General features: G+C 48.9%; 2 protein-coding genes across 4 annotated transcripts in view; both read left to right on the top strand.

Moving 5' to 3' along the window:
• ILF2 (interleukin enhancer binding factor 2) overlaps positions 1 to 922 on the top strand; it is a 5,825-nt gene extending 4,903 nt beyond the window's left edge. Inside the window, exons 11-15 of the mRNA XM_088460979.1 lie at positions 1 to 12; positions 93 to 207; positions 357 to 447; positions 525 to 688; positions 768 to 922. The exon at positions 1 to 12 is cut by the window's left edge and continues 50 nt beyond it. Coding sequence (XP_088317105.1) covers positions 1 to 12; positions 93 to 207; positions 357 to 447; positions 525 to 679 — 373 coding nt within the window. The 3' untranslated portion in view covers positions 680 to 688; positions 768 to 922. The remainder of the gene's footprint in view (positions 13 to 92; positions 208 to 356; positions 448 to 524; positions 689 to 767) is intronic.
• Positions 923 to 31,514: 30,592 nt separating this feature from the next.
• NPR1 (natriuretic peptide receptor 1) lies at positions 31,515 to 116,440 on the top strand. Of its 3 annotated transcripts, none has more exons than XM_088461000.1 (23): positions 31,515 to 31,658; positions 47,112 to 48,107; positions 79,992 to 80,191; positions 81,172 to 81,282; positions 81,741 to 81,876; positions 91,725 to 91,816; positions 91,883 to 92,018; positions 92,929 to 93,013; positions 94,150 to 94,270; positions 99,470 to 99,544; positions 99,790 to 99,867; positions 102,764 to 102,868; positions 105,843 to 105,914; positions 110,259 to 110,418; positions 111,130 to 111,285; positions 111,387 to 111,555; positions 112,601 to 112,747; positions 112,977 to 113,100; positions 113,319 to 113,387; positions 113,466 to 113,640; positions 113,768 to 113,866; positions 115,314 to 115,405; positions 115,499 to 116,440. In XM_088461000.1, the coding sequence occupies exons 2-23, from the start codon at positions 47,405 to 47,407 to the stop codon at positions 115,559 to 115,561; spliced, it is 3,168 nt and encodes a 1,055-aa protein (XP_088317126.1). In that variant the 5' UTR covers positions 31,515 to 31,658; positions 47,112 to 47,404; the 3' UTR covers positions 115,562 to 116,440. The 3 variants fall into 3 exon arrangements, with proteins under 3 accessions (XP_088317126.1, XP_088317127.1, XP_088317125.1); XM_088461001.1 differs by having other exon boundaries at positions 31,629 to 31,658; positions 47,116 to 48,107; XM_088460999.1 differs by lacking the exon at positions 31,515 to 31,658 and having other exon boundaries at positions 46,575 to 48,107.
• The last annotated feature ends 27,739 nt before the right edge of the window (positions 116,441 to 144,179 follow it).

Raw genomic sequence — 144,179 nt, 5'->3', positions numbered from 1 at the left:
TGTTGGTTACAGGTAAGGTGCTGGGCACATGGTGATGGCGGTGTGCGTTATCGCCGTGTCCGGTGTGATATAATGAAAGCTCTCCCATGCAGGCGATGCCTTCAGATCCTGGCAGCCGGCCTCTTCCTTCCAGGCTCTGTTGGGATTACAGATCCCTGTGAGAGCGGGAACTTCAGAGTTCACACAGTGATGACCCTGGAGCAACAGGTGAGTGGCTGTAACCTGAATGATGTTCTTGCAATGGTGGAATCCCTCCTTCCCTCCCAATATGAGGTTGTCTGCTGCATGAGGTTCAGGTGCCTCTTGGCCAAGATTTCTCTGCTGCCTAATGAGCGCCTCCTCTGGCTCCCCCCTAGGACATGGTGTGTTACACGGCGCAGACTCTAATTCGCATCCTGTCTCATGGAGGTTTCCGGAAGATCCTCGGCCTGGAAGGAGATGCAAGCGGTAAGTGGGCCGATGGGCAGCAGGGATCCTGCTCTCTTGTGTCTGCTTCTGCGTCCTCATCTCTTCTCTTGTTATAGTTCTCGCCACCGATATGTCCACCTGGGATGGTGTGATTGTGACACCCTCAGAGAAGGCCTACGAGAGGCTGCCGGAGAGGAAGGAGGGGGAGGATGAGGAGAGCCAGGATATCCCAGAGGGTGCAGAGGAGGAGAACATGGAGACCCAGGAGTGACCGGACCAGGTGACGACAGTTTCTCTGCAACGCAGGCAGTGCGCCTAATTCCGCCATCTTAGTTACTGAAGGATTTTTCTTTTTCCAGGTTCTGGAGTTAATTGATCCCCCAGCCCAAGGGGCAGAAGTTACCGGGTCTATTTCTGGACCAATCCCCCCTCAGTGTTTGTGTTCCCAGCTTGTGTTGTGACTTATTTTATACTGTAGCAATTTCATGCAGACAATAAATTTTTATTTCCACCATTCGATCAGTCTGGGACTCGTCAGTGGGTGGTGACATAGGTGTTTGGTGTTGTCCCTGTGGGTTTGGCCAGGTACGGTGCTGACAGCAGATAAGATACATAACTTGGGAGGTTCTGCCTAATGCTCAGTTATCCTGTAAGGGGGATCTCCTGGGATTGTGTCATAAGAGTTTGTGGGACGTCACCCAGTTGCCACCTAACTTCTCTATGCAGCCAGTGGAAGATGCACAAAAGGGGTTTGGAGTATATTTACTGCCTGCGTGCAGATTTCTCCCTCCAGTGGGGAAATGGGTGGTGGGTAAAGATGTAGCCCATAGGGGGCAGCACTGGGCTAAAGTACCTTCTGGCTTTATGACTGCCCTTCAATGCGCGTTACCGGCAGCAGTCACTGTATCTTACATTGGAGGAACCACAGATCTCACATAAGGCAGACACAGAAAGGAGCTAACGGAACTATGTATGCAGAGGGGAAAGCATCAGCAGGACATTGGTGCAGACTTAGATGGGATTGCAAATGTGTTTATTTAAATAAAACAGTGCAAAACATTTTATCTGCATTATTTAAAACCAGCAAAATGAATGTGGAAATTAGTGGTGAGCAGGAATTCATTCTGTGCTATATACTCACTGAGCCAGTCAGTCGTGTCCTTTATTCCAGTGACTTCCATAAAGTATGTTTGGTGGTTCTCAATCCTTGCGTATCCCCTATAAGTCATGGTCTGTGCAAGCAGGTGGTCTAAGTACTGACCCAGCAACAGAGTAATGGTGCATACACACGGTCAGATTTGTCAGATCATCGATTTTTGGTGAACGATTTCTGACAGTATTAAAATGAATGAAATCGTCCAAATCTTATTGCAAGCAGTCGATGTCCGATATCGTTATCTGACATGCGGGAACGTGCCTCGTTGGTCGATGCATGTCTAACATGTCAAAGATCTGAACGATAACTATGGTAAAAATTATTTATATCTTTAATAACATCCGACAGTGTGAATGCAGCGTATCTCACCTGTGCATGCTTAAAGGCATCCACAAAACATGGCCTGTTGGTGGTACTTGGACTGGAGTAGAGGACCATTGATGTACATGAGCCTTGTTGGGAGAACTTCTGCATAAGATTGGTAGCTCGAGCGCCAGGTGTTGAAAAGATGGCCTCAATGTACAGTCGTAAGGGTGAACTAATCTAGTATAATTAGGAGTAAGATCTAGCGCCCCTCTTACATTTGTCTTTACAGCTGGTTTCTGTTCTTACTGAAATGTTGCCCTCACAATCTGGTGATGACCAGGTTTAATCACATTACAACGTGTTTGTGTAACAATATGACAATGTTCTGGAAGGGGAATAATCATCTTACGTTAGTATCAGAGCGTTCTACCTGAGGTCGCCTGGCTGCTCCAGTTCTTTATCTACTACCGGATAACATTAGCAGCGTTATTCATGATGGATCTGTGCCGGCCATTTGCATTAAAGTTCAATTTGTATCTTGTGACGAGAGTAGCGCCTACAATCTCGATAATACCCAGATGCCTATTCATAGTCCTGTCTACTGTATCATCCTGCCCAGGAGCCTCGCGCTTCAGTAACTGCGCCTTAAACATCGGGTGCTGTTACATAGGCAGGAGCGAGGGCCAGAACTTACTCCTAATTATACCACGTTATGTCTTATTACTGAGCATTGTGTGTACATTTCTTACAGCTGGTGCCCACGAAGGTTCCAAACTCCCTTTACAAGGTCTTTCATACTGTATCTAATAAAGTCCAGTGAAAATAGGATGATGGCTCATTAAGGACACTGCACTGAATTATTTTTAAACCCCTTATTTTCCTGTACACTAATTTCCTTTTATTTTGCTGACTTTTAATGAACAGACTAATAAAAGTTCTTACATTAAGCTGTTCTGGTTTATAAATATCCCTTCTAAGTGTGCGCCTGTCCTCTGCTACCTTATTCCCTTTCTGTGTAGTAATATAAGAAGCAGGACTTACCTGGTGCAGGAGCTGATGGTTCTGGCTCCATCTCTTACATTCCCTCTGCACCAGGCAGCGGTGGATTAACGTCGCATAAGCCACAATTCTTCCCTTTCATTATGATGTGGGGGCAACTATGGTCCGATATGGTCTGTTTGAGCTTTTATATGGCTCAAAGATTACACGCCGGACCGAAGTCTTTTATGACTATTTGTTATAACTATCAAACAGATATTCGGAAATGACCAGTAAGATTGGGGCTTACATGTAGCCTCACTTGTATAAACCATTCAAGAACAGACTACTGGGATCGTAGTCTCAATAACACTGGTGCTATTCCTATGGGCTATTGCAGCACTTGGTACACAGGAGCGCGCCGGTCACTGAACGTGGCTTGGCCGTGCCATAGCAGTAATCTGGTGCCGAGGGCGCTTACGTGTGGTTCTACAGCAGGCGTTGGCACAGGAGAAGGTTATGGCTTATTAAGGGCTGTTTCCCGTCCAGGAAGTGGCACTGTCCAATTCTAATCCCTGGTTCCTGGGAGTTTGAGTGTTTATCCTGGAGAGCTGTTCCTGTATAGAAAGATTGATCAGTCAAGTACCTCAAGGCTGATTGCATCACCAGAAATACATGCTCTCTGTGGCCCCCACTCCCCCATAGGAAGAGAACTGCACCACTAGTGTTTCTCTGCTGGCTGCATTGTACCAATCCTGCTGTGGGGATGGGAGCTTGCACTGGTGCCCACAGCTGAACAGCCTGGGAGCTGCCTCGCCATACCCGCCAGCTGGGTACAGTGTTTGTGCATGAGTCTCTTTTATTTTAATTTTCTACTTCAGGGTCCATAGGGGGTCCACAGGGTTGACCTTGGGGTATAGGTTGGGAACCAAATCCGGGCACCACGCAGTTAAAGCTTTAAGCTCCCAGGATGCACTTGGGTCCACTCTCCCTATAACCCCACCCCCAAGCCAGAGGCACCTCAGTTTAAGTTGGTGCCAGGCCGGAATGGGGTCACCGTTTAGTGCAGTGGGGAGCTGATTAGCAGCCCCTAAGCTTTATTTTTTCTAAAGGACAGAGTTTTTTTATATTTACTTTGGATTCTTCAGAGCGGCAGCGTCAGACTGTCCATAGGACGTCTAAGCTGCCGCTCCGTCACCCCGCTGGCGCTGAGACGCCAGTACAGATCTGGGGATCTCAGCGGGACCCCAGAGTCTGTACTAGCCGGACTCTGCGGGCGCCCAGGACTGCTGCCGGATCCACGGGGAGCAGGTAAGGCGCGGGTCACCGCTTGCGGTGATCCGCGCATTTGAAATGCAGTCCTGTGCCTCCGGTCTCTGGGGACAGACCGGAGGCGCCGGCAGTGGCGGCGGGCCCCCCATACCCCGTGTGTCCACTAGACCACCAGGGACTTGGTGTTCGGTGCAGGGAGCCGGCGTCCCGGGGGTTAATAGCCGGCCAGGGGAGACAGCCTTCCCTGTTACAGCGGCTCCTCCCCTCAGCTCAGCGCGCCTTTCAGTATCCATAGTCTGGCGTCGCTGAGCTGCTTCCTCCGCGGGCCACGCTTCTTCTGAGGTCTCCAGCGGCCATTTTCTCTGTGGTGCAGCAGAGATCTCCGGAGATGGCAGTGAGCCCAGTCCCCCTGCGTACCTCACCATCAGGTCAGTGTACACAGCGCTGTAGCCATCCCAGACACTGAATCTGGGTAAGTTGCATGCAGTATATTATATGACATGTTTATGTATATAAGTATATATCTGCATTGTATGTGACTTATGCTAGTGCTGACTGTACTTTATTCTCTCACCTGTCAGTGTATATCTATCCCTTTCCTTATCTGCCCTAATACAGCTGTACTTGGGGTGGTTCTGAGACTCACATTTATATACTTGTTAATATTTGTGAGGTTTGTCACATACTGTTGCGTGCTGCACGTTGCCATATTTTGAGTGGAACTGTGTGTTGCATACGCTGAAAATGGGTCCCTGCAGCTAATTTTTAGTATCAGTCAGGACCAGTATAGTGCTGCTTGATCGCAAGGCTTGGTCAGATATGTCTGACTAGGGGAGAGAGCGTTATACTGCACCCATTTTTACTATCCTGCAAGCCATGTGCTGCAGGTGTTAGTGCGGAGGATTTAACTCTTAAAAGGTTCTGTATGTGGCGTCATCGGGTGCCGGCCCCTTTCACGACCCCCTTGGGCGGTTTGTTTTCTCGGGATCCTCTTAATTGCGGATCGCCGGGCGAGCACCATTGTTGTACCTCACTTGGGGTTACTTCACCATAATGCCCTTTTTCATCTCAGGGTATCTCGCAGTTTCTTGCACATCCCCTGTGACACAGACTACCGCTCCCTACAGGGGTTTTTCGAGTATATGAATTCCCCCTGGTGCCACAATAGTCTGTCATGCCCCTTGCAGGGATTACCCCAACAGCCACACTGGGTGGATGTCGTTTTTCTATGAAACGCAAATTGGCGTGGGTGACGCCCTGTGGTTACTTCCCACTTGGCTCTACCGTGAACTGGATACTGTTCGGGGCTCTTTCCCTCTTACACGGGGGAAGCCTATTTCAGGTATTATTATCCCTGCTTTAGGGCTGGTAGCAGGTCCATTCTGGTTAGAGTGAATGTTGACCTGCACCTGTATCATACACCCTCAGTATTACGTGCCTTCTGGGTCCCTGTTGCTGACTAGCGGGTGGATCGCATGGCGGGACTCTGGCTATTGCCAGATATGAGGTATTACAACAGTGTTTGGTCTCCTGTCCCAAATTCCCTGGGGGTCATCACGAGCCCCTCCTGGGGTGGATGAGCGTGTTACTCGTCTGATTACAGACGTTACTACGCCTCCCATTCCTGCGTGGTCGGATTCTTCTGATCCGTAGGGGGTAACTCTGCCTGAAATCAGTATACTCGCTTTCAGGGGTTGTTACCCATCCTACCATGGCTATAGCATGGTTGGTTAATACTATTGCATACTGAGCTGATGCATTTGTAATGTTTTTTCCCCTCCAACACGTCTGGGGTTCAAATGTATTTGGTCGCTCACGTAATATATGCAGTTGTCATAGGTGGACATGCCTATATTGGATACCAGCTCCTAACTTTCAGAGTTCCGGCTGCGACGGTATCCTCCGTAATACCCTATGGCTGCGCTCTGGGAATGCAGAGGTGCAGATACCATCTATAGGGTATATCTTGTTGGGTCCTGACCTTGACAGTGGCAGTACAAATTTCCCGCCGTCAGCTATGCTCACTATAGGGCCTCAGACTATTAAGTCTTTTTGTCCTCTGGGTCAGCCTAAAGGTCTGTTTCTTCATAGACTGTCGGTCTTTACAAGGGCAGACATATCCAGTTCCGAGCAGGCCTGGACTGCCAGCCGATCCTGCTTCTGAACCTACGGATATATCGTCAGCCTGACGAGACAGGCCTACCACTGGGAGATGGCGATTTCTCAGTTTGCCCGGTACTAGTGTCTAGTTGTCGCAGCTACATGGGTAGGAGGGTACGCACTCTCTTTGCTCAGGCGGCCTATTTCCATGTGATGGTACTCAGGCCCTTATTCGGAACAGGGCCTTACAAATCCAGAAAGCTATACAGTTGTTGCGGTAAGCGGCGCTAATTGGGCCATCCCCACTTTCTCAGCGAGGGACTGTTTGGAACCTGGGGACTTTATGGTATCACTGGATATACAGGACGCGTGCCTACGGGTACTTACAGAGACCTTACCTCAGCATGGACTGAGGTTTGCTGTATCACAGCACTTACGATTTTTCGGGCTCTGCCTGTTGGGACTGCTCTCAGCCCCACAGGGGTTTACCAGCGTTTTGGATTTTCTGACAGTTCTTCTGTTCAGTATATCCCAATGCTCCTGTATCTGGATGGCCTCCTGCTCTTAACCTGACCCGGCTGTAAAGTACCCCGGTGATCCTGCTGACTGGGGCTTCTTCAGGGTGCAGACGTTTAATCAATGGGGAAAAAGTCCTCCCTGCATCCCTTTCTGGGTATTCTTCACCTAGGAGCCCTGCTGGATTCTCAGAATCTGAGAATTCTTCTGGCGTAAGACGGCATCTCCACTCTTCCATTAGGAGTACATGGATGTCTGCGCAGTCGACATATGTCTTTACTCTCTGGGATGCATGGTCCACTATTCAGTGTCTGCCTTTGGAAGGGTGGAATGGGCTTAGTTCCATTCCAGGCCTTTCCATAATTGGCTTATAACCAGATGGAACAAGTTTTTTCTGTCTGATCACTGTTCAAACGATGATGCTCTCCCCGGAGGCAAGTCGGTCCCTTTTCGGGTGACTATGGCCATCTCGTCCAGGGTATTCTTTGCTAAGGACAGTGTCTGGTTCGCATCCATTTCAGTGCAGTTGGATGTCTGTCGATTCCACCCTGTCAATTAACTTGTTGGAACTTTAGCCTGTCTTGGGCCTTCACTCTGGCATAGCCCTTGTTTCCCGGTGAACCTGAAAAAGTTCAGTCCGACAGGGTCAGAACAGTGGCTTCCTTTTTAGCAATACTGTTCGTTGGGTGGCAATGTCAGGTATGTCATACATTCGGACATTGTCTGAGGGTCTCCTCCCGACCATCTCGACAGTGTTCATTTCAGGTGCTCTCCATTGGGAAGCGGGAGTCCTCAGCCATCACGACGTGCATCCAGGGGACTAGTCTCTTCCCCAAGAGAGGTTTCATCTCCTGGTGAGCAGGGGGGGCCCCCCTGAGGTGACCCTCATGGCCTTCTGACTCTATCACACTATGGTGTTACAGTCCAACTCTGGGGATTCTGAAGCAACCTTCAGTGACTCTTTGTCGGTGAAGTGGTTCTTCCAATTTGCGTACCTGTGTTCTCCGGTCTCCATTCTTCCTCGAGGGAAGTGTTTCAATCGAGACGGAGATGCTTTCCTGCTGGTGGCTCCTGATTGCCCCAGATGTCAGGGGTACTTGGTTTTTCGGAGTCTCTCCATCGATACTCCATTCCTGATGCTTCACTGCCCAGACCTGTTTTCTCAGGGTCCTGGGGTTTGCCTTAGACCTGGGTAGTTTGTCTTTGACTGCGTCCCTACAGTGGTCTTACGGCTTCCCTGGCTTTGTCATCATTGGAATAATTAGAGCACATGGATCAGCTTTTGCTGGGACCTACCACAAACTGTGGCAGCCATAAATCTTATGGTATTATACCTGTCGATATGATCTTCTGGGGTCCAGGATTTCCAGATATTCTGGCATTCCTTCCGGCTGCCTTGGGTTTCACCCTCGGCCTGGCCTTCCTGACAGTGCGGATCTCTACACTGTCAGTATGATTAAGATATGGAATTGCTCCGCTCTGATATCCAGTTCATCCTTTGGAGTGTTTTCTGGATTATGCCTCCATTTGTCCTCCCTAGGGACTCCTTGGGAGTTAGTAGTGGTTCTTCGTTAACTCCGGGGAAAGTTAATGGAACCGCTGGTTGTGATAGCCATTACATGGTCTATTGCTTTGGCTTTCTCTCTTTCTCTCAGGGAGTTTATATCACCCAGGTGAGTGTCGGAATTGGGAGCGTTCTCATGTGGCTCCCTCTTCTGGAGGGCATCTTGTCAGGGTGTGAGTTGCTCTCACCCTGTGTTTCTTCTTAGTGATTTTCAGGTTCCATATTATTCTGGAACTTATGGTGAGGCCATTCAGTCCCCAGTCCTCTCGGCTGGTGTGGCCTCATTGACTGTGGTCCGGCCTCTTTGGATTTATGTGATCCGTTCAGGTTCCTTACGGAAATCGGACTCCTTATTGGTGGTCTGAGATTTCTGGTTTTAACAGGAAAGGATGGCCGGCCTATGGCCAAATGTTGCCTGGACGGCCTCGTATGTCTTCTTCAGGGGCCTACCCATGGGTAGGCCTTTCTGTTGTTGATGCTTGTTTTTTCTCTGGCCATGTAACCCTCGTGGGTGGCTCGCTGTGGCGCCTTGGCTGTTTTGCCTTGCTAGATGGCCACGTGGTCTTCTGTCCACACCTTTTTAAGGTTCTAGGCATTGGTTTCCTTTGCCTCTCCGGATGCTTCCTTTTTGGCGGCGGATTCTTCTCTCAGCACAGGAGCGTCCCCTCCCTTGGTTGAACTGCTTTGGGACATCCCCAAGGTCAACCCTGTGGACCCCATATGGACCCTGAAGTAGAAAACAAGAGATATGGTAAGAACTTACCTTTGTTATCTCTGTTTCTACGAAGGCCATAGGGTCCACAGGGCGCCCGCCCTGACGCACCTGGCTTCGAATGGGCTGTGTGGCTGGTCACCGGTTTTCCGTCACCCATTTCTGTGAGTATGGTTATCGAGTGTTCCAGTTTTCTCTCTCTTTTTCTCTCCTCCTCCGGCCTTTGGCTACTTACAAACTGAGGTGCCTCTGGCTGGGGGGTGGGGTTATAGGGAGAGTGGACCCAAGTGCATCCTGGGAGCTAAAAGCTTTAACTGCGTGGTGCCCGGATTTGGTTCCCAACCTATACCCCAAGGTCAACCCTGTGGACCCTATGGACTTCGTAGAAACAGAGATAACAAAGGTAAGTTCTTACCATATCTCTTGTTTTTTTTGTGAACTTTCTGGGGGGAATGGATTGGTGGTAAGAATTAGGTGAGCTTTGATCTGGGGCTAGACCCATGTGGTGCCACAGCTTGAGATTTTTGGAGACTAATATCTGTGCCTTTGCCGTCTGAATGGGGCTATTCCAGTCTCTCCAGCTTCCTAAGTGGTTAACGTGAGACGCTTCCTCCCCCCACCGCCACCAACAAGCTTCCTGACCGCAATATATATTAGTTGCTGTGAGAAATAGAAAACATTAATCCGTCTCCTCTCTTGTGCCCAGGGATGACCCCGGCTGGCAGCGAGCGCTAGGCCAGACATTTTTCACCAGAGCCGTGGGTGGACTGCAGCTGAAATATTACTTAATTTGTTTTTGCCCGCGACCATGTGCAGATTGTTGCTAGTCGCCATGGTAACATGTCCGTGGTGCTGGTTCTTTCCTGCCCTGAGGATTATACACCCTGTCCCTGAGTGGCTGTCCTTACATATTGGAAACAAAGCTCTGCGCTGCATATAATGGTACCAGCAATGAGTGTCATGGATAATTTGCGCAAGCTCATGGTCAGTAAAGGGGTTGTGCAGCAGCTTTACACACATTCCAGGAGGAAGTGGGTCTATGGGGTGGTTCCCTCCTGCTATAGTGGAGACCATGCTGCTGGTGAGTGGTGCCAGTACGAGTGGTCGTTATTGGCAAATTACTGATGTCCAAAACCCCTGAAAAAGTTGGCAACCAGATGGGGCAGCCCAAACGGGATCGCACAGATTTACAGCTGACTTATTGGCAATTTACAAATATAAACAGCATGTGGTAGACTTTCACAAAGATATGGCAGCATGCAGTGTCAACTGCAAATAGAATACAATAATTGCTTTTCATTCCACTACGGTGCTTTGGAGCTGGGGACCAGATACTCCAACACGGCTGTGACGTGTGTATGAATAATCTTGGGAGTGTGATCTGTGGTTTCTTCACACTGTCCCATCCTTGGTCCTCACTCACAACTGGCTGCTAATGGGACTTGCATGATCTTATTCAGAGGGATTACTGCACAAATTTGGCCACAAGATGGCGACATTTTCGTTCCCTGACTGGGGATCATGCTAGTTTGAAAGTGGAATAGTTGGTGAGAACTTTTAATAAGTTTGTATATGAGTTTATTGAGCAGAAGAGGAAAGGTTCCCTTTCCATCGAACAGTGTCATCCTGCAGCTGAATCTATAGGAGACATTATGGAAGAGGGATATTGTGACTGAGATGTAGCTTTGAGAAGAAAGGGTCCTAATAGATCATCTAAGAAAGACGAGAGCCCTGCAACGATGGCCGATTTAAGGTTGCCTTGGTCACTGTGCTCTACATTGAGCCCTATAATATAAGCTTAATAATACCCTGTGACTGGATGACATCGCTACGCCCGCTATATCAGATTGTTGTTCACCAACATGGAATTAGAGGGTGGTTACCCGGTCCTGAGTTACATGAGTGGCCTTAATTCACCACTCCTAGGTATTCCCTGCCTGTTACTGACTCCTACGACTGCATAGTGGGTGGGTATGTCACTGCCACCATCAGGGTCCTACACCAGCACCTGGAAGCACTTCTCCCAGGCGTCTACACTAGCACCTGAAACTCCTTACTTCTGGGTATGTGTGGTCACGCTGCTGCAACACCTCCTGGGTAGTGTCGTCTATTTCCCACTGTGTCCCTCACCATGGACCGGGCCCTGTTCGGTAGCTGGCAGAGGGCTTTAGCTTGGAGACACTGGACTCAATCCAGAACAGTCTGAGAACAGAACAGCGTTTTGCGCTATACTGTTGGGCACAGAATGGCGACTCAGCGTAAGGGTTAACTCCGCTGTGTCCACCATATTGGCCACGAGCAGGAGTTGGCTCAGGCCTGGGACCCAAACACTTACCCCATTTGGAATTAGACACGACATCAAAAACAGAAACTGTACATGAATCCTTAATTAAATGGCAAATATTATTAATATAAAGCTATAAATATGAATCATGGCCTCTGAAGGGAAATGAGAGACAAAGACGCCAGATTATGTCCCCTATGCTCAGGATATATTCCCCAATATCCATATTCTACTGACTTCTACCATGGAATTAGTGATGCGATCACGAGGAGCCGTCCTGGCAGCGCTGTAGAAATGGTCTTATGCCGGCAGAATAGATTGTTTAGAAGCAATTGGTAATGCCCGCATACTGTACCCGCTGCTAGAATAAGGCAGAATTCCTGTACCACCCACTGCGGCCTGAGGAAGCGACTGAGCCGTGAAACGCTGCAAGATTCCAAGTAAGTGTTATTATTTTCTTATCTTTTAATTAATGTTTGTATTTATTATCTGACTTTTTAGTGCCAACAGCCTCGTTGGATGTATTTTATTTTGTTTTATTAAATTAGTCATTGTCTGTTATAGAAACTGAGTTCTAAGACGTATTTAAATCTCATATACTGTGTCATTTAAAATATACATTTCCTTCACCTCTAAACTATGGTAGTGGGCGATTTCCCCTCTTGTGTGCACAGCTATCGTACAGATTCAGTACCCTGAAGTTGCTCTGATATTATTTGGTCACCTTTAGCACCTCCAGCATCGCTAGGCCGGCCTCCGCAGAATTTGCCCCGCTGATTTTATTGCAGCGTTGCGTCTTTTGGGGCTAATCCACAGCTGGATCCATGCTTCCTTATTTTCTCATGGTATCCATAGTTCTCATGCATCATATTAACAAAGAGAGAAGGCTAACCCAATTCTAATAGTGTTAATAATCTCCCTTATGTAGTCCCTGGGTCTGTGTCATAGCACATGGTGCAATAATCTGTGTATAGAGAGGAAGAGAGGAGATAATGACTGCGGTCTGTCCCCCATTATCCAGTGCCTGGGTCTGTCATAGCACATGGTGCAATAATCTGTGTATGGAGAGGAGATAATGACTGGGGGCTCTCCCCATTATCCAGTCCCTGGGTCTGTGTGATAGCACATGGTGCAATAATCTGTGTATGGAGAGGTGATAATGACTGGGGGCTGTCCCCCATTATCCAGTCCCTGGGTCTGTGTCATAGCACATGGCGTAATAATCTGTGTATGGAGAGGTCATAATGACTGGGGGCTGTCCCCCATTATCCAGTCCCTGGGTCTGTGTCATACCACATGGCGTAATAATATGTGTATGGAGAGGAGATGACTGGGGTCTGTCCCCCATTATCCAGTCCCTGGGTCTGTGTCATAGCACATGGTGGAATAATCTGTGTATGGAGAGGTGATCATGGCTGGGGGCTGTCCCCCCATTATCCAGTCCCCGGGTCTGTGTCATAGCACATGGTGCAATAATCTGTGTATGGAGAGGAGATAATGACTGGGGACTGTCCCCCATTATCCAGTCCCTGGGTCTGTGTTATAGCACATGGTGCAATAATCTGTGTATGGAGAGGAGATAATAACTGGGGGCTGTCCCCCCATTATCCAGTCCCTGTGTCATAGCACATGGTGCAATAATCTGTGTATGGAGAGGAGATAATGACTGGGGGCTGTCCCCCATTATCCAGTCCCTGTGTCATAGCACATGGTGCAATAATCTGTGTATGGAGAGGAGATAATGACTGGGGACTGTCCCCCATTATCCCATCCCTGGGTCTGTGTTATAGCACATGGTGTAATAATCTGTGTATGGAGAGGAGATAATGACTGGGGGCTGTCCCCCCATTATCCAGTCCCTGGGTCTGTGTCATAGCACATGGTGCAATAATCTGTATGGAGAGGAGATGACTGCGGTCTGTCCCCCATTATCCAGTTCCTGTGTCATAGCACATGGTGCAATAATCTGTGTATGGAGAGGAGATAATGACTGGGGTCTGTCCCCCCATTATCCAGTCCCTGGGTCTGTGTCATAGCACATGGTGCAATAATCTGTGTATAGAAAGGAGATAATGACTGCGGGCTGTCCCCCATTATCCAGTCCCCGGGTCTGTGTCATAGCACATGGTGCAATAATCTCTGTATGGAGAGGAGATAATGACTGGGGACTGTCCCCCATTATCCAGTCCCTGGGTCTGTGTCATAGCACATGGTGCAATAATCTGTGTATGGAGAGGAGATAATGACTGGGGGCTGTCCCCCCATTATCCAGTCCCTGGGTCTGTGTCATAGCACATGGTGCAATAATCTGTATGGAGAGGTGATAATGACTGGGGGCTGTCCCCCATTATCCAGTCCCTGTGTCATAGCACATGGTGCAATAATCTGTGTATTGAGAGGAGATAATGACTGGGGGCTGTCCCCCCATTATCCAGTCCCTGTGTCATAGCACATGGTGCAATAATCTGTGTATGGAGAGGAGATAATGACTGGGGGCTGTCCCCCCATTATCCAGTCCCTGTGTCATAGCACATGGTGCAATAATCTGTGTATGGAGAGGAGATAATGACTGGGGGCTGTCCCCCATTATCCAGTCCCTGTGTCATAGCACATGGTGCAATAATCTGTGTATGGAGAGGAGATAATGACTGGGGGCTGTCCCCCCATTATCCAGTCCCTGGGTCTGTGTCATAGCACATGGTGCAATAATCTGTGTATGGAGAGGTGATAATGACTGGGGGCTGTCCCCCATTATCCAGTCCCTGTGTCATAGCACATGGTGCAATAATCTGTGTATTGAGAGGAGATAATGACTGGGGGCTGTCCCCCCATTATCCAGTCCCTGTGTCATAGCACATGGTGCAATAATCTGTGTATGGAGAGGAGATAATGACTGGGGGCTGTCCCCCCATTATCCAGTCCCTGTGTCATAGCACATGGTGCAATAATCTGTGTATGGAGAGGAGATAATGACTGGGGGCTGTCCCCCATTATCCAGTCCCTGTGTCATAGCACATGGTGCAATAATCTGTGTATGGAGAGGAGATAATGACTGGGGACTGTCCCCCATTATCCAGTCCCTGGGTCTGTGTTATAGCACATGGTGTAATAATCTGTGTATGGAGAGGAGATAATGACTGGGGGCTGTCCCCCCATTATCCAGTCCCTGGGTCTGTGTCATAGCACATGGTGCAATAATCTGTATGGAGAGGAGATGACTGCGGTCTATCCCCCATTATCCAGTCCCTGTGTCATAGCACATGGTGCAATAATCTGTGTATGGAGAGGAGATAATGACTGGGGACTGTCCCCCATTATCCAGTCCCTGGGTCTGTGTTATAGCACATGGTGTAATAATCTGTGTATGGAGAGGAGATAATGACTGGGGGCTGTCCCCCCATTATCCAGTCCCTGGGTCTGTGTCATAGCACATGGTGCAATAATCTGTATGGAGAGGAGATGACTGCGGTCTATCCCCCATTATCCAGTCCCTGTGTCATAGCACATGGTGCAATAATCTGTGTATGGAGAGGAGATAATGACTGGGGTCTGTCCCCCCCATTATCCAGTCCCTGGGTCTGTGTCATAGCACATGGTGCAATAATCTGTGTATAGAAAGGAGATAATGACTGCGGGCTGTCCCCCATTATCCAGTCCCCGGGTCTGTGTCATAGCACATGGTGCAATAATCTGTGTATGGAGAGGAGATGACTGGGGGCTGTCCCCCATTATCCAGTCCCCGGGTCTGTGTCATAGCACATGGTGCAATAATCTGTGTATGGAGAGGAGATAATGACTGGGGGCTGTCACCCATTATCCAGTCCCTGGGTCTGTGTCATAGCACATGGTGCAATAATCTGTGTATGGAGAGGAGATAATGACTGGGGGCTGTCCCCTTATTATCCAGTCCCCGGGTCTGTGTCATAGCACATGGTGCAATAATCTATGTATGGAGAGGTGATAATGACTGGGGGCTGTCCCCCCATTATCCAGTCCCTGGGTCTGTGTCATAGCACATGGTGCAATAATCTGTGTATGGAGAGGTGATAATGACTGGGGTCTGTCCCCCATTATCCAGTCCCTGGGTCTGTGTCATAGCACATGGTGTAATAATCTGTGTATGGAGAGGTGATAATGACTGGGGTCTGTCCCCCATTATCCAGTCCCTGGGTCTGTGTTATAGCACATGGTGCAATAATCTGTGTATGGAGAGGTGATAATGACTGGGGTCTGTCCCCCATTATCCAGTCCCTGGGTCTGTGTCATAGCACATGGTGTAATAATCTGTGTATGGAGAGGTGATAATGACTCGGGTCTGTCCCCCATTATCCAGTCCCTGGGTCTGTGTTATAGCACATGGTGCAATAATCTGTGTATGGAGAGGTGATAATGACTGGGGTCTGTCCCCCATTATCCAGTCCCTGGGTCTGTGTCATAGCACATGGTGCAATAATCTATATATGGAGAAAAGATAATGACTGGGGGCTGTCCCCCATTATCCAGCCCCTGGGTCTGTATCATAGCACATGGTGCAATAATCTGTGTATGGAGAGGTGATAATGACTGGGGTCTGTCCCTCATTATCCAGTCCCTGGGTCTGTGTCATAGCACACGGTGTAATAATCTGTGTATGGAGAGGTGATAATGACTGGGGTCTGTCCCCCATTATCCAGTCCCTGGGTCTGTGTTATAGCACATGGTGCAATAATCTGTGTATGGAGAGGTGATAATGACTGGGGTCTGTCCCCCATTATCCAGTCCCTGGGTCTGTGTCATAGCACATGGTGTAATAATCTGTGTATGGAGAGGTGATAATGACTGGGGTCTGTCCCCCATTATCCAGTCCCTGGGTCTGTGTTATAGCACATGGTGCAATAATCTGTGTATGGAGAGGTGATAATGACTGGGGTCTGTCCCCCATTATCCAGTCCCTGGGTCTGTGTCATAGCACATGGTGTAATAATCTGTGTATGGAGAGGAGATAATGACTGGGGTCTGTCCCCCATTATCCAGTCCCTGGGTCTGTGTTATAGCACATGGTACAATAATCTGTGTATGGAGAGGAGATAATGACTGGGGGCTGTCCCCCATTATCCAGTCCCCGGGTCTGTGTCATAGCACATGGTGCAATAATCTGTGTATGGAGAGGAGATAATGACTGGGGACTGTCCCCCATTATCCAGTCCCTGGGTCTGTGTCATAGCACATGGTGCAATAATCTGTGTATAGAGAGGAGGTAATAACTGGGGGCTGTCCCCCATTATCCAGTCCCCGGGTCTGTGTCATAGCACATGGTGCAATAATCTATGTATGGAGAGGAGATAATGACTGGGGGCTGTCCCCCATTATCCAGTCCCTGGGTCTGTATCCTGCATAGAAATGTCCGTACCACGCTCTGCGATCAGAGACACAGGTTATTAATGACCAGGCTGCACATTCGCTTTCATGCTCTGTCAGCAGCAGAATCACGCAGAGCAACTGAATGTTATGTATCAAACAGCCCCATTAATGGCTCCTGAGTCCGCAGCGATGGTGGGACCTGTAATTCTCACTCGTCACACGTCCATCATTTGTTGGATTTACCTCCTCGCCTGCCAGGCACAGTCCTCGCACTTGCCAATATTTTCATCCGATGAGCAAGGTGCTGTGATTTGCGCAGTGTGTGCCTGATTCTGGTTTCTGTCACCTAGCGTAGGGTAGGCGTGTGTTCCTATGCAAATGATGATGGCTGCATCTCCAAACGGAAATAGCGAAGTACGTAGAGTTGCGTTTCGTTACCATAATATGCTAATTCCGAAGGCGGACGCATACGGAGTTGCTTGTGACTCGGTAATACAGCATCGCCGTAATTCAGCGCCGTGATCTGCCAAGGGACAGGTACCTTACAGCCTATAAAGATCAGAATCATTTCCTGTATTGTTGCTTAGTAAAGGTATACATTTTATATTAGCGTTTTCTATTATATTTTATTAACACCCTCATTATATACTGTTCCCTGCCGCCATATGCTGCCCTGAGGTTTCCTGTGGCATCACTCCGCCATCTCATATACTCTCCTCGTGTACAGGTGGCACGCTGGGGATGGCAAGAGTTGTAGCCTGTGACCTGGGGTCCCTGCCCCTTCCCCTGCTTTATATCATATGCCTGGCGGACTTTCATCCGGGACTGAGCCCACATCCAGCAATACAAAGCGTTCTGCTCTCTGCAGCGGCCTAACCATCCCCAAACTTCCCTCCATGGCTGCGGCCCCCCTGCATGTGAGGCTGACGCCGGGATCTCACATCTGTCTCACCGGGACACACCTAATCAACGTGCGCATTCATTACACGCTTGTGACCTACACGTTAACCCCTTCCCTTCTTTAATGCTACATCCTCCCCAGAAACTCACGTTCTAAGGAAGAATAAGATGTCTCCTATGATATGAAGGTCTCAGGTCAAGTTCAAATGGAAATGGCGATGTTAGTCCATAAGGATTTGGACTGTAAGATAAAACCAGGATCTTATTACTAATATTTATTGTGGGTTTGTTGTCTTTGGTAGTTTAGTGTTATGGTGGTTGTTGCAGCTTTTTCCTTGAATATTAGATGGTCTGATGTTTGGTTTATTTCATAGCTTACATTGATGGTGGGAATGCTCAGTCAGGTTATTGGTGTCAAACCTCTTGCAGGTACCATCCATGACTAGAGGTTCCTCAGAGGCCTCGTCTGATACCATCAGTTCCCTATGTCCTGAGAGCCTCACAGTAGGCACGTCGTCATCTACATTCCCCAAAATTCTCTAAAATGGTACGCTTGTTTCTCCACCATGTCAGCAGCAAGCATTCGCCACCTGCTCCTGCGCGATGCCTGCAAGTGCCTGCTTTCCCGATTGCTCCCTCCTTGTACTGGTTGGTTATACGTTTAACTCATGGATTCAGATGACTATCACTCAGGCCCTTGGCTTTGGGCAATTAGTACTCTTCTGACTCTTGGTATCAGATTATGCCAACTTTAGCTCATTGGATGTTGGCTTCAAACAAATACCCCTCTGGCTTTTATACCCTTGTCGTTAACCAACCAGCCCTGTGGTTCTTTGACTCTTGGCTTCGGATAACCACCCCTGTGGTTCTTTGACTCTTGGCTTCAGATAACCACCCCTGTGGTTCTTTGACTCTTGGCTTCGGATAATCATCACTGTGGCACTTTGACCCTTTGCTTTGGGGAAGAACCGCACTGTCTCTCTGACTCTCGGGCCTGAATTAATTTAACTGCGTGTTACCATGGGTTAAAACAAAAACATGACTGCAACTTTTTGCTATTCAGTTTGTGTAAAGTTAATGTGATTCTGGCTGGGAGTTGATGAGGATTTTAGTTGGCAGCCCGCTGAGTGGGTGAAGAGTGGGGAAAAATCTTTGTCCCGATCTAGTTACCCTAACACAGTGCAGAACCTCATATCCGATGCCTGCGTCCGAACATGCAGGATCGGATCAACATTGCGACCGTGGTTGTTCCATACTTGCCTACTCTCTGTGTTCCCGGGAGGCTCCCGAAAGTCGGGTGGCGGTCTCAGCTGCCCACAAGAGAGGGCAAGTCTCCCGGCCTCCACCCTTGGGATCCATCCGGTTTGCGCACAAGTTTGAAACGGGCCCAATGTACGCGTCAGTCTCTGGGTTTTTTAAAGAATGACATAGAATTGCAATGCAATGCCGTCATCTGAACTGCAGGTGGCAGTGTATCATTTTGTTATTGAGAGTATGTAACGGCAGCACTAATAAGTCATATCTCTCCAAATAATCGCCGGTGGGAAATACACTTTTGCGCAGACTTAAGTACCCGTCATTAATTGGAGCTTAGGCTAAACGTGTTCACCTGCTGTTAGGCCGTGCTTTCCGCAGCCTTGGTGTAGCAATCTGAAGACAGCAGTGACAACCTCCTATACAAGATACAGCCAGGGCACAGGAGGCAGCGTGTGTGTCAGATGCCCCTCAGGTGTACCGGCGTGTATATTTCTGCACTACGTTATAGAGTACACGTCCAATATAAGCAGCACATAGGGAATCGCATTGCGGTAGGCGAAAAGGTTTGTATTGCTGCCTGGCAGTGCTGAGGTCTTTGGTTCAAGTCCCACCAAGGTCTTATCTGTGTGGGGTTTGTATGTTTTCTCCACATTTGGTTGGGTTTCCTCCAGGTACTCCGCTTTCCTCCCACAATCCAAAAAAACATACTGTTAGGTTATTTGGACTCTGACAAAAATAGTAACCTGTGTATGTGGTCGGGATTATAGATTGTAAGCTCTGCGACAGGGACTGATATGAATGGCTGTAGTACTCTGTGTAATGCGCTGCAGTATATGTGTGCGCTATAACAGTAACTGGTAATAAATGAATGACCCCGTTATCATACACAAATGAATAATAGCATACCTCCCAGCTCCCCGGATTGGGCAGGATATTCCCAAGTCTGTCCCAGCAGCCAGGAGATTAGTCCCAACTTTCTGGGAATGATGGGAGCTCTAGGCCTGATTTATCAGCAGATGCTATTGCCATCGCAGCTACGATTTTGCACGGAACGCAGCTGGGAAAATACGCTAATGCCCGCCAAAGCTCTGCTTTCCTATATCCGTCCAATGTCGCTCTCCTGCGTAAACATTGGTACTATCGTCGCACATCGGGCAGTCACGCAGCACTTATAACGGGTCTGACCAGCCGCATACAGCGCTCATGCTGCTCATGCTGTGTATACAATAACATTGGCTATTTTATGCACGCCTATGGAACGGCGTTCAAACGGACAGACGCGCCTGCGTTTTTCTGACCACCCCGTCATCCCTCCCCTCCCCCAAACGCTGACAGCCTGTCACTCACTCTGCGTGGATTCCTTGGTGCGCCTGTAATCACAAAGTGATCTCTGCGCACGCTCAGTGCGGCTTATACGCATTCGCAATGTCAAACTATCGCTTGATCTGCCTCCGTAATTGCGATTGTGTCAAGAGCGCAAGAGATATGCCCGCTAAAAGGTAATTATACAACCTACTGTACGCCGCTGGCCTGTCCCCGCTCTGTCCCTTCAGGCGTAAGGAGGCGCGAGTCGGCTATAAACAAAAATACACATTCGTGCATAGGCATACGCGTCTGTGATGCTGTAAGGTAAAAATACATCGCTTATAATAAAAATAACGAAAGCCCAACTCTAAGTCACTCTTTTCATGTGTTACCATTGGGTGCTGGGCGAATCCGCTCTCGGCTTCGGGAAGTGGTGTTGTCACAACCAGCGGCTAATAGTCTCGGCCATCTGAAATGTGAAAAGTGCTGTAAGTACGCACAAAGTGCGGCCACGTCATTGCCGGGAATGAAAAGAAACGGATGTGGACACAAAATAACATATCGGAGGTGATAAATGAAAAACTGGATGGGACGGAAAAGTCATTATGAAAAGGAGCGCAGCTAAATATACAACAAGGAAACCAAGTTAGCAAATATTGACGCTGAGGAACGCATCGCTAAAAGATAGCAATCTGATCCCCAAACCATCTCTATGTACATAAACCGCCAGAACAATTCGCTTTTAATCATCGGACGCTAAATGATAAATGAGGGGAAATAATTGTGGAAATTAAAGGGAACGAGGTGAAGCAGCAGAGAGAACATAACCGAACGGCCGGAGAGATCCGTATTGGGTCCTGTCCGTCATCATTAGTGACCTTGTACTTGGCCTAGGATTCCAGCTCTCTGAATGTGGGCGATTAGCGCAGAGCAGGACAGTGACTTCCTACAGAGACGCTCGGATGAAATGGTAATCTGGACCTCGTCGGGGCGGATGCAATGTAATAACGGTAAATAGGTGTTTGCACCTTATTGCTTGGAATACAGATTGGGAAAACGACTGACTTCTAAACCTTTATATAGCGCACGCATATTGTGCAGCGCTGCACAGAGAGTATTAGTCACATCAGTCCCTGCCCCAGTAGAACTTGCAATCTATATTCCCTGTCACAAATGAACATATACATTAGGGGTTTTTTGTTTTTGTCTGCATCCAAGTCACCTACCAGTACGGCATGTTTTTTGGATTGTGGGATTAAACCGGAGCACCCGGGAGAAACCCACGCCAACACAAGGAGAATATACAAACTCCACACTGATATAGCCTTGGCAGGGAACGGACCCAAGACCTCAGTGCTGTGGGACAGTAATGCTGACCACTGCACCAACCGTACTGCCTAGGCCTAATAAATTAGTAGATGACAAGAAGCTGAGGCTGCAAAGCCCAATACAAAATAGGGGATGAATGGCCATGAAGCAAACACAGCACTGTCACTGCGTAAGTCACTAGTTAGTCCTCATGTCCTGTATAGGGGCAGCTGTGTGTATAGGCCTTGCAGTGAGGAGGACACCGCTGTATCCCAGTGGGTTCAGCTGCATCAGTAAGGGAATGAGAGGGTTAAATTACATATACATGACAAAAAGCTGCTTACAGACCAGCGCTGACCCCATTAAAATGCTGAAGCAAAGTAAGGAGTCTTTACAGTAAAGGCAGTTAGTCTGTGGGATTTGTTACCTTGTGGCTGCAAATCCTCTAACGTGATTTATATCTTATCAAGTTCCAGTTTGTTCCCAGAGCTACAGTTTTTGTTTTTGGTTTGTTTTTGCCGGTTAGGATTTATACCCGAGCTGGGAGCTCCCTTACACAACCAGAACCTGGGGCTGTACGTAGTGCAGGAGGCTGTGCATTGGCACGTCACGGGGAAAGGCCTGCTCTCTGTGCTAGGGATGACTTCAGGGTATATTGGCACCTGTCACACTGGCCGTCCTCTGGGCCATCATGATCAGAATGAGTAGCAAACGTGGTGAGGCGGGCATGGCGACCTGCACTTTGCTGAGATAATGCCACATTGGTGGCGACTCTCCCGCAGCTCGTATCATCTGTATACATCATTCGGGAGCTGTTGGGAATATCTTAACGCAGCGGTTCTGCCCGTAGTCGGCTGGACAGCGCCGGTGTGTCTCTGCGTTCAGCGGGGCCTGTCGGTAAATCTATGCGCTGGCGGAAAACTTGGCAACGCGTCTGCCACAAGTCCCCCTGTATGGTCAGCCCTGTGTTTTTGGCATGGCAGGTTGCGCGCTGAGACTCTCCCCCACCATAATCCGTGTGGAGCCCGTGGCCCCAGGCCGTGTGGATGTTATTAGAGGGCGCACTGGCAGGAGGGACGCAGTGATATAAGGGATGTGCTGTATGAATGCCCTGTTCATGCCGTCTGGCTTTGTACCTGGCAGAACAGGTTGGACTGGATGGGCACAGACCTGGCTACAATGCATCCTTTATCTCCTGGACCCCTGTGAGCGTGGGGGAGGGGGAGCTGGAGGCAGGGAGTTGCGCCATGGCTGTGTTCTCTGTATACATTGCACTGTACAGTGTCTGCTCTTATTAATCCACTTTGTGAAATGTATACTCTGAGGGGCTCATTCACAGCCACCCGCAGGCCCGGATTTCACTATTTGTCGCACTGTTCCGCGGCCGAGCTCTTTCAACTGTGAGCAACCCTGAGCTATTGCGCCGTAAGCATCTCAGCTGCGGCTGCCTGGGTGTGATTGGGCGTTTGTGTGTGGGGTACGTGCTCTGAGAGCCTGTTAGGGGACGGAAGTGGAATTTGGGGTTATTCAGAAGGATTTATTACACCCAGGAAAGGGCCGGTGGCAATGCGTGCTTATCACGATGGCGCTGCTCTCACAAGTAGATATGTTGAGGTGGCGCAGCCTTCCATGCAAACTACAATCTATCCCTCTCCGGTCTCTATCTGTCTATTATTCCTCCCTCTATTTCATATTACACACTTGGAAAGCGCCCAAATGAATCCAAATGCACCAGCAGGGACAAGGGCTCCGAAGGCAGCGATGTACTGCGATGTGCTGGGAGCCATGTAACTGCGTCAGTGCTCTGTTCACTCCTGTGCCGAGGATCCCGTATATGCGCGGTCTACAGACCACACATGCGTGGCAGCCATTGCCGGGGGAGGTTCCTATTGGAAGTTTCTCCCGGTGATTTTTGCTATGTGTAGCCCTAAGGCTACAGCGGCTTACCAGCAGGGGGTGGTGTTGTCCCCTATAGGCAGAGCCCTGGCAGTCAGATTCTGGTCTGTGCTACCAGCAGGGGGTGGTGTTGTCCCCGATAGACAGAGCCCTGGCAGTCAGGTTCTGGCCTGTGCTCCCAGCAGGGGGTGCTGTTGCCCCCTATAGGCAGAGCCCTGGCAGCTAGATACTGGCTTGTGCTACCAGCAGGGGGTGGTATTGCCCCATATATGCAGAGCCCTGGCAGTCAGATACTGGCCTGTGCTACCAGCAGGGGGTGCTGTTGCTCCCTATAGGCAGAGCCCTGGCAGTCAGATTCTGGCCTGTGCTCCCAGCAGGAGGTGCTGTTGCCCCCTATATGCAGAGCCCTGTCAGTCAGATACTGGCCTGTGCTACCAGCAGGGGGTGGTATTGCCCCCTATACGCAGAGCCCTGGCAGTCAGATTCTGGCCTGTGCTACCAGCAGGGGGTGTTGTTGCCCCCTATAGGCAGAGCCCTGGCAGCCAGATCCTGGCCTGTGCTACCAGCAGGGGGTGCTGTTGCCCCCTATAGGCAGAGCCCTGGCAGTCAGATCCTGGCCTGTGCTCCCAGCAGGGGGTGCTGTTGCTCCCTATAGGCAGAGCCCTGGCAGTCAGATTTTGGCCTGTGCTACCAGCAGGGGGTGGTGTTGCCCCCTATAGGCAGAGCCCTGGCAGTCAGATCCTGGGCTGTGCTCCCAGCAGGGGATGCTGTTGCCCCCTATAGGCAGAGCCCTGGCAGTCAGATCCTGGCCTGTGCTCCCAGCAGGGGGTGCTGTTGCTCCCTATAGGCAGAGCCCTGGCAGTCAGATTCTGGGCTGTGCTCCCAGCAGGAGGTGCTGTTGCCCCCTATAGGCAGAGCCCTGGCAGTCAGATTTTGGCCTGTGCTACCAGCAGGGGGTGGTGTTGCCCCCTATAGGCAGAGCCCTGGCAGTCAGATCCTGGGCTGTGCTCCCAGCAGGGGGTGGTGTTGCCCCCTATAGGCAGAGCCCTGGCAGTCAGATCCTGGCTTGTGCTCTCAGCAGGGGGTGCTGTTGCTCCCTATGGGCAGAGCCCTGGCAGTCAGATTCTGGGCTGTGCTCCCAGCAGGGGGTGCTGTTGCTCCCTATAGGCAGAACCCTGGCAGTCAGATTCTGGCCTGTGCTCCCAGCAGGGGGTGCTGTTGCTCCCTATAGGCAGAGCCCTGGCAGTCAGATTCTGGCCTGTGCTCCCAGCAGGGGGTGCTGTTGCTCCCTGTAGGCAGAGCCCTGGCAGTCAGATTCTGGCCTGTGCTCCCAGCAGGGGGTGCTGTTGCCCCCTATAGGCAGAGCCCTGGCAGCTAGATACTGGCTTGTGCTACCAGCAGGGGGTGGTATTGCCCCATATACGCAGAGCCCTGGCAGTCAGATTTTGGCCTGTGCTACCAGCAGGGGGTGCTGTTGCTCCCTATAGGCAGAGCCCTGGCAGTCAGATTCTGGCCTGTGCTCCCAGCAGTGGGTGATGTTGCCCCCTATAGGCAGAGCCCTGGCAGTCAGATTCTGGCCTGTGCTACCAGCAGGGGGTGCTGTTGCCCCCTATAGGCAGAGCCCTGGCATTCTAATTGTGGCCTGTGCTCCCAGCAGGGGGTGCTGTTGCCCCCTATAGGCAGAGCCCTGGCAGTCAGATTCTGGCCTGTGCTCCCAGCAGGGGGTGCTGTTGCCCCCTATAGGCAGAGCCCTGGCAGTCAGATTCTGGCCTGTGCTCCCAGCAGGGGGTGCTGTTGCCCCCTATAGGCAGAGCCCTGGCAGTCAGATCCTGGCCTGTGCTCCCAGCAGGGGGTGCTGTTGCCCCCTATAGGCAGAGCCCTGGCAGTCAGATCCTGGCCTGTGCTCCCAGCAGGGGGTGCTGTTGCCCCCTATAGGCAGAGCCCTGGCAGTCAGGGATGTGAGTGGTTATTTATTGCGTTTAGTTTCCGTCTTCCCACATCCTGACCGTCACACAGGGGAACCCGGGCTCTGAAACAATGGTCACATTTATGGGGACAGTTCCCATTGTCTTCCTTGTGTGAGAGGTGACAGGGGAGTGTGACACAGAGTACCCCCAGCTGGGGGCTGCTCCTTACACCAGGAAACACAGTGTAACCCATGCTGGGACCAGCAGAGACTGGTCTCGGGGTCAGGGCTGTGCATGGTAGAGCCATGGAATGTACACAGCAACACTATAGCAGAGCTGTCACCCTCTATATACATTGTCTGTACCAGGCCATTTGCTGTCTCTTTTAGATTGTAAGCTCTTGGGTCAATTTTGTTTAGCTTTACCTTTTAGCCCTGTCCCATTCTCTGTCTGACGCTCATTTGCGGAGCTTTGCTGGCGCGTCTTCATGCCGCTCATGCTCCGGAGCTAGGCGCACGGGCCAGGCGGCATAGTGTTGCGCGCGCGCAGATGAGACTGAAGGTGGACGTATGTGGGCTACAGTGGTGTGTTCTCACGTAGGCAGGGCTCAGTGAGGGTGTGCCGGCGGAACCGCAGCCCAGTTCGGAGCTTTGCGGCTGTTTCCAGGCGTATCATTTATACGTTGCTGCAAGTTCCGCCCTGATGATGGTGGCTGGTCGCACAACCAGGCGTACAGATAGGGATGGGCACACGCTGCAAACTTGCATTCATGGGCAAATATACGCATGTATTTTCATACACGCAATATGGGAGCATCTACAGGTGATTTCCGTTCAGCTCCCCATCCGCGCCACCATGTCTATCCTCTGTCGCACCACGAGCATGAAGTCTCTTTGCGCCATGCGGCTTCGACAATCCTCTTCGGATGCGTTTCACGCTCGGTTAACACTGAATTAAAACAAAAGCCAAGCTGGGTGTGTAAGTGTGCGGCTATCACACTGTGCCCGCGACCTTACTAACACAGCGCACTTCCTATAAGTTCACATTAGGGCTTGTTCCTACTAAGTGTTCAGGATACAGATATCATCCCCTCCGCTCTTATCACTTCAATGCAGATTGGAGAGACTTTAATTAGAACAGCGCCGCGTGGAACAGAAGGGAACGGATGACGATCGGCTTCTGCCGCAGGGGCCAGCGGGCTCCGTAATGTGTCTGTACTTCTGGAAGGAGCCTGCGCCCCAGGAGAGGTCACCAGACTCCCCAAATAAACTCCCACGGGAGGTGGCAGAAACCAACACAGCTTGAGGGGCTTTACACGCCGTACAGCGGGCACAAAAATGGCAGCGTGGGTGGGATAATATCACGTAGGGACCTGACTGCGCCTTCTGCAGGTAGTGATTACTTTCAGTGCAGCATGGAGGCAGGATTGGAGTTCGGAAATAAAAATAAACAAAAAAAATCACCATGACACATATATATATATATATATATATATATATATATATATATATATATATATATTTCTTGATTCACTGCAAATAAAATGCAATCTTCTTTTTCAAAAATACTAATGTGAATTGATAGTGGCCAGACAGCGTTAACATCTATATTCAGCCGTGCAATTCCCATGGAGCTGAGGACACCACTGAGGCATGAGGTGCTGTCACTTGGTGCCTCACGTCTCACTAATGGACAGATGTATGAAGCCTGGAAGAGAGAGAAAGTGGAGAATTTACACAAAGCAACCAATCCGCTTCTAGCTGTCATTTCACAGACTGTGCTGAATAAATGACAGAAGCTGATTGGTTGCTATGGGCGACTTCACTTTATCTCTCTCCAAGGCTTGATACATTTCCCCTGCAGTGACCTGTCAGACATCCCTGTCACCTGGCTGCTCGGATCCATATAACTCCGCTGTAATCTCTGCTTTGTGCTTTTCCCAGTGACCGTTCTGGAGGAACCTCCATCTCCATAATGTTTATCTGTAATCGCTGAAACACCTCACGTGAGGTCAGAGGCCAAGCAAAATGTCTGCCGGCACTACCTCTGTACCTCTGGGTGTGAGATAGGCAAACAGGATTACAATTGTAATGACGATTTATTCACAGGACTTTAATATATATAACAACTATATACAGACAAACAGCATGTATAATGGTAACGATCCAGCTTCCTACACTTTGGGCCATATTCAATTTGAGGTGAAAGCCGTTTTTAGCGTGTTTTTGGCGGAAACTTTTCGCCGATGACGTCATTTTCGCCTGTTTTGATTTTACTCCGTATTCAATTTGGAAGACTTTCCGCCTAGGCTGCAAGTCAATGCAATGTAATAGGCGGAAAAGTTTCACCTATGAATAGCAGGCGGAAAAAAGTGCAGGTTTTGGGGTGCAACGTTGCGGGAACCCGTGTGCAGCCTTCAGACAGCTCCCCAAAGGTAATCTGTGTAAAAAAAAAACACTTAAGAACACCCCAAAAAATCACTTTGAATTTGGAGGCGAAAAAAATAAATGTTGGGGGACAAAATTAAAAACTAGCGAACTTGACTCTGGAGCGGTCCCCAGGTACGTCCCAGGTGTTTTTTTCATTGCAGGGCTTGTGGCAGGTGGATTTTTCACAATTTTTTTAAACTTCACTTTAGCAACTTTAAAATATGCTGACCCCCATTTTCAAGTACCCCAAATTTGCTGGGATAAGTTATTTTCTGCAACAAAACCTCCTGAATACTATTTTGCACCACGTACAGAAAAACGCTATTTAGCAGCTATTGAGCCTGGTTAAAAAAAACAAATAAGTTTAGCAAGCCAAATCGGGGGGTACCATAGTGAACCCCCATGTCAGAGCATCTTTTGGGGGGTGTCAGGCTGATTTCCCCAAACCTGACAGTACTGTCCGCTTGTTTAAGTTTCGCCGGGTCACGTTTTCGCCTACTTTCAAATTGAATACGGGGATACACGGGCACGCGCACAATACTTTTCCGCCTGCAAAACACGCGATGTAGGCAGAGAGTCCAGGGAGGCGAAAAAGTATCGCGGGTCCGCTCAAATTGAAAACGGCTCTAAATGATAGGTGAGAGGAGTCTTGTCCCTGGAGCTTACCATCAAATATGTTAGCTACGAGATGTATATTGAGCACCTCCATGAACCGTGTGTACATTTTGGTGTTGAGGAAATGCAATCCGTGCATCTTTAACGCTAAATCAGGACCCTGAGGGTATATAGATAGATAGATGTTTGATAGATGATAGGTAGAGATGAGATAGATAGATATGAGATATGATATGAGATAGACAGATATGATAAAGGTAGATATGAGATAGATAGATATGATAAAGGTAGATAGGAGATAGATATGATAAAGGTAGATATGAGATAGATAGATATGATAAAGGTAGATAGGAGATAGATATGATAAAGGTAGATATGAGATAGATATATATGAGATAGAGAGATATGATATGATAAAGGTACATATGACATAGATAGAGAGATATGATATAGGTAGATATTAGATAGATATGAGATATGTAGGTATATATGAGAGAGATCACCGGTTCTCAAACTCGGTCCTCAGAACCCCAAACAGAGCATGTTTTCCGGGTCTCCTCCCAGAATCACAAGTGAAATTATTAGCTCCACCTGTGGATCTTTTAAAATGTGTCAGTGAGTAATGACTACACCTGTGCACCTGCTGGGTGACCTGGGAAATGTGTCAGTGAGTAATGATTACACCTGTGCACCTGCTGGGTGACCTGGGGAATGTGTCAGTGAGTAATGATTACACCTGTGCACCTGCTGGGTGACCTGGGGAATGTGTCAGTGAGTAATGACTACACCTGTGCTCCTGCTGGGTGACCTGGGAAATGTGTCAGTGAGTAATGACTACACCTGTGCTCCTGCTGGGTGACCTGGGAAATGTGTCAGTGAGTAATGACTACACCTGTGCACCTGCTGGGTGACCTGGGAAATGTGTCAGTGAGTAATGAATACACCTGTGCACCTGCTGGGTGACCTGGGGAATGTGTCAGTGAGTAATGACTACACCTGTGCTCCTGCTGGGTGACCTGGGAAATGTGTCAGTGAGTAATGACTACACCTGTGCTCCTGCTGGGTGACCTGGGATATGTGTCAGTGAGTAATGATTACACCTGTGCTCCTGCTGGGTGACCTGGGAAATGTGTCAGTGAGTAATGACTACACCTGTGCACCTGCTGGGTGACCTGGGAAATGTGTCAGTGAGTAATGAATACACCTGTGCACCTGCTGGGTGACCTGGGAAATGTGTCAGTGAGTAATGACTACACCTGTGCTCCTGCTGGGTGACCTGGGAAATGTGTCAGTGAGTAATGACTACACCTGTGCACCTGCTGGGTGACCTGGGGAATGTGTCAGTGAGTAATGATTACACCTGTGCACCTGCTGGGTGACCTGGGGAATGTGTCAGTGAGTAATGATTACACCTGTGCACCTGCTGGGTGACCTGGGATATGTGTCAGTGAGTAATGACTACACCTGTGCTCCTGCTGGGTGACCTGTGTGGGGTCCTGAGGACAGAGTTTGAGATACACTGAGATAGATTAGATAGGTAGGTGGATAGATATGAGATAGGTAGGTAGATAGATATTAGACAGATAGAGATTAGATATGAGAGTGGTAGATAGATATTAGGTAAGTAGATATGAGGTAAGGAGATATATATTAGGTAGATATGAGATAGGTATAGATATTAGGTAAGTAGATATGAGATAGGTAGATAGATATGAGAGGTAGATATTAGGTAGATATGAGGTAGGTAGATATACTGTATATGATATAGGTAGATATACTGTATATGATGTAGGTAGATATGAGGTAGGTATAGATATTAGGTAGGTAGATATGAGAGGTAGATAGATATTAGGTAGGTAGGTAGATATGAGGTAGGTAGATATACTGTATATGATATAGGAAGATATGAGGTAGGTAGATATACTGTATATGATATAGGTAGATATGAGGTAGGTATAGATATTAGGTAAGTAGATATGAGATGGGTAGATAGATATGAGAGGTAGATATACTGTATATGATATAGGTAGATATGAGGTAGGTAGATATACTGTATATGATGTAGGTAGATATGAGGTAGGTATAGATATTAGGTAGGTAGATATGAGAGGTAGATAGATATTAGGTAGGTAGATATACTGTATATGATATAGGTAGATATGAGGTAGGTAGATATACTGTATATGATATAGGTAGATATGAGGTAGGTATAGATATTAGGTAAGTAGATATGAGATGGGTAGATAGATATGAGAGGTAGATATACTGTATATGATATAGGTAGATATGAGGTAGGTATAGATATTAGGTAGATATGAGAGGTAGATAGATATTAGGTAGGTAGGTAGATATACTGTATATGATATAGGTAGATATGAGGTAGGTAGATATACTGTATATGATATAGGTAGATATGAGGTAGGTATAGATATTAGGTAAGTAGATATGAGATGGGTAGATAGATATGAGAGGTAGATATACTGTATATGATATAGGTAGATATGAGGTAGGTAGATATACTGTATATGATGTAGGTAGATATGAGGTAGGTATAGATATTAGGTAGGCAGATATGAGAGGTAGATATTAGGTAGGTAGGTAGATATGAGGTAGGTAGATATACTGTATATGATATAGGTAGATATGAGGTAGGTATAGATATTAGGTAAGTAGATATGAGATGGGTAGATAGATATGAGAGGTAGATATACTGTATATGATATAGGTAGATATGAGGTAGGTATAGATATTAGAGGTAGATAGATATTAGGTAGGTAGGTAGATATACTGTATATGATATAGGTAGATATGAGGTAGGTAGATATACTGTATATGATATAGGTAGATATGAGGTAGGTATAGATATTAGGTAAGTAGATATGAGATAGGTAGATAGATATGAGAGGTAGATAGATATGAGTTAGGTAGATATACTGTATATGATATAGGTAGGTAGATAGAAGAGATGGGTTGAGAATAATGTCATATTGTAGGTGAACCATGACTCCCCCGTGCCATTTCCCTTACAGGAGGGGCCAGCCAGAGATATCGGGGGATATAAATCATTCTGACACCTTTATAGCCACAAAGCAGGCAGGTAATTGCAGCTTGCATGTGACTCACGTGGGAACTGCTTACATACCACAGGTGTGTGAGATGATGCATGTTAAAGGTGTGTGTAGTGATAATGTATTGCTGTTATAAAATGTCATGGTAGTGACGGGAATGGAAGGCGATCTGCCTTTATCAGAGTTAGGCAACCTGTGGCGCTTCACTTGTTGGGGAACTACAGTTCCCAGCGTGACTGGCTGTTGTCTGACCTTGGACTTTCCCTGGCCCCTGTATTCCCAGCACTGGATGAGCGATTCCTGCCGGCAGTCGTTACCTTGGATGCTATTTTTACATGTTGGTTTTTATCTCTATTAACAGTCTCACATCCGTTAATGACCCCAACTAATTTCTTGTGGCATCACATTCATGGGAGCTCTGTGTCATGTGTCTGCCACAGGTGCGCTTTTACAGCTTCAGCAGCTTTTAATAAAATAGGGATTGTTAATCCCTATAGTAAATGCATATCCAGGACAACTGAAATTTGACTGAGCAGTTAAAGTGTCTGCGCTATTGATGTAAGGTTCAGCGGTTCATGTTTACAGCTGGTGAAAGTGATATGAGTGCAGTTTTACTTACATCCATGTATGAGAGGAGATGCAGAGGGTCTCAGTTACATGTATGGGAGGAGATGCAGAGGGTCTCAGTTACATGTATGGGAGGAGATGCAGGGGGCTGAGGGTCTCAGTTACATGTATGGGAGGAGATGCAGGGGGCTGAGGGTCTCAGTTACATGTATGGGAGGAGATGCAGGGGGTTGAGGGTCTCGGTTACATGTATGAGGAGATGCAGGGGGCTGAGGGTCTCAGTTACATGTATGGGAGGAGATGCAGGGGGTTGAGGGTCTCGGTTACATGTATGAGGAGATGCAGGGGGCTGAGGGTCTCAGTTACATGTATGAGGAAATGCAGAGGGCTGAGGGTCTCAGTTACATGTATGAGGAGATGCAGGGGGCTGAGGGTCTCAGTTACATGTATGAGGAAATGCAGAGGGCTGAGGGTCTCAGTTACATGTATGAGTAGATGCAGGGGGCTGAGGGTCTCGGTTACATGTATGAGAGGAGATGCAGAGGGTCTCGGTTACATGTATGAGAGGAGTTGCAGATGGTCTCAGTTACATGTATGAGAGGAGATGCAGAGGGTCTCAGTTACGTGTATGAGAGGAGAGGCTGAGGGTCTCAGTTGCATATATGAGAGGAGATGCAGTGGGTCTTGGTTACATGTATGAGAGGAGAGGCTGAGGGTCTCTGTTACATGTATGAGGAGAAGAGAGGGCTGAGGGTCTCAGTTACATGTATGAGAGGAGATGCACGGGGCTGAGGCTCTCAGTTACATGTATGAGGATATCAGGGGGCTGAGGGTCTCAGTTACATGTATGAGGAGATATTACATGTATGAGGAGATGCAGAGGGTCTCAGTTACATGTATGAGAGGAGATGTTACATGTATGAGGAGATGCTGTGGGTCTCAGTTACATGTATGAGGAGATGCAGGAGGCTGAGGGTCTCAGTTACATGTATGAGGAGATGTTACATGTATGAGGAGATGCAGAGGGCTGAGGATCTCAGTTACATGTATGAGGCAATGTTACATGTATGAAGAGATGCTGTGGGTCTCAGTTACATGTATGAGGAGATGCCGGGGGCTGAGGGTCTCAGTTACATGTATGAGGAGATGTTACATGTATGAGGAGATGCAGAGGGCTGAGGATCTCAGTTACATGTATGAGGCAATGTTACATGTATGTGGAGATGCAGGGGGCTGAGGGTCTCAGTTACACATATGAGGAGATGCAGGGGGCTGAGAGTCTCGGTTACATGTATGAGGCGATGCAGGGGGCTGAGGATCTCGGTTACATGTATGAGAGGAGATGTTACATGTATGAGGAGATGCTGTGGGTCTCAGTTACATGTATGAGGAGATGCAGGAGGCTGAGGGTCTCAGTTACATGTATGAGGAGATGCAGAGGCTGATGATCTCAGTTACATGTATGAGGCAATGTTACATGTATGAAGAGATGCTGTGGGTCTCAGTTACATGTATGGGAGGAGATGCAGGGGGCTGAGGGTCTCAGTTACATGTATGGGAGGAGATGCAGGGGGTTGAGGGTCTCGGTTACATGTATGAGGAGATGCAGGGGGCTGAGGGTCTCAGTTACATGTATGAGGAAATGCAGAGGGCTGAGGGTCTCAGTTACATGTATGAGGAGATGCAGGGGGCTGAGGGTCTCAGTTACATGTATGAGGAAATGCAGAGGGCTGAGGGTCTCAGTTACATGTATGAGTAGATGCAGGGGGCTGAGGGTCTCAGTTACATGTATGAGAGGAGATGCAGAGGGTCTCAGTTACATGTATGAGAGGAGTTGCAGAGGGTCTCAGTTACATGTATGAGAGGAGATGCAGAGGGTCTCAGTTACGTGTATGAGATGAGAGGCTGAGGGTCTCAGTTGCATATATGAGAGGAGATGCAGTGGGTCTTGGTTACATGTATGAGAGGAGAGGCTGAGGGTCTCTGTTACATGTATGAGGAGAAGAGAGGGCTGAGGGTCTCAGTTACATGTATGAGAGGAGATGCAGGGGGCTGAGGCTCTCAGTTACATGTATGAGGATATGCAGGGGGCTGAGGGTCTCAGTTATATGTATGAGGAGATATTACATGTATGAGGAGATGCTGAGGGCCTCAGTTACATGTATGAGAAGAGATGTTACATGTATGAGGAGATGCTGTGGGTCTCAGTTACATGTATGAGGAGATGCAGGAGGCTGAGGGTCTCAGTTACATGTATGAGTAGATGCAGAGGGCTGAGGATCTCAGTTACATGTATGGGGCAATGTTACATGTATGAGGAGATGCAGGGGGCTGAGGGTCTCAGTTACACATATGAGGAGATGCAGGGGGCTGAGAGTCTCGGTTACATGTATGAGGCGATGCAGGGGGCTGAGGATCTCGGTTACATGTATGAGAGGAGATGTTACATGTATGAGGAGATGCTGTGGGTCTCAGTTACATGTATGAGGAGATGCAGGAGGCTGAGGGTCTCAGTTACATGTATGAGGAGATGTTACATGTATGAGGAGATGCTGAGCATCTCAGTTACATGTATGAGGTGATGCAGGGGGCTGAGGTTCTCAGTTACATGTATGAGGAGATGCAGGGGGTTGAGGGTCTCAGTTACATGTATGAGGAGATGCAGGGGGCCGAGGGTCTCAGTTACATGTATGAGGAAATGCAGAGGGCTGAGGGTCTCAGTTACATGTATGAGGAGATGCAGGGGGCTGAGGGTCTCTGTTACATGTATGAGAGGAGTTGCAGAGGGTCTCAGTTACATGTATGAGAGGAGATGCAGAGGGTCTCAGTTACATGTATGAGAGGAGATGCAGAGGGTCTCAGTTACATGTATGAGAGGAGAGGCTGAGGGTCTCAGTTACATGTATGAGAGGAGATGCAGTGGTCTTGGTTACATGTATGAGAGGAGAGGCTGAGGGTCTCTGTTACATGTATGAGGAGAAGAGAGGGCTGAGGGTCTCAGTTACATGTATGAGAGGAGATGCAGGGGGCTGAGGCTCTCTGTTACATGTATGAGAATATGCATGGGCTGAGGGTCTCAGTTACATGTATGAGGAGATATTACATGTATGAGGAGATGCAGAGGGCTGAGGGTCTCAGTTACATGTATGAGAGGAGATGTTACATGTATGACGAGATGCTGTGGGTCTCAGTTACATGTATGAGGAGATGCAGGAGGATGAGGGTCTCAGTTACAAGTATGAGGAGATGTTACATGTATGAGGAGATGCAGAGGGCTGAGGATCTCAGTTACATGTATGAGGCAATGTTACATGTATGAGGAGATGCTGTGGGTCTCAGTTACATGTATGAGGAGATGCAGGGGCTGGGGGTCTCAGTTACATGTATGAGGAGATGTTACATGTATGAGGAGATGCAGGGCGCTGAGGGTCTCAGTTACATGTATGAGGAGATGCAGGGGGCTGAGGGTCTCAGTTACACATATGAGGAGATGCAGGGGGCTGAGGGTCTCAGTTACACGTATGAGGAGATGCAGGGGGCTGAGGGGCACAGTTACATGTATGTGGAGATGTTACATGTATGAGGAGATGCAGGGGGCTGAGGGTCTCGGTTACATATATGAGAGGAGATGTTACATGTATGAGGAGATGCAAAGGACTGAGGGTCTTAGTTACACGTATGAGGAGATGCAGGGGGCTGAGGGTCTCAGTTACATGTATGAGGAGATGTTACATGTATGAGGAGATGTAGGGGGCTGAGGGTCTCAGTTACATGTATGAGGACATGCAGAGGGCCGAGGGTCTCAGTTACATGTATGAGGACATGCAGAGGGCTGAGAGTCTCAGTTACATGTATGAGGCAATGTTACATGTAAGAGGAGATGCAGGGGGCTGAGGGTCTCAGTTACATGTATGAGGAGATGCAGAGGGCTGAGGGTCTCAGTTACATCTATGAGGAGATGCAGGGGGCTGAGGGTCTCAGTTACACGTATGAGGAGATGCAGGGGGCTGAGGGTCTCAGTTACATGTATGAGGAGATGCAGGGGGCTGAGGGTCTCAGTTACATGTATGAGGAGATGCAGGGGGCTGAGGGTCTCGGTTACATGCATGAGAGGAGATGCAGGGAGCTGAGGCTCTCAGTTACATGTATGAGGAGATGCAGGGGGCTGAGGGTCTCAGTTACATGTATGAGGAAATGCAGAGGGCTGAGGGTCTCAGTTACATGTATGAGGAGATGCAGGGGGCTGAGGGTCTCGGTTACATGCATGAGAGGAGATGTTACATGTATGATGAGATGCAGAGAGCTGAGGGTCTCAGTTACATGTATGAGGAAATGCAGAGGGCTGAGGGTCTGAGTTGCACATATGAGGAGATGCAGGGGGCTGAGAGTCTCGGTTACATGTATGAGGCGATGCAGGGGTCTGAGGGTCTCGGTTACATGTATGAGGAGATGCAGGGGGCTGAGGGTCTCGGTTACATGTATGAGGAGATGCAGGGGTCTGAGGGTCTCAGTTACATGTATGAGGAGATGCAGGGGTCTGAGGGTCTCAGTTACATGTATGAGGAGATGCAGGGGGCTGAGGGTCTCGGTTACATGTATGAGGAGATGCAGGGGTCTGAGGGTCTCGGTTACATGTATGAGGAGATGCAGGGTTCTGAGGGTCTCAGTTACATGTATGAGGAGATGCAGGGGGCTGAGGGTCTCGGTTACATGTATGAGGAGATGCAGGGGGCTGACGGTCTCGGTTACATGTATGAGGAGATGCAGGGGTCTGAGGGTCTCAGTTACATGTATGAGGAGATGCAGGGGTCTGAGGGTGTCAGTTACATGTATGAGGAGATGCAGGGGGCTGAGGGTCTCGGTTACATGTATGAGGAGATGCAGGGGTCTGAGGGTCTCAGTTACATGTATGAGGAGATGCAGGGGTCTGAGGGTCTCAGTTACATGTATGAGGAGATGCAGGGGGCTGAGGGTCTCGGTTACATGTATGAGGAGATGCAGGGGGCTGAGGGTCTCAGTTACATGTATGAGGAGATATAGGGGAGATGAGGGTCTCGGGTAAGCATTAGAAAGCAGACCATTAAGGATGAGTGATCTCTGTACACTGGGCTGTGTTTCATGTGGGCTTTTAGTGCAAATATAAACACTGTATTTCAAGGTTACACATAACACAGACATACAGATACCAAGTGCCCCCACCACAGGTACCTCCCACCCACTAGTCCCCTTCTAAGTAACAGCGTGATGATCAATAATTACTGTATTACTAATACTCCCATCTCTTATTAATGTTATGTCTAATACTCTCTCTCTCTCTCTCTCTCTCTCTCTCATTCTTCCCATCTCTCTTTCTCTCTAATACTTCTCCCTCTGAAACTCCTAATATCTCTCTCTAGTACTCCCATCTCTCTCTCTATTACCACACAAATTCTCCATCGCTCTCTCTCTCTCCCCTCATATCTCTTTTGCTAATGCTCTACATGTCTCAATCTCTAATACTCATCTGTCTCTCATGTTCTCTAATATTACCTTACTCTCTCTAATACTTCCCAGCACTCTTTTTCTCTTTATCTCTCTAATACTTTACATATCTTACTCTCTCTTTCTCATACTCCCCATCACTCTCACTGTCTCTCTAATGCTCAACTATCTCCTCTAGCCCCAAAGTGCGCTGTCTTGGAGTTATCCTCGACTCTTCCCTCTCTCTTCAAACCACCCATTTAACACCTCTCGCAGTCCTGCTGTTTCCATTGTAAGTATATTTACAGGATCAGACCCTTTCTCACCCAGGATGCTACTAAAACCCTCATACACTCCCTGGTCATCTCCAGATTGGACTACTGTAACCTCCTCCTATCTTGCCTCCCCTAATCCCATCTCTCCCCTCTCCAGTCTGTCCTCAGTGCTGCTGCTCGGCTCATCTTCCTCTCCAAACGCTCTACATCTGCCTCCCCTCTCCTACAAGCCCTACACTGGCTCCCCTTCCCCTTCACAACCCAACACAAGGTTCTTACATTCGCTTACAAAGCCCTCACCCAATCCTCTCCCATTTATATCTCTGACCTCATGTCACTTCACATTCCCACCCACCCACTTAGCTCCGCTAATGCCGCCTCTCCTGCCAACTGATTACTTCCTCCCAGTCCCGCATCCAAGATTTTTCCTGTGTTGTCCCTACCTCTGGAATTCTCTCCCTCTTCCTATCAGACTCTCCACCTCTCTACACGTCTTCAAACATGCTCTCAAGACTCACTACTTCATCATAACCTTCCCATCCTAACCCGCTGCTACTTGCTTCTTCCTCTCTGTCTACCCCATCTGTGTCACACCTGTCTGTTTGCCCCTCCCCTTTACAATGTAAGCTCTCACGAGCAGGGCCCTCTATCCTCTTGTGCTTCTCCTTACATATACTGTCATCTACTACTTATTCGGTTGCCTAACCCTTGGTTGCTGACTCCCTGCTGCTTAGTGTGAGTGTTGTGATCACTAATGTAGCAATGTGTATACGCCATGTCCTTGTCCTGCATTGTATTGTACTGTAAGTCACTTGTTGCTTGTTCACTTATTTGTCTATATACTTTGTAAGGCGCTGCGGAACCCTTGTGGTGCCTAATAAAGGCTAATAATAATATAACTCCCCATCTCCCTCACTTTCTGTAATACTCCCCATCTCCCTCACTTTCTGTAATACTCCCCATCTCTCTCACTTACTCTATTACTGATCATCTCTGTCACTCTCTCAAACTCTAATACTCCCTATATCTCTCTAATACCCCCATCTATCACTTTCTGTAACACTCCCCATCTCTCTCACTTACTCTATTACTGATCATCTCTGTCACTCTCTCTAACTCTAATACTCCCCATATCTCTGTAATACTCCCATCTCTCTCACTTACTCTATTACTGATCATCTCTGTCACTCTCACTTTCTGTAATACTCCCTATATCTCTCTAATACCCCCATCTATCACTTTCTGTAATACTCCCCATCTCTCTTACTTACTCTACTACTGGTCATCTCTCACTCTCTCTAACGCTAATACTCCCCATATCTCTGTAATACTCACCATCTCTCTCACTCACTCTATTACTGATCATCTCTCTCACACTATATTACTGATCATCTCTCTCACTCTATTACTGATCATCTCTGTCACTCTCTCTAACTCTAATACTCCCCATATCTCTGTAATACTCACCATCTCTCTCACTCACTCTATTACTGATCATCTCTGTCACTCTTGCTAACTCTAATACTCCCCATATCTCTGTAATACTCACCATCTCTCTCACTCACTCTATTACTGATCATCTCTGTCACTCTTGCTAACTCTAATACTCACCATATCTCTGTAATACTCACCATCTCTCTCACTCTCTCTAACTCTAATACTCACCATATCTCTGTAATACTCACCATCTCTCTCACTCTCTCTAACTCTAATACTCACCATATCTCTGTAATACTCACCATCTATCACTTTCTGTAATACTCACCATCTCTCTCACTTACTCTATTACTGATCATCTCTGTCACTCTCGCTAACTCTAATACTCACCATATCTCTGTAATGCTCCCCATCCCTCTCACTCACTATATTACTGATCATCTCTCTCACTCTATTACTGATCATCTCTGTCACTCTCACTTTCTGTAATACTCCCTATATCTCTCTAATACCCCCATCTATGACTTTCTGTAATACTCCCCATATCTCTCTAATACCCCCATCTATCACTTTCTGTAATACTCCCTATATCTCTGTAATACCCCCATCTATCACTTTCTGTAACACTCCCCATCTCTCTCACTTACTCTATTACTGATCATCTCTGTCACTCTCGCTAACTCTAATACTCACCATATCTCTGTAATACTCCCATCTATCACTTTCTGTAATACTCACCATCTCTCTCACTTACTCTATTACTGATCATCTCTGTCACTCTCTCTAACTCTAATACTCACCATATCTCTGTAATACTCCCATCTCTCTCACTTACTCTTTTACTGATCATCTCTGTCACTCTCACTTTCTGTAATACTCCCTATATCTCTCTAATACCCCCATCTATCACTTTCTGTAATACTCCCCATATCTCTCTAATACCCCCATCTATCACTTTCTGTAATACTCCCTATATCTCTGTAATACCCCCATCTATCACTTTCTGTAACACTCCCCATCTCTCTCACTTACTCTATTACTGATCATCTCTGTCACTCTCGCTAACTCTAATACTCACCATATCTCTGTAATACTCCCATCTATCACTTTCTGTAATACTCACCATCTCTCTCACTTACTCTATTACTGATCATCTCTGTCACTCTCTCTAACTCTAATACTCACCATATCTCTGTAATACTCCCATCTCTCTCACTTACTCTTTTACTGATCATCTCTGTCACTCTCACTTTCTGTAATACTCCCTATATCTCTCTAATACCCCCATCTATCACTTTCTGTAATACTCCCCATCTCTCTCACTTACTCTATTACTGATCATCTCTCTCACTCTATTACTGATCATCTCTCTCACTCTATTACTGATCATCTCTGTCACTCTCACTAACTCTAATACTCACCATATCTCTGTAATACTCACCATCTCTCTCACACTATATTACTGATCATCTCTCTCACTCTCGCTAACTCTAATACTCACCATATCTCTGTAATACTCACCATCTCTCTCTCTCTCTCTAACACTCACCATATCTCTGTAATACTCACCATCTCTCTCACTCTCTCTAACTCTAATACTCACCATATCTCTGTAATACTCACCATCTCTCTCACACTATATTACTGATCATCTCTCTCACTCTATTACTGATCATCTCTGTCACTCTCTCTAACTCTAATACTCACCATATCTCTGTAATATCCCCATCTATCACTTTCTGTAATACTCCCCATCTCTCTCACTTACTCTATTACTGATCATCTCTGTCACTCTCGCTAACTCTAATACTCACCATATCTCTGTAATACTCACCATCTCTCTCACTCTCTCTAACTCTAATACTCCCCATATCTCTGTAATGCTCCCCATCTCTCTCACTCACTATATTACTGATCATCTCTCTCACTCTATTACTGATCATCTCTGTCACTCTCTCTAACTCTAATACTCACCATGTCTCTGTAATACCCCATCACTTTCTGTAATACTCCCCATCTCTCTCACTTACTCTATTACTGATCATCTCTGTCACTTTCTCTAACTCTAATACTCACCATATCTCTGTAATACTCCCATCTCTCTCACTTACTCTATTACTGATCATCTCTGTCACTCTCACTTTCTGTAATACTCCCTATATCTCTCTAATACCCCCATCTATCACTTTCTGTAAGACTCCCCATCTCTCTTACTTACTCTATTACTGATATTCTGTCACTCTCTCTAACTCTAATACTCACCATATCTCAGTAATACTCACCATCTCTCTCACGTTCTGTAATACTCACCATCTCTCTCACTCTATTACTGATCATCTCTCTCACTCTATTACTGATCATCTCTCTCACTCTCTCAAACTCTAATACTCACCATATCTCTTTAATACTCCCATCTATCACTGTCTGTAACACTCCCCATCTCTCTCACTTTCTGTAATACTCCCCATCTCCCTCACTTTCTGTAATACTCCCCATCTCTCTCACTCTATTACTGATCATCTCTGTCACTCTCACTTTCTGTAATACTCCCTATATCTCTCTAATACCCCCATCTATCACTTTCTGTAATACTCACCATCTCTCTCACTTACTCTATTACTGATCATCTCTGTCACTCTCGCTAACTCTAATACTCACCATATCTCTGTAATACTCCCATCTATCACTTTCTGTAATACTCCCCATCTCTCTCACTTACTCTATTACTGATCATCTCTGTCACTCTCACTTTCTGTAATACTCCCTATATCTCTCTAGTACCCCCATCTATCGCTTTCTGTAATACTCCCCATCTCTCTTACTTACTCTATTACTGATCATCTGTCACTCTCTCTAACTCTAATACTCCCTATATCTCTCTTATACCCCCATCTATCACTTTCTGTAATACTCCCCATCTCTCTTACTTACTCTATTACTGATCATCTGTCACTTTCTCTAACTCTAATACTCACCATATCTCAGTAATACCCCCATCTCCCTCACTTTCTGTAATACTCACCATCTCTCTCACTCTATTACTGATCATCTCTCTCACTCTCTCAAACTCTAATACTCACCGTATCTCTGTAATACTCCCATCTATTACTTTCTGTAATACTCACCATCTCTCTCACTTACTCTATTACTGATCATCTCTGTCACTCTCTCTAACACTAATACTCACCATATCTCTTTAATACTCCCATCTATCACTTTCTGTAACACTCTCCATCTCTCTCACTTTCTGTAATACTCCCCATCTCCCTCACTCTGTTACTGATCATCTCTCTCACTCTCTCTAACTCTAATACTCACCATATCTCTGTAATACCCCCATCTATTACTTTCTGTAATACTCACCATCTCTCACTCACTATATTACTGATCATCTCTCTCACTCTCTCTAACTGTAATACTCCCCATATCTCTGTAATACTCACCATCTCTGTCACTCACAATATTACTGATCATCTCTCTAACTCTAATACTCACCATATCTCTGTAATACCCCCATCTATTACTTTCTGTAATACTCCCCATCTCTCTCACTCACTATATTACTGATCATCTCTCTCACTCTCTCTAACTCTAATACTCCCCATATCTCTGTAATACTCCCATCTATCACTTTCTGTAATACTCACCATCTCTCTCACTCACTATATTACTGATCATCTCTCTCACTCTAATGCCATATCTCTGTAATGCTCCCCATCTCTCTCACTGTCTGTAATACTCACCATCTCTCTCACTCACTATATTACTGATCATCTCTCTCACTCTCTCTAACTCTAATACTCACCATCTCTCTCACTGACTATATTACTGATCATCTCTCTCACTCTCTCTAACTCTAATGCCATATCTCTGTAATGCTCCCCATCTCTCTCACTGTCTGTAATACTCCCCATCTCTCACTCTATTACTGCTCATCTTTGTCACTCTCTCTAACTCTAAGGGGTAAATTTACTAAGATTCGAGATGGTCCCGATTTTCAAAGTGATTTATCGCGCTGGTACTTGCCAAAATTCGGGTGATTTAATCCCTTTTCTTTTTTGCAAATTTACCAACAGGCGATTTGAGGATAAACGAGTTTGCCGATGGTGAAGCAGAACGAGATATCTCTCCTGAGTAACTCCTTTTGCAGGACATTACTCACCCGAGATTGCAGTGTTTTCTCTCTGCCAATCTCTCCCGAGCTAGCAGCCAGCACATATCAGTGAGTTATGTTTTGGCTGCTTGTGTGTTAAGACTTGTTAAAAATAGATAAATGTTTTTAAAAAAAAATTGTGAGGTCCCCCCCAAAACACTAACCAGCCCCGGGCTTGCCAGCCTGTCCTGGTTCTTAATTTACAGGGAAAATAATGTGTAGGGTTCCACTGTAAATTTACGAACCAGCACCTGGCAGCAGGGACAGAGCTGGTTTTAAATATACGGAGAAAAAAAAAGACAAATGATGTGAGGTGCCCCATATATTTTAAACCTGCTCTGGACCCTTTCTAACGGGGGACTGATGCCACAGCCAGGGGTGCCCCTTTACCGGGCCCCCCAGCCGCAGCATCAGCCCTGACCATTAGTCAACCCAGGCCAGGGATCCCTGGGGAGTTAAGGACCCTCCCAATAAAGGGGTCACCCTCTCCAGGGCACCCCTGACCTAGGCTGATAACCGGGGGTATACCCGCCACCCCTGGGCAGTGGGTGGTGGGTTGATAGTGTTAGGTGTAGTGTAAAAATTAGATTTTTCATCATTGTCTTTACAGTGGGACTACAGGTCCCAGCAAGCCTCCCCCACATGCTGGTACTTGGAGAACCAGCATGCGGAGCATTAAGGGCCCACTGGTACCTGTAGTTCACCTGTAAAGAAATAGTTAATAAAACACACAACACACCGTGAAAATAAAGCTTTATTGTATCCATAATCACACTTACACATACTCACCTGTTTCCAGATGCTCCTGTCCCCCTGTCAGCGTAAAGTATCTCATCGAATTACCTGTAAAAAAAGATCCAGGGTCCAGGGCTGATTGTAAATATACGGGGAACCTCACGTCATTTTTTTTTCTCCGTATATTTAAAACCAGCTCCGTCCCTGCTGCCAGGTGCTGGTTTGTAAATTTACAGTGGAACCCTACACATTTTTTTCCCTGTAAATTAAGAAACATGACCCGCCGGCAAGCCCGGGGCTGGTTAGTCTTTTGGGGGAGGGGGGGGAACCTTATGTAATTTTTTTTACATATTATCACTATTTTCACCATTTACAGAAAGAAACATACAGAAATCACAATGATTTGTGTTTGGTTCTGACCATCTCGCAGCTCAGGGGGTTGAGAGTTTGCTCCTATCTCACCTGAGCTTGTCATCCCGATTCCTGGTAAATGTGAGAGATATATGTTTTAGGTGAAAAGTACCTCCGATTTGGCCCGATGGTGATTTGATTGGAGATTGCTATCTCACCCGAGTTTTAGGAGGGAGATGAGAGAGATCTCTCTCTAACTCATCTGACTTTACCTTTAGTAAATTTGCAAGCAGGACAAAAAGAATACATCACCTGAGATGGTCATCTCCACATATCTCGTTTCCTAGCAAATTTACCCCTAATACTCACCATATCTTTCTAATGCCCCCATCCCTCTCACTGTCTGTATTACTCCCCATCTCTCTCACTCTATTACTGCTCATCTCTGTCACTCTATCTCTCTAATACCCCCATCCCTCTCACTGTCTGTATTACTCCCCATCTCTCTCACTCTATTACTGCTCATCTCTGTCACTCTATCTCTCTAATACCCCCATCCCTCTCACTGTCTGTATTACTCCCCATCTCTCTCACTCTATTACTGCTCATCTCTGTCACTCTCTCTCTAATGCCCCCATCCCTCTCACTGTCTGTATTACTCCCCATCTCTCTCACTCTATTACTGCTCATCTCTGTCACTCTCTCTCTAATGCCCCCATCTCTCTCACTGTCTGTATTACTCCCCATCTCTCACTCTATTACTGCTCATCTCTGTCACTCTATCTCTCTAATACCCCCATCTCTCTCACTGTCTGTATTACTCCCCATCTCTCTCACTCTATTACTGCTCATCTCTGTCACTCTATCTCTCTAATACCCCCATCCCTCTCACTTTCTGTAATACTCCCCATCTCTCTCACTCTATTACTGCTCATCTCTGTCACTCTATCTCTCTAATACCCCCATCTCTCTCACTGTCTGTATTACTCCCCATCTCTCTCACTCTATTACTGCTCATCTCTGTCACTCTCTCTCTAATGCCCCCATCTCTCTCACTGTCTGTATTACTCCCCATCTCTCACTCTATTACTGCTCATCTCTGTCACTCTATCTCTCTAATACCCCTATCTCTCTCACTGTCTGTATTACTCCCCATCTCTCTCACTCTATTACTGCTCATCTCTGTCACTCTCTCTCTAATACCCCCATCTCTCTCACTCTATTACTGCTCATCTCTGTCACTCTATCTCTCTAATACCCCCATCTCTCTCACTGTCTGTAATACTCCCCATCTCTCTCACTCTATTACTGCTCATCTCTGTCACTCTATCTCTCTAATACTCACCATATCTCTCTAATACCCCCATCTCTCTCACTCTATTACTGCTCATCTCTGTCACTCTATCTCTCTAATGCCCCCATCCCTCTCACTTTCTGTAATACTCACCATATCTCTCTAATACCCCCATCTCACTCACTTTCTGTAATACTCATCATCTCTCTCACTCACTATATTACTGCTCATCTCTGTCACTCTCTCTAACTCTAATACTCACCATATCTCTCTAATACCCCCATCTCTCTCACTCTCTTTCTAATACCCCCCGTCTCTCTCTCATACTCCCATCTCACTTTCTTTCTCAAACATACTCTCTCTAATACTTTCCATCTATCTCACTTTTTTTAATACTCCCCATCTCTTTCTCTCTAATACTCTCTCTCTAATACTCCCTTTCTCCCTCAGTCTCTTTCTAGTACTCCCCATCTCTCTCTCTCACACATTAACTCTAATACTCCCAATCCCACGCTCTATCACTAATACTCCTAATCTCTCTCACACTCTCTCATCTCTGACTAATTAAACCTCTCCTCATTAATACTTCCTTTCTCATTAATGCTGTCTTTCTGGTCCCCTCTCCAGCTCTCAGCAATACTTCCTCTCCTTGCTGTCTCTTCATTACTTCCCTTCTGTCTCATTAGCAGTCTACTTCCCTGTGCGAGTGCTGCCCTCACTGTCTTTCTCATTAACACGTCCCCATACTCTCCTGAGTACTCCTCTCTGTCACTAATACTCGTCTTCCTTATTAATACTCACCTCTCATTAGTACTCTGTAATGTCACTTATTAATGCAATGTTCTGTGTATCTCCATCGCTGTTCCCTCGCTGAGTTTCTGTGTCTCGGTATAACCCACCCTCCCTTACATCGATACATGCCCCCAACCCATCTCCCACCCCGCTCTCTCCCTGCTCTGATCTCCGTCTGTCTCTCTCATTCATTCCCTACCAGGATACCTGTCTAGCTCTCGCCCTCTCCCCTCTCTTCCTGTCTCTCTCCCACTTACTGTCGCTCGCTCGCTCCCCTAATTTTATTTCACTCACTCACCCCCACTGTCTCCCCTCAGCCAACTCCCTTATATCCTTTCTCCAGTCCCTTCTCCTGCACTCCTCTATTACCTGACACTGTGCTAAATAACTTCCCTCACTTGCCTCCTCCGAGTCCCTATTTCATGGGGTGAATAAACATTTGATCTGGTTTTCCTACAATCCCCATATTTCTTGCACAAGAAGCCCAAATCCCTGTGTTCTGCTCTCCCATAGATCCTGGGAGCCATCCAAGTTCCAGGGTTGGAACGAACACCACCCCCGTGCTTCTACTAGCAACCCCCTGTGGATTTTGGGGGCTGTGAGATGCACTTGGATGGGGCTCAGGAACCTGGATGTGGTGGCTGTCACACTTTTTTTTTTTTCTACACTTAGCCAGCGAAGGGTTAATAAGCCGGGCTTATGATAACAACCCTTTTTGTCATTGAGGCAGGGGAAGGAAAATAAGGAACCCAGCCTCCAGATAGTACTGAATCCTGCTCTCCAGTCCCTTCCAGCAGCTGGAATCTAATGGCTGTGTGCGAAGCTCCTTCTCTCTCTCTCGCACATGATGAACAGGAGCCTGGCTGTAGCTCGGTATCAGCAATAAGACTCTGACTCAAGTGCTGAGCACCAGAAGGAAGAGGGTGGAAGAAGCACTGAGTGGGCACAGAGTGGTGAAGACCTCTTCTCAGTTACCTTTCTTCTCAGCAGGCATGAGGTCCATCTGAGCAACGACTGACATGGTTGGGATGTGGGTGCTGGTGTGTCTTGCCGGTATGGCCATCTGCCCCAGCTCCCAAGTGGACAGCAAAGTTGAAAATCTGACCATAGCAGTGGTGCTTCCCCAAACCAACGTTGTGTATCCCTGGGCTTTGCCGAGGGTGGGACCGGCCATCAAACTGGCCGTCGACCGGATCAATAATGACTCCAGTCTGCTTCCCGACCTCCACCTCTGGGCGATCTTTGGGAACAGCGAAAACAGGTACGGGAAGTGTTCGGAGGCAGCTGCACCTCTTGTGGCCGTGGACTTTCAGTTCAACTACCACCCAGAGGTGTTTGTGGGTCCTGGGTGCATGTATTCGGCAGCCCCAGTGGGCCGGTTCACCGGGCATTGGAAGGTCCCTCTTATCACTGCCGGGGCCCCTGCTTATGGATTTGGGGAGAAAGTCGAGAGCTACAAGTTTACCACCAGGACGGGACCGGTCCACACCAAGCTGGGTCAATTCACTTATCACCTCCACCAACAATACAACTGGAGCAGACGTGCTATGGTGCTTTACGCCGATGACAAGCAAGACGACCGGCCCTGCTATTTCACTATGGAGGGTCCCTTCATGGAGCTGCCCAGATTTAACAACATGAGCGTGGTGGATATGAACCTGAAAGAAAATGAAGTGACTAACTACACCGCCATCATCCACGACATTAAGCAGAAAGGACGGAGTAAGTAATCCCTAAAAACCTTCCATCTCTGTGGGCGGCAGGGCGAGGGTGGGATGGGTGCCAGCGATGATTAGGGGGGGCAGTAAGAGCAATGGAATTGACACTTTTGCCTTTGTGCCATCTGTAAGCTCGCTGAGCTTGGAGATGCCAGACTTGGCTCAGATTCCGCTTAACCAAATTAATATTGAAGGAAACTTTAGAAAAAAAAATTAACTTTTCGCAGTAAAAATTGCATTAATGTTTAATGACATGGAGTCCCTGCTACATTCGTCTATGGTTATTGGGACAGGGCATCTGAGTCTTGAGTGACGGGTTCCTCCAGTTGAGGTGGCAGCATTTGCTATAGCGTTGGGGATCTCCACACTACGGGGTTAATTCTGTGGTGACACAAGGAAAGCGATGGCAGGGGACAGATCTTGCATTAATGAGTTTTAGATCTCCTGGAGGAGTTTGGGATCAGCAAAATTCCTCACTGACAGGCTGTAGGGCACAGTGCTGCCGAGTATACACGTCTGTGATGAGCTACCTCTACATGTACAGTGCAGCCTGGTATTTGCAGGGGTGTGGGAGCTGTAGATAGCCTGATATGAGTTAGAACAACCCGCAGTTCAGCAAGCGTTAATGAACTACAAGTGGCAGCATGCCAGCCCAAAATTTGCAATATTTCTGCATGCAAATGGGAAAAATATCTCTGAAGGCTGCAGGATCAGGCAACTTGTATGCTCGCCAGCCATTGTACAACTACAAACCCCAGCATGACGTGACAGCTCTTCTTCGGTCATGCTGTTGCTTGTAATTTTGCAATCGCACTTATCTCTTCTATAAGGTATTAGGGGTAAGAAGGTTACACAACTCATAATTTGGGAATATTGCGTCTGTTTAGGAAGACTGAGAGGCTGTCTGACCCCCCCGCCCATCCTCCTGTCGCCCAGCCTCCTCTCACCCTTTCTAATTCTCTGTTACCTTGCACTTTCCAGCTGTGAAAGAGTTAAGTAATAGTTTAGGTGGGAGTCAGGTGCTTACTGACTTAGTAAATGAATAACCCATTACCATTACCAGAAGCTGTGAACCAGTCATTCAGCAATTTTCTATCTTACACTGCTGAGATGGGAGGGGGGGTATCGAGGAAGGGGGGGATGGGGGGTACTGGCACAGAAGCTTCCTGTGGCTGTGGGCAGCATGCCAGATTTAGAGTTAGACTTATTGTTACCAACCAAACACAGCCCCAACTTCATCTCCTCCACCCCAGCCATGAAAATAGAGCTTTGTATGTGTCATTTAGGAAGGTTATATAAATGTGAAACTGGTATCTTCCTTCTATGCCCAGCGTTATATAACCCTCACAGGTCTCTTCCTTCTATGCCCAGCGCTATATAACCCTCACAGGTCTCTTCTTCATGTGCCCAGCGCTATATAACCCTCACAGGTCTCTTCTTCATGTGCCCAGCGCTATATAACCCTCACAGGTCTCTTCTTCATGTGCCCAGCACTATATAACCCTCACAGGTCTCTTCTTCATGTACCCAGCGCTATATAACCCTCACAGGTCGCTTCTTCATGTGCCCAGCCCTATGTAACCCTCACAGGTCTCTTCTTCATGTGTCCAGCACTATATAACCCTCACAGGTCACTTCTTCATGTGCCCAGCACTATATAACCCTCACAGGTCTCTTCTTCATGTGTCCAGCACTATATAACCCTCACAGGTCTCTTCTTCATGTGTCCAGCGCTATATAACCCTCACAGGTCTCTTCTTCATGTGCCCAGCACTATATAACCCTCACAGGTCTCTTCTTCATGTGTCCAGCGCTATATAACCCTCACACGTGTTTTAATCTTATGTACAGATGAAAATAGTTTGTTAAACCTTATAACATGCACAATTTGAAGCATTTTTGTCTTTTCTCATATGCTGGAACAATATGTTGTTTATACAGAGCAGCAGATGAAGAGAGATAGACAAAATTAGGTTAATTTTACCCCAGCTAAAAGTCACCAAACCTCAAATTTACCAGAGTAGTGCCCATAGAGATGACATGGGTGCAGTCTGTGCCAGAGTAGCGCCCATAGAGATGACATGGGTGCAGTCTCTGCCAGATTAGCGCCCAAAGAGATGACATAGGTGCAGTCTGTGCCAGATTAGAGCCAATAGAGATTACATAGATGCAGTCTGTGCCAGATTATCCCCCATAGAGATGACATGGGTGCAGTCTGTGCCAGATTATCCCCCATAGAGATGACATGGGTGCAGTCTGTGCCAGATTATCCCCCATAGAGATGACATGGGTGCAGTCTATGCCAGATTAGCGCCCATAGAGATGACATGGGTGCAGTCTGTGGCAGATTAGCGCCCATAGAGATGACATGGGTGCAGTCTGTGCCAGATTAGAGCCAATAGAGATGATATAGATGCAGTCTGTGCCAGATTAGCCCGCATAGAGATGACATGGGTGCAGTCTGTGCCAGATTATCCCCCATAGAGATGACATGGGTGCAGTCTGTGCCAGATTAGCCCGCATAGAGATGACATGGGTGCAGTCTATGCCAGATTAGAGCCCATAGAGATGACATGGGTGCAGTCTGTGGCAGATTAGAGCCCATAGAGATGACATGGGTGCAGTCTGTGCCAGATTATCCCCCATAGAGATGACATGGGTGCAGTCTGTGCCAGATTAGCACCCATAGAGATGACATGGGTGCAGTCTGTGCCAGATTAGAGCCCATAGAGATGAAATGGGTGCAGTCTGTGCCAGATTAGTGCCCATAGAGATGACATGGGTGCAGTCTGTGCCAGATTAGCCCCCATAGAGATGACATGGGTGCAGTCTGTGCCAGATTAGCCCCCATAGAGATGACATGGGTGCAGTCTGTGCCAGATTAGCGCCCATAGAGATGACATGGGTGCAGTCTGTGCCAGATTAGCCCCCATAGAGATGACATGGGTGCAGTCTGTGCCAGATTAGCACCCATAGAGATGACATGGGTGCAGTCTGTGCCAGATTAGAACCCATAGAGATGACATGGGTGCAGTCTGTGCCAGATTAGTGCCCATAGAGATGACATGGGTGCAGTCTGTGCCAGATTAGCCCCCATAGAGATGACATGGGTGCAGTCTGTGCCAGATTAGCCCCCATAGAGATGACATGGGTGCAGTCTGTGCCAGATTAGCGCCCAAAGAGATGACATGGGTGCAGTCTCTGCCAGATTAGAGCCCATAGAGATGACATGGGTGCAGTCTGTGCCAGATTAGAGCCAATAGAGATGACATAGATGCAGTCTGTGCCAGATTATCCGCCATAGAGATGACATGGGTGCAGTCTGTGCCAGATTAGCCCCCATAGAGATGTCATGGGTGCAGTCTGTGCCAGATTAGAGCCCATAGAGATGACATGGGTGCAGTCTGTGCCAGATTAGCCCCCATAGAGATGACATAGATGCAGTCTGTGCCAGATTAGAGCCCATAGAGATGACATGGGTGCAGTCTGTGCCAGATTAGAGCCCATAGAGATGACATGGGTGCAGTCTGTGGCAGATTAGAGCCCATAGAGATGACATGGGTGCAGTCTCTGCCAGATTAGAGCCCATAGAGATGACATGGGTGCAGTCTGTGTCAGATTAGCGCCCATAAAGATGACATGGGTGCAGTCTGTGCCAGATTATCCCCCATAGAGATGACATGGGTGCAGTCTGTGGCAGATTAGAGCCCATAGAGATGACATGGGTGCAGTCTCTGCCAGATTAGAGCCCATAGAGATGACATAGGTGCAGTCTGTGTCAGATTAGCGCCCATAAAGATGACATGGGTGCAGTCTGTGCCAGATTATCCCCCATAGAGATGACATGGGTGCAGTCTGTGCCAGATTAGCCCCCATAGAGATGACATGGGTGCAGTCTGTGCCAGATTATCCCCCATAGAGATGACATGGGTGCAGTCTGTGCCAGATTATCCCCATAGAGATGACATGGGTGCAGTCTGTGCCAGATTATCCCCCATAGAGATGACATGGGTGCAGTCTGTGCCAGATTAGCCCCCATAGAGATGACATGGGTGCAGTCTGTGCCAGATTAGAGCCCATAGAGATGACATGGGTGCAGTCTGTGCCAGATTAGAGCCCATAGAGATGACATAGGTGCAGTCTGTGCCAGATTAGCCCCCATAGAGATGACATAGATGCAGTCTGTGCCAGATTAGAGCCCATAGAGATGACATGGGTGCAGTCTGTGCCAGATTAGAGCCCACAGAGATGACATGGGTGCAGTCTGTGGCAGATTAGAGCCCATAGAGATGACATGGGTGCAGTCTCTGCCAGATTAGAGCCCATAGAGATGACATAGGTGCAGTCTGTGTCAGATTAGCGCCCATAAAGATGACATGGGTGCAGTCTGTGCCAGATTATCCCCCATAGAGATGACATGGGTGCAGTCTGTGCCAGATTAGCCCCCATAGAGATGACATGGGTGCAGTCTGTGGCAGATTAGAGCCCATAGAGATGACATGGGTGCAGTCTGTGCCAGATTATCCCCCATAGAGATGACATGGGTGCAGTCTGTGCCAGATTATCCCCCATAGAGATGACATGGGTGCAGTCTGTGCCAGATTAGCGCCCATAGAGATGACATGGGTGCAGTCTCTGCCAGATTAGAGCCCATATAGATGACATAGATGCAGTCTGTGCCAGATTAGTGCCCATAGAGATGACATGGGTGCAGTCTCTGCCAGATTAGAGCCCATAGAGATGACATGGGTGCAGTCTGTGCCAGATTAGAGCCCATAGAGATGACATGGGTGCAGTCTGTGCCAGATTAGCGCCCATAGAGATGACATGGGTGCAGTCTGTGCCAGATTAGAGCCCATAGAGATGACATGGGTGCAGTCTGTGTCAGATTAGAGCCCATAGAGATGACATGGGTGCAGTATGTGCCAGATTAAAGCCCATAGAGATGACATGGGTGCAGTATGTGCCAGATTAGTGCCCATAGAGATGGCATGGGTGCAGTCTGTGCCAGATTAGCCCTCATAGAGATGACATGGGTGCAGTCTGTGCCAGATTAGAGCCCATAGAGATGACATGGGTGCAGTCTGTGGCAGATTAGAGCCCATAGAGATGACATGGGTGCAGTCTGTGCCAGATTAGAGCCCATAGAGATGACATGGGTGCAGTCTGTGTCAGATTAGCGCCCATAAAGATGACATGGGTGCAGTCTCTGCCAGATTAGCGCCCATAGAGATGACATGGGTGCAGTCTGTGCCAGATTAGCGCCCAAAGAGATGATTTGGGTGCAGTCTGTGGCAGATTAGAGCCCATAGAGATGACATGGGTGCAGTCTGTGCCAGATTAGAGCCCATAGAGATGACATGGGTGCAGTCTGTGCCAGATTACTGCCTTTAGAAATGACATGGGTGCAGTCTGTGCCAGATTAGCGCCCATAGAGATGACATGGGTGCAGTATGTGGCAGATTAGAGCCCATAGAGATGACATGGGTGCAGTCTGTGCCAGATTATTCCCCATAGAGATGACATGGGTGCAGTCTGTGCCAGATTAGCCCCCATAGAGATGACATGGGTGCAGTCTGTGCCAGATTAGCCCCCATAGAGATGACATAGATGCAGTCTGTGCCAGATTAGAGCCCATAGAGATGACATGGGTGCAGTCTGTGCCAGATTAGAGCCCATAGAGATGACATAGGTGCAGTCTGTGCCAGATTAGAGCCCACAGAGATGACATGGGTGCAGTCTCTGCCAGATTAGAGCCCATAGAGATGACATAGGTGCAGTCTGTGTCAGATTAGCGCCCATAAAGATGACATGGGTGCAGTCTGTGCCAGATTATCCCCCATAGAGATGACATGGGTGCAGTCTGTGCCAGATTAGCCCCCATAGAGATGACATGGGTGCAGTCTGTGGCAGATTAGAGCCCATAGAGATGACATGGGTGCAGTCTGTGCCAGATTATCCCCCATAGAGATGACATGGGTGCAGTCTGTGCCAGATTATCCCCCATAGAGATGACATGGGTGCAGTCTGTGCCAGATTAGCGCCCATAGAGATGACATGGGTGCAGTCTCTGCCAGATTAGAGCCCATATAGATGACATAGATGCAGTCTGTGCCAGATTAGTGCCCATAGAGATGACATGGGTGCAGTCTCTGCCAGATTAGAGCCCATAGAGATGACATGGGTGCAGTCTGTGCCAGATTAGAGCCCATAGAGATGACATGGGTGCAGTCTGTGCCAGATTAGCGCCCATAGAGATGACATGGGTGCAGTCTGTGCCAGATTAGAGCCCATAGAGATGACATGGGTGCAGTCTGTGTCAGATTAGAGCCCATAGAGATGACATGGGTGCAGTATGTGCCAGATTAAAGCCCATAGAGATGACATGGGTGCAGTATGTGCCAGATTAGTGCCCATAGAGATGGCATGGGTGCAGTCTGTGCCAGATTAGCCCTCATAGAGATGACATGGGTGCAGTCTGTGGCAGATTAGCGCCCATAAAGATGACATGGGTGCAGTCTCTGCCAGATTAGCGCCTATAGAGATGACATGGGTGCAGTCTGTGCCAGATTAGCGCCCAAAGAGATGACTTGGGTGCAGTCTGTGGCAGATTAGAGCCCATAGAGATGACATGGGTGCAGTCTGTGCCAGATTAGAGCCCATAGAGATGACATGGGTGCAGTCTGTGGCAGATTAGAGCCCATAGAGATGACATGGGTGCAGTCTGTGCCAGATTACTGCCTTTAGAAATGACATGGGTGCAGTCTGTGGCAGATTAGAGCCCATAGAGATGACATGGGTGCAGTCTGTGGCAGATTAGCCCTCATAGAGATGACATGGGTGCAGTCTGTGCCAGATTAGAGCCCATAGAGATGACATGGGTGCAGTCTGTGCCAGATTAGCGCCCATAGAGATGACATGGGTGCAGTCTGTGGCAGATTAGAGCCCATAGAGATGACATGGGTGCAGTCTGTGCCAGATTAGCGCCCATAGAGATGACATGGGTGCAGTCTGTGGCAGATTAGAGCCCATAGAGATGACATGGGTGCAGTCTGTGCCAGATTAGCGCCCATAGAGATGACATGGGTGCAGTCTGTGCCAGATTAGAGCCCATAGAGATGACATGGGTGCAGTCTGTGCCAGATTAGAGCCCATAGAGATGACATGGGTGCAGTCTGTGCCAGATTAGCGCCCATAGAGATGACATAGGTGCTGTCTGTGCCAGATTAGAGCCCATAGAGATGACATGGGTGCAGTCTGTGCCAGATTAGCGCCCATAGAGATGACATGGGTGCAGTCTGTGCCAGATTATCCCCCATAGAGATGACATAGGTGCAGTCTGTGCCAGATTATCCCCCATAGAGATGACATGGGTGCAGTCTGTGCCAGATTATCCCCCATAGAGATGACATGGGTGCAGTCTGTGCCAGATTATCCCCCATAGAGATGACATGGGTGCAGTCTGTGCCAGATTATCCCCCATAGAGATGACATGGGTGCAGTCTGTGCCAGATTATCCCCCATAGAGATGACATGGGTGCAGTCTATGCCAGATTATCCCCCATAGAGATGACATAGGTGCAGTCTGTGCCAGATTATCCCCCATAGAGATGACATAGGTGCAGTCTATGCCAGATTAGCCCCCATAGAGATGACATGGGTGCAGTCTATGCCAGATTAGTGCCCATAGAGATGACATGGGTGCAGTCTGTGCCAGATTAGCGCCCATAGAGATGACATAGGTGCTGTCTGTGCCAGATTAGAGCCCATAGAGATGACATGGGTGCAGTCTGTGCCAGATTAGCGCCCATAGAGATGACATGGGTGCAGTCTGTGCCAGATTAGTGCCCATAGAGATGACATGGGTGCAGTCTGTGCCAGATTAGCGCCCATAGAGATGACATGGGTGCAGTCTGTGCCAGATTATCCCCCATAGAGATGACATAGGTGCTGTCTGTGCCAGATTAGAGCCCATAGAGATGACATGGGTGCAGTCTGTGCCAGATTAGCGCCCATAGAGATGACATGGGTGCAGTCTGTGCCAGATTATCCCCCATAGAGATGACATAGGTGCAGTCTGTGCCAGATTATCCCCCATAGAGATGACATGGGTGCAGTCTGTGCCAGATTATCCCCCATAGAGATGACATGGGTGCAGTCTGTGCCAGATTATCCCCCATAGAGATGACATGGGTGCAGTCTGTGCCAGATTAGCGCCCATAGAGATGACATAGGTGCTGTCTGTGCCAGATTAGAGCCCATAGAGATGACATGGGTGCAGTCTGTGCCAGATTAGCGCCCATAGAGATGACATGGGTGCAGTCTGTGCCAGATTATCCCCCATAGAGATGACATAGGTGCAGTCTGTGCCAGATTATCCCCCATAGAGATGACATGGGTGCAGTCTGTGCCAGATTATCCCCCATAGAGATGACATGGGTGCAGTCTGTGCCAGATTATCCCCCATAGAGATGACATGGGTGCAGTCTGTGCCAGATTATCCCCCATAGAGATGACATGGGTGCAGTCTATGCCAGATTATCCCCCATAGAGATGACATAGGTGCAGTCTGTGCCAGATTATCCCCCATAGAGATGACATAGGTGCAGTCTGTGCCAGATTAGCCCCCATAGAGATGACATGGGTGCAGTCTATGCCAGATTAGTGCCCATAGAGATGACATGGGTGCAGTCTGTGCCAGATTAGCGCCCATAGAGATGACATAGGTGCTGTCTGTGCCAGATTAGAGCCCATAGAGATGACATGGGTGCAGTCTGTGCCAGATTAGCGCCCATAGAGATGACATGGGTGCAGTCTGTGCCAGATTAGTGCCCATAGAGATGACATGGGTGCAGTCTGTGGCAGTAGTGGGTACAGCCATTATTGTTACTATAACATATGCAAATAGTGATCCTTTCAGCCTCTTGCGCAGCTAAGTGGCACAACATACGTTAGATTGCCCTTGTAGGACGAGGCTTGGTCTCCGCCGGTTCAGAGCTGCACAGATACTTTTGGGCAGTGGTAATGGCTGCGTGCAAAGGGTCCCCCCCACCTGAAAGTGCGCCACCTCAACCCCCTTTCTGCAAACACCGCCATCACGCTCCAAAATCCATACACGGTAGGAGAAATCTATGTGTGCGACACCTCCATCCACAGTATGTGCGCTGTAACGCAGACCTCGGGAAGATTTAAAATCTGATGTTACGCATGGTTGTGCTATTCATAACCTGCGCTGGTTATAAGCTGTCCATCACCAGCTTCCCTGTATGCATGTGTGACAATGTCTTACACACGCATGTACAAGCACACTGAGAAATGCATGCACACGTCAATACATATGTCCTCTCACACATCTTATCATCCGCTGAAGCACAAATGCTGACATAAACAGACACGTCCACACGTCACACATAGTAACACACACAGGAAGGAAGCCACGCTCGGGATAATTGCCTCCCTGACAGTAACTTCCCCCCATCTTCCTGGGGAAGGATTCGGGGCAGCAGGAGGAAGCTGTATGTGATATCCTCAGCTGCCACCTCTCCCTGCACATTCCTCAGGATTTAACCCCTGCCCCGCCATCATTTGTACACTAACTGCCCCACTGCTAACTGTATACTACCTGCCGCTAACCTGCTAATAACTGTATACTACCTGCCCCACTGCTAACTGTACACCACCTGCCCCACTGCTAACTGTATACTACCTGCCGCTAACCTGCTAATAACTGTACACTACCTGCCCCACTGCTAACTGTATACTACCTGCCCCTAACCTGCTAATAACTGTACACTACCTGCCCCACTGCTAACTGTATACTACCTGCCCCACTGCTAACTGTACACCACCTGCCCCACTGCTAACTGTATACTACCTGCCCCTAACCTGCTAATAACTGTACACTACCTGCCCCACTGCTAACTGTATACTACCTGCCCCACTGCTAACTGTATACTACCTGCCGCTAACCTGCTAATAACTGTACACTACCTGCCCCACTGCTAACTGTATACTACCTGCCCCTAACCTGCTAATAACTGTACACTACCTGCCCCTAACCTGCTAATAACCGTACACTACCTGCCCCACTGCTAACTGTATACTACCTGCCCCACTGCTAACTGTATACTACCTGCCCCTAACCTGCTAATAACTGTACACTACCTGCCCCTAACCTGCTAATAACCGTACACTACCTGCCCCACTGCTAACTGTATACTACCTGCCCCACTGCTAACTGTATACTACCTGCCCCTAACCTGCTAATAACTGTACACTACCTGCCCCTAACCTGCTAATAACAGTACGCTACCTGCCCCACTGCTAACTGTATACTACCTGCCCCACTGCTAACTGTATGCTACCTGCCCCTAACCTGCTAATAACAGTACACTACCTGCCCCACTGCTAACTGTAAACTACCGGCCCCTAACCTGCTAATAACACTACCTACTACACTGATAACTGTACACTACCTGCCCTGTCTCTCTGCTATTTGTACACTACCTACTACACTGATAACTGTACACTACCTGCCCCTGTCCCTCTGCTAACTGTACACTACCTACTACACTGATAACTGTACACTACTTGCCCCACTGATAACTGTACACTACCTGCCCTGTCTCTCTGCTATTTGTACACTACCTACTACACTGATAACTGTACACTACCTGCCCCTGTCCCTCTGCTAACTGTACACTACCTACTACACTGATAACTGTACACTACTTGCCCCACTGATAACTGTACACTACCTACCCCTGTCCCTCTGCTAACTGTACACTACCTACTACACTGATAACTGTACACTACCTACCACAATGATAACTGTGCACTACCTACTACACTGATAACTGTACACTACCTGCCCCTGTCCATCTGCTAACTGTACACTACCTACTACACTGATAACTGTACACTATCTGCCCTGTCTCTCTGCTATTTGTACACTACCTACTACACTGATAACTGTACACTACCTGCCCCTGTCCCTCTGCTAACTGTACACTACCTACTACACTGATAACTGTACACTACCTGCCCCTGTCCCTCTGCTAACTGTACACTACCTACTACACTGATAACTGTACACTACCTGCCCCTGTCCCTGTGCTAACTGTACACTACCTACTACACTGATAACTGTACACTACCTGCCCCTGTCCCTCTGCTAACTGTACACTACCTACTACACTGATAACTGTACACTACTTGCCCCACTGATAACTGTACACTACCTGCCCCTGTCCCTCTGCTAACTGTACACTACCTACTACACTGATAACTGTACACTACCTACTACACTGATAACTGTACACTACCTACTACACTGATAACTGTACACTACCTACTACACTGATAACTGTACACTATCTGCCCCTGTCCCTCTGCTATCTGTACACTACCTACTACACTGATAACTGTACACTACCTGCCCCTGTCCCTCTGCTATCTGTACACTACCTGCCCCTGTCCCTCTGCTATCTGTACACTACCTACTACACTGATAACTGTACACTACCTGCCCCTGTCCCTCTGCTATCTGTACACTACCTACTGCACTGATAACTGTACACTACTTGCCCCACTGCTAACTGTACACTACCTGCCCCTGTCTCTCTGCTATCTGTACACTACCTGCCCCTGTCTCTCTGCTATCTGTACACTACCTGCCCCTGTCTCACTGCTATCTGTACACTACCTGCCCTGTCTCTCTGCTATCTGTACACTACCTGCCCCTGTCCCTCTGCTATCTGTACACTACCTGCCCTGTCTCTCTGCTATCTGTACACTACCTGCCCCTGTCTCTCTGCTATCTGTACACTACCTGCCCCTGTCTCTCTGCTATCTGTACACTACCTGCCCCTGTCCCACTGCTATCTGTACACTACCTGCCCCTGTCTCACTGCTATCTGTACACTACCTGCCCCTGTCTCTCTGCTATCTGTACACTACCTGCCCCTGTCTCTCTGCTATCTGTACACTACCTGCCCCTGTCTCTCTGCTATCTGTACACTACCTGCCCCTGTCTCTCTGCTATCTGTACACTACCTGCCCCTGTCTCTCTGCTATCTGTACACTACCTGCCCCTGTCTCTCTGCTATCTGTACACTACCTGCCCCTGTCTCTCTGCTATCTGTACACTACCTGCCCCTGTCTCTCTGCTATCTGTACACTACCTGCCCCTGTCTCTCTGCTATCTGTACACTACCTGCCCCTGTCTCTCTGCTATCTGTACACTACCTGCCCCTGTCTCTCTGCTATCTGTACACTACCTGCCCCGTCTCTCTGCTATCTGTACACTACCTGCCCCTGTCTCACTGCTATCTGTACACTACCTGCCCCTGTCTCTCTGCTATCTGTACACTACCTGCCCCTGTCTCTCTGCTATCTGTACACTACCTGCCCCTGTCCCTCTGCTATCTGTACACTACCTGCCCCTGTCTCTCTGCTATCTGTACACTACCTGCCCCTGTCTCTCTGCTATCTGTACACTACCTGCCCCTGTCTCTCTGCTATCTGTACACTACCTGCCCCTGTCTCTCTGCTATCTGTACACTACCTGCCCCGTCTCTCTGCTATCTGTACACTACCTGCCCCTGTCTCTCTGCTATCTGTACACTACCTGCCCCTGTCCCTCTGCTATCTGTACACTACCTGCCCCTGTCTCTCTGCTATCTGTACACTACCTGCCCCGTCTCTCTGCTATCTGTACACTACCTGCCCCTGTCTCTCTGCTATCTGTACACTACCTGCCCCGTCTCTCTGCTATCTGTACACTACCTGCCCCTGTCCCTCTGCTATCTGTACACTACCTGCCCCTGTCTCTCTGCTATCTGTACACTACCTGCCCCTGTCTCTCTGCTATCTGTACACTACCTGCCCCGTCTCTCTGCTATCTGTACACTACCTGTCCCTGTCCCTCTGCTATCTGTACACTACCTGCCCCTGTCCCTCTGCTATCTGTACACTACCTGCCCCGTCTCTCTGCTATCTGTACACTACCTGCCCCTGTCTCTCTGCTATCTGTACACTACCTGCCCCTGTCTCTCTGCTATCTGTACACTACCTGCCCCGTCTCTCTGCTATCTGTACACTACCTGCCCCTGTCTCTCTGCTATCTGTACACTACCTGCCCCTGTCTCTCTGCTATCTGTACACTACCTGCCCCGTCTCTCTGCTATCTGTACACTACCTGCCCCTGTCCCTCTGCTATCTGTACACTACCTGCCCCTGTCCCTCTGCTATCTGTACACTACCTGCCCCTGTCCCTCTGCTATCAGCCGCTCATAAGTATATTGCATCTTCCCCTGAGTTGCCCTTGTACTTAGTATATTTTTACACTTTATCTCATTTTGGCTGGTTCCGTGGTCTTGGCCTTGAATTTATATCAAAGCGAAACATGGGAAATAGGACAATAGAGATGGTCGGTCCTAATGTCTCTGTTACTGAAGCTCTTTCCTGCAGATCCTCCTGTCAGATACGGTGGGGAGGTGTTACCTGACACCTACTAATGTAGCGCCAGCATTCTCCGCAATGCGAGAGACGGTGACATCACGTATATAACGTCCCTGGCCTCAACCAAAAGAGAAGTCCGGCTACGGAATGGTGCAAGACATCTACAGTTATGGAGCCAATCGCCTAAAATGATGAGTGAGAAGACGGACAGAACGTGCGCGTCTCACGAGTCGCCCGATAAGCAGCCTGTCCTGCTGGCGCTGCTACTACTTCTCTGTCAGAGATTCTGTCCCGCTGAGTCTCTGCTCTGTGTATTCATGAGAAGTGTCACTCAGGGCAGTCCCATGGGGTCCCCCCGCTGGCACAGAGCAGTTGCGGGCAGGCTGGGGGGGGGTTCAGCCTCGTCTCCCTACTCCCAACAGTCAGTGTAGAGTGACATAGGGAGCGATTGTTCCCCGTGTCCCTGGGTGGAGGTGGTCACCTTGTATTGTGTCTCTCTATGCTGTGTGCTAATGCATATTATATAGTAATAGTTCCATGTATTATACAAAGTGGATGTACAGTGTCTGCGTGATGTGAAGCCTGGAATCGGGATACGCCATGCCAGACCTGTCCCTGCATATCATGTGACCTTGCAACCAACACAATGCAAAGAAATGAAATTAATTTTAAGGGAAAATAAAATAAAAACTAAAATGAATTCACATGACAATGCCAATTACACAGATGCTTAAGGCTTTATATCCTTACGGCCGCTGCAGCCTACTTACTATCCTATGTGGGGATCCGCCCGTGTATGCCGAGCACGCCTGCGTCTACATGCGGAATGCTGTATCACCCCCTGCAGCTACAACCATCATCATTAGTATCTAAGCATATGCCCACTCCATACTGGGCGCCCCAGCTCCTCCTGCACGGTACAAATGAGCATGGAAGCTGGCATACACTCCCACGCCACTCCCAGGACACTTCAGTTACATGGTCGCTACCCAGTTAACGCCCAGGATCACTGGCACTTGCAATCTCTGTGAGGGTGCATATGCCTGATTCGGCGCATGGGCATTCACCAGTTTGTCGTTACGGTGCATGCGCTGTATGTGGAAATCCACGAGTATCGTCCACAAACCTCCTCGGAGACATGCCCATTTTTGGTCTTTCCGCATAGGACCATTTGACATATAACCCATCTGGCAATCACATTGTCCATGGTGCCGACTCTCTCTTGTTTGGACCTTGGAAGTTCTACATGGCTTCAAATTCTCCACGTGCCCACGATACGCTCCAGTAATGTGTGTACGTTCCATACTGCATCAGTCCCAGTTTCTCCCACTGTCACCTACAGCTCTATCCTCAATGGAAGCTTTATCCACGGACTTTCTCAAGCCTGCGTTATGCAACTGCTGTTCTCTCTTGGCATTTTGATGATTCTCTTTTATTTCTTTACCCCTTGGTACAATGACTTCATTCTTTAGAGTAACTGCAGCATTTATACAACACCCTTATCCAGAGATAAACAGATTATAGTCTCTTTCATAAACTGTTTGTCACCAATCTTGTCCATTTTTGTTATTGACCATCTCCTTACACCGAGACACTCATACACTGAGGTGTCCTCTTCTACATGTTATACTACACACCATCACACACTCATACACCGAGGTGTCCTCTTCCACATGTCATCATACATCACACTCATACACCGAATTGTCCTCTTCCACATGTCATTATATACACCATCACACTCATACACCGAGGTGTCCTCTTCTACATGTTATTATACACACCATCACACTCATACACTGAGGTGTCCTCTTCCACATGTCATCATACACACCGTCACACTCATACACCGAGGTGTCCTCTTCCACATGTCATCATATCACTGTCACACTCATATACCGAGGTGTCCTCTTCCACATGTCATCATACACACCATCACTCTCATACACTGAGGTGTCCTCTTCCACATGTCATCATACACACCATCACTCTCATACACCGAGGTGTCCTCTTCCACATGTCATCATATCACCGTCACACTCATACACCGAGGTGTCCTCTTCCACATGTCATTATACACACCATCACTCTCATACACCGAGGTGTCCTCTTCCACATGTCATCATATCACCGTCACACTCATACACCGAGGTGTCCTCTTCCACATGTCATCATACATGTGTGTCCTCTTCCACACCGTCACACTCATGCACCGAGGTGTCATCTTCCACATGTCATCATACACACCATCACACTCATACACCGAGGTGTCATCTTCTACATGTCATCATACATACATCACACTAATTCACCGAGGTGTCATCTTCCACATGTCATCATACACACCATCACACTCATACATCGAGGTGTCCTCTTCCACATGTCATCATACACACCATCACACTCATACACCGAGGTGTCCTCTTCCACATGTCATCATACTTACCGTCACACTCATACACCGAGGTGTCATCTTCCTCATGTCATCATATCACCATCACACTCATACACTGAGGTGTCCTCTTCCACATGTCATCATACACACCATCACTCTCATACACCGAGGTGTCCTCTTCCACATGTCATCATATCACCGTCACACTCATACACCGAGGTGTCCTCTTCCACATGTCATCATACACACCAACACTCATACACCGAGGTGTCCTCTTCCACATGTCATCATATCACCGTCACACTCATACACCGAGGTGTCCTCTTCCACATGTCATCAGACACACCATCACACTCATACACCGAGGTGTCATCTTCTACATGTCATCATACACACCATCACACTAATTCACCGAGGTGTCCTCTTCTACATGTCATCATACACACCATCACTCTCATACACCGAGGTGTCCTCTTCCACATGTCATCATATCACTGTCACACTCATACACCGAGGTGTCCTCTTCCACATGTCATCATACACACCATCACACTCATACACCGAGGTGTCATCTTCCACATGTCATCATATCACCGTCACACTCATACACCGAGGTGTCCTCTTCCACATGTCATCATATCACCGTCACACTCATACACCGAGGTGTCCTCTTCCACATGTCATCATACACACCATCACACTCATACACCGAGGTGTCCTCTTCCACATGTCATCATACACACCGTCACACTCATACACCGAGGTGTCCTCTTCCACATGTCATCATATCACCGTCACACTCATACACCGAGGTGTCCTCTTCCACATGTCATCATACACACCAACACTCTCATACACCGAGGTGTCCTCTTCCACATGTCATCATATCACCGTCACACTCATACACCGAGGTGTCATCTTCTACATGTCATCATACATACATCACACTAATTCACCGAGGTGTCATCTTCCACATGTCATCATACACACCATCACACTCATACATCGAGGTGTCCTCTTCCACATGTCATCATACACACCATCACACTCATACACCGAGGTGTCCTCTTCCACATGTCATCATACTTACCGTCACACTCATACACCGAGGTGTCATCTTCCTCATGTCATCATATCACCATCACACTCATACACTGAGGTGTCCTCTTCCACATGTCATCATACACACCATCACTCTCATACACCGAGGTGTCCTCTTCCACATGTCATCATATCACCGTCACACTCATACACCGAGGTGTCCTCTTCCACATGTCATCATACACACCAACACTCTCATACACCGAGGTGTCCTCTTCCACATGTCATCATATCACCGTCACACTCATACACCGAGGTGTCCTCTTCCACATGTCATCAGACACACCATCACACTCATACACCGAGGTGTCATCTTCTACATGTCATCATACACACCATCACACTAATTCACCGAGGTGTCCTCTTCTACATGTCATCATACACACCATCACTCTCATACACCGAGGTGTCCTCTTCCACATGTCATCATATCACTGTCACACTCATACACCGAGGTGTCCTCTTCCACATGTCATCATACACACCATCACACTCATACACCGAGGTGTCATCTTCCACATGTCATCATATCACCGTCACACTCATACACCGAGGTGTCCTCTTCCACATGTCATCATATCACCGTCACACTCATACACCGAGGTGTCCTCTTCCACATGTCATCATACACACCATCACACTCATACACCGAGGTGTCCTCTTCCACATGTCATCATACACACCGTCACACTCATACACCGAGGTGTCCTCTTCCACATGTCATCATATCACCGTCACACTCATACACCGAGGTGTCCTCTTCCACATGTCATCATATCACCGTCACACTCATACACCGAGGTGTCCTCTTCCACATGTCATCATATCACCATCACACTCATACACCGAGGTGTCCTTTAGCTTGGTTCTATTCATTATAAGCCTCTTCAGCAATTCCCTCTGGATATTCTTCTCATCTGGCAACTCGTCATCAGAATGGTTGGGTTTGCACTGTTACCTTGGAGCTGCCATCTTGCCCTCTCTAAGTGTCTTCACCTTATTAGCCAGCTCTCTCCAGGGCCTGGCTGACCTTTTTCAGCTTCTCTTTCTCCCGCTGCTCAGGCGGTTGAGTTTCCTGTTTGTGTATTAGTGCCTCCTCGTCCACCGTCCTCCATCTCACCATGCAGTTGCTTGTCTTTATGCTCACTCAGCCCTCAGCTCTAATGCCTGTTTTAGAGAGTGGGCCAAGACCAGAGCTTTGATCTCTTTACTGCGACAATTGGCTTTGCACATGTTCTGAGTAACTGATGCTCCTGTGTTTCCTCTTGTACAGTTTCCCGTTTTGCATTGCTTGCATGTGCTATTGCATTCACTGTATTTTAAAGTGTGTTTGTCTTTTCTCAATTGTCGCTAGGTGATTCTCTAGGTACCGCTAGACTCTGTTAAAGTTTCTGCATCAGGCTCCAGTGACCTGCATTCTAGTGCATACTGGCTTCATCCAGTCTTCTCTCATCCCAAGCATCTACCATCTGGCCTGTAATGCAATATGTACCCATTCCAGCAGGTGTTCCTCTGCACTGGTGCATCCATCTATCAGCCCTGTGCAGCAGCATCTCCCACAGGCTGACACCAGTACTGCAGGCACTTTGCTGTGATCACATCTTCTGCCTGTCTCTGCTTACTGTAGTACTGAGAACAGTATCATCAAGAGACTGTACTTGTCGTGCTTCCAGCACTCTATCCAGTATTCTCTTAGACTATGGACCTCATTCAGAGTCTCTCGCAAGATACGACGTTCTGACTGTCAGACACGCCTGCGTTCGCACATCCACAAACCCGTTCACTAGAACCTTCCCTTGTTACCACCCACAAACGGCACTATCTGTCACTCAAAGCAGCGACCTGAAAGTGGCTTGCGAGCTAGCAAAATCAGATCGCAACGAATGACTTGCGCACGCGCACTGCGAATTATACGCATGCGCAGATGTGCGATTATTGCTCTGAGAGCGAGCGTGCCCTAGCGAGAGACTCTGAATGAGGTCCTATATTATTTCACAAGCACCACCCATGCCTCTGCTTCTAGCGATGTCTGATCCGCATCTACAAAACCCCAGTGACGTGGCAAGTGACTTATGTGAGTTATCCTTTAATGCTAAACAAATGGGTGCCCTCTGTTCTTCTCCAGACATCACATCTCCCCGGGCTGCCAGAGGACTGGGACACCCTCTGTTAACCAGGTACCCAATAGAATGGAGGCCACACCAACGTGACTACTGTATAGGGCCTAAAAGAGGCAGTACAGCCATCTGCTGGGGGCTGTGTTAAATTTCGGGCAGGTTGACTAGAGGTTTCGGCTCCTGTTAGACGTTGGGTCTTGCATCATGCCGGTACTTGGTTATGATTGTAACCTCAGCAGATCTTGCCATTCTGTATACCTGGCAGAACTATGAGGTTACGTGCTTGGTTCCTGTAAGGGGAATGAAATCTTGTGGCCCGGTGGCCATGGACCTTGCCTTCGAGGAACAATGATTAATGCCCCTTTAGGGTAGGGTTGTGCGGTACTCTTTGCTCGGTGATCCCCTTGATTTCGGTTTAACTGTTTGCATTCCTGTGTGATTTGCAAGTTATATCTATTTTTTCTATAAAATAAAGGTAGAGTTGTATCTTTCCAGTGTCCTGCCTGTGCGATGTGTGTCCAGTGTCCTGCCTGTGCGATGTGTGTCCAGTGTCCTGCCTGTGCGATGTGTGTCCAGTGTCCTGCCTGTGCGATGTGTGTCCAGTGTCCTGCCTGTGCGATGTGTGTCCAGTGTCCTGCCTGTGCGATGTGTGTCCAGTGTCCTGCCTGTGCGATGTGTGTCCAGTGTCCTGCCTGTGCGATGTGTGTCCAGTGTCCTGCCTGTGCGATGTGTGTCCAGTGTCCTGCCTGTGCGATGTGTGTCCAGTGTCCTGCCTGTGCGATGTGTGTCCAGTGTCCTGCCTGTGCGATGTGTGTCCAGTGTCCTGCCTGTGCGATGTGTGTCCAGTGTCCTGCCTGTGCGATGTGTGTCCAGTGTCCTGCCTGTGCGATGTGTGTCCAGTGTCCTGCCTGTGCGATGTGTGTCCAGTGTCCTGCCTGTGCGATGTGTGTCCAGTGTCCTGCCTGTGCGATGTGTGTCCAGTGTCCTGCCTGTGCGATGTGTGTCCAGTGTCCTGCCTGTGCGATGTGTGTCCAGTGTTCTGCCTGTGCGATGTGTGTCCAGTGTCCTGCCTGTGCGATGTGTGTCCAGTGTCCTGCCTGTGCGATGTGTGTCCAGTGTCCAGGCCGGGTGCGATGTGTGTCCAGTGTCCAGGCCGGGTACGATGTGTGTCCAGTGTCCTGCCTGTGTGATGTGTGTCCAGTGTCCAGGCCGGGTACGATGTGTGTCCAGTGTCCTGCCTGTGTGATGTGTGTCCAGTGTCCAGGCCGGGTACGATGTGTGTCCAGTGTCCAGGCCGGGTACGATGTGTGTCCAGTGTCCAGGCCGGGTACGATGTGTGTCCAGTGTCCTGCCTGTGTGATGTGTGTCCAGTGTCCAGGCCGGGTACGATGTGTGTCCAGTGTCCAGGCCGGGTACGATGTGTGTCCAGTGTCCTGCCTGTGTGATGTGTGTCCAGTGTCCAGGCCGGGTACGATGTGTGTCCAGTGTCCAGGCCGGGTACGATGTGTGTCCAGTGTCCTGCCTGTGCGATGTGTGTCCAGTGTCCTGCCTGTGCGATGTGTGTCCAGTGTCCAGGCCGGGTGCGATGTGTGTCCAGTGTCCTGCCTGTGTGATGTGTGTCCAGTGTCCAGGCCGGGTACGATGTGTGTCCAGTGTCCAGGCCGGGTACGATGTGTGTCCAGTGTCCTGCCTGTGTGATGTGTGTCCAGTGTCCAGGCCGGGTACGATGTGTGTCCAGTGTCCAGGCCGGGTACGATGTGTGTCCAGTGTCCTGCCTGTGCGATGTGTGTCCAGTGTCCTGCCTGTGCGATGTGTGTCCAGTGTCCAGGCCGGGTGCGATGTGTGTCCAGGCCGGGTGCGATGTGTGTCCAGTGTCCAGGCCGGGTGCGATGTGTGTCCAGTGTCCAGGCCGGGTGCGATGTGTGTCCAGTGTCCAGGCCGGGTGCGATGTGTGTCCAGTGTCCAGGCCGGGTGCGATGTGTGTCCAGTGTCCAGGCCGGGTACGATGTGTGTCCAGTATCCTGCCTGTGTGATGTGTGTCCAGTGTCCAGGCCGGGTACGATGTGTGTCCAGTGTCCAGGCCAGGTACGATGTGTGTCCAGTGTCCTGCCTGTGCGATGTGTGTCCAGTGTCCTGCCTGTGCGATGTGTGTCCAGTGTCCAGGCCGGGTGCGATGTGTGTCCAGTGTCCAGGCCGGGTGCGATGTGTGTCCTGTGTCCAGGCCGGGTGCGATGTGTGTCCAGTGTCCAGGCCGGGTGCGATGTGTGTCCAGTGTCCAGGCCGGGTGCGCTCAGCCAGCATGTAAGGCTGCGTCCAGCTACCCAGCAGACTGAGTCTCACTGTATTTTGTGTTTACATTCTCTATTACTTATCTCCGAGTGATCTTTCTATAACCCATACTCAACAAATCTCACTTGTAAGGAGTCAATTACAGGGTCTCTTTCACCTAACATCCTATTTACTGAGCGCTCTCTGTTTCACACCCGTCTTCCTTTATGCTCCTTTCAGTGTCGCTATTTCTTTAACCTTTCCTTTCAGATAATAAACAGCTTTGTCCATTTCTATCAGATATCCAGCTGGAGGCTGCGGAGATTTTGCCATCACTGGTTCCATCTTCTGCGAGCTGTTGTTTTACCTTCTGTTTATTTGTTTCTGCATCTCCTCCTTCGGTTCTGCAAGAGGAAGGTGCCTGGTCTACTGATACATAGCTGCAGTTTAGTCTGTTGCTTATCTTGTTCCTCTTTCACAGTCTCTGTAACCAGCGCCTGAGCTTCCTTATCAGCCGTCATGGAGGCAACCTTGTCCCGTGTCTTCCACAGTCAGCTCTTCCTCATGTAGGTCTGTGATCTGATTTGGGAATTTAGGTCAGTGCTCTGCTCGTTTCTCTTCCACCAGGGTTTTACACTTCCTCATGTATAGTTGTCACCCTGTTCTGCAATACTGTTGCTTTGTTTCTAGCACGTTCACTACTTTCTCTTAATGTTACCAACGCATTTCGCATTTCTTTTTTAGTAGTAGTTTGTCTCCTGAACGTACTGCTGCACATTTCTTTTATGGCCAATAGTTTTTCTGCCAAATACCACAAAGGCCCCTGAGCCATGGACGTCACCTCCTTGATGGAGTTTATAGAGAGTGATCCAAGATCCGTTCTGCATATATTGTCCACTCCAGGCAGACCCAGCAAACTATTTTTAGACTTAAGACTACATGCTGTACTTTGTTGAGCGATGTGTCCTTCTCATGACAGCCAAAAGGCTCTGCACCCACCTGCCACCATGTGAAGGTGATTGTAGGGTAGAGGGGTTGTAGGCGGCCAATATTTTAGAAGTGAGAGGTGTGCCACGGAATGCGATGCCCCAGATTATAAAAGTTTAAATGCCGGAAAAGTGCATAGACACGATGCACTTTTTAAAATTGGAACAGAGGGCTAAATTTGAGTCGGACACAATGCCGATTTCGGGCGCCATGGAGCAATTTATTCTACGTAGGCGTCTAAGTCGCACTGCGCATGTGTCCACAGTCTGCGCGCACAGAGTGTGATTGAGGCGCATGGGAGAGTCTCAGAAGTGTTCAGAGAAATTAGTGGTTTTCATGGGCAGGCACGGAGATGGTCCGTCTTAGGGGCGTGTTATGGAAGTGTCGCTGATAGTTCACTCACATAGGCCGTACTCTGGCGGAGAATCTGCATTTAGCATAAGGATGGCGCAACTTTCCATGGTGCGTCCGATGGTGGCGCCAGAAGATGCACCAATCAGTATTTCAGCATCTAAAGACACAGAAAGTGGGCATCTCAGTCCTTGCACCTGCAGGCGCACGGCTTGTAGCGGTATGAGCAAAAAGTCACAGACGTGTGACAGATGCTGCTGCGTCCAACACAGAATAAGGCCCAAAATGCTGCATGATTAATCAGGGCATGCAGCTGAGGGAACATGAATAGACATGAAAGATGAAAGGACGTAGATTGGTCTTCACCAAGCAGTAACTTTTACACCAGCAATACGCCAAGCAATTTTATCAATCGGCTGGAAGAGGTCAGGCAAACTCCCTGCTGATCACAGCCAGACAGGCTGTGGTATGTTCTCCCCCTGGGACTGTCAGTCCAGACTGCAAATAGCAGAGAGTGCACTTAAATTTGGAAGCCCCTCCCCTGCTATAACGGCGGCCCTATCAGGCATCTAGGGGCTGCAGCTGAAGCAGTCCCTAGAAACCGGGGCTGCTTGTCAGTTTGTGCACATGTGCAGGATTGTGATTCCCCGCGCTTGCGAACAAGCCGACTGCACAGACCAGCAGAGAGTCCAGACCCCCCCCAGAGGTAACATGTAGGAGCCGCTGCCGCTCAGAAGGCAGATTATAGACGATCTGCGACCGTTTCTTCGTCTTTATGCGCAGTCGCTTGGATTTGCGAAGCCACCGTTGGATATCTCAATACAAACCTTGTGGCTGCGATATTTGAATAGTTTTGCAAGGTTGCCGTCACAACGGCATTGGCGTCCATCTCTACATCAGGCCCTAGTCCCAGTACGTTGCATACAGATGCCGTTTCTCCAGTCTGGTAGGACCTGCGAATCCAGGTCAAGAGATGGCAGCTGCCATTAGCGGCCATAGAGGACTGCTCCCATCAGACACGTCCAGCGCTGACACCGTGAATCTGAAAGGCCGAGGTTCTCAGTCTACGCCATTCTGCCTCAGGCGCGGTCCCTGAGGGCCCAATCAAGCGTAAATGCATCGCACATGTGTATCACGTCACATGACTTATTTACCAAGCCGCAGTAATGGAGGAACATTGTGCAATCTGGCATTACTCCGCCGAAATGTCAAATGAAATTAGCAGCACGCAGTGATTTGTTCAATATCTGAACACAGGAGAATAGGCGGCAGCCAGTGTGAGATATCATCCTGGCATTTATGTGACATACATTGTTCCGTTAGCAATCCAGAGATTGGAAAGTAATATAGCCCCACTAGTGGGGTTTCTTGTGCCTTATAATGAGCAATGTTTTCCTAGTTTGTGGTTTAGGCAAAATTATTTGTATAGTGAAAAAAAAATGAATGCGGCGGAGGAATCCTAAAAGTCTCATTTTGTGCAGAATTACATTTTATTACATAGTTGCTCATATGTTCTGCTTGTCCCTCTTCACTGTCTGGTTCCCCTCAGCCTTAAAATATATGTTCTCATCTCTGCCTTTCCAAGTGTCTCGTGACCAAGCCCCTCTCAGTAGCTACCACCGGGGTCGGACTGGCCCACAGGGGTACAGGGGAAATTCCCGGTGGGCCTCACAGCCTGAGGGCCCCACCCCCTCCTCTAGGGGTCATGTTACAGGCTGTGCACTGAATTGTACAATGGAGGGTCAGTTACCTTGTGGATCAGGACCACTGAAAAACATCTGTTCTTGGTTTTCTTCTATAGAAGCTGCACCAATATTTGCCTAATGGTTAGCCAAGCATCTGTGGTGGCTGGCCACACCCACTCTGGTGGATGGAAACACCCCTCTGGTGGATGGACACACCTCCTCTGGTGGATGGACACAGCCCCTCTGGTGGATGGACATACCCCCTCTGGTGGATGACCTGACCACACCCCTTAACCATGGGTCCCCACTACTGAATTCCCCCCGGTAGGCCCTTTATGCCCCAGTCAGACACTGGTTACGACCCAGTCTCTCTCCTTCACCTCCCAGTTCATTGAGTAACTGGCATACAACGGCCGATACCTTTTCGTCTCACGCACTACTTTACCTTCTGCGCCCAAAATTCTATTGACAGTATACTCACTGAAGTGACCAACTAGTTGCTGGTCTCTACACTCATCCTTTTCATGCTCAAAATCAGCTCCAGTGGGTGTTTTGTAGAATAATTTATTTCGGCTGTATTCGCGCACACGGGAAGGAAGTTGGTAATAACCGCTGTACTATAGAGTTTTTCTTTTTACACTTAAATCAAACCTAATGGAGAATGCCATGTTGTGTTATCCAATCAAATGTTAGTAACTTTTCCTACGCTTGTGACCTAGTCGGGTGTAAGTGCGCCTGATGTATACCTGCCGCATACGCTGCTGCCGCGGAGCTGGACGTATCCTCAGATACTCGCATGTCACTATTGTTACGTGCTACTTGTGCGCATATAAATCTAAGGCCGGACAGCAAGAATTGTCCCACTGATGACTGTCGCCTCAACAGCACCCGAACATCCTTCTGCAGGGATCAAGAGGGGAATGTCCACTCTCCAGCCCTTGTTTAAATATCTCATCTTTTTCCACTATCCAGCCACCTCTTCCAACTGCGTTCTGCACGTTCCCTCAGATGCCACCAAATCAATTCACTTCCCATAAATATGTCAGAATATGCGCAGAGATAGGTGCCCAACGTCACGGGACAGCGGGATGGCTTTTTATATGCGTACGTTGATGACCTTTGCTGTCTGTGATTATTCAGTCTCTGGTACTGCAGGTGAGAGACCCCATGTCATGGCGTCACTTGATACACTGACATTACACCCTCCTGCCCCCCGCGTGCCGCAGCAGGAGCAGTTAGAGAAGTGTAAATAATGAGATGTGGGATGTTCACACATCCATTATTCATCAGGTAAACATTGTGCTCGCCATTAGCATTTTAATCACAGATAAGCACTGGAGGCTCGGAAGGAGAGACGCTGCTGTGCCACCCTGGGGGTGCAGCTGGTGACAGTGGCGTTTATCCTCCCTGCAGTCCCTTCTATTTTCTTCCTTCTCGTGTATCTCTCCGACCATCCTCGGCCTCACAAGCTTACCAGCCATCATCTTTATACGCATCTGCCAGTTCTTCTACAGGGGCCTGTTTAGTTGTGAGTCTCTGCTTTGGAGACATACTGTCGTTGGGCCTCTGCCCTCGTGTGGATTTAGCTGGCAGGCTTGTGTCTTATCTGTGGATGGCAGCATTGCACTGAAACATTGAGTGGCAGGGTCGTGTTCATTGTTGGTCTGTGGATGGCAGGGATGTGTTGGGTTACTGTCTGGCAGGGTTGTGTTAATCAGTGTCTGGCAGAGATGTGTTGATCAATGGCTGGCAGAGATGTGTTGATCAGTGGCTGGCAGAGAATAGTGTTAATCATTGGCTGGCAGAGATGTATTGATCAGTGACTGGCAGAGTTGTGTTGATCAGTGGCTGGCAGAGATGTGTTGATCAGTGGATGACAGAGATGTGTTAATCAGTGACTGGCAGAGTTGTGTTGATCAGTGGCTGGCAGAGATGTATTGATCAGTGACTGGCAGAGTTGTGTTGATCAGTGGCTGGCAGAGATGTGTTGATCAGTGGATGACAGAGATGTGTTGATCAGTGGCTGGCAGAGATGTGTTGATCAGTGGATGGCAGAGTTGTGTTGATCAGTGGCTGGCAGAGTTGTGTTGATCAGTGACTGGCAGAGTTGTGTTGATCAGTGGCTGGCAGAGATGTGTTGATCAGTGGATGGCAGAGATGTGTTGATCAGTGGATGGCAGAGATGTGTTAATCAGTGACTGGCAGAGTTGTGTTGATCAGTGGCTGGCAGAGATGTGTTGATCAGTGAATGGCATAAATGTGTTGGGTTACTGTATGGCAAGGTTGTGTTGATCAGTGACTGGCAGAGATGTGTTGATCAGTGGATGGCAGAGATGTGTTGATCTGTGGATGGCAGAGATGTGTTGATCAGTGGCTGGCAGAGATGTGTTGGGTTACTGTAATGCAGTGTTGTGTTGATCTGTGACTGGCAGGGTTGTGTTGATCAGTGAATGGCATAAATGTGTTGGGTTACTGTATGGCAAGGTTGTGTTGATCAGTGGATGGCAGAGATGTGTTTATTTGTGGCTGGCAGAGATGTGTTGTTCAGTGGCTGGCAGGGCTGTGTTGGGTGACTGGCTGGCAGCGTTGTGTTGATCGGTGGCTGGCAGGGTTGTTTTGGGTGACTGGCAGCATTGTGTTGATCTGTGGCTGGCAGAGATGTGTTGATCAGTTGCTGGCAGGGTTGTGTTGATCTGTGGCTGGCAGAGATGTGTTGATCAGTGGCTGGCAGAGTTGTGTTAATCAGTGGCTGGCAGGGTTGTGTTGATCAGTGGCTGGCAGGGTTGTGTTGGGTGACTGACTGGCAGCGTTGTGTTGATCTGTGGCTGGCAGAGATGTGTTGGATATGCAGGTGGTAGGGATGTATTAGATATATGATTACCAAGGCAGCTCTGTGGATTCAGGCCCTGATTCAGAGCCGGACGCTCTGACAGAGTGCTCGCTCTGAATCAGGGCCGTCCCTGCTCCTTTTTGGAGTGGCCTCCTGGCTGCTCGCATAGTTGTGGGTGACCACCCACAGCTATAGCGAGCGGCCAAAATGATCGTCGCAATGGTCAATACCATCGCGACCATCGGGCTTGCGATGAGACCCTGCGGTAGGGTCTCGCTGCCGCAAGCCCAGGAGTGCTATTGGCTCTATCAGAGCCGAGAGCACTCCCACTGACATCACTAGTGATGTCAGTGGGGCCGGACCCAGACGGTAGGCGTTCCCATGGGAATGCCTCCGTCTGGGCAGCCACGCCCCCGGCACGCCCACCAAAGGGGGCATGCTGTCATTCACCGTCGACAGCACGCCCCCTCTGGTGCGAGACCCTCCGTCGTTATTCGGGTCTCGCGCATGTGCACTTGGGCACCATCGCTCGTGAGCGGGTCTGAATCAGGCCCTCTGTGCTCACCATAGGGAAGAGGATGGTGTAATTCAGAGGTTCCGAAATGCTGTCCTCAAGGCTCCCCAACAGTTCAGGTGTAATGTCGCACGTCCACTATCTGACCCAGGGAAGACAGTATGATTACAACATGGTAATCGTACTGTCATTCCCCATCCCCTGCAGTGCCCTCACTGAGTGATCAGTCGTTCAGTATAGGCACCCTCCGTCATCCCCGAACATGGTCATTCTGTTGTTATTGGCAGATTGACCAGCATGTTCGGGCGATGATTGATGTTGGAAACGACTAACGGGAGCAGCGCATCGCTGGTCGTTTCCGACATTTGCATGCCCGATTTGTAACGAGCGATTGAACGATAACGATGTCGTTATCGTTCAGTCGCTTTGTGTAATTGGGTAGTGGATACCCGCCTTTAGAGAGGCATGGTGGCAATTTCTTTTGGAATCGCAGCTGCATTGATTTGCAAATGTTATCCTCAGCACGCCCCTTGTGCACTTGTGAGCGCCGGGCATTGCCAGCCATGATACGCCCACTTTCAATGTTCGTGAACAAAATTGCCAGTGGACTCAAACACGCCACCATCGGCGCACCATCGCCATCACTATGGGCACTTACAACACCCTTCCGCGGTCCCTGGCACGCCCGTCACACTCCTATGAAATGCCCTTTTTTTGCAATCACTTCCAACCGTCTCCCTGGAACACCCATGGCTATTCGCCACCTGCTGAAATGCGTTCACAACAGCGGTCTCTGCGCACACTCATGCATGCGCTGTGCAATAATCACTCACCTGCGCAAACATCGCCACTGCGTGCAGCTCTGAATCCGTCCGCCGTTCCCTTGCATGTCTCTGTGCATGTCTCACATTTCAGCGCCTGGTGATATTATGCCTATGTGCATGTTTCTTGGCATGTCCATCCACATACATGTTGGCAAAGTGACAGCCGCTAATATTTTGCCTAAACAACTATTTAAACACACATGTTATTCCCATTCCTACCCAAATATATAGCGGCTGCTCCTGCATGTGCCACGCTGCCGTCCTGTGCCCCAGTACTGTACCTCCTGTATAACGCTGCCTTCCTGTGCCCCAGTACTGTACCTCCTGTATAACGCTGCCTTCCTGTGCCCCAGTACTGTACCTCCTGTATAACGCTGCCTTCCTGTGCCCCAGTACTGTACCTCCTGTATAACGCTGCCGTCCTGTGCCCCAGTACTTGTCCTCCTGTATAACGCTGCCTTCCTGTGCCCCAGTACTGTTCCTCCTGTATAACGCTGCCTTCCTGTGCCCCAGTACTGTTCCTCTTGTATAACGCTGCCTTCCTGTGCCCCAGTACTGTACCTCTTGTATAACGCTGCCGTCCTGTGCCCCAGTACTTGTCCTCCTGTATAACGCTGCCTTCCTGTGCCCCAGTACTGTTCCTCCTGTATAACGCTGCTGTCCTGTGCCCCAGTACTTGTCCTCCTGTATAACGCTGCCTTCCTGTGCCCCAGTACTGTTCCTCCTGTATAACGCTGCCTTCCTGTGCCCCAGTACTGTTCCTCCTGTATAACGCTGCCTTCCTGTGCCCCAGTACTGTTCCTCCTGTATAACGCTGCCTTCCTATGCCCCAGTACTGTTCCTCCTGTATAACGCTGCCTTCCTGTGCCCCAGTACTTGTCCTCCTGTATAACGCTGCCTTCCTGTGCCCCAGTACTGTACCTCCTGTATAACGCTGCCTTCCTATGCCCCAGTACTGTTCCTCCTGTATAACGCTGCCTTCCTGTGCCCCAGTACTTGTCCTCCTGTATAACGCTGCCTTCCTGTGCCCCAGTACTGTTCCTCCTGTATAATGCTGCCTTCCTGTGCCCCAGTACTGTTCCTCCTGTATAATGCTGCCTTCCTGTGCCCCAGTACTGTTCCTCCTCTATAACGCTGCCTTCCTGTGCCCCAGTACTGTACCTCTTGTATAACGCTGCCGTCCTGTGCCCCAGTACAGTTCCTCCTGTATAACGCTGCCGTCTTGTGCCCCAGTACTGTTCCTTCTGTATAACGCTGCCTTCCTGTGCCCCAGTACTGTACCTCCTGTATAACGCTGCCTTCCTGTGCCCCAGTACTGTTCCTCCTGTATAACGCTGCCTTCCTGTGCCCCAGTACTGTACCTCCTGTATAACGCTGCCTTCCTGTGCCCCAGTACTGTACCTCTTGTATAACGCTGCCGTCCTGTGCCCCAGTACAGTTCCTCCTGTATAACGCTGCCTTCCTGTGCCCCATTACTGTTCCTCCTGTATAATGCTGCCGTCCTGTGCCCCAGTACTGTACCTCCTGTATAACGCTGCCATCCTGTGCCCCAGTACTGTTCCTCCTGTATAACGCTGCCTTCCTGTGCCCCAGTACTGTACCTCCTGTATAACGCTGCCTTCCTGTGCCCCAGTACTGTTCCTCCTGTATAACGCTGCCGTCCTGTGCCCCAGTACGTACCTCCTGTATAACGCTGCCGTCCTGTGCCCCATTACTGTTCCTCCTGTATAATGCTGCCGTCCTGTGCCCCAGTACTGTTCCTCCTGTATAATGCTGCCTTCCTGTGCCCCAGTACTGTTCCTCCTGTATAGCGCTGCCTTCGGGTGCCCCAGTACTGTACCTCCTGTATAATGTTATATCTGTCTTATTACTTTGTTTCCGTAACCTCCTTATTCTGCTGGTGGGGGTCGCATTTCCTCCGCTCATAGAGAGAGAGTTGTTATCCTGAAACTTATCTTTAAGGGGAAAATAAGTACTTGTAGGTGGAAGATTGTAGAGTATCTCCATATCGCTGCCAGCCCTTACATGTGCTTTCTGGAATTACTAAGAAGTAAGGACCCATTAATGCAAGAACTGTCTGACCGGATGGATGGATATGAGATAGATAGATAGATATGAGATAGATAGATAGATAGATAGATAGATAGATAGATAGATAGATAGATAGATAGATAGATAGACAGGTATGAGATAGATAGATAGATAGATAGATAGATAGATAGATAGATATGATAGAGAGAGATATGAGATAGATAGATAAATATTAGATAGATATGATAGATAGATAGATAGATAGATAGATAGATAGATAGATAGATAGATAGATAGATAGATAGGAGATATTATAGATAGATATGAGATAGATAGATAAATATTAGATATGAGATAGATAGATAAATATTAGATATGAGATAGATAGATATGAGATAGATAGATAAATATTAGATATGAGATAGATAGATATTAGATATGAGATAGATATGAGATAGATAGATAAATATTAGATATGAGATAGATAGATAGATATGAGATAGATAGATAAATATGAGATAAGAGATAGATAGATAGATAGATAGATATGAGATAGATAGATAAATATTAGATATGAGATAGATAGATATTAGATATGAGATAGATAGATATGAGATAGATAGATAGATAAATATTAGATATGAGATAGATAGATAGATAGATATGAGATAGATAGATAGATAGATAGATAGATAGATAGATAGATAGATAGATATTAGATATGAGATAGATAGATAGATATATATTAGATATGAGATAGATGTAGATAGATATTAGATATGAGATAGATATTAGATATGAGATAGATAGATAGATAGATAGATATTAGATATGAGATAGATAGATAAATATTAGATATGAGATAGATATGAGATAGATAGATATGAGATAAATAGACTTTCTCCTGTGTCCCTATCATCTCTCCAGGCATGCTACTGGAGGGTTGCGGCCAATACCCTGACAGTTTGGATGCCGGCACCTAGAATGCCAGTGCCGGAATCCCGATGGTAAGTAGTGGGGTTAGGGGGAGGGTTAGGATACTCACCGACAGGTGTCGGCATCCCGGCATCACTGACCGACAGGTGTCGGCATCGGGATTCTGACCGCTGAGATCCAGAGCGTCTGCATCCTGTACCCAACTCCTCCTTGGCGGCTCGCTTTGGTCGTACAGCGCTGCGGAAGACGAAGGGATGATAAAATATATGAATAAACCGTTTCCTTATGCGCTGGGCACCGCCAGTGACTGCCGCGTCTTACTGTAATTACAGAATTCTGTTCCCCTATTCCATCATTTTTTAACCCTCTTTTCGTCTCTCTCCCCCAGTCGTCTATACGTGCTGCTCTCCGGACATCTTCCGCCATCTCATGCTGCACGCGCTAAAGCATGACCTCTGCGCCGGGGATTACGTATTCTTCTACATCGATATCTACGGTGCCAGCCTCCAGGGCTCCAGCTTCCCAGACTACCAGCGGCCCTGGTATAGAGGAGATGAGGATGATGTCAGGGCGAAGGAGGCGTTTAAGGTAAACACAATCCTCCATCTTTCCCCAGTAACCTTGGGACCTATGTAGCTTATTTCTGAGACCCCTCTCAGAAATGTTGTTAGGGTAATTTGTATGCGTTCCTCTGGAAGCCATCTTTGTTCTGTGTCTCGCCATGTCTATCTGCACCAGGCCCCGAGCCCCCACACTTTCACCCTCTCAGCCAGGAAGATGCTGGGTATTCCTGCGTGCCAGGCGAGCAGAGAGGACATAACTGAGTGGATCCTTTGGGGCAGGAGATGTAGCGATGGGGAACTGGGAGTGAGTGGGAGAGGAATGGACCAGAGGAGACAGGAACTGAGGGATGGTGGTAATAATAGAGAGAGAAGCTTTAGTGCTATGGGAGACATGAGAGAGAAGTGGTGACCTGGATATAAGAACATGAGAAACAACACAATGGCTGAGGTAAAAATGCCAGTTTATTAGAAGAAGAACAGGTTGGGGGCTTAGAAAACTGAGGGGGGGGAGAATGATTGGACTGAGGCCCCACTAGGCCTAGAGTTGTGCTGTATATTTTGGACAAAGAGTCAGGTATATTGATGCCCGTCCCAGGGCATCCTGCCCCAACTTGGGAGCTGTCACCCAGGAACGTTACACACCCCAAACTCTGCTTACCTGCCCGAAAGGGGTTAACCTAGGGGGCTTATTGAGCTGCTGGGTGTGTGCGGTGAGCCTTCCCGTGTCAGGAGGGGGTTAAGCAATATGTTGTATTTACCAGGGGTATTCAACACGCAGCACTCCAGCTACTGTGGAACTGCACATCCCAGCATGCCCTGACACAGTTTTAGCATGTTCTAATAAAAAAGATGTGTCAGGGATTGCTGGTATGTGTAGTTCCACAGCAGCTGGAGGGCAGCATACTGACTGTATTTGCTTACTATGTGATGAATGCACCATCTGGGCGCTGAGTGTCTGTAACGAGCCTGTGGAATACTGAGTGAGGTGTTGTCTCTCCCGGTCAGGCAGTGATGATTATCACTTACAAAGAGCCGGAAACCCCCGAATACAAGGAGTTCCTACACGACCTGAGAAGCTACGATAACACCTACAACTACACGAGGGAGGACACCCTGGTGAGTGGGGACCTTGGGGGCCATTATTCTCTTGCTGGTGAGATCCTGGCACCTGTATAACCCTGATTGCTGGGATTAATATCATGTGCTGCGAGAACCTGTGGCTTATTATCTGTGGTGCCCGGGAGGCCAAGGCCCCCTCTCCTGCCTTGAGATGTTTGGAGAGCTCAGTAATTGCACCACTTGGGCCTGATGGGCAATTAATTGTGCACGTCAGCAGGAAATGTTTCATTATCGGGACGTGGGCAAAAGACAAAAGAGATGAAATCTAGGCCAGGAGCCAACGTCAGCAGTGAGAGCTCGGGGGATAGGGAGCGTGCCGAGATGAGAGAGCGCACGTGTGTTGCTCTGGGGCTGGTGGGGTCAGGGAGATCTCCACACTTGGAATTGTGAGTGTGCGAGGAAGTGAGAGTGCGTGCTCATGTGGCATTTTCACGAAGCGCCTGTATTGTTTGCAGATGAACACGGTGGCGGCTGCGTTCTATGACTCGATCATGCTCTACGCTCATGCAGTCAACGAGACTAGGTCCAATGGCTACAGTATGAAGAACGCCTCGGCAGTCACCAACAACATGTGGAACAGAACCTTTAATGGTGAGTCGCGCAGCTTTCTGGAACATCCCAGAGGTCCGGTTGCCTGTGCTCCCTCCCTCCGTGACGCATCTAGAACCCCACTTCTCTGTCCATGTAATAGACCTCCCTGCATCATGCAGGCTCAGTCAGACTCAGACAGACTTTGAGAGCGCCACTGAATGGGCGTGCGAATGGGTACACTTCCACGCCGCAGAGGGAATTTGAACGCAGCCCAGAGGCGGTGGGGGACTTGTCCTAATCCCAGCTATAGAATAACACACAAAAGTGCCGCAGGTAACAAGGGCAGTGCCAATGGCCCCTTACTGTCATGATTAATCAAGGCCAATTTTTAGGAGGACAATTAAAAAGTTAAATGCGATGAATGGGCTGCAGGTTAGATTTGCGGCATTTACACAATTGTACAGATTTTCCTCCACCCCAGACACCTTGCCGCACTCCCAATGCGTGGAGGTGTCCCCCGGGAATGGAGAATACGGCACCTTAAGTCCTTGGTGTGAGCCTGGGAGGGCTGTTCAAGCACAAACCAGGTTCAACATTTCACAAATGTTATTAACATAGACAATGAAAGAAACAAGACAAATGTAAATATTTTTAGAACGTCAGAGGGTGCTAGAACCACAGGTACCCAATAATGGTACGGGCCCATATCCCACTTCTGACACCACCGTAGACTTCCCCATTTAATGAACTTCACACGGCATACCCTCTCCTGCCGCTATATGGTTCCTACACAGGCAGAAGTACGGTAAACAGTGCGCCATCGTGTGGCAGTATAAAGTACTAGAGAGAGACGATGCTGTGTATTACTCCGCAATGACATGCCCTATGCTATCTGCCTATGCTTTGGGCTCCTGATCATATAGGGAGCAGCCCTCTGCCAGCCTCCTGCTGCCTCTCGCTGTCCTTATTAGTAGATCAGGTAACATGAAATGAGATGGACACTAATTACAGCCACTAATGACTATATCTAATGCAGTTACATGGTGCTAGCGGCCAGTTCCTCCCAGACCTAGGCAGCAATTTTATTTCCTCCCTCTGGTGCGATTACATCTCTTATCTACATCATCTCACATTATTTATAGCTCCCTCTCTCCTCGCTTTTTCCATTTCTCCCGTCCACAAAACTTCTCCCAATTTGGAATATTTATTCTGTCTTTGTAACAGTCCCAACCGCCCCGACTGCCGATTACTCTCCAACCTTGGTGTTTATGATATTACATTATGTCAGGAATATTTCACCCTGCAATGGGGCAGGAACTGGCATCGCTGTACAGGGCTGCGTGATATTATAATCCTATAGAAATAAACTCTAATAAACAATCTTAATAATATTAATATTCATTGTAAATTATATTTTAATGTTAAATGTCCATTGGTCTTTCTTTAGAATTCATGAAAGTGAAAGGACATCGGGACTATTATTAGTCCTTATGTCACATTTTACACATTTTAATCCTTAATTTCCATTGGTGTTTATGTGCATTGCATTTTTTATACAGTAGGCCTCTCATTGATAGCGGTGACTAATACCCGTAAAAATAAAGTATTTTCCCATGAGCATAAAAGGGTATACAGCCACCCACCAGCTGGTCATGGTAGGATATTGTGTCCATGCAGTCGCCACGCACTTGTGCCCCTGTGAAAATGGGCGTAATTGCAAGTAAAGGCACAAGAGCAACAAACTGCGCACTGCGGACCTCATTAAGAGCCACTCGCAAAATGCGAGCGCTCGTTCTGAATGAGGGCGGCCGCATCTAAAAAATGATCCGGCCTGCTGGCCGCTCGCTAGGCTGTGGGTGACCACCCACAGCTTTAACGAGCGGCCAGGATGATGGTCGCGATGGTCAAGACCATCGCGACCATCGGGCTTGCAACGAGACCCTTGTGAGAGCTTCTGGCTGTAATAGAGCCGGAAACTCTCCCACTGACATCACTGGTGATGTCAATAGGGCCGCCCACAAACGGCAGGCGTTCGCTTGGGAACGCCTCCGTTTATGAAGCCACCCCCCCGCCACGCCTACAAAACGGGTCTAGTGAACCACGAAGCAAGAGTATTTCTCTCTCGCTCCGGGGCTTGCGCGCGCGCAGTGTGGCCGCTGCGCGTGCGCACAGCCAAACATCGACCCGCGTCCCCAAAAATTTGCACATTTACATTTAGTCCCGTTTCCCCCACACATGCGTCTGTGTACGAGCGTTGCGTCACTGTTTGAAGACAGCATCTGGTGGATATGAATGTTGGCGTGGGTTTTTCCTCCAGATCACCAATCGGATCCATGTGTGTTGCTGATGGATCTCCGTTTGGGGTATGGACACTCTTGTGGGGTCTGCCGCCTCCTATATTAGCATTAATAGTGATAGGAATAAATTGTGCTTTTATAATCAGATGCACCTGGGACTTTGGATTTGCAAATCTCATTTTTGCTGCTTTGATTCCTGAGATAATTGTCCTACTCAGGGTAATTATCCACTCATTAACCAGCCTTTATAGCCCATCCTATGGTTGTGTGGGATATGTGCAGTATTTGCATGTTTAACCCATTCTTTAGCTTGGTGAGATGGGTATAAAGTGTGGGGGAGTGAGTGGAGTTATGCCCACTGGATTGGGCAGTGCCAGGGCACACACAACATTCATTAGAGAAAATTATTTATTTGATGTTTTCCTGTTGTGTATGACATCAGCCTTAATCCTGTCTTCATCTTGTTTAATCAGTTATAGCATTATTTAGTCTTAATCCAGTTTAATCGGTTGTGTCAGTCTTCATCCTTCATCCTGTGTAACCTGCTGCAAGGACTAATATATAGAGAGATATCTGCCTCCAGTACAAATATACAGAGTAATATCTGGCACTAAGACTAATATACAGAACCATATCTGGTGCCAGGACTGATATATAGAGAGATATCTGGTGGCAGAACTGATATACAGAGCCATATCTGTAGCCAGAAATCATATACAGAGCCATATCTGTAGCCAGAAATCATATACAGAGCCAAATCTGGCACCAGGACTGCTATAGAGAACCATATCTGTAGCCAGAAATCATATACAGAGCCATATCTGGTGCCAGGACTGATATACAGAGCCATATCTGTAGCCAGAAATCATATACAGAGCCATATCTGTAGCCAGTACACGTATAAAGAGCCATATCTGGTGCCAGGACTGATATACAGAGCCATATCTGTAGCCAGAAATCATATACAGAGCCATATCTGGTGCCAGGACTGATATACAGAGCCATATCTGTAGCCAGAAATCATATACAGAGCCATATCTGTAGCCAGTACACGTATAAAGAGCCATATCAGGTGCCAGGACTGATATACAGAGCCATATCTGTAGCCAGAAATAATATACAGAGCCATATCTGGTGCCAGGACTGCTATACAGAGCCATGTCTGTAGCCAGAAATCATATACAGAGCCATATCTGTAGCCAGAAATCATATACAGAGCCATATCTGGTGCCAGGACTGATATACAGAGCCATATCTGTAGCCAGTACTCATATACAGAGCCATATCTGGTGCTAGGACTGATATACAGAGCCATATCTGTAGCCAGAACTCATATACAGAGCCATATCTGGTGCCAGAACTGATATACAGAGCCATATTGGTAGCCAGAAATCATATACAGAGCCATATCTGTAGCCAGGACTGCTATACAGAGCCATATCTGGCACCAGGACTAATATATAAAGCCATATCTTGCATCCGGACTAATATACAGAGCCATATCTGGTGCCAGGACTAATATACAAAGCCATATCTTGCATCAGGACTAATAAACAGAGCCATATCTGGCACCAGGACTAATATATAAAGCCATATCTTGCATCCGGACTATTATACAGAGCCATATCTGGTGCCAGGACTGATATACAGAGCCATATCTGGTGCCAGGACTGATGTACAGAGCCATATCTGGTGCCAGGACTGATATACAGAGCCATATCTGGAGCCAGGACTAATATACAGAGCCATATCTGGTGCCAGGACTGATATACAGAGCCATATCTGGTGCCAGGACTAATATACAAAGCCATATCTTGCATCAGGACTAATATACAGAGCCATATCTGGCACCAGGACTAATATATAAAGCCATATCTTGCATCCGGACTAATATACAGAACCATATCTGGTGCCAGGACTGATATACAGAGCCATATCTGGTGCCAGGACTGATATACAGAGCCATATCTGGTGCCAGGACTGATATACAGAACCATATCTGTAGCCAGTACTCGTATACAGAGCCAAATCTGGTGCCAGGACTGATATACAGAGCCATATTTGTAGCCAGAAATCATATACAGAGCCATATCTGGTGCCAGGACTGATATACAGAGCCATATCTGTAGCCAGAAATCATATACAGAGCCATATCTGTAGCCAGTACACGTATAAAGAGCCATATCTGGTGCCAGGACTGATATACAGAGCCATATCTGTAGCCAGAAATCATATACAGAGCCATATCTGGTGCCAGGACTGATATACAGAGCCATATCTGTAGCCAGAAATCATATACAGAGCCATATCTGTAGCCAGTACACGTATAAAGAGCCATATCTGGTGCCAGGACTGATATACAGAGCCATATCTGTAGCCAGAAATAATATACAGAGCCATATCTGGTGCCAGGACTGCTATACAGAGCCATGTCTGTAGCCAGAAATCATATACAGAGCCATATCTGTAGCCAGAAATCATATACAGAGCCATATCTGGTGCCAGGACTGATATACAGAGCCATATCTGTAGCCAGTACTCATATACAGAGCCATATCTGGTGCTAGGACTGATATACAGAGCCATATCTGGTGCCAGAACTGATATACAGAGCCATATCTGGTGCCAGAACTGATATACAGAGCCATATCGGTAGCCAGAAATCATATACAGAGCCATATCTGTAGCCAGGACTGCTATACAGAGCCATATCTGGCACCAGGACTAATATATAAAGCCATATCTTGCATCCGGACTAATATACAGAGCCATATCTGGTGCCAGGACTAATATACAGAGCCATATCTTGCATCAGGACTAATATACAGAGCCATATATGGCACCAGGACTAATATATAAAGCCATATCTTGCATCCGGACTATTATACAGAGCCATATTTGGTGCCAGGACTGATATACAGAGCCATATCTGGTGCCAGGACTGATGTACAGAGCCATATCTGGTGCCAGGACTGATATACAGAGCCATATCTGGAGCCAGGACTAATATACAGAGCCATATCTGGTGCCAGGACTGATATATAGAGCCATATCTGGTGCCAGGACTAATATATAAAGCCATATCTTGCATCCGGACTAATATACAGAACCATATCTGGTGCCAGGACTGATATACAGAGCCATATCTGGTGCCAGGACTGATATACAGAGCCATATCTGGTGCCAGGACTGATATACAGAACCATATCTGGTGCCAGTACTCGTATACAGAGCCATATCTGGTGCCAGGACTAATATACAGAGCCATATTTGTAGCCAGAAATCAAATACAGAGCCATATCTGGTGCCAGGACTGATATACAGAGCCATATCTGTAGCCAGAAATCATATACAGAGCCATATCTGTAGCCAGTACACGTATAAAGAGCCATATCTGGTGCCAGGACTGATATACAGAGCCATATCTGTAGCCAGAAATCATATACAGAGCCATATCTGGTGCCAGGACTGATATACAGAGCCATATCTGTAGCCAGAAATCATATACAGAGCCATATCTGTAGCCAGTACACGTATAAAGAGCCATATCTGGTGCCAGGACTGATATACAGAGCCATATCTGTAGCCAGAAATAATATACAGAGCCATATCTGGTGCCAGGACTGCTATACAGAGCCATGTCTGTAGCCAGAAATCATATACAGAGCCATATCTGTAGCCAGAAATCATATACAGAGCCATATCTGGTGCCAGGACTGATATACAGAGCCATATCTGTAGCCAGTACTCATTTACAGAGCCATATCTGGTGCTAGGACTGATATACAGAGCCATATCTGTAGCCAGAACTCATATACAGAGCCATATCTGGTGCCAGAACTGATATACAGAGCCATATCGGTAGCCAGAAATCATATACAGAGCCATATCTGTAGCCAGGACTGCTATACAGAGCCATATCTGGCACCAGGACTAATATATAAAGCCATATCTTGCATCAGGACTAATATACAGAGCCATATCTGGCACCAGGACTAATATATAAAGCCATATCTTGCATCCGGACTATTATACAGAGCCATATCTGGTGCCAGGACTGATATACAGAGCCATATCTGGTGCCAGGACTGATGTACAGAGCCATATCTGGTGCCAGGACTGATATACAGAGCCATATCTGGAGCCAGGACTAATATACAGAGCCATATCTGGTGCCAGGACTGATGTACAGAGCCATATCTGGTGCCAGGACTAATATACAAAGCCATATCTTGCATCAGGACTAATATACAGAGCCATATCTGGCACCAGGACTAATATATAAAGCCATATCTTGCATCCGGACTAATATACAGAACCATATCTGGTGCCAGGACTGATATACAGAGCCATATCTGGTGCCAGGACTGATATACAGAGCCATATCTGGTGCCAGGACTGATATACAGAACCATATCTGTAGCCAGTACTCGTATACAGAGCCATATCTGGTGCCAGGACTGATATACAGAGCCATATTTGTAGCCAGAAATCATATACAGAGCCATATCTGGTGCCAGGACTGATATACAGAGCCATATCTGTAGCCAGAAATCATATACAGAGCCATATCTGTAGCCAGAAATCATATACAGAGCCATATCTGGTGCCAGGACTGATATACAGAGCCATATTTGTAGCCAGAAATCATATACAGAGCCATATCTGGTGCCAGGACTGATATACAGACCCATATCTGTTGCCAGGACTGATATACAGACCCATATCTGTTGCCAGGACTGATATACAGAGCCATATCTGTTGCCAGGACTGATATACAGAACCATATCTGTAGCCAGTACTCATATACAGAACCGTATCTGGTGCCAGGACTGATATACGGAACCATATCTGTAGCTAGTACACGTATACAGAGCCATATCTGGTGCCAGGACTGATATACAGAGCCATATCTGGTGCCAGGACTAATATACAGAGCCATATCTGTAGCCAGAACTCATATACAGAGCCATATCTGTAGCCAGAACTCCTATACAGAGCCATATTTGGTGCCAGGAGTAATATACAGAATACAGAGCCATATCTGGTGCCAGGACTGCTATACAGAGCCATATCTGGCACCATGACTAATATATAAAGCCATATCTTGCATCCGGACTAATATACAGAGCCATATCTGGTGCCAGGACTGATATACAGAGACATATCTGGTGCCAGGACTGATATACAGAGCCATATCTTGCATCAGGACTATTATACAGAGCCATATCTGGCACCAGGACTAATATACAAAGCCATATCTTGCATCAGGACTAATATACAGAGCCATATCTGGCACCAGGACTAATATACAGAGCCATATCTGGCGCCAGGACTAATATACAGAACCATATCTGGTGCCAGGACTGATATACAGAGCCATATCTGGTGCCAAGACTGATATACAGAGCCATATCTGGTGCCAGGACTGATATACAGAGCTATATCTGGTGCCAGGACTGATATACAGAGCCATATCTGGTTCCAGGACTGATATACAAAGCCATATCTTGCATCAGGACTAATATACAGAGCCATATCTGGTGCCAGGACTAATATATAAAGCCATATCTTGCATCCGGACTAATATACAGATCCATATCTGGAGCCAGGACTAATATACTGAGAGCCATATCTGGTGCCAGGACTGAAAGCCATATCTTGCATCAGGTCTAATATACAGAGCCATATCTGGTGCCAGGACTAATATACAAAGCCATATCTTGCATCAGGACTAATATACAGAGCCATATCTGGCACCAGGACTAATATACAGAGCCATATCTGGCGCCAGGACTAATATACAGAACCATATCTGGTGCCAGGACTGATATACAGAGCCATATCTGGTGCCAGGACTGATATACAGAGCCATATCTGGTGCCAGGACTGATATACAGAGCCATATCTGGAGCCAGGACTAATATACAGAGCCATATCTAGTTCCAGGACTGATATACAAAGCCATATCTTGCATCAGGACTAATATACAGAGCCATATCTGGTGCCAGGACTAATATACAAAGCCATATCTTGCATCAGGACTAATATACAGAGCCATATCTGGTGCCAGGACTAATATATAAAGCCATATCTTGCATCCGGACTAATATACAGATCCATATCTGGAGCCAGGACTAATATACAGAGCCATATCTGGTGCCAGGACTGATACACAAAGCCATATCTTGCATCAGGACTAATATACAGAGCCATATCTGGTGCCAGGACTAATATACAAAGCCATATCTTGCATCAGGACTTATATACAGAGCCATATCTGGTGCCAGTACTAATCTACAAAGCCATATCTTGCATCAGGACTAATATACAGAGCCATATCTGGCACCAAGACTAATATATAAAGCCATATCTTGCATCCGGACTAATATACAGATCCATATCTGGTGCCAGGACTGATATACAGAGCCATATCTGGAGCCAGGACTGATATACAGAGCCATATCTGGTGCCAGGACTGATATACAGAGCCATATTTGGAGCCAGGACTCATATACAGAGCCATATCTGGTGCCAGGACTGATATACAGAGCTATATCTGGTGCCAGGACTGATATACAGAGCCATATCTGGAGCCAGGACTGATATACAGAGCCATATCTTGCATCAGGGCTGATATACAGAGCTATATATGGTACCAGGACTAATATACAGAGCTATATATGGTGCCAGGACTGATATACAGAGCTGTATATGGTGCCAGGACTGATATACAGAGCTATATATGGTGCCAGGACTGATATACAGAGCGATATATGGTGCCAGGACTGATATACAGAGCGATATATGGTGCCAGGACTGATATACAGAGCGATATATGGTGCCAGGACTAATATACAGAGCTATATATGGTGCCATGACTAATATACAGAGCTATATATGGTACCAGGACTAATATACAGAGCTATATATGGTGCCAGGACTGATATACAGAGCGATATATGGTGCCAGGACTAATATACAGAGCTATATATGGTGCCAGGACTAATATACAGAGCTATATATGGTACCAGGACTAATATACAGAGCTATATATGGTACCAGGACTAATATACAGAACTATATATGGTGCCAGGACTGATATACAGAACTATATATGGTGCCAGGACTGATATACAGAACTATATATGGTGCCAGGACTGATATACAGAACTATATATGGTGCCAGGACTGATATACAGAGCTATGTATGGTGCCAGGACTAATATACAGAGCTATGTATGGTACCAGGACTAATATAGAGAACTATATATGGTGCCAGGACTGATATACAGAGCTATATATGGTGCCAGGACTGATATACAGAGCTATATATGGTGCCAGGACTGATATACAGAGCTATATATGGTGCCAGGAGTAGTGATAGGGAGCGGGTTGTAGTCGCTAGACATGTGCCAGAATACATTTTACTGAGCACTGATGTAGCCGCTAATGTTACGTTTGTATAATTATATTTCATCTATGCCCAGACAGTGCTTACAATTGGGCTCGGTAGCTGAGAGTGAGCAACGGGGAACAGTTTCGTCTGGATCCCCGGCAGCTACGATACACAGGCCCTATAGCATCACTAACACTCTGCTTGTGTCACAGGGGTGTCCGGCTTCATGACCATCGATGACAATGGGGACCGGGAAAATGACTATTCCCTGTGGGACTTGTCCAAGACTAGTGGAGACTTCCAGGTAGGACACAGGCCGGGAAGTGGTCCCCAGTATGGCAGCCGGTGACTCTTTGTCTTGTGCCCGCAGATTGTGGCCAACTACAATGGAACCTTAAAGAAAATCATCCAAGTGCCTGGCCGAGAGATCCACTGGCCGGGCAAAGGGGTCCCAAAGGACGTACCCGACTGTGGTTTTGATGGCAACAACCCAGAGTGCATGAAGAGTAAGTATGTGTCCTTTGTGTGTCACGTGCTGGATTCCTACTTGTGGTGTTGGTGCCATATACTGTATGTAGCTGGTGGACGCGAGTAGTATAAAGTGTCGGTCCGTGTACAGCCCCCGCATGTGCAGAAAAGCGTCTTGTTTAGCGAGTCAAAGCGGTGCGTCCACTCGCAGGCGGAACCGGGCCCAACAATGGCTCTCAGACTGCGCCTCATTGCCAGCAGCAAAAAAAACCCCGAAAAATAAAACAGCAATATTTTTGTTTTATTGCTTTGCCGTGGCGCCGTTGCCATCCGTAAAATCTGCCAGTTTTCGCTGGTGATAGCGTTCCCATTCTGTATAACAAGGGCGCAGAGGGTGATGATGGTGGTTACAGAAAAGGAACCCTTACACCTCCGGGACAGTATTGCCAGGGCAGCTGGAAACGGTATGAATTACCGCCTGACGCATCCGAGTCGTACTGCGCATTCGCCAAGGTACTTTGCCGTAGTCGCTCGCAGCGAGTACTGATTCGCAGTGTGACTGACAGACAGGGAGCGTTTGCGGGAGGTAAAGTGGAGTGTCAGCAAAAAAAAACAGGCGTGTCGGCACCACTGCAGGGGTGTGTCGCATCCTTCGTCTGCCATACCGTAGGCAAGGAATATGGCTCCGGCGCCTCAGTTCCTTCGCCCATTCTGCACGACCAGAGAGTTAATCGGGACTGCTAACATCGAATGATCTGCGAGCGATACCGACTCTTTGTACCTAGGTGCTTGGATTTGCGAATCTCGATACAAATCCTGGCAACTGCGACCTTTGCATGTTTTCGCCCAGCAAATGTCACGGTGTGCGCGCCGTCTGGCGCTGTGCTGTCATCATCATCATCCGTAGGGCAACATATAACGTCTACCCCCTGTGTTCCTTTCTTACAGCAAGCTTCTCCATCCTGGAGGTCACGTCTATAGTGATTTGCATTATCCTGCTGGTGATCGCCATCTCGTCCATCTTCATATACAGGTATTCTAGGCAGACGCTCTCAACTTGTTCTACTTGGCTCGTCTTGTATTCCCGCTGCCTCGGCCTCGCAGCTGCTAATTGAAAACGGGTATTCTCAGGACGGAGGCGGAGAGGAGAGGGAGGGAGAGGTGTCATTAGGTGCCTGCAGATCTGGTTCTTGTTTCCATGAGAGCTGTAATTGGATGGGAGCGCTGTGTGACTCTAGCTTTCAGAACTGAGGAGGTAATGTACGGGGATTAGGGACGGTGGTGCCGGCCCTTACAGGAGATGCTGCAGGGGATAATTAAGACCCGTAGGGAGCCACCGATAGAGGCCGGCTGTTGTACGGGGCAGGCAGGAACTGAAAATGGCTCACGTGAGCTTGCAATCTAAGAGGTGTAGAGAACATGTCACACATAAGGAAGCAAGGATTACACCTGTATAATGGGAGAGCCTGCGGCCACTGTAAGGGGGGGGGGAGTGTTATCCGCCACTAATGATAAAGCAGTCACCGGTGACTTCCATTTCTGTGCAGCTGCTGTGGACGGGGTACGGCTGGGAATAGGGGGAGGCAGTGGGAGGTGGAGACATGATATACTGGGGGTAATGCAATAGGGTGCGACAGTTACAGATTAACAACAGGGCAGCCAGGGCTGTCATCCAGGGGCCCCCACACACACAGGGTCCCCCCCTACATACACACGTAGCTACATCACCAGTGTGGGGGGCACTATTGCATATGTGAGCTGGGGTTTCTTTGTGGCATAATGTGAACTGGGGGCACTGCATTGCTGGGAGGATTTACACGTTATACTTTGTAATACCAACCCCAACATGTTATAGTGAACGTTTTGGGTTTTTAGATATATTTTTTATTAAAGCAATGAGTGTATATTGAAAGTTTTATTTGTAGGGGCCCCCACAAGTAGTTGCCCCGGGGCCCCCCCAGGTAGTTGTCCCGGGGCCCCCACAAACCTTAATCTAGCCCTGAGGTGTGAGTTAAAAGTACCAATTGGAAGCGATTCAGCTGCCGGATTTAAATTGGCACAATCATCTTGGCCCGTGACGGTCACTCCAGCATGCGGTGGGGAGTCCATAGACGGGCTATGTTAGGAGATTGCTGCACCTGTCATGTCTCAGTGCCTCTGTCCCCGCAGGAAGCTGCGTCTGGAGAAGGAGTTAGCGGCGGAGCTATGGAAGGTGCGATGGGAGGACATCCAGACCAGCAACATGGAGAAGAATCTGCGCAGGGCGGGCAGCAAACTCACGTTATCATTGGTAACTGAATCAGAACCGTGCTACTCTCACATGCCCGCCTGCCAGCCTGGTCCAAATATGGGGTAACCTGGCCTCAGAGGCTGATTCCCTCGGGGGCCGTACTGTAACAAGAGCATCTTGTCTCGTTCGCTATCTATTTTGCATGTGTAGTACGGCAAATTCGTCACGCCTTGTGCATAGCGATCACTAGACGTCTAGCGCACAGGTATTTGGTGACTGTAGCTGGCTAGCCGCTATAGTTTACAGGGAGGAAGGTGGATAACCCGCCCCCCCCCGATGTGTGGATAATAGGTGCAGATATAACATACCTCCCAACATTGGAATAAAATAAGCCCCAGCCCCGATCCACCCAAACGCACCCCTGATCCGCACAATATCCTCACCTGCCCCCTCACTTTTTGTCCACTTCCATATAAGCTCCTCCCTACCGATTTGGGGTCCGTGAATCAGAACTGAACTGTCAAAATCAGGACAGTTGAGAAGCCTGAATATAGGGACATATTAACTGTCCATAAACGGGGCTGTCATCTCAGCGTGTCACAGGAAAAGGCTACATGGTTAGGAATAATGGGAGAGGTTAATGTTGGACCACACAATAGGTGGAGGAAGCCTTAAGGGCAGGTGTCGGATCTGTGTAGACTTGAAAGCACCAAAATGCGTGGGGTCAACAAGCCTAACAGCATCTCCCAGGTAAGAGAAGACCAGATGGGTGTGATGTAGGCAGCCGGGAATGAACAGTAGTACAGGGAATAAATATTAGAAGTGTAGCAGCCACGGAGGAGGCGGAGGCTCGGCCACAGCGCTGTGGCGAAGTGCGTCATTAAATGGTGCAGCTTACATTGGTGCAGCTCTGTGTATTACCTGTTTCCATTCTGTGTTATGTTACACTCTGAGCCCTTTAATAAATGATACATGTTACACCCATAACGACTTGATTTGTATTTTCTACTGCCGATTGGCCAGACATTTGTCAACAAAGGGCCGTTTTTATTGGCTGTGGATAGTATCTCACCAAGTGCGTAGGTATCTAAGCTCAGTGGCTTGTTTCCTTATTTACAATCACGTACCATGTTATGCTGTTACTCTATCTCAAGACCTGTGAGTACAACGTATACTGGTAATAGGAACTGGGACTTCAACCTTAACCAAACGGCATGTATGGATTATTACCTGGAACCCAATGACTACAAATGAAGTTGCCATCTTGGCGCCTGTTTGCGAGGAAAGACCATGTTTTGAACAGAAGAGGCACCTAGGGAATCTCCCTGGAAGCTTCTCCTAGAATTCTAAGTTACTCTACTGTTTGCATCCATTATTAATGTGTAGGGGCTGGTGCATTGTGAGGGGATGTAGTTATGATACCGGCAGACGCGATACCGCTGGTCTAAATCCTGACAGGGGAAGCCCGACATGGGATTTAAGATAGGCGTCGAAATACTGATGCATATCTTAATCCCAACGCTGGAATCTAGAAGGACGCCGGCCAGAATGAGGTAAGTCCGAGGCACCTTTAGACGTCTGGGGGGAGGGTTAGGTTTAGGTAGTAAAGCAGGGTTAGCATTAGTTTTTTGGGGGGGAAGCTAGAGTTAGGGGAGGGTTAGGCTACAACAGGGATGGGCAACCTCAGGCCCAGGGGCCGTATAAGGCCCCCAGAATCATTTCATCTGGCCCTTGGAGCTTTTTTATGCTAGCCTCATCTGGATAGCAGGGTGCCTAGAATGTCACCCTGCAGCCAGAATCTATGCAGCAATGCCATCTGGAGCGTCCTTAGGACACTTCTGACGGTCACATCGCTGCCCTTACAGCTCCCCGAAGCATCCTCAGGATGCTCCGGGCATTGCTGTAGTCACTGGCAATTGTGGCCCCGTCCCCGTGTGACATCACATGGAGGGGGCGTGGCCTGCATCGGGCCCGCAAATAATGTTATATATATATCAAAATGGCCCTCGGCAGAAAAAAGGTTCCCCACCCCTGGGTTACAAGGAGGGTTAGGAGGAGAAGGAGGGAGGGTAAGTATACTTACCCGACCCCTGTCTGTATACCAACCATCAGAATTTCGCTGTCGATATTTTTGACAGGAGGCATCCCGACAGCCTCCATTACATTCTGATTCCATTGTGAGTACTACACTCTGAGCTGTGTAGCGCATTGTGTGCGTAATTCCTCACGCGCACATCTGCACCAATGCTTGTGTGTGTGATTCTGGCACTTCCGCTCGCCTGCACCCGAAGAGGCGAGACAGGGGAGGACAAGGGTGCTCTATTATAGGCCGAATATGGTAGGGGCGTGTTTGCGCAATAGTCAGCACCTGCAGACCGGGGCACAGATAAAATATATACCTGTGAAAGCTCTTTTACTGCTGGCTGCGAATACCGGATGGCGGTGGTTATCAGCAATAGCGAACCTCTTATGATTGGCTGATTTCAATGCACTGTTGACCCTGATTGGTGGTTCGTTTATTACTTGTGTTTTAGAACGTATTTATGTTTGGACATGAGATGGGGAGTTTTGCTGTACTAGAGAGGTTTATTATGTGTATGTGACCTATGCCAGGCGTAACCTGGGCACATACGCTATTGGTGCCTACCTGCACGCATCTTGGTGTAGTCACAGTTTTGCATATGGACGCAATTGCTCCCCCTGGCACCAGCCCCCTACAGCTTAAACATAGAACGAGAGACATAGGGCCTGATTCATAGGACGGTAACGCAGGGAAGCGGCTGGGCGTTACCATCCAACGCCAATGCAGCAGGAGCGGTCTGTAGGGAATAGACACCTCCTTGCTGCAGCTGCGATCCCAGCGCTGCGTCCGTATACGCTGCCTCTGATCACCATGGCGACCATCGGTTGGTCCTGTGGCCTGGCCGGTTCCTGGCAGCTTAATGCGCGGACAGGAAATCTGTGTGCCACCCGTAAATAGGGGCAACGCACCTCGCTTTCCAAGAACGGTGACCAGCCACACCCCCAAACGCCGCAGCCTACAGTCACGCTGCAGCTTGTGTGATCTGCCAGTGAGATTGCAGAACGTGTCCTGCGCATGTGCAGACCCCAAAATATCGGAGATGTGCGCTAACCAGTGGGGTGTGCGTACCCCCCTGAATCAAGCCTGTAATTGGGCGCTGGGGTTGGGATGGAGACGCATTAGGCCTATACGCCGTTTCCTAAATCTTCCTATTCCTGCAATATACACCATCAGGGGCGGAGTGGCATTGCCCCCTCTGCTCTGTGCCAACGTATCGGCATCACTGCCACCAGCTGGGTCACTATACAATATACTCTGTATTATATACCCTCATTAGATCATGTTATTATGTGTTGTGGCTACTGAACTGGTTCTGCTCGCTGTGTACTTCCCTCAGCCATCACCCACAGCTCCTGTACGTCCGTTCTGTCCTTTATGCTGTCATGTCCTCATCATGAATTACTCATAGCTCCTCACACCCCCCTGTCCTGCCAGGGGACATCTCCAGCTTCTGTCTTCTTTATCCTGTCCCCTATCTGTCCAGTCCCCTCAGTCGCTCCGCAGTTCTCCTCTCCAAACCTGCAGACTATCGCTCCCATTCTTACTGCAGCCATTCCATGGCCCCATACTGTCCACTGTGCTACCTCAGCAATTCCGCTGTATACGGTATCTTCCAATATCTATCTCCTCCCATCATTTCCACCTCATTCATCCACTTCTTCACTCACAATATCTCCGGCTCTGCAACAAATATATCCTATTATTACTCGTCCCCCTTCTCCGCTTCAGCCGGAGGCCTTAGTCTACAGCGTGCGTTTTTATGTCAACTGCTCTGAGATGAGCTCCAAGGGGGGCCTAACTGTACTCATTGGGTTAATCCCCCCCCCCACCTATAGACTATTATACCCATAATTCTGACGATTACCTGGCTTCATTTCCATATGACAAAGGTCAGGACAGTAATGTAACATGGGGACATGCTTTCTTACTTACTGACGTTTATGCTCAGTGAGCCCATAGGCATTGCAGGACCAGGCCGACAAGTCCCATTTCTTGCGTCTTGGAAAACACCCCAAGGACGCTGCAGAGCTGAGGGCGAGCCCATGTGCGGAGCGTTTTTTCGTGTAGCACATGTGTGCGCAGCTATAAGCGTTAGAGCCATGTACGGCCTTGTTTCCACAGCGGATCTGGGCTATAACGGGGCATGCTCAGCGAGGGTGGGGGCGGTCGGAATTGGGGGCTATGCAGGGCTGAGCGAACGTGCCAATAAATATGCCTGATTTTAGGTCCATCTTTACACCAAGGATAGGGCTGGCAAAAATGCGCAATGGTGGACGTATAGGGCCCCTCCGGCCACAGAGCTACATACAACGGGTAAATATATGCATTTCGTGTATATGCACGCAAAATACGATAGCAATTCAACACTACGTGCACGCGATACGGTAGAGATTTAACACTATGACTCCTTCGCGATACGGTAGCAATTCAACACTATATGCACGCCATACAGTAGCAATTCAACACTCGTTGAGTTGCTACCGTAGTGCAAATGAGTCAAGGAGTGTTGAATTGCTACCGTATGGCGTGCATATAGTGTTGAATTGCTACCGTATTGCGAAGGAGTCATACGGTAGCAATTCAACACTATATGCGCGTGATACCGTAGCAATTTAACACTATATGCACGCCATACGGTAGCAATTCAACACTCCGCGACTCCTTCGCATTACCGTAGCAATTCAACACTATATGCACGCCATACGGTAGCAATTCAACACTCCGAGACTACTGCTCAATACAGTAGCAATTCAATACCATATGCACACGATACGGAAGCAATTCAGCTCTTTGTTACTCCTGGAGGGTAGACCTCAATGTCTTCCCAAGTCACCTCCTGCCATTTTGGTTTATGAAGACGTCATCTTCAAATACAGAGACAATGGCATCGCCAAGGTCATCGCCCCCTCTGGCCTATGCCAGCTCTTTCCTACACCACCCCAGTGTGTCCTTCCATCACACACTTTGTGATTGGACCTTACCCCTGGCTCCGTTACACCTGTCATGTACCCCCTTGTCCTCACTGCACCAACTCTTCATCCATTTCATGTGACCATCCGGCTACCAGCACACACGCCCTTCCCAGCATGCCTTGTACATAGGTGTTCCTGTACATGCTGTGTAACATACATATGTTATATATATATATATCACCATTATTATTCTTTTATCCCTAGAGGGGCTCCAACTACGGCTCCCTGCTCACCACGGAGGGCCAGTTTCAGATCTATGCCAGGACGGCCTATTACAAGGTAATTTCATGCTTCCAGCAATGGCGGTAATTCCTCATTGCTCCTCTGATTAACCTGTTACCTCTGCATTAATCTCGCTCCCTTGGGACATGTTATCTGCCGCCTGTTATGTCCCCGGGGGGCCGTTGGGAAAGGCTTTGTAACCCTGTTATCTCTTTAATGAGCTTTTATGCCGTGTCCCGACAGTGCCAGGTTGTCCGCCGGCTTTAATCTCTCACACAATAATCTCTTCTTCTCTGTTGCAGGGTAACGTCGTCGCTGTGAAGTACATAAACCGCAAGCGGATTGAACTGACGCGCAAGGTCCTGTTTGAGCTGAAACATGTAAGCGCTGTGTGGTCTGTTTAGCTGAGCGTTGAACCCTCTGCCTCCATGCCAAGTGTCCAGCGATGTGACCCCGCCCCGGGCCCAGGCCTCTGCCCCTCGTCCAGCTGTTATGCTCAGCCGATCACGGGCATCTGGGAGACCTCTTCTCTACGACGACACTTCCTTGGCTCCCAGACCCGGGATTAGCTGCTGACATTACAGAAAATGTTCTTGTTAAACAAAAACATCTTGTTTTGTTGTCATTGTTTTTGGATGTGCTGGCTGGGACTCCTCCGCTCTCCCCCCGCTCTCCCCCATTGCTGGATCACAGCTTCCCTCTCGCAGATAGACGCATCTCGGAGAAGGGCCTCTAGCTAATAGCCCTGAGAGCTTGTCCTCTTGTTAGACACTAGAGCGGTGACAATAGCGGCTCGCGTCTGGAGAAGATAGATAATATAATGCTCTCCACTTAACCTTCTCTTGTCTGTCTGGGGCTGACCTTGCTAATCCTCCTTTTCTCGTAGGCAGCGCATTGCCGGCCAGGACCGCGGTCCCAGCAGGTTATTCGTTCTGCCTAAAGACCGGTCCCTTTCATGTATCTTATTCTTTTGTTTCAGGATATAATTCTCCACTAACCAAAATGGATTATTTAACTTTGTGCTGAAACCACGGAGCTGGAACGCAGCTAAATCCTCCCACAGATTGGCCACGTCCAGGAATTACCAGCGAGACAGCAGGATTGAAACAAGGGAGAGAGAGATAACTTAGAAAGCTAATGGGCGCTATATAGAGGCTGTATAGAAGTCGCATGTCAGAGCACTGCGCCGAAGGAAGAAATCGTCTCCTGCGCATGCGCTGAATCAGGTATCCGCACACGGACGGAGATCGCCGGTGCGTCCGGATTGTTGCGTCTGTTGGTAGACCGCACTCTCCGTGATATGGACGTTTCCAGGCGGTAACTGGGAGGTGACCATTGCGATTGCACAGAACTCTTATATCACGTGTGTATGCCGACTCCCTCGCTCTATAGTAGCGTGCGGACAGAGCCAGTGTCTGCCGGATCTCTGGCACCCAGCAGGGGCCGCATGGGCGTCGCGATACTGATGATGGTGCCTGGGTGGGGCAGGCATTCCAGGGCCGTAACTAGGAGCGGGCGAACGGCACCGCGGCACAGAGTGCAGAGCCCTGTGCGAGCACCGTCGCTACCTCGCGGCCCTTAGTTCTGGCTAGCAGGGTGCCTGGTACAGACCCTACAGCCAGGATCGCTGCTGCAGCGCCACCTAGAGCATCCTTCTAATGCTCCAGACAGGCACCTTTTAGCATCCTTGCCTACGCTCCCAGATCGGCTGGGAGACTCCCAAATATAGGGTGGAGGTCAAGTCTCCCGCTGGCTGAAGCCACCAGCCTGCCGGCTGACTATGGCGTAATTCGCATTGAATTTCGTCACCGTGGCTTCACAATGCTGGTAATCGCGGCGTTGTATATTGGGTCTGCGGCTATGATGACGCAATCACGTCATCACATCCCCCCCAGACTCGTTCACCTTGACCCTGGTTATTTACTTCACTGATGACTTTAGTGAGCATAGAAGCATGCACTAAATGTGTTTTTCACCTATGTACTTGTGAGCTGGAGATTTCAGGAAACCTTTATCAATGTAGTGTCATGGAGGGTGTGAGCGGTCACAGGCAGACGCTGCTGTTAGTATATAATTACTTTGCTATGACAGCGCTGCATAGCTACAGATACTCCGTAACACTGAGCGAGAATAAGTGTATATTTGTACTATCATTAATGATGACAGGTGTAATCATCCCAAAATATAGCTCCACGGCTCTGTACGTTATACCTCCCCTTCTCTATCTGCTTTCATTAATGGCGACACAGCCAACCAACCAAACAGCTGCTGCTCGGCTCTGCATGTTCTACCTACTCTACCATATCCACTGTAATTACTGGCAACAGGGCTGACTGCCCACAAGTGTGTTCCCTGGCTGTGCACGCCACCTCTCCTCGCCCACCTCTCCCCTGTACCAGCATCTTATGTTGCCCTTTTCCCCCTGTCCACTACCAGCCTTGTTTATCTGTCTCGCCGACGCCTGTCTCTTTATTCTGTGCTCCGTGCCTTGCCCTTGTCTTTAACACTCTGTGTCCTTCAATCTCTCCCTCGGCTCCGTCAGAACTCCAGATAATTCCGTTTTCTCTGCCCTAATATTAATCCGAGTCGGCGCTGACATTTCAGTCGTGTTTGCAATGTTCAGTCTGCGCGCTCCCCCTCTCGCCTGTCTCTCCGGACAGTTCCGTCTGGAAACATCTCAGCATTTAAATGTATCTGCCTGATCAGTATCCAGCCTTCATTCCCTGGCACTAGCGGGCAAGGCAGATGGCATCAGGGGTCTCGCGGAGATCTCTGAGGGGGAAACGGTCATTTGCGTAGAAGAGGCAGCACCTGAGAGTTATGTGCTGCAAGTATACGTTGTTATCCCAGTAACATGGGAGCTAAGGCACGGTCAGTAGCTGCCATTAGTGTATATGAGGCCGGCTTTGTACATTTTATTCCCAGCAGTGGGCCCCCAATCAGATAAGTGTAAATGATAAGAGATAATAATAACCATTAAGGGTGGAGAAGAATGAAAAATAATCCCGTTGCATGAAGAATCCCTGTCACTCCCTGGGGGAGATGTTCCAAGCCTTGGAGAGACAGAAAGTGGAGAAATTGGCCAAAGTAACCAATCAGCTAATAACTGTCATTTCATAGACTGTGCTAGATAAATGATAGTGAGAAGCTGATTGGTTGCTTTGCGCAACATTGTCACTCTCTCCAAGGCTTGAACCATCTCCCCCCCTAACGTCTTCCCATGATGCAGCAGCTTACCTATCCAGTCTCTCCTCTTACCCTCTGTGTGTATTCCAGATGAGGGATGTACAGAATGAACACCTGACGCGTTTCGTGGGGGCCTGCATCGAACCTCCCAACATCTGCATCCTGACCGAGTACTGTCCCAGAGGGAGTCTTCAGGTGGGCTTTCATACCACTCAGGACCACGCATCCCCCCTTTTACCGAAGTCACCCCTGCTCTTTATAATGATATTTGAGTGATTATTATATTACAGACCTCTCTAGACATCAGCGGTGCTCTCAGGAGCTCATTCAGACCCGCTCGCTAGGATGCGTTGGCTCGTAGCTGGCCAATTATTGCTTTCTGCACATGCGTAAGCATCACAGTGCGCGAAGCAGTGCGAGAGATCGGGAAGCGTTCGCTCATTGCGCACAGACAGCCCAGCAGAGTGAGTGACATGAGAGGCCGTTTGTGCGTGCTGACTGGGGCTGGCCACTATAAACGGGGGAGTGGAGGTGCGAGCGCAGGCGTGCCTGAGCGTCACAACACTGTTTCAGAGGCGTGCATAATTACCAGACAGCGTCATAGTACAGGTGTCCTGGCTGGATTTCACACTGAAGTGCTCGCAGTACTTGCGGTAGAGTATAGGCAACCTCAAGCGCTGCGTTTGCTTCCGATGGTTCCCGATGTACCGATGGTTGCATACACTTCCTGGAGATGACGTGCGCAAGTGGGCGTCTTAAGACAGGCTGTTGGGAGTCTACATACACAAAGCGATTGCACGCCAAGACATAATGGGCGTGCTTATGCCTTGCCGTGCGAGCGCTGGATTTGCATACTCTGGGTGCGAGCGTACGCATGTAGCAAGCGAGTCTGAATCGGGTCCTCAGTTCCTGCATTTAATTTGTTCCATAAACACTGCCCCCCCATCTCACTGTGTTACCGCTGCACTAGCAGCCACTTGTGTACCTGCCGGCCGCCCTGCACTCACACTCCCCATATCAGCTACTCTCACTGCGTTACCGCTGTACTAGCAGCCACTTGTGTACCTGCCGGCCGCCCTGCACTCACACTCCCCATATCAGCTACTCTTACTGCGTTACCGCTGTACTAGCAGCCACTTGTTTACCTGCCGGCCGCCCAGCACTCACACTCCCCATATCAGCTACTCTCACTGCGTTACTGCTGTACTAGCAGCCACTTGTTTACCTGCCGGCCGCCCTGCACTCACACTCCCCATATCAGCTACTCTCACTGTGTTACCGCTGTACTAGCAGCCACTTGTGTACCTGCCGGCCGCCCTGCACTCACACTTCCTATATCAGCTACTCTCACTGCGTTACCGCTGTACTAGCAGCCACTAGTGTACCTGCCGGCCGCCCTGCACTCACACTCCCCATATCAGCTACTCTCACTGCGTTACTGCTGTACTAGCAGCCACTTGTTTACCTGCCGGCCGCCCTGCACTCACACTCCCCATATCAGCTACTCTCACTGCGTTACCTCTGTACTAGCAGCCACTTGTGTACCTGCCGGCCGCCCTGCACTCACTCTCCCCATATCAGCTACTCTCACTGCGTTACCTCTGTACTAGCAGCCACTTGTGTACCTGCCGGCCGCCCTGCACTCACACTCCCCATATCAGCTACTCTCACTGCGTTACCTCTGTACTAGCAGCCACTTGTGTACCTGCCGGCCGCCCTGCACTCACACTCCCCATATCAGCTACTCTCACTGCGTTACCTCTGTACTAGCAGCCACTTGTGTACCTGCCGGCCGCCCTGCACTCACACTCCCCATATCAGCTACTCTGACTGCATTACCGCTGTACTAGCAGCCACTTGTGTACCTGCCGGCCGCCCTGCACTCACACTCCCCATATCAGCTACTCTCACTGAGTTACCGCTGTACTAGCAGCCACTTGTGTACCTGCCGGCCGCCCTGCACTCACACTCCCCATATCAGCTACTCTCACTGCATTACCGCTGTACTAGCAGCCACTTGTTTACCTGCCGGCCGCCCTGCACTCACTCCCCATATCAGCTACTCTCACTGCGTTACCTCTGTACTAGCAGCCACTTGTTTACCTGCCGGCCGCCCTGCACTCACACTCCCCATATCAGCTACTCTCACTGCGTTACCTCTGTACTAGCAGCCACTTGTTTACCTGCCGGCCGCCCTGCACTCACACTCCCCATATCAGCTACTCTCACTGAGTTACCGCTGTACTAGCAGCCACTTGTGTACCTGCCGGCCGCCCTGCACTCACACTCCCCATATCAGCTACTCTCACTGCGTTACCGCTGCACTAGCAGCCACTTGTGTACCTGCCGGCCGCCCTGCTCTCACACTCCCCATATCAGCTACTCTCACTGCATTACCGCTGTACTAGCAGCCACTTGTGTACCTGCCGGCCGCCCTGCACTCACACTCCCCATATCAGCTACTCTCACTGCATTACCGCTGTACTAGCAGCCACTTGTGTACCTGCCGGCCGCCCTGCACTCACACTCCCCATATCAGCTACTCTCACTGCGTACCTCTGTACTAGCAGCCACTTGTGTACCTGCCGGCCGCCCTGCACTCACACTCCCCATATCAGCTACTCTCACTGCATTACCGCTGTACTAGCAGCCACTTGTTTACCTGCCGGCCGCCCTGCACTCACTCCCCATATCAGCTACTCTCACTGAGTTACCTCTGTACTAGCAGCCACTTGTTTACCTGCCGGCCGCCCAGCACTCACACTCCCCATATCAGCTACTCTCACTGCGTTACCTCTGTACTAGCAGCCACTTGTTTACCTGCCGGCCGCCCTGCACTCACACTCCCCATATCAGCTACTCTCACTGCGTTACCTCTGTACTAGCAGCCACTTGTTTACCTGCCGGCCGCCCTGCACTCACACTCCCCATATCAGCTACTCTCACTGAGTTACCGCTGTACTAGCAGCCACTTGTGTACCTGCCGGCCGCCCAGCACTCACACTCCCCATATCAGCTACTCTCACTGCGTTACCTCTGTACTAGCAGCCACTTGTGTACCTGCCGGCCGCCCTGCACTCACTCTCCCCATATCAGTACCGGAGCTGACTGCGCAGGGGGCGGCCATACTGTATAATAAATATAACGTCTTTGTTGCTGTTCTACACAGGACATCCTGGAAAACGAGAGCATTACCCTGGATTGGATGTTCAGATACTCACTAATTAATGACATAGTAAAGGTAAGTGATAGATAGGAGCATCCTAATAAAAAGATAAATACATGGAGACGGGGACAGTTTTGATTTTATTTGTTAGAAGTGTTGGTTACAGTGTTGGTGTGTCTATAATGGGTGCAGGGTGGGTACAGGGGCAGAGGTGTGTTTATAATGGCTGCAGGGTGTGCAGTGCCCACGGGTGCCTTGGTACAGGGGCAGAGGTGTGTCTATAATGGGTGCAGGGTGTGCAGTGCCCTTGGGTGCCTGGGCACAGGGGCAGAGGTGTGTCTATAATGGGTGCAGGGTGTGCAGTGCCCTTGGGTGCCTGGGTACAGGGGCAGAGGTGTGTCTATAATGGGTGCAGGGTGTGCAGTGCCCACGGGTGCCTGGGTACAGGGGCAGAGGTGTGTCTATAATGGGTGCAGCGTGTGCAGTGCCTGGGTACAGGGGCAGAGGTGTGTCTATAATGGGTGCAGGGTGTGCAGTGCCCTTGGGTGCCTGGGTACAGGGGCAGAGGTGTGTCTATAATGGGTGCAGGGTGTGCAGTGCCCTTGGGTGCCTGGGTACAGGGGCAGAGGTGTGTCTATAATGGGTGCAGGGTGTGCAGTGCCCACGGGTGCCTGGGTACAGGGGCAGAGGTGTGTCTATAATGGGTGCAGCGTGTGCAGTGCCTGGGTACAGGGGCAGAGGTGTGTCTATAATGGGTGCAGGGTGTGCAGTGCCCTTGGGTGCCTGGGTACAGGGGCAGAGGTGTGTCTATAATGGGTGCAGGGTGTGCAGTGCCCTTGGGTGCCTGGGTACAGGGGCAGAGGTGTGTCTATAATGGGTGCAGGGTGTGCAGTGCCCACGGGTGCCTGGGTACAGGGGCAGAGGTGTGTCTATAATGGGTGCAGGGTGTGCAGTGCTTGGGTACAGGGGCAGAGGTGTGTCTATAATGGGTGCAGGGTGTGCAGTGCCTGGGTACAGGGGCAGAGCTGTGACTATAATGGGTGCAGTGCACACGAGTGCTTGGGTACAGGGGGTCCACGACCTGCATCCATATCACATCATTACCTCATGACGGTACTGCTGCTGCCCGTGACATCATGCGGAATATTGCACATGCGCAGAAGTCCTTGGCGGTGTTTGTGTAGCGTTCTGCGCATGCTCCGGTGCCATTTGTTTTTCCAGGCGGGAGAGGGGACATCTGCACACGGGCTCCCTCCACTCTTAAAAAGCCGCTGGTTCATAAAATACATGTTTCCCTGTATAATTACATATTACTATTCATGGACCCAGGATATAATATACACCGTGCATCCTCAGTACTTTATAAAGGCTATAAAAGACTATGTAGATATCCAGGAAGAAACCATCTCACAGATATATACTTCTCCTAAGCTCCAAGAGCAGATGTTTTCCAAACCAATAACGTTTCAGGATATCGACCCAATGAAAACTCTGCTGTGCTAATTCGGAGATGTCCTTCATTACAGAGATGGGGGGGGAGGAACTTACCTAGCCTACAATACATAACCTCATTATAGGGCGTGGTGGGGAGGCCCCATGAACATACCGAAACAGAATCACTTCTGCTTACAGTAGATGGAAGAAGTTGGTGGTGGAAATGTAGCTGGTGGAGACCCATTTGTTTGAGGCATACAGCAGGTCACTGGTTCTAGAACCCATCATCAGGCCTAGTCCGGGTTCTGTGGCTCTCCTTCCAAGAGCACCATTGGATGTTTTTCAATATGGTCAAGCGAGGGATTAGTCCACTGGTGTGTTTGGAAGGGGAGCCAGAAATTATGTCTGGGCAACGTGGCCCGAGGGGAAGACTATGTAATGGCATCCAGGTATAGCTTGTCTGGCTTTACTCCTTCATTCTCCATGATCTGTCTGACTTCCTTCCCCTTCGTCTGTCCTATCTGCTTGCCCTATCTCGTACTTCATCTTCTCTCTGTACTCTAATGTCTGTCCTACTGCCAGATGAGCTCACCATTATCACCCACTATTTGCTGTGCTTCAGTGTCTTACTGTCCTCTCTTCTTCATTATCTACCACCTGAAAGCCTGTCTATCCTATTTGCTCTACTCTATCTGTTCTCCTCTCTTCTTACTTTCTATGTTCCCGTCATTCATCCGTCCTCTCTCCGTCATTCTCCACCACTTGCTGTCCTCTCATCTTACTTTCTATGTTCCCGTCATTCATCCATCCTCTCTCCTTCATTCTCCACCACTTGCCGTCCTCTCTTCTTACTTTCTAGGTTCCCGTCATTCATCCATCCTCTCTCCTTCATTCTCCACCACTTGCTGTCCTCTCATCATACTTTCTATGTTCCCGTCACTCATCCGTCCTCTCTCCTTCATTCTCCACCACTTGCTGTCCTCTCTTCTTACTTTCTATGTTCCCGTCATTCATCCATCCTCTCTCCTTCATTCTCCACCACTTGCTGCCCTCTCTTCTTACTTTCTATGTTCCTGTCATTCATCCGTCCTCTCTCCTTCATTCTCCACCACTTGCTGTCCTCTCTTCTTACTTTCTATGTTCCCGTCATTCATCCATCCTCTCTCCTTCATTCTCCACCACTTGCTGTCCTCTCATCATACTTTCTATGTTCCCGTCACTCATCCGTCCTCTCTCCTTCATTCTCCACCACTTGCTGTCCTCTCTTCTTACTTTCTATGTTCCCGTCATTCATCCATCCTCTCTCCTTCATTCTCCACCACTTGCTGTCCTTTCATCATACTTTCTATGTTCCCGTCACTCATCCGTCCTCTCTCCTTCATTCTCCACCACTTGCTGTCCTCTCATCTTACTTTCTATGTTCCCGTCATTCATCTGTCCTCTCTCCTTCATTCTCCACCACTTCCTGTCCTCTCATCTTATTTTCTATGTTCCCGTCATTCATCCGTCCTCTCTCCTTCATTCTCCACCACTTGCTGTCCTCTCATCTTACTTTCTATGTTCCCGTCATTCATCCGTCCTCTCTCCTTCATTCTCCACCACTTGCCGTCCTCTCTTCTTACTTTCTAGGTTCCTGTCATTCATCCATCCTCTCTCCTTCATTCTCCACCACTTGCTGTCCTCTCATCTTACTTTCTATGTTCCCATCATTCATCCGTCCTCTCTCCATCATTCTCCACAACTTGCTGTCCTCTCTTCTTACTTTCTATGTTCCCGTCATTCATCCATCCTCTCTCCTTCATTCTCCACCACTTGCTGTCCTCTCATCATACTTTCTATGTTCCCATCACTCATCCGTCCTCTCTCCTTCATTCTCCACCACTTGCTGTCCTCTCATCATACTTTCTATGTTCCCGCCACTCATCCGTCCTCTCTCCTTCATTCTCCACCACTTGCTGTCCTCTCATCTTACTTTCTATGTTCCCGTCATTCATCCGTCCTCTCTCCTTCATTCTCCACCACTTGCTGTCCTCTCATCTTACTTTCTATGTTCCCGTCATTCATCCGTCCTCTCTCCTCCATTCCCCACCACTTGCTGTCCTCTCTTCTTACTTTCTATGTTCCCGTCATTCATCCATCCTCTCTCCTTCATTCTCCACCACTTGCTGTCCTCTCTTCTTACTTTCTAGGTTCCCGTCACTCATCCGTCCTCTCTCCTTCATTCTCCACCACTTGCTGTCCTCTCTTCTTACTTTCTATGTTCCCGTCATTCATCCATCCTCTCTCCTTCATTCTCCACCACTTGCTGTCCTCTCATCATACTTTCTATGTTCCCGTCACTCATCCGTCCTCTCTCCTTCATTCTCCACCACTTGCTGTCCTCTCTTCTTACTTTCTATGTTCCCGTCATTCATCCGTCCTCTCTCCTTCATTCTCCACTACTTGCTGTCCTCTCATCTTACTTTCTAGGTTCCCGTCATTCATCCGTCCTCTCTTTCATTCTCCACCACTTGCTGTCCTCTCATCTTACTTTCTATGTTCCCGTCATTCATCCGTCCTCTCTCCTTCATTCTCCACCACTTGCTGTCCTCTCATCTTACTTTCTATGTTCCCGTCATTCATCCGTCCTCTCTCCTTCATTCTCCACCACTTGCTGTCCTCTCATCATACTTTCTATGTTCCCGTCATTCATCCGTCCTCTCTCCATCATTCTCCACCACTTGCTGTCCTCTTATCTTACTTTCTATGTTCCCGTCATTCATCCGTCCTCTCTCCTCCATTCTCCACAACTTGCTGTCCTCTCTTCTTACTTTCTATGTTCCCGTCATTCATCCGTCCTCTCTCCTTCATTCTCCACCACTTGCTGTCCTCTCATCCTACTTTCTATGTTCCTGTCATTCATCCATCCTCTCTCCTTCATTCTCTATCATCTTCCATCGATTGTCAGCCCAGTCTCTTCCCATATTCACATTCTCTTTCCTTCAGGGAATGCTCTTCCTGCACAACAGCGTCATCGTGTCGCATGGGAGCCTGAAGTCATCAAACTGTGTGGTGGACAGTCGCTTTGTGCTGAAGATCACGGATTACGGGCTGGCCAGTTTCCGCTGCATCGTAGACACTGAGGACTCTCACGCTTACTTTGCTAGTAAGAGCAATGTAACCCATAAACCGTGTCACTGAAGATAGGGCCTGATCTAGAGTTGGACGCAAAGGCGATAACGGATGCAGATCGAGCGATTGTTTGCCATTGCGCATGCGTATAAGCCGCTCTGCGCTTGCACAATGAAGAAATTGTGACGCACAGAGGAATCTATCGCAGAGTGAGTGACATGTAGTCGGCATTTGGGGGTGGTCTGAAACACGCAGGCGTGTCTCTCCGTCTGAGCGCCGTTTCATGGGCCAGTGCGATGCCATAGACAGCTCTGCGTGTCAGGAAAGCTCCCAAGGGTCAGACCTGCTGCAAGGGCAAGATGGCTGCTCGATGTGCGTCGATGTTACTGATATTTACGCAGGTGAGCAACGTCGTACGTATATGTGATGGCAGCGGTGGGCGTCCTTATGCTCGGGCGAGCTTTGCGATCGCATTAGTGTGAGCCTCTGAATCAGGGTCCATAGATCACAGGTGACTGTGAGGAGGGCGCTGTTATGACAATGACAGCGAGCTGCAGCTTAAATGTTTTCATCAAAATATGAGCTGTACCCCCCCATGCTTTATTATGGTGAGTGCAAGGCCTCTGTAATACTAATATAAACTATGTGGTCACACGCCACATGCACCCCAGATCCAGGAGTGCTGAGCGCAGGAGATACATATATATAATTTCTGATACTTATCCCTGATTTACTTGTGCTATAGAGAAACTATGGACCTCACCTGAGCTGCTCCGGGTGGAGTGCCCTGATCCCCAGGGTACCCAGAAAGGGGATGTCTACAGCTTTGGCATCATCCTGCAGGAGATTGCGCTGAGAAATGGGGTGTTCTACATGGACAGCGGAGACTACAGCCCCAAAGGTGAGTCTGGCCCTGGCTACAGGTCTTACTGGGGAGGACTGGTCTGGTAAATCGAATCTCCTTCTCTTCCTGCCCTCATTATTACCTTCCTTCTTCTCCAGAGATTACAGAGAGGGTCAGAAGCCAGGAGAAGCCCTCTTTCCGGCCCTCCACCAACCTCTACTGCCACATCCAGGAGCTGGGCATTCTCATGCAGCGGTGCTGGGCCGAGGACCCCCTGGACAGGCCAGATTTCAACCAGATTAAAGTCCTGCTGCGCAAATTCAACAGGTGACCCCCATGACATAGCTCCTCCCCTCGCTCATACTCAGTGCTCCATCTCACACTGGCACGTACAGTATGTCCTCTCTACTAGACCTAATGCTGTCCTCATTGAGTCTTACGCACTGGGCCTGATTCGGAGATGTTTGTGGGAGGCACAGGATTGGTGGCGTCTTGAACGCAGGCTAGTCGTGATCGTTTATTGGGCATGTCTCAGTCCCGTATGCATTAAAAATGTTTCCGGTGTCACAGCTCCTGCGGCTATTCTGTGTGGGGTTACTCAGAAGTCCGATGATCGACTGATTGGTGACCAAGCCGTGTTTATTGTATGCAATCGCTTGGATTGTATGTACAGTATATCTAATTTTAAAGGGGCACAGGCAATGCACTCTCTAATGGTTAGCCGCCCCCTGCTCTGGTGACTGGCCACGCCCCCTGCTCTGGTGACTGGCCACGCCCCCTGCTCTGGTGACTGGCCACGCCCCCGCTCTGGTGACTGGCCACGCCCCTGCTCTAGTGACTGGTCACACCCCTGCTCTGGTGACTGGCCACGCCCCTGCTCTGGTGACTGGCCACGCCCCCGCTCTGGTAACTGGCCACGGCCCCGCTCTGGTGACTGGCCACGCCCCCGCTCTGGTGACTGGCCACGCCCCCGCTCTGGTGACTGGTCACGCCCCTGCTCTAGTGACTGACCACGCCCCCTCTAGCTACACGCCTGCGACGCACCCATGAAACAGTTCTCTTGCATGTGTTTGCATTGCTTACGCCCAGTTACCTACTGGACACGCCCATTTAGGAGCTACAAAGAAATGGCTGACATGCTTAAATCTCTGTATCGTGCCTACGTTCGCAAAGATGCGTCTGCTGCCGGCAGCAGCTCATGCGCAGTGCGCAAGACTTCGCTAGAGGCGGACCAGAATCAGGCCCTGAGGCCCTCGTTCTGCCCTCCATTCCCCCTCCTCAGGCACACGCAGACTCCTGCCCACATGGCCGTGCCTCCTGCATCCAGCCAGGGATATCGCGCAGTCATGTTTGTTTTATCTGTGCCTCGCAGGGAGAACAGCTCCAACATCCTCGATAACCTCCTGTCTCGCATGGAGCAATACGCCAACAACCTGGAGGAGCTTGTGGAGGACAGGACGCAGGCCTATTTGGAGGAGAAGCGTAAAGCGGAAGCCCTCCTGTACCAGATCCTGCCGCAGTGAGTAGGAGGGGATGGGCCGAGATCCCCCACTGTCTCTTTTATCCTTTGTTTGAAGAGTCTACTCTAGAATTAAGTAAGGAGAGTTAATTGATTCTGTACCAGTCTCCTGACTCATGCAGTTGTGGTAAAGTGACATACCATCCACCGAACTGCGCCACCTAGTGGTCAAATTCCTGTGACAGTGGTAATCGGCAAAATCTTTCTAATTGACTTTGTCCAATTTCAGCTCCGTTGCCGAGCAGCTGAAGAGGGGGGAGACCGTCCAAGCGGAAGCCTTTGATAGCGTTACCATTTACTTCAGTGACATAGTGGGGTTCACAGCTTTATCTGCAGAGAGCACCCCCATGCAGGTAACGCAGGCACTTCCTAAGAGACCTCACCAGTAAATCTCACATAACTTCATATGCAGCCTCAAACTTCTGTTCACGGACCCAAAACCTCTCACACACTGGTTAGAAAACGTAGAACGCCTTTATATACACATTTACCTTAGTACATGGTCCACTGCATTACACACGTGGTCCTCACCGAGTCCAGTGGTCTTATGGCAAGTCCTCTCCTCTTACAGGTGGTCACTCTGCTGAACGATCTGTACACCTGCTTCGATGCCATCATAGACAACTTTGATGTGTACAAGGTGGGACATGTAGCCTTTGTGTTTTATACTCCAAGTGCTCCTTCATCGTGACTCATCGCCCCTCTGTCCATCTTCCAGGTGGAGACGATAGGTGACGCATACATGGTCGTGTCTGGGCTACCAGTTCGTAATGGGAAGCTCCACGCCCGCGAGATTGCACGCATGTCTCTCGCTCTGTTGGATGCCGTCAAGACCTTTAAGATCCGCCATCGCCCAGATCAACAGCTCCGGCTTCGGATTGGAATTCATACCGGTGAGAAAGGAAGAGAGTTTGTGAGGTTTAAGAAAATGTCTTTCTATTCTATAAACACCTCCGAGATTCCAATCCAACCTCAACTTTTTCCACTGATGCTATTTATAGAACCTTGTGTCCCTCCTAGGTCCTGTCTGTGCTGGCGTGGTGGGACTGAAGATGCCTCGATATTGTCTATTTGGAGACACTGTGAACACAGCATCACGTATGGAATCAAATGGAGAAGGTGAGATGATATAATATCCAGATAATGCATCTCCATCCTCATAGTCTCAGGTGTGCCCAGATAATGTATCTCCATCCTCATAGTCTCAGGTGTACCCAGATAATGTATCTCCATCCTCATAGTCTCAGGTGTACCCAGATAATGTATCTCCATCCTCATAGTCTCAGGTGTACCCAGATAATGTATCTCCATCCTCATAGTCTCAGGTGTATCCATATATAATGTATCTCCATCCTCATAGTCTCAGGTGTACCCAGGTAATGTATCTCCATCCTCATAGTCTCAGGTGTTCCCAGGTAATGTATCTCCATCCTCATAGTCTCAGGTGTACCCAGATAATGTATCTCCATCCTCATAGTCTCAGGTGTACCCAGGTAATGTATCTCCATCCTCATAGTCTCAGGTGTATCCATATATAATGTATCTCCATCCTCATAGTCTCAGGTGTACCCAGGTAATGTATCTCCATCCTCATAGTCTCAGGTGTACCCAGGTAATGTATCTCCATCCTCATAGTCTCAGGTGTACCCAGGTAATGTATCTCCATCCTCATAGTCTCAGGTGTATCCATATATAATGTATCTCCATCCTCATAGTCTCAGGTGTACCCAGGTAATGTATCTCCATCCTCATAGTCTCAGGTGTACCCTGGTAATGTATCTCCATCCTCATAGTCTCAGGTGTATCCATATATAATGTATCTCCATCCTCATAGTATCAGGTGTACCCGGATAATGTATCTCCATCCTCACAGGCTATGTGTTTCCATATATAATGTATCTCCATCCTCATAGTCTCAGGTGTACCCAGGTAATGTATCTCCATCCTCATAGTCTCAGGTGTTCCCAGGTAATGTATCTCCATCCTCATAGTCTCAGGTGTACCCAGATAATGTATCTCCATCCTCATAGTCTCAGGTGTACCCAGGTAATGTATCTCCATCCTCATAGTCTCAGGTGTATCCATATATAATGTATCTCCATCCTCATAGTCTCAGGTGTACCCAGGTAATGTATCTCCATCCTCATAGTCTCAGGTGTACCCAGGTAATGTATCTCCATCCTCATAGTCTCAGGTGTACCCAGGTAATGTATCTCCATCCTCATAGTCTCAGGTGTATCCATATATAATGTATCTCCATCCTCATAGTCTCAGGTGTACCCAGGTAATGTATCTCCATCCTCATAGTCTCAGGTGTACCCAGGTAATGTATCTCCATCCTCATAGTCTCAGGTATACCCAGGTAATGTATCTCCATCCTCATAGTCTCAGGTGTATCCATATATAATGTATCTCCATCCTCATAGTATCAGGTGTACCCGGATAATGTATCTCCATCCTCACAGGCTATGTGTTTCCACCTGTGCAGTTCTGGACCTATCAAACAGTATAGCACCAACCTTCTAGTCCGTGGGACATCTAATAAAGTCATTTATGTGTATTGTAGCACTAAGGATCCATGTCTCTCCGGCCACGTGGAATGTCTTAGAGGAGTTCAGCTGCTTTGAGCTGGAGTTACGAGGGGACGTGGAGATGAAGGTAACAAGCATGTTGTATGTGACGTTCCCTCATTCTGCATGAGAAGATGAAACCTGTTTATGCTCCTGATATCCTATCACTTCAACTCCCCAGGGCAAAGGGAAGGTGCGGACCTACTGGCTATTGGGTGAAAGGAGCAGCGTCATCCACGGGTGACCCCGCAGTTACCTTCACAGGGGATATGTGACTTGGGGTTACCCACGTGTTTATACCTCTGGGATATGACTAGCAGAAGCCTCCACCTCTTAGTGCCCCGACTGACCATGACATTAAAGGGGGCGGTGGAGTCAATTGCAACGTGGACCAAAGGGGAGAAGCCTGACCTTCCTCAGCACCGCCATCAGGCGTAGTCATGTAGTCCAGCACACGCAACAATGTGGTGGCCGGGACTCCATCACGGAACCGAGCACAGGGCAGTGCGGGCACCGTGCAGTTGGACAATGGAGGAGGATATCCAATGTGTTTCCCAAGTACAATGACCAGATACGCTCTCAGTCTGTAGTGTAGTAAAGGTCGTCATCTCATGCAGGATAAGATCAAGGCTTAATTACCTGAAGACTGCAGATCCTGCCGTATACCCTGGTTATGTACATAGTAGTAATAAGGGGCATTCGGCAGACTATGTGGCCTGACAGCACCCCAAAGTTTAACTATGCCCCCCAGCAACCAATGCACATACATAGAAAACATATGCGCGGCGTGATATCTCTATTGTGCCGGGAGTCCTGGCTAAGCCCCATCAGCTACATGCTCTGAGCTCTGCAGGTGACCTCCCCAACGTGATCACCGATGGCTGAGGACTGCGCATTGCTGCGAGATAATTAAGCCTTGACTTATTTTGTATTCTTGCCTTGAGTTTTGTGTGGGTACAAGTGACAGAGGAAGCCCCCAAGCCCTTCTGCCAGAAACTACAGGACGCAAAGAACGCGAGGCTCAGCCTCCAGTGCCCAGAAAACATTCTCCGTGTAAGGGCGACTAATGTGAAATGGACAACAGACGTCCTTATTGTACTGCTATAAATAATTCTAAATTGTACACTGATTTCTTCTGTCCTTTAGGTGGGGCGGGGGGTGATTAATGGTAACAGCAGATCTGAGAAGAAGTGAATGGTCTTCAGTAGGGGTAGGAGAGATACATATTTAAGGTCTTGAGGGCTCATGTAGAGTTGGATGGTACTGGGTTTAGTTCTGTGTCATATACACATGTGGGCATCGCAAACACGCACTCATACATCTGTGCGCGGGCTCGGTTGTAACTCACGGCTCCTTGGGGGAGGGAGGGTACGGGCAAGCACCGGCCAATCACAGCCTCAGTGTGTTCCTTTAATCTCTTACACTATCCACATTGGTGGTCAGCCACCTTAGCTACCTGCTGATTATGTCTAGCCCCCCGACCAGCGTACTTCATAGTGTGGCAGCTATATAACATGAAGTTGCGCCCGTCTATTATCATAACTTATCTGATATTTCCATTTGCACTGCGGCAGGGAAGATTTACGTTTGTTTCCTAGGAAAACAGCAGATGTTTGTATTTAATTGAACTGAGTTTGTTCTTATATTTTGCCTTCGTGTCTGTATTTAATTATATTTTACATGGAGAATGTGCCTTTCACAGTTATTAATAACACTGGCCAGACAGTATTGTCTCTTCCGTATGTGACAGCTCGTTACAGTGTCATATTGTGTAGCACAGAGCAATGCGGCCATCACACCTGTCAGCTAGCACCGTCAGGCCATCCTGTACACACCCCACGCGTTTCACTGCGCTGTCCTGGTATGGAAGTGCGCTCACTTGTTACTGCGGACGCTACGCTGGTGTTCCAGGGCTGGACGCATCCTGAGATACATCTAGCATCTCATATACAAAAAATTACCCATTTTCCTTTGCATATGATCTTGGTACAAATATGTCTCTGTCTGAGGCCTTTATATGTATGGAGGTAAAGGTGAATCATACAGCAATGTAAGGGTGCAGCTATACCCTAATGGGTAGGTGCAAGGGCAGTTCTCCTAATGGCAAATACCATCTGCATAAACACCTATCCAACTATTCATATGTAGGCAGGGTACAAGCTCCGGCATCACACAGCCCACATATATTATACACAGGGGACACTTGCACACCCATCAGCGGGGAATGTGTCTCTCTAAGGCTGGCTGGAGGCTGCTCTCTTTGTTATTAGCTGTTTAGGGCGATTAAGTGAACGACAACTACAGAAATTGGACAATTTGTTCTGATGCTTTTCTACAGCGGAAATAAGAGTGAGAGCAAAAACATCCCCCTCCCCTGTATTCTCATGACAAAATGTCCTACTCCTAGCGGTAAATTCATGGAAAATCGCGTCTGGCCGCGTTTAAATACGAGCTTTTTGCAAACAAACTCACGGATTTACTAACAATTGTATTTGATGGTGATAATGATCATCTTGCATCGTCTGCGAGTTTAGGCGTATTGTCCCCTTCTTACTACATTCCGCTGGGCACTGCAAAGATCAGTCAGGTCTGCGCAGGCTTTTGTGTGTACAGTGTAAATAAAAGGTTACAAAATAGAAAAAATAAATCGTCATGAGGTCTGACTCTCAACCCATCAGCGCTAAGGTGCAGGAAAGCTCGTCGGGGACGTGTCATTCTTAGGGAAGCAATGTACAGTACAGTATGTCCATGAAGTGCTTCCTCCATCCCTCCACTCACACTACTAACACCCCCTCCTTCTCCTCCATCCCTCCACTCACTACTAACACCCCCCTCCTTCTCCTCCATCCCTCCACTCACACTACTAACACTCCCTCCTTCTCCTCCATCCCTCCACTCACACTACTAACACTCCCTCCTTCTCCTCCATCCCTCCACTCACACTACTAACACTCCCTCCTTCTCCTCCATCCCTCCACTCACACTACTAACACTCCCTCCTTCTCCTCCATCCCTCCACTCACACTACTAACACCCCCTCCTTCTCCTCCATCCCTCCACTCACTACTAACACCCCCCTCCTTCTCCTCCATCCCTCCACTCACACTACTAACACTCCCTCCTTCTCCTCCATCCCTCCACTCACACTACTAACACTCCCTCCTTCTCCTCCATCCCTCCACTCACACTACTAACACCCCCCTCCTTCTCCTCCATCCCTCCACTCACACTACTAACACCCCCTCCTTCTCCTCCATCCCTCCACTCACACTACTAACACCCCCTCCTTCTCCTCCATCCCTCCACTCACTACTAACACCCCCCTCCTTCTCCTCCATCCCTCCACTCACACTACTAACACTCCCTCCTTCTCCTCCATCCCTCCACTCACACTACTAACACTCCCTCCATCCCTCCACTCACACTACTAACACCCCCTCCTTCTCCTCCATCCCTCCACTCACTACTAACACCCCCCTCCTTCTCCTCCATCCCTCCACTCACACTACTAACACTCCCTCCTTCTCCTCCATCCCTCCACTCACACTACTAACACCCCCTCCTTCTCCTACATACCTCCACTCACACTACTAACACTCCCTCCTTCTCCTCCATCCCTCCACTCACACTATTAACACCCCCACCTTCTCCTCCATCCCTCCACTCACACTACTAACACCCCCTCCTTCTCCTACATACCTCCACTCACACTACTAACACTCCCTCCTTCTCCTCCATCCCTCCACTCACACTACTAACACTCCCTCCTTCTCCTCCATCCCTCCACTCACACTACTAACACTCCCTCCTTCTCCTCCATCCCTCCACTCACACTACTAACACCCACTCCTTCTCCTCCATCCCTCCACTCACACTACTAACACCCCCACCTTCTCCTCCATCCCTCCACTCACACTACTGACACCCCCACCTTCTCCTCCATCCCTCCACTCACACTACTAACACCCCCTCCTTCTCCTACATCCCTCCACTCACACTACTAACACCCACTCCTTCTCCTCCATCCCTCCACTCACACTACTAACACCCCCACCTTCTCCTCCATCCCTCCACTCACACTACTAACACCCCTCGTTCTCCTCCATCTCTCCACTCACACTACTAACACTCCTCCTCCTTCTCCTCCATCCCTCCACTCACACTACTAACACCCCCTCCTTCTCCTCCATCCCTCCACTCACACTACTAACACCCCCTCCTTCACCTCCATCCCTCCACTCACTACTAACACCCCCCTCCTTCTCCTCCATCCCTCCACTCACACTACTAACACTCCCTCCTTCTCCTCCATCCCTCCACTCACACTACTAACACTCCCTCCATCCCTCCACTCACACTACTAACACCCTCTCCTTCTCCTCCATCCCTCCACTCACACTACTAACACTCCCCCTCCTTCTCCTCCATCCCTCCACTCACACTACTAACACCCCCTCCTTCTCCTCCATCCCTCCACTCACACTACTAACACTCCCCTTCTTCTCCATCCCTCCACTCACATTACTAACACCCCCTCCTTTTCCTACATCCCTCCACTCACATTACTAACACCCCCTCCTTCTCATCCATCCCTCCACTCACACTACTAACACCCCCTCCTTCTCCTACATCCCTCCACTCACATTACCAACACTCCCTCCTTCTCCTCCATTCCTCCACTCACACTACTAACACCCCTCCTTCTCCTCCATCCCTCCACTCACACTACTAACACCCCCTCCTTCTCCTCCATCCCTCCACTCACACTACTAACACCCCCTCCTTCTCCTCCATCTCTCCACTCACATTACCAACACTCCCTCCTTCTCCTCCATCCCTCCACTCACACTACTAACACCTCCTTCTCCTCCATCCCTCCACTCACACTACTAACACTCCTCCTCCTTCTCCTCCATACCTCCACTCACACTACTAACACCCCCCTCCTTCTCCTCCATCCCTCCACTCACACTACTAACACTCCCCTCCTTCTCCTCCATCCCTCCACTCACACTACTAACACTCCCCTCCTTCTCCTCCATCTCTCCACTCACACTACTAACACTCCTCCTCCTTCTCCTCCTTCTCCTCCATCCCTCCACTCACACTACTAACACCCCCTCCTTCTCCTACATACCTCCACTCACACTACTAACACTCCTCCTCCTTCTCCTCTATCCCTCCACTCACACTACTAACACCCCCTCCTTCTCCTACATACCTCCACTCACACTACTAACACCCCCTCCTTCTCCTCCGTCCCTCCACTCACACTACTAACACCCCCTCCTTCTCCTCCATCCCTCCACTCACACTACTAACACCCCCTCCTTCTCCTCCATCCCTCCACTCACTACTAATACCCCCTCCTTCTCCTCCATCCCTCCACTCACACTACTAACACCCCTTCCTTCTCCTACATCCCTCCACTCACACTACTAACACCCCCTCCTTCTCCTCCATCCCTCCACTCACACTACTAACACCCCCTCCTTCTCCTACATCCCTCCACTCACACTACTAACACCCCCTCCTTCTCCTACATACCTCAACTCACACTACTATCACCCCCTCCTTCTCCTCCATCCCTCCACTCACACTGCTAACACCCCCTCCTTCTCCTACATACTTCCACTCACACTACTAACACCCCCTCCTTCTCCTCCATCCCTCCACTCACACTACTAACATAACATCCTTCTCCTCCATCCCTCCACTCACACTACTAACACCCCCTCCTTCTCCTCCATCCCTCCACTCACACTACTAACACCCCCTCCTTCTCCATCCCTCCACTCACACTACTAACACCCGCTCCTTCTCCTCCAACTCTCCACTCACACTACTAACACCCCCTCCTTCTCCTCCATCCCTCCACTCACACTACTAACACCCCCTCCTTCTCCTCCAACTCTCCACTCACACTACTAACACCCCCTCCATCTCCTCCATCCCTCCACTCACACTACTAACACTCCCTCCTTCTCCTCCATCCCTCCACTCACACTACTAACACTCCTCCTCCTCCTCCAACCCTCCACTCACATTACTAACACCCCCTCCTTCTCCTCCATCTCTCTGCTCACACTACTAACACACCCTCCTTCTCCTCCATCCCTCCACTCACACTACTAACACCCCCTCTTCTCCTCCATCTCTCCACTCACACTACTAACACTCCTTCTCCTACATACCTCCACTCACACTACTAACACCCCCTCCTTCTCCTCCATCCCTCCACTGACACTACTAACACTCCCTCCATCCCTCCACTCACACTACTAACACCCTCTCCTTCTCCTCCATCCCTCCACTCACACTACTAACACTCCCCCTCCTTCTCCTCCATCCCTCCACTCACACTACTAACACCCCCTCCTTCTCCTCCATCCCTCCACTCACACTACTAACACTCCCCTTCTTCTCCATCCCTCCACTCACATTACTAACACCCCCTCCTTTTCCTACATCCCTCCACTCACATTACTAACACCCCCTCCTTCTCATCCATCCCTCCACTCACACTACTAACACCCCCTCCTTCTCCTACATCCCTCCACTCACATTACCAACACTCCCTCCTTCTCCTCCATTCCTCCACTCACACTACTAACACCCCTCCTTCTCCTCCATCCCTCCACTCACACTACTAACACCCCCTCCTTCTCCTCCATCCCTCCACTCACACTACTAACACCCCCTCCTTCTCCTCCATCTCTCCACTCACATTACCAACACTCCCTCCTTCTCCTCCATCCCTCCACTCACACTACTAACACCTCCTCCTTCTCCTCCATCCCTCCACTCACACTACTAACACCCCCCTCCTTCTCCTCCATCCCTCCACTCACACTACTAACACTCCTCCTCCTTCTCCTCCATACCTCCACTCACACTACTAACACCCCCCTCCTTCTCCTCCATCCCTCCACTCACACTACTAACACTCCCCTCCTTCTCCTCCATCCCTCCACTCACACTACTAACACTCCCCTCCTTCTCCTCCATCTCTCCACTCACACTACTAACACTCCTCCTCCTTCTCCTCCATCCCTCCACTCACACTACTAACACCCCCTCCTTCTCCTACATACCTCCACTCACACTACTAACACTCCTCCTCCTTATCCTCTATCCCTCCACTCACACTACTAACACCCCCTCCTTCTCCTACATACCTCCACTCACACTACTAACACCCCCTCCTTCTCCTCCGTCCCTCCACTCACACTACTAACACCCCCTCCTTCTCTGCCATCCCTCCACTCACACTACTAACACCCCCTCCTTCTCCTCCATCCCTCCACTCACACTACTAACACCTCCTCCTTCTCCTCCATCCCTCCACTCACACTACTAACACCCCCTCCTTCTCCTCCATCTCTCCACTCACACTACTAACACCCCCCTCCTCCTCCATCCCTCCACTCACACTACTAACACCCCCTCCTTCTCCATTCCTCCACTCACACTACTAACACACCCTCCTTCTCCTCCAGCCCTTCACTCACACTACTAACACCACCTCCTTCTCCTCCATCCCTCCACTCACACTACTAACACCCCCTCCTTCTCCTCCATCCCTCCACTCACACTACTAACACCCCCTCCTTCTCCTCCATCTCTCCACTCACACTACTAACACTCCTCCTCCTTCTCCTCCATCCCTCCACTCACACTACTAACACTCCTCCTCCTTCTCCTCCATCCCTCCACTCACACTACTAACACCCCCTCCTTCTCCTCCATCCCTCCACTCACACTACTAATACTCCCCTCCTTCTCCTCCATCCCTCCACTCACACTACTAACACTCCCCTCCTTCTCCTCCATCCCTCCACTCACACTACTAACACCCCCTCCTTCTCCTCCATCCCTCCACTCACACTACTAACGCCCCCTCCTTCTCCTCCATCCCTCCACTCACACTACTAACACCCCCTCCTTCTCCTCCATCCCTTCACTCACACTACTAACACCCCCTCCTTCTCCTCCATCCCTCCACTCACACTACTAACACCCCCTCCTTCTCCTCCATCCCTCCACTCACACTACTAACACCCCCTCCTTCTCCGCCATCCCTCCACTCACACTACTAACACCCCCTCCTTCTCCTCCATCCCTCCACTCACTCTACTAACACCTCCTCCATCCCTCCACTCACACTACTAACACCCCCTCCTTCTCCGCCATCCCTCCACTCACACTACTAACACACCCTCCTTCTCCTCCAGCCCTTCACTCACACTACTAACACCACCTCCTTCTCCTCCATCCCTCCACTCACACTACTAACACCCCCTCCTTCTCCTCCATCCCTCCACTCACACTACTAACACCCCCTCCTTCTCCTCCATCTCTCCACTCACACTACTAACACTCCTCCTCCTTCTCCTCCATCCCTCCACTCACACTACTAACACTCCTCCTCCTTCTCCTCCATCCCTCCACTCACACTACTAACACCCCCTCCTTCTCCTCCATCCCTCCACTCACACTACTAATACTCCCCTCCTTCTCCTCCATCCCTCCACTCACACTACTAACACTCCCCTCCTTCTCCTCCATCCCTCCACTCACACTACTAACACCCCCTCCTTCTCCTCCATCCCTCCACTCACACTACTAACGCCCCCTCCTTCTCCTCCATCCCTCCACTCACACTACTAACACCCCCTCCTTCTCCTCCATCCCTTCACTCACACTACTAACACCCCCTCCTTCTCCTCCATCCCTCCACTCACACTACTAACACCCCCTCCTTCTCCTCCATCCCTCCACTCACACTACTAACACCCCCTCCTTCTCCTCCATCCCTCCACTCACACTACTAACACACCCTCCTTCTCCTCCATCCCTCCACTCACACTACTAACACCCCCTCCTTCTCCTCCATCTCTCCACTCACACTACTAACACTCCTCCTCCTTCTCCTCCATCCCTCCACTCACACTACTAACACCCCCTCCTTCTCCATCCCTACACTCACACTACTAACACCTCCTCCATCCCTCCACTCACACTACTAACACCCCCTCCTTCTCCTCCATCCCTCCACTCACACTACTAACACACCCTCCTTCTCCTCCATCCCTCCACTCACACTACTAACACCCCCTCCTTCTCCTCCATCTCTCCACTCACACTACTAACACTCCTCCTCCTTCTCCTCCATCCCTCCACTCACACTACTACCACTTCTCCTCCATCCCTCCACTCACACTACTAACACCCCCTCCTTCTCCTCCATCCCTCCACTCACACTACTAACACCCCCTCCTTCTCCTCCATCTCTCCACTCACATTACTATCTCTCCCCTCCTTCTCCTCCATCCCTCCACTCACACTACTAACACTCCCCTTCTTCTCCATCCCTCCACTCACATTACTAACACCCCCTCCTTCTCCTCCATTCCTCCACTCACACTACTAACACCTCCTCCATCCCTCCACTCACACTACTAACACCCCCTCCTTCTCCTCCATCCCTCCACTCACACTACTAACACACCCTCCTTCTCCTCCATCTCTCCACTCACACTACTAACACTCCTCCTCCTCCTTCTCCTCCATCCCTCCACTCACACTACTAACACCCCCTCCTTCTCCTCCATCCCTCCACTCACACTACTAACACCCCCTCCTTCTCCTCCATCCCTCCACTCACACTACTAACACCTCCTCCATCCCTCCACTCACACTACTAACACCCCCTCCTTCTCCTCCATCCCTCCACTCACACTACTAACACACCCTCCTTCTCCTCCATCCCTCCACTCACACTACTAACACCCCCTCCTTCTCCTCCATCTCTCCACTCACACTACTAACACTCCTCCTCCTTCTCCTCCATCCCTCCACTCACACTACTAACACACCCTCCTTCTCCTCCATCCCTCCACTCACACTACTAACACCCCCTCCTTCTCCTCCATCTCTCCACTCACACTACTAACACTCCTCCTTCTCCTCCATCCCTCCACTCACACTACTAACACCTCCTCCATCACTCCACTCACACTACTAACACCCCCTCCTTCTCCTCCATCCCTCCACTCACACTACTAACACACCCTCCTTCTCCTCCATCCCTCCACTCACACTACTAACACCCCCTCCTTCTCCTCCATCTCTCCTCTCACACTACTAACACTCCTCCTCCTTCTCCTCCATCCCTCCACTCACACTACTAACACTTCTCCTCCTTCTCCTCCATCCCTCCACTCACACTACTAACACCCCCTCCTTCTCCTCCATCCCTCCACTCACACTACTAACACCCCCTTCTTCTCCTCCATCTCTCCACTCACATTACTATCTCTCCCCTCCTTCTCCTCCATCCCTCCACTCACACTACTAACACCCCCTCCTTCTCCTCCATTCCTCCACTCACACTACTAACACCCCCTCCTTCTCCTCCATTCCTCCACTCACACTACTAACACCCCCTCCTTCTCCTCCATCTCTCCACTCACATTACTATCTCTCCCCTCCTTCTCCTCCATCCCTCCACTCACACTACTAACACCCCCTCCTTCTCCTCCATTCCTCCACTCACACTACTAACACCCCCTCCTTCTCCTCCACTCACTCTACTAACACACCCTCCTTCTCCTCCATCCCTTCACTCACACTACTAACACCCCCTCTTTCTCCTCCATCCCTCCACTCACACTACTAACACCCCCTCCTTCTCCTCCATCCCTCCACTCACACTACTAACACCCCCTCCTTCTCCTCCATTCCTCCACTCACACTACTAACACACCCTCCTTCTCCTCCATCCCTTCACTCACACTACTAATACCACCTCCTTCTCCTCCATCCCTCCACTCACACTACTAACACCCCCTCCTTCTCCTCCATCCCTCCACTCACACTAACACCCCCTGCTTCTCCTCCATCTCTCCACTCACACTACTAACACTCCTCCTCCTTCTCCTCCATCCCTCCACTCACACTACTAACACCTCCTCCTTCTCCTCCATCCCTCCACTCACACTACTAACACCCCATCCTTCTCCTCCATCTCTCTGCTCATGCTACTAACGCTACTTGGTCACAGGAAACAAGTGTCTTGATGCGAATAAATGTTTATTGCTCAGTCATTAAAAAGGCAATTACTCCACCCAATCAAGTAATCCTCAGATGTGCAGACTACTCTGAGAGTCAGAGGATATTCCTAAAACAGGGTTCTCAGGCTTCCTTTTATTCTGATCCAACACCCCCACCCTGTGCCTTTAACCCACCTTTAACATTGTCCCTAATGGACAGTGGAGAGTGGTCACTCCTCTGTGCCTTACCCCACCTGCAGTGATAGTTGACACCCAGGTGCCGTCACATCTGGACTGGGGGAAAAGTTCCCTCCAAAACTGACTTTCAGGAATCTGCCAAGGGACACACCTTGCTATCTCTAGCCTGAATCTGAGCTCTGAAGATGGGCAGCCAAGGTCCCCAGGCAGGGTTTACTGGCCACAGAGGGGAAGCTTTCACCCCTCCTGCAGCCTGGGTAGTGCAGGGGCTATCCCCCCCCCTCCTCCTCAGGGGTTTAACATCCCGAACTGTGCAGTCGTGGCTGCGGAACTCAGCTGCTGGTCCCCTCTCAGCACTGGGATATACCAGGAGCTGGTTTTGCTGGTTCCTCATTGCAACTGGCCCCTATGCATAGCTGCAGTCTATAGACATGGTCCAGGCTGCAGCTCACCTGACCGATCTCTTCACATGGGGTACCGGGGGCCTGTGCTCCCGACCCCCTGCATGCGGCTAATCTGTCCTGTAGTGTTGAGGTTCCAGGAGCTAAACTCCCAGGGCCTGATTCTGACTGGCTCACTAGGAAGCGTTCGCTCGTAGCTGGCCAATTTTTGCTTTCGAGAGATCGGGATGCGTTTGCTCGCTGTGCATAGACAGCCAAGCAGAGTGAGTCAGGAGAAGCCGTTTGTGGGTGGTAACAGGGGCTGGCCATTAATAACGGGGGAGTGGAGGTGCGAACGCAGGCGTGCTTGAGTGTCTCAACGCCATTTCAAAGGCGTGCATAATTAACAGGCAGCGTCATTGTACACGTCACCTGGCTGGATTTTACAATGAAGTGCTCACAGTGCTTGCAGTAGGGTATGGTCTGCCTCAAGTGCTGCGATCGCATCTGATTGTTCCCGATGTACCGATGGTTGCGTACACTTCCTGGAGATGACGTGCACAAGTGGGCATCTTAAGACAGGCTGGTGGGCATCTCCATAGACAGAGCGATTGCACGGCAAGACATAGTGGGCGATCGCCTGCCTTGCTGTGGGTTGGCCGGATTTGCTTACACTGGGTGCGAGCGTACACATGTAGCGAGCGGGTCTGAAGCGAGCCTCAGTCCCCAGCGTTCTGCTGGGGACGCGTTAGTCTGGGACTAACTCCCGCCTGCTGGGACTCTCTCTGCACTAAAGCTCCAGTGGCTGCGGCACATACCCAACAAAGTAAAATATATATATTGAAGCGCCAGGCATCGCTAAAAACACTTGAAATTGGCGCCCTGAGTCTGCATTTTCCATTTAAAGATGGAGTCACAGCACAAGGGATAACCCTATTAGTGCCGTATATTAGCCACGTGGGGGACCAGGGTGGAGCTATTTAGAGACTGGGACCCCCACACTTGAGCACGCAGGGGGGGGGTTCTGAGTACCTAGAACCCCCACTGATGGGCCAATTCCCCTCTTCACCTGCCGCAATGGGGGCTAAGCCAATCAATATGACAAGCCCCGCCCCCATATCACCCGCAAATCGCGGCATTACGCCACAAGGGGGCGGAGCCTAATGATGTGAGGTGTCCGCCCCCATTAGCAACCTGCAGCTGCTGGATACAAGTAAGTGTCTGTGTACTGTTTGTGTGTATATATATATATATATGTGTGTATGTGCTACTGTATATACAGTATGTGTGTATATATGTGTATGTGCTACTGTATATACAGTATGTGTGTATATATGTGTATGTGCTACTGTATATACAGTATGTGTGTATATATGTGTATGCATGTGTTAATGTGTGTATACTGTGTATGTGTGTGTTAGTATGTTATATATATAATATATACATTTGCTACATATATATTATATACAGTGCATCCGGAAAGTATTCACAACGCTTCACTTTTTCCACATTTTGTTATGTTACAGCCTTATTCCAAATGGAATAAATTACTTTTGTCCTCAAAATTCTAAACACAATAACGGCGACGTATATAAAGTGTTTTGAGATTTTTGCAAATTTAATAATTAAAAAAAAAAAAAAAAAAAAACGCTAAGAAATGACATGTACATAAGTATTCACGGCCTTTGCCATAAGGCTTAAAATTGAGCTCAGGTGCATCCTGTTTCCACTGATCATCTTTGAGATGTTCCTACTGCTGAAATGGAGTCCACCTATGGTAAATTCAGTTGATTGGACATAATTTTGAAAGGCGTACACTTGTCTATATAAGGTCCCATACTTGACAGTGCATGTCAGAGCACAAACCAAGCATGAAGTCCAAGGAATTGTCTGTAGGGCTCCGAGACAAGATTGTCTCGAGGCACAAATCTGGGGAAGGGTACAGAAAAATATCTGCTGCTTTGAAGGTCCCAATGAGCAGAGTGGCCTCCATCATCCGTAAATGGAAGAAGTTCGGAACCACCAAGACTCTTCCTAGAGTTGGCCGGCCATCTAAACTGAGCGATCGGGGGAGAAGGGCCCTAGTCAGGGAGGTGACCAAGAACCCAATGGTCACTGTCAGAGCTACAACATTCCTCTGTGGAGAGAGGAGAACCTTCCAGAAGGACAACCATCTCTGCAGCAATCCACCAATCAGGCCTGTATAGTAGAGTGGCCAGACGGAAGCCACTCCTTAGTAAAAAGCACATGGCAGCCCGCCTGGAGTTTGCCAAAATGCACCTGAAGGGCTCTCAGACCATGAGAGACAAAGATTGTACTTTTTGCCGTGAATGCCAGGCGGTATGTTTGGAGGTAACCAGGCCAATACCATCCCTACAGTGAAGCATGGTGGTGGCAGCATCATGCTGTGGAGATGTTGATCAGCGGCAGGAACTGGGAGACTAGTCAGGATACAGGGAAAGATGAATGCAGAACTGTAGAGAGACATCATGGATGAAAACCTGCTCCAGAGCGCTCTTGACCTCAGACTGGGGCGACGGTTCATCTTTCAACAGGACAACGACCCTAAGCACACAGCCAAGATATCCAAGAAGTGGCTTCAGGACAACTCTGTGAATGTCCTTGAGTGGCCCAGCCAGAGCCCAGACTTGAATCCGATTGAACATCTCTGGAGAGGTCTGAAAATGGCTGTGCACCGACGCTTCCCATCCAACCTGATGGAGCTTGAGAGGTGCTGCAAAGAGGAATGGGCGACACTGCCCAAAGATAGGTGTGCCAAGCTCGTGGCATCATATTCAAAAAGACTTGAGGCTGTAATTGCTCCCAAAGGTGCATCAACAAAGTAATGAGCAAAGGCTGTGAATAATTATGTACATGTGATATCTTAGTTTTTTATTTTAATTAAATTTGCAAAAATCGTTAAAAAAACTTTTTACACGTTGTCATTATGGGGTTTCTGTGTAGAAATTTGAGGACAAAAATGAATTTATTCCATTTGGAATAAAGCTGTAACCTGACAAAATATGGAAAAAGTGAAGCGCTGTGAATACTTTCCGGATGCACTGTATATACGTTTGCTACTTATATATTATATATATGTGTGCACGTTTAACATACACGTGGGGGGGGTAAGATTAGGCTCCGTGTGGTGGGTGGGGTGGGGGTAGTAGGCACCATGTGGCTTGGTGGGGGCCCTCACAAGCCTTAATCCGGCCCTGCTGAACAGTATCATGTGAACGTATCAGATTTACTGGATATAGTTGTATTTTCTTTCTGGCTTCTGCCACTAGCCCTGCTGTGCCTCCATTATGTAACCGCTCTGCAGACAGGTGGAGCTTCTGAGCCTGTTAGTCCCACTCTCTTTGCGGTCCCTCCTCCGAGCTCTCAGTGAGTGGTGGTGATAGGAAGACGCGGTTTCCCGGGCCATGGCCTGATTCATACGGAAAGGGGCACCGTCTGCTACTAATCTACCAAGTCCGCTTTTTAAAACCTATACAGTGCAAAGTTCTGCCACGTGGCTGATCTCCTCGCCTGGGGGCCTGCTACAGATTACTGGAGTTGTGCAACTTGCAATCTATCTACAGAAATATTTTTATTTCTTGGAAAAGCTGGGCCTCCGCTCTCTCTGGGGTGTGCTGGTACCCTGTGCAGGGGCCAGGGGTGTACATATACGTGGACAACTGGTGAACTTTTACCACCTCGCAGGGGCTTTGTATTATATACGTCTTTGCTTCCACTCTCTGTACTGCAGAGCGAATGCTGTGCGCTGTACAGATTTCCTGTGACCCCCCCCCCCCTGCTCCAGCATGTAACGTGTTAGGACGATGCTCCAGTCATCCCAACGGATGAGTTTTGGCACCGTCGCCCTCCGCCCCGTTTCTTGTGTTGTGTAACAGCAGGGAGAAGCTGTCTCCTCTCATCTGTCAGGCAGGGGTCCACGGACATTGCCTCACTGACCTGCTGATTGATAACAGGCGTTCACCGGAGAGCCAGAGACTGTTGCCTGCCCAGAAAGGAGCCTGGATGAAGCTGCCATTGGGAAGACGCGTGGCCTAAATGACGGGCCGGCTGCAATCAGCGCTTACACTATTGCACACGACGTAGACGCCAAAGTGTTTTAAAGGGGTTAAATGTAAGGCGGTTTGGACTCTAAGGCAGCGTCCGACTTGAAGCGCGTGTGTGCGAGGTTTATAGGGATGGAATGCAGGAAATAAATGGGCGAGGTTTTGTGCAGAGATTATGCGCAGGCCGGAGTGAGGGGAGGGGGGGGGGTGAATTATGTTGGGTCAAGTCTCTGAATTGGAGATAAACATATTTTAAATAAGACAGTAGTCAGTGATGTGTTTTACTGCGCTGTTTACAAGTGAGCAGAGCTGAACATTGCAATCATTATTAAGCACATATTTCACCTCTAAAGTCTGAGGCTTCTCCGACCTGTGGAGAGATTACTGCCACCTTATAATAAGCCTCGCCGTGGACAACAGCAGAAAGAGTGACACCTGCAGGTGGTAGCTCAGTAATACACTGACTAAATAAAACTATGAATTTAGGTAATGAAATAACGTGCACTAATATCCTAGGTCCTAACTATATTATACACACCATATCAAACTATATTATACACACCATATCAAACTATATTATACACACCATATCAAACTATATTATACACACCATATCAAACTATATTATACACACCATATCAAACTATATTATACACACCATATAAAAACCGCTATCATGGTAGTTTTCCTCTGAGCCTAGGAACGGGCCTTTCCACACAGTCTGACGGCGGCCATTAATGCAACCTGGTCGCCGGCACAAAGTGAAGGGGGACATTTGAATATGGGTGAGAATGCAGCCTACCGGGTCAGTAGGAAAGTGGTCCATATTGTACCTCCCATATGTCCCGATTTAGGCAGGAACTATCCTCGGCAGTCCCCAGTGAATGTACTATAGATAGATAGATTAGCACATTCATATGAGGGGAAAGTCTTGTCTGGAAATATAAGAAGAATGCTGGTGCTTGGCGTGGGTTATATAGCTGCAGTGTGCAGCCAGCACTGTTACACAGAGGCTGATGCGTGTCTGTGCACGGGCGCAAATGGCGAGTTTTAGCGTACTAAGGGATCTATTTATCAAGCAGTGAAAATTGTGGAGAAGTGGACCAGTGGAGAAGTTGCCCATAGCAACCAATCAGCTCCTACCTATTAGTTTACAGACTGCACTTGATAAATGTTACTTGAATGCTGATTGGTTATGGACAACTTCTCCACACTTTTCACTGCTTGATAAATAGACCCCTAAGTTACACATTTCTGCGTATCCCCGTCCTACTGTATTCTGAGGCGGACCGATCTTTGCCACTTCTGTGCTTCCATGAAATGGGCGTGCGTAGCTGGAGGTCTGCGCTATTCTGAGCCACACGTACGGTGAAGGGACGCCTGTGTCAGGCGGGTTCTTGCACCTAGAATGGGGCTGGTGCACGTGCTGATGATGATGACAGTTGCGGCTGTGGAAACGCAGCGGGCGGAGCGGCTTCCTGCTTGAAGACGCACGGATCCTCACATTAGCAAGATAGTAAATCTGGCTTCCGCTGCTAACCACAAATACAGCCGCTCTGCGCCTGACTCATAATGAGCCCCACAATGTACTGAAATATTTATATAACTGTATTTCCTCGTATACCGCCTAATAATCACATGGGGAAGATTCACAAAAGATGGGTTAGTGCGCCTTTCAGAATACAAGCACTAGAAGGCTGCTGTGGGAAACTGGAGTCTGAGGAAACCACATTTACAAGCACTAGAAGGCTGCTGCAGGACACGGGAGTCTGAGAGAACCACGTTTACAAGCACTAAAAGGCTGCTGTGGGAAACGGGAGTCTGAGGAAACCACATTTACAAGCACTAGAAGGCTGCTGCAGGACACGGGAGTGTGAGAGAACCACGTTTACAAGCACCAGAAGGCTGCTGCGGGACACGGGGGTTTGAGAGAACCACGTTTACAAGCACTAGAAGGCTGCTGCAGGAGACGGGGGTCTGAGAGAACCACGTTTACAAGCACTAGAAGGCTGCTGCGGGAGACGGGAGTCTGAGGAAACCACGTTTACAAGCACCAGAAGGCTGCTGCAGGAGACGGGGATCTGAGAGAACCACATTTACAAGCACTAGAAGGCTGCTGCGGGACACGGAAGTCTGAGAGAACCACGTTTACAAGCACTAGAAGGCTGCTGTGGGAGACGGGGGTCTGAGAGAACCACGTTTACAAACACTAGAAGGCTGCTGCGGGAGACGGGAGTCTGAGGAAACCACGTTTACAAGCACCAGAAGGCTGCTGCAGGAGACGGGGGTCTGAGAGAACCACGTTTACAAGCACTAGAAGGCTGCTGTGGGACACAGGAGTCTGAGAGAACCACATTTACAAGCACTAGAAGGCTGCTGCGGGACACGGGAGTCTGAGAGAACCACGTTTACAAGCACTAGAAGGCTGCTGTGGGAGACGGGAATCTGAGGAAACCACGTTTACAAACACTAGAAGGCTGCTGCGACAGACGGGAGTCTGAGAGAACCACGTTTACCAGCACTAGAAGGCTGCTGCGGGAGACGGGAGTCTGAGAGAACCACGTTTACCAGCACTAGAAGGCTGCTGCGGGAGATGGGAGTCTGGGAGAACCACATAAACAAGCACTAGAAGGTTGCTGCGGGACACGAGAGTCTGAGAGAACCACGTTTACAAGCACAAGAAGGTTGCTGCGGGACACTGGAGTCTGGGGAAACCACACTTACAAACACTAGAAGGCTGCTGCAGGACACAGGAGTCTGAGGTATCCACGTCTACACGCACAAGAAGGCTGCTACGGGACACGGGAGTCTGGGGAAACCACGTTTACAAGCACTAGAAGGCTGCTGTGGGAGACGGGAGTCTGAGGAAACCACGTTTACAAGCACTAGAAGGCTGCTGTGGGAGACGGGAGTCTGAGGAAACCACGTTTACAAACACTAGAAGGCTGCTGCGGGACACGAGAGTCTGAGAGAACCACGTTTACAAGCACAAGAAGGCTGCTAGGGACACTGGAGTCTGGGGAAACCACACTTAAACACTAGAAGGCTGCTGCAGGACACGGGAGTCTGAGGTATCCACGTCTACACGCACAAGAAGGCTGCTACGGGACACGGGAGTCTGGGGAAACCACGTTTACAAGCACTAGAAGGCTGCTGTGGGAGATGGGAGTCTGAGGAAACCACGTTTACAAACACTAGAAGGCTGCTGCGGGACACGAGAGTCTGAGAGAACCACGTTTACAAGCACAAGAAGGCTGCTAGGGACACTGGAGTCTGGGGAAACCACACTTAAACACTAGAAGGCTGCTGCAGGACACGGGAGTCTGAGGTATCCACGTCTACACGCACAAGAAGGCAGCTACGGGACACGGGAGTCTGGGGAATCCACGTTTAAAGTGTACCGAAAGAAAAAAAGAAACCGGAAATTCTATTTCTACAACTGGAGGCACCGGTTTATACATGTGACACGGATCAATGGGAATTCTATAATTACAGATTTTCCACAGCTGTCTACGCCTCTGTTAATCTGCATGGAGGGCTCCTGACCCTACCTGGGGGCCATACTGGAAGTACAGGGTAACATATATATATATATATATATATATCTATATCTATATATATATATATATATATATATATATATATATATATATATCCTTGCAGGTCTCTTTTCAGGGGTTTCCAGGGTATAATACAGAATTGAACACAACATATACAAACAGCAAAAAAGCAAAATTTTATTGTATTATGTGGGGACCCGATCTTATCACTCCAGTCAGTTTCTCCGGCCTGAGGGCGGCCATGATAATGTTCTGTTCTGAGGTAAAATACGACCTCTCTAGCACGCCTTATGGGTCATTTGCAAACTGTTACCCACCTACTTTGGCATAAACACTCCGTCTGCTAACTGTGACTGTACCTCACGCTCACCACACGAATACCGGGTAGCACGGTCTCTGAGAAACTGCAAGACTATAATAGTACAGGGCGTGAAGGCACCACAGGCCTGTCGCCCTCCAGCACCCAGGCACCTATACGGTAATCTCCCGATGCCTTATCACATACGCTGTGAACTGGTTTCCTGTAAAAAAAAATAAGGGTTTACGTAGATGTTAAGAATAAAAGTGATTTGGTTTCTTCTTACACTACTAGAATACTCCATATTATGTCACCTGCAAGCGAAGGACAGGCGCAATGGCAAACGCAGGATTTCTAGAGGGGGGTTTCCAAATGCTTGATTTTAGAGTGAGTGTGGCCAGTCCATGAAGAAGGCATAATTAGCACTTAACCAGCTTTAATATGCATCATACAAAGTATATTGTGTATCATAATTCCAGCATATACAGGACCAGTGATCACAGTAAACCATTAGATGTGGCAGTAGGGCAATCCTGCCTGAGCTGAATGTATTTATGTTAGATGTGGGCACCATTCCAGACCATTGGAGCAAGTCCGGGAGTCTGGGGGAGCAGCAGAAGAACCTAGCACTGCCCTGGACATATATGTACATATTGGACTCTATAGCAGTACATCCCTAATAGTGCATGTTTTCCAGATTTCCTAGTTGGTGCACAGGTTATTTATTACTGGCTGATACATGTTAAAGTTCAACAGGTGGTGCTAATTATTTCATATGTGATACTGAGAAGAACATGTAGCACTAGTTTCTATTATATTACTATTTCCACTGTGGTCATGTGTGTGCTGGACAGGGGGGTTTCCAGGCAGACGGAAACCCCCCCTGCGTTTGCCTATGAGGCGGGAAATGATCTAGTTATTGATGCACCACTGATATTAAAGGTTAATTAATGGCGGATTAATCCTCCCTCCACGTTACAGCTCTACCCAGCAGGACACCTCAAGATAATTCCAATCGAACAATCCGTGATCTCAATTTTTTTTTTTCAACAGAACCTCTCAACATCCTCCCCGGTGCATTCTCAGACCAGAGGCCTCACTTTAACCCCTTCTCCAAATGCCACCTGTCTTCCTCCGCTCTGGTTATGCTGAACGCCAGAGATTCTCTCCTCCCCACCGCTGGCATCTCCATTCCGTAACCAGTTTACCCACAGCCATCTTTCTCCTGCAGTTTAATTAAAGATAATGGAGTCAGTGGCCGCTTCGTGCTGCCTGGGAGGCTGTAAACAATACAGAGAGAAAAGGTGTCTTTGTGCCTTGGGTTGGTCCATTATGTCCCGGCGCGGATGACAGATAGAGCTTTAAACAGCCGGTGGCCAGTCATTCACAGCCTCCTAATCCATCCCAGCTGAAATAGTGTTTAGAAAAGTGCAATATATAGAATTACCGAGGGAGGAAGATTTCAGCAGAGGATTAGTGACACCAAAAGCCACTGAGATATTCTGGGGAAAAAGAAAACCCAATCTCAAATATTTTAGAGGGGACGTTTGCTAATGGCCTGAGGTTGGATAAGAAATGTGCAGACGTTGCACAATGATACCTCAGTAGCCGTTATCAGGACAAATAGGCATACAAAGGCGTGCGCTAGAATCAGGCAGTCGTACCGAGAACTGCAGGGGTTCCTCAGCAACGAACAGTGGGAGATAAAAGCTCAAATAGAATATTATTTCCCTCCTGAAGCCCAATCCCGGTAATGTACTCGGGCGGAGATACAAGCTTCTCCAGAGGAAACATTCACTCTCTAAATCTACACAAGTAATATAATTCTTCTTATCAGATACACTGTGGATCCCTACTAGGACTGTGCTGATATCCACACTAATTAATATTGATAATGCATTGCTCACAAAGGTAATCCCACTGTTTTGTAAAGCGTGAGATCGTCTTTCATGAAGCGCTGCTGTCTCTCATAGAGCACCACCGTCTTGCAAATAGTCAGACATCTTACAAAAAAAGCGAGGCATGTTTTTCGAAGAGTGACACAATTTTCAAAAGAGTGAGACTGCCTTCCAAAGAGCGAGACCACCTTCCAAAGAGTGAGACTGCCTTCCACAGAGTAAGACACATCCAAAGAGTGGCACTGCCTTCCAAAGAGTGAGATCACCTTCTACAGAGAAAGACCCATCCCAAAGAGTGGCACTGCTTTCCAAAGAGTGAGCTCCCCTTCCAAAGAGTGAGCTCCCCTTCCAAAGAGTGAGACCGCCTTCCATAGAGTCAGACACATTCCAAAGAGTGAGATCGCCTTCCACAGAGTCAGACACATTCCAAAGAGGGAGACTGCCTTCCACAGAGTCAGACACATTCCAAACAGTGAGACCGCCTTCCAAAGAGTGAGACAGTCTTCCACATAGTCAGACACATTCCAAAGAGTGAGACCGCCTTCCAAAGAGTGAGACCGCCTTCCACAGAGTAAGACACATTCCAAAGAGTGGCACTGCCTTCCACAGAGTGAGACCGCCTTCCACAGAGTTAGACACATTCCAAAGAGTGAGCCTGCCTTCCACAGAGTTACACACATTCCAAAGATTGAGCCTGCCTTCCACAGAGTCAGACACATTCCAAAGAGTGAGCCTGCCTTCCAAAGAGGGAGACTGCCTTCCACAGAGTCAGGCACATTCCAAAGAGTGAGACCGCCTTCCACAGAGTTAGACACATTCCAAAGAGTGAGCCTGTCTTCCACAGAGTCAGACACATTCCAAAGAGTGAGCCTGCCTTCCAAAGAGGGAGACTGCCTTCCACAGAGTCAGGCACATTCCAAAGAGTGAGACCGACTTCCAAAGAGTGAGACCGTCTTCCACAGAGTCAGGCATATTCCAAAGAGTGAGACCGTCTTCCACAGAGTCAGACACATTCCAAAGAGTGAGACCACCTTCCACAGACTCAGACACATTCCAAAGCGTGAGACCACTTTCCACAGAGTCAGACACATTCCAAAGAGTGAGCCTGCATTCCAAATAGTGAGACCGCCTTCTACAGAGTCAGATACATTCCAAAGAGTGAGACACTTTCCAATGAGTGAGCCTGCCTTCCAAAGAGTGAGACCGACTTCCACAGAGTCAGACACATTCCAAAGAGTGAGACCACCTTTCAAAGTGGGACCACTTTCCACAGAATAAGACACATTCCAAAAACTGAGCCCACCTTTCAAAGCGTGAGACCGCCTTCCACAGAGTCAGTCACATTCCAAAGACTGAGCCCGCCTTTCAAAGCGTGAGACCCCCTTCCACAGAGTCAGTCATATTCCAAAGAAGGAGCCCACCTTTCAAAGCGTGAGACCCCCTTCCACAGAGTCAGTCACATTCCATATTATCTATAGAGGGGGAGGAGGCGGATGTGCACATTCATGTGAACCTAATAAAAAATAATTTTACATTTGGGTTTGTTTCATGTCCTTATAGCAAACACAGCTTTATGTGTGATCCATAACCCAGCGCAGACATGTTCTATAATGTGTATGAAGTGTGTATGATTATGTTATAGGCATTTGCTGCTGGCGTAAACCAGATGCCTTCACTACCCTGCTCTCCAGGAGTAAGCTCAGCTCCTCAGATAGGCGCCAATAGCGAATTTCAGCAAACTGCGCATGTACAGAAGCGACTTTACACAATTTTGCTTATCTCCGAATGTGAGTCGGACGGAACTTGTCCGGATCTCTCCTTGTGCGAAATGGGAGTTTCTGGACGGCCGCGCTGCAGTCGCACATAAGAAATCTGTCTCGTAGGAGAGTCATTCGTTGCGGGCATGGGAAGCCAGTTCCGGCATAGGGCTGGTGCAAATGGCGATACTAATGATCACGATTGCAGCTGTATATGGCGTAGCGTCTTCCTGCTTGAAGCCCTATAGAAACTCGTATTAGTAGTACGGATAACAAGCAGAGACATATGGCAGTACATCGGGCTCCGCGGCTTTGCGTCTGACTCAGAATCACACTAGGTGCATAAGCTGCGCATCTGGTATATACATACGGGCCACGGTCAGCTCTGCGCAGTATGCACCTTTTTGTAGGAAGCATTTTACGCCTGCGATTTAGACAAAGCAGGAGCCCCTTGTGATTACTGGTCGCCTAGAACTATAACTCCATCTACGAGGAAAGCGACACCCGTAGCCTTGGAGCTATGAGGGCAGATACCTGCAGGTGGCATACACACTAATGCTATCTTCTATGGGGAAAATAAATGCACATTTCCGAAGGTGCCTCCAATGAAAGCATTGTATTACCTCCGTCATAAGACCATGTGTTACCATCCATTTGCATCATAGCGTTATCGCTCAACCATAACAAAGGGTCTGATCTCTGCTCTCCACAATCTTATCCCTAAAACAACCTCCTACCCCAAGGTTTGAGCTTCAGAGTCAGACGGGACGGGGCAGGATCTCTGCGGAGGACCCTCGGCCCACTATAGGAGCAAAGGTCATCTATCTTCACTCATGTTAAGGAAAACTTGTTAGGACCTGTGGGCCTGATTCAGACCCGCTCGCGAGTGCACAGCGGGTCGATGGTCCCCCACTGCGCATGCGCACGCCAGATGAAAACTTGTTAGGACCTGAGTTTGTTGTGGACCTGGGTTGGAAACAGGAGTAGACACCGAAACAGATTCAGACTGAAAGGTGGGTTGTTTAATGTGAATGTTGGTGGACATGAACAATAATATCACTAAGGTCCAGTAATGACAGAGTAATATGTGCCTGAAGGAGACTGAGGTGAATGGGAATAAACAAATGTCCAGGTCAGTGACAGATGAATCAGGTGAGTCCAAATAGGCTGTGGAAGTGAAGTGAATATCCAGGTATGCTGAACAGTGACTGAGAGGGAAATCCAGTAATGCTGTAATAATGGCTGAAGGGAAATCTGGTAATGCTGTGATAATGGCTGAAGGGAAATCCAGAAATGCCGTGACAAAGGCTGAAGGCAAATCCAGAAATGCTGTGACAATGGCTGGAGAGAAATCCAGAAATGCTGAGAGATGACTGCGCAGGAATGGGTTAACTGAGGAGCCCGGTTCAGGCAGGAGTGGGTCTGGTGGAAGGTGCAGGGCTGATCTCCAGCAGAGAGCAAGGCAAGGCAGAGTGGTGCAGGCTATGCAGGAAGCCAGCGGCCAACAAGGAGTTAGGGCAGGCACCGAAGCACAAGACTAAGGTCAGGAGCGCAGGAACTCTCCCATAGCAGACACTGTGAAACACGTTGCACTGGCCACTACAGGGAGCTCTAAACCCCCTTAAGTACCCAGCAGCAGAGCGTGAGTGGCTGGAGAGATCACCTGACGCATCAGGATAGGCCCACTATGTCACATGACCTGAGGCAAGATGGTCACTCCCATGTACCTGTGATGCTGAGACGGCGCTAGACCTACCCTTGCCAGGATGGCCCAACGCTGGCAGACCTCCGCACACACCCAATGCCAGTCTCCACGCGTCAGCTCCCTCACTGGAAGGACCGCGTCACAGCGCGCCCACCGGCAAAGACCCCAACCTCCACGCCGCGAAACCCTGGTCGTGACAAAACTCATACAAGATATACTATCAATGGTACCCACCAGGTTACCTAAAATATACAGTATGTCTATGCTGGAAGACCTGTGGTGACATAGGTACCTTCATCCCTATAGGGTGGGACCGCCATAAAATCACGACTTATTGGGATGCAATCTCAGATCTTACAAGATGATCATTAGGAGCCTCTGACACGTCCTCCTGGGCCTCCCAATCAGCGTCCTGGATACTCACGCAGATACATTATAAAGGCAGACAGGTGCCGATAGACCTCACGTTGGAAAATGAGCAGCACTATATTTACTCTGTGTAAGAATAGTTACCTTAAATCAGTATTAAATAATAATCAATTATATGGAACCCGGTATTTCAATAAACTTATGTTTTAATAGAAATGAATGACATAAATACATATATAAAACACATATAACCAATTTCTGAATCGTATAGATGGCAGCAGGAGCAAATTCTTATTTTGCATGGATGGAAATTGCCTTGGAACCCATAAAGGCCAGCTCGGGGATTCCAAAACCCGTCCGGCCACTCTGCAAACTGCTGCTACAGTAATTATCAGCAGGAGCGCTATGCATGTGACTATCTGTACATGAATGGCAATTACATCATATATCTAAGGGAGACTCTGTGTAAAGAGCTAATCACATCTATCTAGCACGTGTACCAGTCTTCATGCTCCTCCAGACTCATTCGCTCCAAACAAGAGTTTTCCCAGCTGAGATTCCAAACTGGTTGTATATGTTTTTATGCATTTTTTATGTCTTTGATGTTTATTAAAATTGCATTATACCTTGGAAGTACCGGCTTCCACTAATATTCATTTAAGACAACTAATCTTTCACAGAGAAAAGCTTATATTCTCTCCTAGGTCCTATTACATTTCAAGGCCCACAACACTCAGGCAGCAGCAACACTGTGTAACACACAGACCAATATAATATAGGTATAGCAACACTCTATAGAAGGGGTTTACAACATGCCGCCTTCCAGCTGCTGCAGAACTATACATCCCAGCAAGCACTGCCACAGTTTTGCTATATTAAGGCATGCTGGGATGTGTAGTTCTACATCACCTTGAGGGCGTTATGTTGAATCCCCCTGTTCTATAATAATAAAATGACTTTGATTGTCTACTATATTGTATCGAGCACCTAGATTATCTTCTTTTGCTTATTTTCCCCATTGGAAAAGGCTTAATCCTCTCATGCAAATGGCTATTAAAATTTGGAACCTGCCATAATGATAAATCCCACAGACAGGGTCGGACAGGGTACAGGGGAAATTCCCGGTGGGCTTCACAGCCTGAAGGCCCCACACCCTCCTCTAGCGGTCATGTTCCAGGCTGTGCACTGAATTGTACAATGGAGGGTCAGTTATCTTGTGGACCAGGACCACTGAAAAACATCTGTTCTTGGTTTTCTTCTGTAGAAGCTGCACCAATATTTGCCTAATGGTTAGCCAAGCATCTGTGGTGGCTGGCCACACCCCGTCTGGTGGATGGCCACACCCTCTCTGGTGGATGACCACACCCCTTAAGCATGGGTCCCTATAATTGCATTCTCACCGGTAGGCCTTTTATGCCCCAGTCTGACACTGCCCACAGATACTCAAAGACATGGTGCCTATGGTATTTACTATCCTCCCCATGGTTCCCCTTCCCAAGGACCTACTCTACTAATGTTGTATCCAAGAGACTCTGGGCCTGATTCAGACGCGAGCGCTGAGCGCTCGCAAGCGGGTCGATGTTGCCCAAGTGCGCATGCGCACGACGGAGGCGGCTCCGTTGTGCGCATGCGCGAGACCCGAATAACGACGGCCAAGCCGTCGTTATTGGTCTCGCACCAAAGGGGGCGTGCTGTCGATGGTGATTGACAGCACGCCCCCTTTGGTGGGCGTGTCAGGGGCGTGGCTGCCCAGACGGAGGCGTTGCCATGGGAACGCCTACCGTCTGGGGCCGGCCCCACTGACATCACTAGTGATGTCAGTGGGAGTGCTTTTGGCTCTGATAGAGCCAAAAGCACTCCAGGGCTTGCAGCAGCGAGACCCTACTGCAAGGGTCTCGTCGCAAGCCCAATGGTCGCGATGGTCTTGACCATTGCGACCATCATTTTGGCCGCTCGCTATAGCTGTGGGTGGTCACCCACAGCTATGCGAGCGACCAGGAGGCCGCTCCAAAAAGGAGGAGGGACGGCCCTGTCAGAGTGTCCGGCTCTGAATCAGGGCCTCAGATCTTGCTCAGGTTATTACAGCTCTATTGCATACTTGACAACACACAAAGGGCACCTAGTGGGCCCCGGTGCCCTCCTGCCGCCGCCACAATGCTAAATGAATAGTAGCCTGCCCACCGGCATCAGGGTGGAGGAGGAGCAGCAACCTAAATTCTGCCACCGGGCGGGCCGACACCTGCTGGGTTAATGGCAGTCTCAGCGGCTATACTTGCAGAGCAGTCGCCAGAGACAGTGGAGGAGGAATGGGGCACGGTACGTGCCTCGGGCCCCTCTCGTTTGGGAGGCCCCCTCGTGAACATTAATTAAAACTGCAATGCTCAGTGCAGCATCTTTGGGCTGCCTGTACAGTAGAGCTGGCCATCGATAGCTATCAACCATCAATGGTTAGCTCTCGATGGTCAACGGTATTGCCATCAATGTCAGAGATCCAATGGTTCTCTTCTATCAATGGCAGACAGGGAACCGATGTTGTTTATCTTATTCCCGACAGCACAGAGTTTAGCCTCGCCCCCGGTGGCCCACTGAGCCCCACTCCTGATGCGGAGTGCACCTTGACCCGCCGTGTCCCCCCAGTAGCAGTGGCCATCGAAGGGTGCAAACCGTCAGTGGGTTGCTGTAGACTGTTTGGTGCCATCGCCGGTAATCGCTGATGTGACTGTGTGAGATCTGCTGCATGTGTGACTCTGTATTTATGTGTTAAATAAATGATTCTTTTGTGATGGGATTGGGTCTGTAATATTCACCACCTACTAGTAACTCTCTCTCTGGCTGGGCCTGGTTGAGAGATGGACGCAGTTGCAGCTGAGGAGGGGGCCTGTGTGCAGACTACTCCCCCCTCCTCTCTGTGGTGCAGTTGTGCCAGAGTCTACTGCGCATGTGCAGGTCTCCAGTAACATGGCCGCATGCGCAAATCTCTGGAAAAATGGCAGCCACACTATTTTCCCCGTGATTTGCGCTGTTACTGCGCCACAGCGGAACTCCAGAGAGGTATTATACATGGGTGCGGTGTGGGCCCCCCTGGATCTAGGGGCCCATGTACCCATTGTAGATACACCAATGCTGCCATGGTTTCGTCTTTTGCTGCAGAGCGACTGTGACTTTATGCTAATGCCACAGCCGAAGGGCTTCCTTCCGAGACACTGGCTGCATCGCCATCGGTCACACACCGGTCACAACATCGGACACTTGAGCAGTCCTATAGGGGAGCAGAATATCCGTTGGAACATGGCTGGGATTGCCAGTGCCTCACGCCCGCATCTGGCTAGGAACGCCTGGCAAAATGGCCTCTCTCTGCACCCAGATGCGTTCTTTGTCTCCCGGCGATAACCATCGAGACGCATGCACAGGGCGTCTCGGGCGCACGCGCAGACTTAAAACATCGTCCGCGATCGAGGAAATTTCTCCTGGCCAAGCAGTACGGTGCCCAAAAATACAAATATAAACTCTATAAAGTCCCAGCAGACAGCCCAATACTGAGGAATGTGTCCAACATCCACGCTGCGCCCATATGTGAAT

This window comes from Taudactylus pleione, unplaced genomic scaffold, assembly GCF_031769625.1.
Source record: "Taudactylus pleione unplaced genomic scaffold, aTauple2 ptg000997l, whole genome shotgun sequence".
In the NCBI taxonomy this organism is placed as follows: domain Eukaryota; kingdom Metazoa; phylum Chordata; class Amphibia; order Anura; family Myobatrachidae; genus Taudactylus; species Taudactylus pleione.
The sequence above is the reverse complement of the archived record's forward strand: the minus strand, read 5'-3'. Positions and strand labels throughout refer to the sequence as shown.

Coding starts and splice junctions, on each gene's coding strand:
- NPR1 (XM_088461000.1), top strand. CDS start 47,405: ATGGTTGGGATGTGGGTGCTGGTGTGTCTTGCCGGTATGGCCATCTGC. Junction 80,192..81,171: donor GGGCGAAGGAGGCGTTTAAG/GTAAACACAATC, acceptor TCTCCCGGTCAG/GCAGTGATGATTATCACTTA. Junction 81,283..81,740: donor ACACGAGGGAGGACACCCTG/GTGAGTGGGGAC, acceptor TATTGTTTGCAG/ATGAACACGGTGGCGGCTGC.